Below are 120977 nucleotides of genomic sequence, written 5' to 3'. Positions count from 1 at the left end.
CAAACCCACGGCCATAATCACCATCTTCAATCCCCTTACCATACCAGCCACCATCTCTGACAGTCACCGTCGATCGACCACCATTCTCTACTGGCTTCCTACTTGCCCAATCTCCACCTCTTCATGGTGTTTCTCTCACCACAGACTCGGCCACAACATCACCCTCTCAGTTTCGCCCATAACGCCAGCCAGGAGGAGACACCCAAGAGAAATGGGAAGAATGTGGGCTCCAAACTGATTTCGTGTCTTTATGTTTTTGCAGGTATATTTAAAAGGGAGTATGGGTACACGCACAAAAACAATTTCAGGAAGCTTAATTGACTAGCGCGTAAATGCACGCGTAACACGTGGTCGAATCATATTTTACTAGCAACTTTTAGTGTTTTGTCCTCGAAAAGTCAATCTTAAACCCTCGAATTATAATTCTTGTTATTTCTGTATTTAACTTTGTGCATAGCAGTATTGTAAATGATATTTTGTATGGCTCTTTTTTAAAAATAAAAATCTCATAAAAAAATAATTGTAAATGAGAAAAAGCCCCAAATAAAAATAAATAACACAAAATTTTGTTTTTTAAGTATAATTTGTTATTTAATACTTTGACTATCAATTATAATAATTTGGACTCGATTAATGTAATCCTATCAAAATTTATTAAGCTAATTTACCGGTCACAAAATTTATCTTAAAAAAATTAAAAAGAAAATAAATGGGCCAACACCTAATCTTATTTTTACCATCCTAATGGGATATATGTCATTTTTAAAATGACTTAGATAATAAGTTTCATTTTAAAGACTAATATCAAAATCTTGCAAAAGAAAATTCTTTTTTAGGAGGATAAATGATAATTTTTTTTTCTTTAAATAACCAAAATGACAAGTTTTTTTTTTAATGAATCGATGTCAAGATTTAATTTTTTATGAATAATCAAATCGATAAGTCTCGTATTTTTAGGGATCAAAGTCAAGTTTTTTTATCGAATAATGAGAAAAAAATAAAAAATAAACTAAAAAAATTAGGATAATTAAGGGCAATAAAAAAGATAATTTCAAGACAACAAATAGTAAAGGTTATCTTTTTGTAAGAAATGATGCACTAAGGGTGAAATTGTTTTTCTCTTAAGCATAACTAATCTCTTACTTGAATCTTTGAAACCAATACTAATTTTTAGGATTTTTAATTTTTTCTAATTACTAGATGATGACTCCTATTTTTTCTCGATATCTATCTTCCCATTTCAATTTAGAGGGGGTGGGGGGTGGCTGACATCCACTGGAATGTGACAAACCTAATGAATTATTCATATTATAACTTGACATGTTATTATATGTTTACTTTTATTTATTTATTAATCTGTGAAAAACTCATAATTTTATCGATTTGATTTTTTTAGATAGATTTGTATGCTAGGGTTTGTTTAAGATTCAAGAGAAATTGAATTTTGTTGTCATTTAATGAAGCTAAGTTTGATTTTTTAAAAAAAACTTAGGTATGTTAAAACTGAAGAAATTATGATTATTTTATATTTTATTTTTATTGTGAAGTTGGAAATTTTAGGGAAATTGAAATTTTTTGGAATTGATAAAATTAATATTATTCTATATAGGTTTCATAATCATAGGATAATCGTTCTTGGAATTATCGAGATTCATCCAAAGAGTTGTAGAGGTAAGATTATCTTGAAGGGGCTGAGGGTTTTATTAATTTCATACTTTCTAAATCGAAGAATATTAGTGCATGTGAAATTAGATGTCCATGTGTGAAGTGTAAGAATAAAAAGTTTCACTATGAACATTTTCGGATGATGCATCTACTTAAAAAAAATATTTATTGAGGAATACTTATATTGGTATTCAAATGAAAAACCCTATGTTTCTCATAAAACCATATTAGAAAAGATGGTTGGTTCAACTTCTAGTTTTAACTACATGTATGAGTTTGTAGATGATAATAATAATTCTTATAGGAGTATAATGATAGATGCAATGTGAATGAATCATACTTATTCAAGAGAAAGTTCACGTAACATACATTTAGATGAAGAATCAAATGTAGATGCAATTAGGTTTCTTGAATTTTTAAAATATTCTAATGAACCATGTTAGAAAAGATGATTGGTTCAACTTCTAGTTATAGCAATGTATATGAGTTTGTAGATGATAATAATAATCCTTATAAGAGTATGATGATGAATGCATGATGAAGGTTTATGAATGAATTATGGTTATTCATGTAAAGGTTTATGTAATATCTTTTTTTTTTTGATTCGAGGAAACCCCACCCCCCGGAAAGCGCACTTTGTGGGCCCAGATGAGCGAGTAAAACCCCGGCTGTCCCAGGCTCTTACAAGAGATGCACGCTCTTGTAATATCTCTTTAGATGAAGAATCAAATGTAGATGCAGGTAGGTTTCTTGAACTTTTAATATATTCTAATGAACCATTATAGGATGGGTGCGTAACTCATAATAAATTGCCAGTCATTGCACCAATATTTACCTTCATGTCATATTATAAGTTTTGTATGATAGCATTATTAAATGAGCTAAAAGCATGTTACCTGAAGAAAATATAGACTGAAAGAGAACTTTTATGATGTAAAATCCATGATGAAACTTCTTAATATATGATACTGAAAAACTGATAGTAACCAAACTTTTGCACGTTTTACTATGGTGAATATACAAGTTTTATCAAGTGTAAAACATGTCAGCACGCTTGGTATAAACCCAATGATGATAGAGAAAGGACATTTGTCACATACAAAAAATTATATCTTAGGAAAGGGTGATAAATTACATTATATGTTGTGGTAGGTTGGAAATATATGGGTTAAATTCATAAATTACATTATATGTTGTGGTAGGTTGGAAATATATGGGTTAAATTCATATAATTAGAGGGAAATTTAGGGTCTAAATCATTAAATTTAAATATGCACAATGACATATGAGTCTATTATATTAAAATTGAGAATTAACTTGTGTTATATTTTAGAGATGCCAATAAAAAATTTAAAGAGAGCTATTGCTACTACTAGTTTAACCAATGGTAGTGTTAGGGATGTCAATGATTATGTTGTTAATTTCGGTGTTGATCATGAAGAGATAGTTAATACACACGATAAAGATTAAGGCTCGTCCATTTTAGGTAGCAGATGTGGGATCCCTTTTTCAAGCGATTCATATTTTGGTAAAATATTGTAGAATAGAAGACCAACCATTTAATGTAAGTTATACTATTCAAGTTATTTATTTTGATTAGATTATTATAAGATTTATATTAAATGAAAATAATTGACCTTGTGTGAATTTGTTTTGCAAGTTTATAAATATTAAAGTTGGGCATTTTATTTTGAGGAACCATTGTTTCAGTGGATTCAAATTTAAGATCATCTTCAATGGATGACTATGGTAGATGCTTGGTAGGACTATTTAAGGTAAAAATTATTTTCAAATTTAATTTTACCAAGTCAATTGATTGAAATAAGAGGTAAAATCACAAGAAAATTAAAGTTTTTGGATCAATTAAAGGTTAAATTGAAAAAAAAATCACAACCAAGGACCATTTTGAAAAAGACACAAAACTTTGGGGACTTAATTGATTAAAATCATGGGTGAAATTGAAAAAAATTAAAAGTTTAATGGTCAATTGAGGGTTAAATTGATAAATCCAAAATCTTGGACCGAAATGAAAAAGCCTTTGAAATTCAGTGTTGGAATTGAAGATTAACAAGGGCAAAATTGAAAGTTTAAAGTCAATCAAGGGGTGTCATTGAGAGAAATCTGAAATTGAAGGACTAAAATGAACTTTACCAAAATGACGTTGTTTTGGGGTTGACTATTCATCTTCTTCTTTATATTTTCGCCAGAAAAGTTACTCAGGGGCTTTGTGACAAAACTTATACGAAAACAATCACCTAACATTTGACTACACCTTAGTGTGATCCATTCTGGCCAATTGACGCCACAATGGTTGTGGCACCGTCCCAAAGTGGTCAACCCGACCAACCCTTTTCCTGCAACAAATCTGACAGTCCATGATAACTACTTTGAGTCAATAGTTGGGATCCTTCCTAGTCGAATCAAGGGCCAAGATTTGACATCAGTAAAGACGAAACATCCCTCTTCCATGTCCTATAAATAGGGGTGGATTTCATGGCCTGGGGAAGGAGAAAATCGATTCCAAAGTTGACAAAAAAATCAGCTTTCCCCCTATTTTTGATGCTAGTGTGATCTTCTCTCTCTGCCTTCTCTCTTCATCAACCACCAACACTCTCATTACCGGCTTTTCCACGACCATCTCCACCAAAAACAAATGGATGGCCACCTCTCGTCAGGAATAGCTACCACAAACAAATGGTTGGCCACCTCTCGTCAAGAGTAACCACCACAAGTTTCACTCTCTCCTCTATAAATCTTCCTTCCACAGCTGACGCCGACCACCACTCCTTCCACCAACACCTCCTGAGCCATTAGTCGGACCTCCTCATCACGACCACGACCCTCACGCGAGGCAACCTTTTCCTCTCTTTTTTTTCTTCTCCTTCTTCTTCTTCATCTTCATGCCCACTATATATAGAATTCATTTCTGCATGCAGCAGCTAATTAATTAACGTGGTTACTAGGCTGGGCCAATGACCACGTGGCCTATGGATTGGACTTGTGTCAGCCTAGCTTAGACAGCTAGGTCGGGTCTTGCCCAGCCTAAAAAAAAAAGACCAGGTATGTTGAGCTGTCAGTTGGTCCAACCAGACGCGGCTAAGCTGGGCTAAGTCCATATATTTAATAATAATATATTATTATATATTATATATATAAAAAAATAAATTTCAAAGTACTTTTAAATTTTTTTTTGTTAATTTCTTGCATGTTTTTTCAACAATTTTGCATAATATTAGATTATATATTTACACTGTAAGATACATATTCGACATTAAAATACTTGATTTTCTCCAAAACTTTTCTTAATTTTTTTTGAAAATTCTAAAAAATCTCAAAATTTTCAAATTAATTTTCTCTTTTAAAAAACAAAAAAAACATAATATTTAGTTTTTGCTGATAGAATAGGTGATACAATACTTGATTGGTAATTTATTTATTGATGAAATGTGAAGAATTTGCTGCGGAAGAAAAGTTGAATAACGCAGAAATAGAGAAAGAAGAAGAGAATGAATTTCTTTGTGAGAAACAAGAAGAATTATATGTTTAGAAAATCTGCAATCTACATGCAGCATTTACTTCTTTTATTTTTCTTACGTGTTTCTCAGAGTACATGAATACATATATATACACATATTCTAACTAACTTCTTTTACCTAACTTAACTGTTATAACTAACTTTATATGTATTAGTTATAACTGCAATTACAATTTATATGAGAAATGACAGAATGGCCAGTCTTTTTAGTCTTCTGTGGATGTTAATTCTTCTGCATGCGTGGTGTTCTCTGCAATCTTGGAAGGTTTCATATGTTCTTTATGTGTATTGATAGTTTGCTCTGGATTCCAATATCCCCCCCTCAAGATAAGAATGAATATTCACCATTCCTATCTTGCCAAGGATAGGATTAAGTGTGTGATAACTAAGTGGTTTGGTGAGTGCGTCAGCTAATTGAAATCTGGAAGGAATGTGAATGATGGTAAGTAGTCCTTCTTGTAGTTTTTTACGTACAAGATGACAGTCACATTGTATATGTTTGGTGCGTTCATGATGGACTGGGTTGGAGGCGATTTCTGAGGCCGGTTTGCTGTGTGTGTATAGCAAGGCAGGCTGAGAGTGAGGTATGTGGAAATCCGCCAACAAATAAGTCAGCCATTGAATTTCACATGATGTAGTTGCTAAAGCTCGATATTAAGCTTCTGCTAAGGACCTACTTACAGCAGGTTATTTCTTTGATTTCTAGAAGATGAGTGAATCTCCAAGAAAAACCAGATATCCAGTTACACTTCTTCTAGTATCAATGCAGCCTCCCCAATCACTGTCAAAATAAGCCTTTAAATGAAAAGTAGAATCAACTTTGAGAAGTAATCATTGACCTGGTGTTGCTTTAAGATACCAAAGAACTCTCTCTGCAGCTTGCATATGCATTGTATGCGGGTTGGACATGAATTGGCTGAGAGTTTGGATGGCATATGATAAATATGGGCGTGTGAGTGTGAGATAGAGAAGTCTGCCAATGAGTCTACGATAAGAGGTAGGATCGAACAAGGAAGGGCTAGCATTATGGGTACTGAGTTTCAGTTTGGATTCCATTGGAAAACTGACTGGTTTAGCGCTAGAAAAACCACTGTCTGCAAGTATATCTAAGGCATATTTTCTTTGGCAAAGAACAATGCCTTTGGCAGATCTAACTACCTCAATGCCGAGAAAGTACTTTAGGTTTCCCAAATCTTTGATAGGGAAGGTCATGCGAAGGTACTGTTTGACTTTGTTGAGTGCTGTAAAAGTGTTGGAAATGATGAATACATCATCAACATAGATTAAAACTGCAATGAAGTCGTTGGTAGATTTCCTGATGAAGAGGCTAGAATCTGATTTTGCTTGTAGAAATCTGAAGTGTAATAGAGATGTAGATAGCTTGGAAAACCATTGTCTTGAAGCTTGTTTTAGACCATATATGCTCTTTTTGAGTTTATAGACTCGAGGATCATTTGGATTGGAGTAACCCGATGATAATTGCATATATACTTCCTCATATAAGTTACCATGTAAGAAGGCATTGTCCACATCAAGTGATATAAATGACAATTGTTGACGGCAGCAATGGTGAGAAGAACTCTAACTGTTGTTATCTTTGCAACATGAGAGAAAGTGTCAAAGAAATCAATGTCATCTTGTTGTATGTATCCTTTTGCTACCAATCATGTCTTATACCGCTCAACCTTTCCATGAGCTTGGAATTTAACTTTGTATACCCACTTACATCCAATAGAAGATTTATTTTGTGGCAGAAGTACTAAATCCCAAGTTCAGTTTTGCTCAAGAGCTAGGATTTCATTTGTCATAGCATTTTACCAATGAGGAATGAAGCTAGCTTGTTTGTAAGTTTTTTGTTCAAAAACAGATGAAACAGAAGAAGTGAAAGCACATTGTTATAAAGATAATTTGGAATTAGATAAGTAAGAAAAGATAGAGTATGGCTTACCAGGAAGGGAGCAATCTGAAGAGCTTGGAGTTCCTGAAGGAATCTTAGTCATATTTCCACAATAATACTACTTTAAGTAATTAGGTGGATGTTTATTTCTTTCAGACCTTCTGAGTTGGGAAATATTATAATGAGTTAGGGGAGAAGTTTGATGAATAGAAGGTTGATGAATAGAAGGTTGTATAAGGGAGGTTGCAGGAATAACAGAATTGTTTAGAGGTGACTGTGTTGGGATACAAGGAAATGAGTCAAAAATTTAAGGATAGTCAGGAAACAAAAGGAGTGTATGAACTGTGTTTGGAATAGGTGGGAATGTGGATTCATGAAACACAACATTACGAGACACAAAGGTTTTGCAGGTTGATAAGTCAAGCACTTTGTATCCTTTAATGTGTGGAGGGTAGCCAAGAAAAATGCATTTCGTGGCTCGTGGTTGAAATTTTCCTCTGTTGTGTGTGATTGTGCTAGCAAAACATAAACAGCCGAACACTCTTAAGTAATTGTAATGTGGTGATTTGTTAAAAAGAACCTGATAAGGTGTTTGATTTTGGAGAATGAGAGAAAGGGTGCGATTGATTAGGTGAGTGGCTGTGAGAATGCAATCTGTCCAATAAGTTAAAGGAAGTTGGGATTGAAATATTAGAGATCTAGCTATATTTAGCAGGTGTTGATGTTTCCTTTCAACCTTTTTATTTTGTTCAGGTGTTTCAACACAGGTTAATTGATGAATGATGCCATGTTTTGGTAAAAAGTAGGCATATTAAACTCTTGTCATTGTCTGATCTAAGAGTTTTTATCTTGTGTTGAATTGAGTATGAACATAGGCTAGAAAGTTGCTAAGAAGATCTCGTGTTTCAGATTTAGATTTCATTAAAAATAACCAAGGAAATATACTGTAATCATCTACAATTGTAAGGAAAAACTAATAACCAGAATATGAAGTAACAGAGAAGGGTCCCCAAATGTCAATGTGAATTAATTGAAAAGCCTCTATGGATTCATTAATAGACAAGGAAAAGGGCAACCATTTTTGTTTAGCTAGCGGGCAAATTTCACAAATGAAATTTTTGCTAATAGTGACTGAAGGATCAGTTTTGTTCAAAAGATTGATTTTGGAAGTAGGGATGTGGCCTAAACATAAATGCCAAAGATTAGTGGCAACAACACAGTACTTGATTATTGATCTAGGAGGTAAGCCTTTGATAGTTTGATCAGGGGGTTTGTGAAGACTGTATAGACCAGATTCAGCTTCAGCAAGCCCAATCATCTTCAATTTGCTTAGATCTTGTAGGATACATTTTGTGTGAAGGAAAAATAAGCCAACCGTGTTATCAGCAGTTAATCTTGAAATAGAAATCAGATTGATATTGAAAGTTGGAACATGAAGTGCATTGTGCAAAATGATGTCAGGAGAGAATTTAATCGTCCTAGTGAAAACAATTGGTACATGTTGACCATTTGTTAGATGAACTTTGGACTGAGTTTTAGGCAGAATAATGGATTCAAAAAGAAAGGGGCTACAGATCATGTGATCTGTTGCTCCTGTATCAAGAATCCAAGAAAATATGTTCTAAGGTGAAGATATTGTATGACATGAAAAGGATATACCTGATGTAGATACTTCTTTAATAGTATTATTTATCTTTAAGTTGGAAATGCTATTTGCGAGAGTGAGTAGATTCTGCATCTGTTCTTGAGAGAAAACAATGTTAGGAGTGTCAAGATGTTGCTCCAAGACAGTAGTATTATGTGCAGTGGGTAATCTTTGAAAATTTCTGCTGGCATGTGGCATGGTGGCAAATCTTTTCCCTTTTGGCCCCTTCCATCCAGAAGGGTATCCAATAATTTGAAAACATTTATCAACAACATGTCCAGGATATCCATAGTGGGAGCAGGTTGCCTCAGTTTTTCCTTTTTGTTTAGCAAAGCGTGTAGTATATGTTGAACCTGATCTAGAATTTGGATTATGGTATTGTTCAGCAACCATTGCTTGTGAATCATTGGGAATCCCTACTGCATTTGTTAAGGACCTCTGACTCTCTTCTTGTAGAAGTAAGGAAAAGACTCTGCCTATGGATGACAAAGGAGTTTGGAGTAATAATTGACTTCTGACTGCTGAGCAAGAATTATGAAGTCCTACAAAAAATTTCATAACATAATCTAATTGTTGTCGATCTGTTAGATGCTTTAAAATGTTGCATGAGCATGAATCAAGATTTTCACATTTGCAGTTTGGGATTTGATGATAACTGATGTATTCATCCCATAGCGCCTTGAATTCACTGAAATATTCAGTGACAGATTTTGAGTTCTGAGAAATGGATCTTAAAGATTTCTCTAAATTGAAGACCCGTGGTCCATCACTTCTGAGATATCTAACTCTTAATTCTTCCCAAATGTCGAATGCCGTTGTGAAGTAAAAAAGGCTGCTGCGAATGTCCTTGGCAATTGAATTCATTGGCAATTGGATTATTTGATCTTAGCCATGCCACACGAAGTGATTGATTGGTGGTGTTTGGTTGAACTAAAGAACCATCAATGAAGGCAATCTTGTTTTTCACTGTTAAGGCAATTGTCATGGATCTACTCTATGCAATATAATTTTCACCAGTGAAAATTTTAGAAACCAGAAGTGCACCAAGATTATCAGAAGGGTGGAGATAGTAGCAGCTGGAAGAATCATCAGAAAGATTTATAGTAGTGGTATTGAATGAATCTTTATATGTTGTAAAAACATTTTCTTCAAGATGATCAGACATTTTGAAGTTTTTGAAGGAATCAAGAAGATGGTGGCGGAAAGGTTTTTAAACTACAAATATTTTGAATCTTTCTGATGATGATGAAGGATTAGTTTATATTTTCAAAAATATAGCTCTGATACCATGAAGAATTTGCTGCAGAAGAAAAGTTGAATAATGCAGAAGTAGAGAAAGAAGAAGATAATGAATTTTTTTGTGAGAAAGAAGAAGAATTATACGTTTAGAAAATCTGCAATCTACATGCAGCGTTTACTTATTTTATTTTTCTTACGTTTCTCAGAGTACATGAATACATATATATACACATATTCTAACTAACTTCTTTTAACTAACTTAACAGTTATAACTAACTTTATATGTATTAGTTATAACTGCAATTACAATTTATACGAGAAATGACAGAATGGCCAGTCTTTTTAGTCTTCTATGGATGTTGATTCTTCTGCATGCGTGGCGTTCTCTGCAATCTTGGAAGGTTTTATATGTTCCTTATGTATATTGATAGTTTGCTCTAGATTCCAATAAAATGGTTGATTCAAGCTGGTCAATGCATTTTTTTTGGCACCATTATTCCGCTAGCATTACAAGCATGTAGACTTTTCTTTGGTGGATCATGCTACTAGGGTTGTATGTAGACTTTTCTTTCCTATTTTGTACTGTATTCAAGCATCAATGGTTCGAGCTAAAAAAACTGTGGATCTTATGCTGTGGTTTACATGTCCCCTGAATTTGCAAGGGAAGCGCTATTTTCAAAGAAGTCAAAGGTTTTTAGCTTTTGATGCAGGGAAAAAAGTCAAAAGATTGCTACGCTGAATTCTGAAAACAAGCCAAATTTTTTTACTGCAAAGTATAGAAAATAATTTTAAAAAAACGACTTCCATGAGACAATAAGGGTTCAAAGTAGAAAATGATTGCATATTACGCACAAAAATAAGCTTGAGCTATTGTAACTCAAAGAAACAACGGCCACAATATTAGGCTTCGTTGAGAATTCAAAACCATCAATTAATATTAATTTCCTCAATATAACTTAAACAAGCACTAAACCTTTATTTAAAAGGAAAAAATCAACAAGAGAAGAATAAACAATTGACATTGTATCACATAGATCTAGATCTTGATTCAAGATTTACACACACACACACAACAAAAAAATGAATAAGGAAAAAAAGTCCAAGTTGTTGTCAACGACAGGCATTGATGATGGCCAGGCGAACGCTTTTTTTTTTTTTTTTAATTTTATGTTTTTTCCAGTGGGGGCTAATCTCCATGTTATTTTTCAAATACATACAGGAGATGTCGTGGCATTACATGATCGTTCAATCAGAGAAAAAAAGCTAAACTTTTACGATACATAAAGATAGTAACGTAACGAAGCAGAAGATGGCTTAGAAAATAGCAGGTAAATAGGCTACTGCCCTGGCCTATGGAAGCTGGCCCGAAACAATCACGAAAGTTCTGAAAAGAATCCCTCTTTGAGCTATGTCTCTTGAGGATCAGTCGCCTGATTAGTGGTTAATAAATGCCGTGTACTTGCATCCTAATCACCTTTATATGTCTTTAGACCGCTCAGGCTCTTCAGACTTCTATGGTATAAATAGCCTCTTTCTTAGAAACTTACCTGCCTTTATCATTTGATGGTTTAGAGTATAAATTTAATCAGCACCCACATGAACATTGCAGGCAAAGTCAAAATAGATCAAGTACGAAAAAAGCTACTTTAAAATTAGAATGTCAAGAGCTTCTTGATAGCGCCTAACATGGCAAGTGTATGTATTGTGATAATGTCCTATAAAAATAAAAATGCTATCGATCTCACAAGATAGCTAGTTAATGAAGTTCATCCTGATGAAATATCACTCTTTTAGCACACGAGGGTCAAATTCTCAGAGTAAAACATAACCCTGCTTATGCTACAGATGGAAATTTACAGAAAACATAAAAATTCTGACTTTTAATTGCTAAACTTCGTTTCTATTTGAAAAACAATCTCATGATTGGAATTAAGTAAAAGGACAGGAAAAGAAATATTCCTGTTCATGACATCTTTTTTCACAAACACTTGGCCATTTGTTAGTCTTCCATTCTCATCAATAACAAGTATGGGACGTGGCAACTGCGAAGTTGCAGTATCTCTTCTTCTGTTTCTATCATGTTCCTGTTCATTTTATGGTGATGCAGGAGATACCATTACTCCTTCTCAACCCATCAAAGATCCAGAAGCTATAGTCTCTGCCGGCAATAAGTTCGAACTGGGATTTTTCAGCCCAGTTAATTCAACATATCGATATGTCGGAATATGGTATAGTAATATATCAGTAGCAACTCCAGTACTATGGGTGGCCAACAGAAACAACCCAATCAACGATTCTTCTGGGATGATGACAATATCTGAAGATGGAAATCTTGTGGTTTCGAATGGTCAGGGAGAGGTTCTGTGGTCATCAAATGTTTCAAATGGGTTCAATCAAGCAACTGCACAGCTTACTGATGATGGAAACCTTATCTTGAAAGCTGGACCGAGTGGAAACCTTATATGGAAAAGTTTCCTGCTTCCTACGGATACTTGCTCATCAAAGATGAGACTTAGTGCTAACGCAAGAACAGGGAACAAGACACTGCTAACGTCCTGGAGAAACTCATCTGATCCTTCTGTTGGAAACTTCTCTGCTGGTATCAATCCATTTGGAATTCCTGAGTTCTTCATCTGGTACAATGGTCATCCATTTTGGCGTAGTGGTCCATGGGGTGGCCAGAACTTTATTGGAATACCAGGAATGTCTACTTCTGTCTATCTATTTGGATTTACTCTACAAAATGAAGGAGATGGCACTTTCACTCTGAGTTCAATTCAAGACCCAGCTTACCGTTTAACATATGTTTTGACTTCTCATGGAAGACTTACAGAACAATACTGGGATTATGGGAAGGGAGGTTGGGAGTATAACTGGGAAGCTCCATCAACTGAGTGTGATATTTATGGCAAGTGCGGGCAATTTGGAAGCTGCGATGCACATAATTCACCTATCTGCACATGTTTAAAAGGGTTTGTTGCAAAAAATCAAGATGAATGGAACAAAGGAATCTGGACTAGCGGTTGTGTTAGGATGACATCGTTGCAGTGTGATAGAATACAGAATGGTAGTGAAGTGGGAAAAGAAGATGGGTTTAAGAAGCTGGAGATGATGAAGGTGCCAACCTCTGCCGATTACTGGCCATATCCGTCCTCCGAACAAGAATGCAAAGAGGAGTGCTTGAAGAATTGTTCCTGTGTCGCTTATTCATATTATAACGGTTTTGGCTGTATGGCATGGACAGGAAACTTGATTGATATACAAAAGTTCTCTGAAGGAGGGACAGATCTCAACATTCGCCTGGCGTATACAGAACTTGGTAATTGTTATAATATTTTCTCATTTTCGTTCACTAGTGTTTCGTTTTTCAGGTGTGCATACAAAAAGTTCTGTTATCTGTATGAGGAAACATTGATAAGTTTTTTCATATTTCCATTACATTTTTGCAAAATAACCATCAGTACAATTTTTTGGTTGCAGGTAACAAGAGAAACATGAAAGTAATCATCAGTTTATCAGTGATTGTAGGAGCCATAGCCTTCTTCATCTTTGTGTTTTTTTCTTGGAAATGGATGGCTAAACATAGAGGTAATATGCTACGTCTTATTAGCTTACTGGACTTCTAAACTTTACAATTTTTACAAGTAAAGAAAAACACAATTCACAAATAATAACGATACTTCCACTTGAATTCAGAAAGGAAGTTGATAAGTGAGGAGACCTTGTCGTTCAAAACGAGAGAAGCACAAGAAACAGTTTTTGATGGAAACTCGCCCGAAAACGTCAAGGAAGTTAAACTTGAACCGCTCTTCAAATTACAAATTCTTGAAACTGCTACAGACAACTTTGACATATCCAAGAAGCTTGGGCAGGGCGGCTTTGGTGCAGTATACAGGGTAATTCTTCTGGAACTAAAGGTGATTTATAATTATTTCGAGCAAATAGGTATTTATTGGTTTGATGTGACATTGTAGGGAAAATTGCCAGATGGACAGGAAATAGCTGTGAAAAGACTCTCTAGAACATCTGGTCAAGGGCTTGAAGAGCTCATGAATGAAGTTGTGGTGATTTCAAAACTCCAACACAGGAATCTTGTGAGACTTCTTGGTTGCTGTGTTGAAGGAGAAGAGATGATGTTGGTTTATGAGTACATGCCGAATAAAAGCTTGGATGCATTTCTCTTTGGTTAGAGCTGCTGCCCTCTTTTGTTTAGCTACTACTTTTCTTGACTCATTTTCATTTGCCCTTGTTTTCTCATGATTTTTTCTGGATACAATATGCTTAGATTCACTCAGGAAAGGACAACTAGATTGGGAAAGACGCTTCGACATTATTAACGGGATTTGTCGAGGTCTTCTTTACGTTCACAGAGATTCCAGACTAAGAATTATTCATAGAGATCTGAAGCCAAGTAACATCTTATTGGACCGTGAGCTGAATCCCAAAATTTCAGACTTTGGAATGGCCAGGATTTTTTGTGGCAATGAAGATCAAGTGAATACAACCAGGGTCGTTGGAACCTAGTAAGTATTTTTTTTTTTTTTCATTTTCACTCCTATTACCGTTTTGCTATTTTGAGCTCAGAAACCTGTGATCCTCATGCAGTGGCTATATGTCCCCTGAATATTTAATGAAAGGAAGATTTTCAGAGAAATCAGATGTATTTAGCTTTGGAGTGTTGTTGCTGGAGATTGTAAGCGGAAGAAGGAACTCTAGTTTTTATGACAATGAGCATTCTCTGAGTCTTATAGGATATGTATGTCCGTCCGCCTCCGTGCCTGATATATATTTGCTGCAAATCTCCTTTCAATTTCTGATACTATTAAACTTGCAAACTCTTACTTGTATGATTGTATCAACATTTTCAGGCCTTTAAATTGTGGAAGGAACGTGACATTACAGCTTTAGTCGATCCTGCAATATCAGATCCATGTTTTCAGGTGGAGATATTCCGATGCATACATATTGGTCTGTTGTGTGTGCAAGAATTGGCGAAAGACAGACCGGCAGTGTCTACCATCACTTCCATGCTAAATAGTGAAATTGTGGATCTTCCTCCTCCAAAGAAACCAGCTTTTGTGGAAAGGCAGAGTTCCTTGGATACAGAGTCCATTACACAGAACCGAAAGATAAATTCCATTAACAATGTGACGATTTCTGATGTTAACGGCCGATAGAGTTCAGAACAAGTTTACTTTTCTATTAGATATTAATATAGTTTATCATTGTAGAACATTACATTGCTGGGTATGACTTTTCTATTAGATGTCAGCTCTACGGTCCTTATATTCTACATGCATATTGAAGAAAATATCAGAGGAAAACTCAGAATGGCCGAAATGTTCGAAATGATGGCTTCTGCACCTCCTTTAAGAAATGATGTGTTTTCATTTAGCAAGGAAAAAAAAAAACCCTAAATGAAGCATACTTTAAAACAGTATTGTCTAAAGACAATGTAATCATCTTGGAGCTAGGCGGCACCTTGGAAAGTTTTCTTCAAGGATGAAAACACAACGATTTCTGACTTAGAAATATTAAACAGTTTTTTTTAAAACAATTTACGAGCTCTTGATTAAATAATAATAATAATAATAATAAAAGTCAGTTTATCACAATATAAACAGTTGATATGTTATCATAATAGTTATATAATTATTGAATTTCAAAATATATCGAATAAAACTTTCTTTGCACCTTAGATTTGTAATCTTAAAGTTTGAGAAACCTTATTTAATTTAATTATTGATAGCGGTAGTTAATAGAATATTATAAATAAATTTATTTTTAAAAATTTAAATTTATCATTAGAACCTTATCTTGAATCACATAAGATTAGGTTAATTAAGATAACAGATTAAATGAGGATAATCTAATGTAATTATATAAAGTTTACTATTGTGTATTGTGATGTAGATGCTAGACTATTATGTGATTGAAAGGAAAACCCCAACCTAAAACTATTAAAATAGACTATAATTGGTTTAGAATATAAAATTCAAGGAGATATGTTAGAGACTAGATAAGTTGTTGCATGGATATATCCTATAATAGATGATTAGCATTATATAAATTTAAAGTCTAGCGCTAACTTTCAAATCTCATAAAAGAGTTTTAGAAAAGAAAAAATATCAATTTTTATTTATTATTTTGTGATTTTTTAATTATTAATTTTATATAAATTGTTGAGTTATAAAAGTCAGAATACTTACTCTAATAGAATAATGTTAGTCTATGTATACATGGTTAAATATAATATTTATTATAATTGTGATAATAGCATGTGTGATAAACCATTATACATGTTTATTATAATGTTATATCTAACAGAGATTCTTTTGTTTGGATGTGTAGTGTAAACACAATTTTTTTTTATTTATTTTTATATTTGATTTTCTGACTTGTAGCACACTAATAGAGTAACATAATTTAAACTATGTTTATATATGTTATTGGTATGCTTAGTTATACCTTTATCATGTATGAACCTTGTTATAACATAAATTTTTACCTTTTATTTTTGTATATATTACAAAAACAAACATAAAAATATGTTTTTTCAGTAAATTTAATCATTTTGTTATTTTTATTTAATTTTTATGTATTAAAAAACCATGAAAATAATTAAAAAAACAAATATATATATATATATATATATATAGTTGAGAATGAAATTGGACAAATAATCAAGAATTAAAAGCAAAATTTGAGTTTGAGAATTTCTTAGCCAGTTTCAATTAAAGATGAAATTGAGAAAATAACTTAATTGGATTTAATTTGGATAAGATAAAAAGAAATTGAAAGTGAAATGATGAGTTTAAAATAAATAATGAAGTTAGGAATTAATTAAGAGCTTAATTGAAAAGGAAAATCAAAATTAAAAGTTAAAATGATTAAAATTGTATAATTTTAAGAACCAATGATGAATTTGCAACAAGAAGTTAAAATTTGGAGGTCCAAATTGATTTAATTGGGGACACAATTAAAAAGAAAAATGTAATTCTTTTAAAATTACAGGATTTGAAAAAAAAACAAAGACTAATTTGAAAAAGATCAATTTAAGGATTAATTTGAAGAAATCAAAGATTTAAAGCCCTCATTGAACAAAGTTCATGAAATTTAAAAGTCAATAACTGAAATGAAAAGGAGAAATTATTCGAGAGATCGGTTGCACTTCGTTTCAGTACTTTTTGTTTACAATTAGTTCAATCCAGCCCAATTTAGTTCAATAATTTTATCAAATTAATTCGATTTAGTCTCTAATTAATTCATGAGGCAACCTTCCCCCTCCTCTTCAACCTTCCCCTAATAAACCCTCATCCTCCTCCCCTCACAAAATCAACCACCACAGCAGCCTGCGTCTCTTCACACAGGTCCTTTTCCACACAACCTGTAATAAGCCCAAGAAAAACCCACCAAAGTCAACCCATTCCAGCCTTCATCTTCTTCTCCGACCCAAACCCACGGCCATAAATCACCATCTTCAACCTCCTTACCATACCAGCCACCATCTCTGACAGTCATCGTCGATCGACCACCATTCTCTACTGGCTTCCTACTTGCCCAATCTCCACTCTTCATGGTGTTTCTCTCACCACAGCCTCGGCCACAACAATAGCAAAGTCTGGAGTCCACTCTCGGTCACCACCAACGACAACCACCTCTCTGCTCCACCATAGCAATGACGAGCCCTACACCAGCAGCAAACGGCAGCATCTCCTCCACGGCCAGATATTCACGGCGACCATCACATCACCCTCTCAGTTTCGCCCATAACGCCAGCGAGGAGGAGACACCCAAGAGAAGAATGTGGGCTACGAACTGATTTCGTGTCTTTTAAGTATTTGCACGTATATTTAAAAGGGAGTGTGGGTACACACACAAAAACAATTTCAGGAAGCTTAATTGACTAGCGCGCGAATGCACGCGTAACACGTGTTCCAATCATATTTTGCTAGCAACTTTTGGTGTTTTGTACTCGAAAAGTCAATCTTAAACCCTCAAATTATGATTCTTGGTATTTCTGTATTTAACTTTGTGTATATCAGTACTGGCACACTTCATTGATGTTTTGTATGGATTTTTTTTTAATAAAAATCTCATAAAAAAATAATTGTAAATGAGAAAAAGCCCTAAATAAAAAAAAATACAAAATATTATTTTTTTAATATTATTTGTTATTTAATATTTTGAGCATTAGTTATAATAATTTGGACTCGATTAATGTAATCCCATCAAAATCTATTAAAATCTATTGAGATAGGATAATAAATAATAATCACTCGATCTATCTTAAGAAAATTACAATTAAAAATAAAAGGGTCAAAACCCAATCTTATATTTACCATCCTGTTCCATGTCCTTTTTAAAAATAATTTAGATGACAACTTTTTTATAGAGGATAAATGACAATTTTTTTTTTATGAATAATCAAAATCAAAAGTTTTCTTTTAAAATGAACTGATGTCAAGATTTTTTTTTTCGAATAATCAAATCATTACGAATAATCAAACCAATGAGTCTTGTATTTTTAGAAATCAAAGTCAAGATTTTTTATCTAATAATGAGGGAAAAAAATGAACTAAAAAAGATTAAGATAATTAAGTGCAATAAAAAAGATAATTTTAGGAGAACAAATAGTAAAGGTTATTTTTTTTTTGTAAGAAAGGATGCACTAAGGGTGACATTGTTTTTTTATTAAGTATAGCTAATTTCTTGCTTGAATCTTTGAAATTAATGCTAATTTTAAATATTCTTAATTCTTTCTAATTACAAGATGGTGACTGTTACTTTTTCTTGATATGCACCGTCCCATTTCTTCTTCTTTTTTTAGGGGGGGGTTAGAACTTGACCTGTTATTATATGTTTACTTTTATTTATTTATTTATTAAGTTGTGAAAAACTCAAATTTTATTGATTCAATTTTTTTTAGATAGATTTGTATGCTAGGGTTTGTTCGAGATTCAAGAGAAATTGAATTTTGTTGTCATTTGATGAAATTAAGTTTTTTTTTTTTACTTAGGTATGTTAGAGTTGAAGAAATTATGATTATTTTGTATTTTATCAATCTTTAGTGTGAAGTTGGAAATTTTGAAAAAATTAAATATTTTTAAAATTGATAAAATCAATATTATTTTATGTAGGTTTAATAATCATTGGATGATTGTTCTTGGAATTATCAAATTCATCCAAAGGATTGTATAGGTAGGATTATCTTTAAAAAGATGAGGGTTTTTATTAATTTCATACCTTTTAAACTGAAGAATATTAGTGCAAATGAAATTAGATGTCCATGTGTGAAGTATAAGAATAAAAAGTTTTATTATAAAGATGTTAGGATGATGCATCTACTTGAAAAAATAATTGTTGAGGAATACTTATATTGGTATGCACATAGAAAACCCTATATTTTCTCACAAAACCATGTTAGAAAAGAAGGTTGGTTCAAATTCTAGTTCTAACTACATATACGAGTTTGTGGATGATAATAGTAATCCTTGTAGTAGTATGACAATGGATGTAATGTGAATGAATCATATTTATTCAGGTGAAGGATTATGTAATATTCAAGTTTCTTGAATTTTTTAAAGATTTTAATGAATTATGTTAGAAAGGATGATTGACTCAACTTCTAGTTTTAGCAATATATATGGATTTGCGAATAATAATAGTAATTCTTATAGGGGTATGATGATGGACGCAATATGAATGAATCATGTTTATTTTTTGTGAAAGTTTATGTAATAATATCCCTTTAGATGAAGAATCAAATGTAGATAAGTCAGGTTTCTTGAACTTTTAAAAGATTATAATGAACCATTATAGGATGAGTGCGCAACTCACAACAAATTATCAGTCATTGCATCAGTCTTTACCTTCAAGTCGTATTATAAGTTGAGTATAATAGCATTATTAAATGAGTTAAAAGCATGTTACTTAAAAGAATATAGTATGAAAAAGAACTTTTATGATGTAAATCCATGATGAAACTTTTTGGTATAGGATATTATAAAACTGATATGTAACCAAACTTTTGCACGTTTTACTATGGTGAATATGTAAGTTTTATCGAATTTTTTTAAAATAGTTGAGGCGTTAGTTGTCATTTTTTTAATTCTTTTAATTATAATTGATTTTTTTTATAAGAAACATATATCGCTGTAATGTTTGAAAATATGAATAAAACACTTTAATTCATCCTCCTTACGATCATCAGTTATGGTTATAGGCTAGAACAATTGACTAACCTGATAGGAATCAGGTTTATACTATTTCAACTCTAGGAACATAACAGTTCCAAGCCAATCGATGCTAGAATTTGAAGCAAGAGTCCTAGAACAGGTCGAGAAGCAAGTGAACAAATTAGAATAAGAAATAAAAAGCATATTAGAAAAAGAAAATGGGCAGAATTGGGAGAAAATGATAGAATTTATGGCTTTACATAATCCTGTTCCTCCTTCTAGTCCTTTTGGCCTAGGATTCCTCCCTCCACCTCCATCATTTGTGTAATAATGTATTTATTATTGTAAAATTATTTTTAATGTATATGGAATTTAATAAAATTGATAATGTTTGATTTTATTATGATTTTTGTTATTTTTTTAAATAACAATTACATAACTAAAAAAATACTAAACTTTGATGGAATCACCAATAATTATTTTTGTTTGTCAATGACACTGTTGGAAATATAGAAAAATATTTCATTGGCAATTTAGTTGCTGATGAAATGGCTAATTGAAGCTGGTCAATGCTTTTTTCTTTTTGGCATATATAAATTAACAACAAAAATGCTGACAAATAATAAATTCTTGATAAAAAATATTTTAATGATAAGTTTTTGTCGGAAAATCTGTTGGCAATGTAAATAGCAAATGTAATACTGTTTACTTGTCAAAGGAATATACCGTAAGGCCTCGTTTGTTTGCTGAAAATTAGTATTTTTTTAGAAAGTAAATGGTGAGAAAGTGAATTATTTTCTGATGTTTGGTAGTGTAATGAAAAATAAATTGGAAAACACTTTCTAGTGTTTGGTTATGTCATGAAAAATGAGTTGAAAAATAACTTATTAATATTTTATTTTTCTCAAGTTTATTAAAATAATGAGGAACAAATCTTACAAATTAAAAAGTTGAATGAGAATGAAATTGAAAAAAAATATAATTTCATAAATTATCTCAAATAAAATAAATAATAATCAAAATAATAGAGATCAAATCTAAAAAATAAAAAAATAAAAGATGAAGAAATTAAAATAATAATAATTAACATTTCATAAATTATTTCAAATAAAATAAGTAACAATTAAAAGAATGAGGACCAAATTTGATACATAAAAAATTTCAATAAAAAAATGATAAGGAAAAAAAATAACAATTATAAAAATAAGGACCAAAGTTAATATAAAAATTAAATTTTAAGAGATAAAATTGAAAAATAAATATTCAAAACAAAATATATATAGCAATTAAAAGTTTAAAGACCAAATTTGATATAATCAGTAAATAATATGACATTTCTAAATTTTTCACAACTTTCAGAAATTGTTTTCCGTCTAAATTTTTTTAAAAAACACTTTTCTAAAAATCAAGCTAAATTTTCCTTTGACTAGAAAGTTTTTTTCATTGACTAACTTTTCTAATGACAAACAAATACAAAAAAATTTAGAAAATGATTTCCTGAAAAATAAATTCCAGAAAATAAACATATTATAAGTGTTTTCTAATTATCTGTGGCGTGTGCTGGTCACGCGCTCAAATTCGGTTGGTGACAATTTTCTTTCACTGTTAAACAATTAGATTGGAAAAGGCGCTTCTAAATTGTCCAAATAATTTGTCGAGGTCCTGTTTACCTTCATAGACTCGTAGAGATTCTAGACTGAGAATCATTCATAGGGATCTGAAGCCTGCAAGTAACATCTTGTCGGATGACCAGATGAATCAAAAAATTTCAGACATCGGAATGGCCAATCTCTTTGGTGGCAGAGAAGATCAAGTGAATGCTACTAGGGTTGCAAGTAGACTTTTCTTTCCTATGTTTTACTGTATTCAAGCATCAATATGGTTTGAGCTAAAAAAACTGTGGATCTTATGCTGTGGTTTATATGTCCCCTGAATTTTTAAGGGAAGTCAAAGGTTTTTAGCTTTTGATGCAGGAAAAAAAGTCGATTGCTACAATAACTGGCTGAAGTCTGAAGGGCCACATGAGGTCTAATAAAAAGAATTCAACTATGCCATATATCAGTTGATGGTTTAGAGTATAAATTTAATCATCGCCCACATAAATATTGCAGGCAAATTCAAAATAGACAAAGTACGAATAAAGCAACTTTAAAATAAGAATGTCAAGAGCTTCTTGATAGCGCCTAACAGGAGCATGTCAATCATGGTGAGGCAAGTGTATGTTTTGTGATAATATCCTATAAAAATAAAAATTCTATCGATCTCACAAGCTAGTTGATGAGGTTCATCCTGATGAAACATCACTATTTTAGCACAAGAGGGTCAAAATCTCAGAGTAAAACATAACCCTGCCTATGTAATACAGCAGTTTAGTTAAACATTCTTTATAGATGGATATTTACAGAAAACATTAGAATTTGACTTCTAATTGCTAAACTTTGTATTTGAAAAATAACTTCATGATTCGAATTAAAAGGACAGGAAGAGAAATATTCTTCTTCGTGACATTCTTTCTCTGAACAGTCAATAAGCCATTTGTAAATCTTCCATTCTCATCAATAACAAGTATGGGACTTGGCAACTGCGAACTTGCAGTAGCTCTTCTTCTGTTTCTATCATGTACCTGTTCAGTTTATGGTGATGCAGGAGATACCATAACAACTTCTCAACCCATCAAAGATCCGGAAGCTATAAAGTCTGCCGGAAAAATGTTTCAACTGGGATTTTTCAGCCCAGTTAATTCAACATATCGATATGTCGGAATATGGTATAGTAATATATCAGCATCAACTCCAGTACTATGGGTGGCCAACCGAAACAAGCCAATCAACGATTCTTCTGGGATGATGACAATATCAGAAGATGGAAATCTTGTGGTTTTGAATGGTCAGGGAGAGGTTCTGTGGTCATCAAATGTTTCAATAGGGTCCAATCAGTCAACTGCACAGCTTACTGATGATGGAAACCTTGTCTTGAAAGCTGGACCGAATGGAAACCTTGTATGGCAAAGTTTCCAGCAGCCTACGGATACTTACTTATCAAAGATGACATTTACTGCTAACGCAAGAACAGGGATCAAGACACTGCTAATGTCATGGACAAGCTCATCTGATCCTTCAGTTGGAAACTACTCTGCTGGTATCAATCCATTAGGAATTCCTGAGTTATTCATCTGGTACAATGGTCATCCATTTTGGCGTAGTGGTCCATGGGGTGGTGCGAAGTTTATCGGAATACCAGGAATGTATACTTCTGTGTATTCAGATGGATTTAGTCTAAAAAGGGAAGGAGATGGCACTTTCACTCTGAGTTCAAATGAAGACCCAGCTTCTCAATTAACGTTTGTTTTGACTTCTGATGGAAAACTTACAGAATACTGGGATTATGGGAAGGGAGGTTTGACGTATGACTGGGAAGCTCCATCAACTGAGTGTGATATTTATGGCAAGTGCGGGTCATTTGGAAGCTGCGATGAACAGAATTCACCTATCTGCAGATGCTTAAAAGGGTTTGTTCCAAAAAATCAAGATGAATGGAAGAAAGGAATTTGGACTAGCGGTTGTGTTAGGATGACATCGTTGCAGTGTGATAGAATAAAGAATGGTAGTGAAGTGGGTAAAGAAGATGGATTTATGAAGCTAGAGATGATGAAGGTGCCAACCTTTGCCGAGTACTGGTCATATCCGTCCTCCGAACAAGAATGCAAAGATGAGTGCTTGAAGAATTGTTCCTGTGTCGCTTATTCATTTTATAATGGTAATATGTGTATGGCATGGACAGGAAACTTGATTGATATACAAAAGTTTTCTGAAGGAGGGACAGATCTCAACATTCGCCTGGCGTATACAGAACTTGGTAATTGTTATAACATTTTCTAATTTTCATTCACTAGTGTTTAGTTTTTCAGGAATGCACAACCCTGTTTACGTAATGTAACAGTGTGGTAAAACATTCTTTATGTATGGAAATTAACAGAAAACATTTAAGTTTCTGACTTTTAATTGTCAACCATGGTTTCTCTTTGAAAAACAATCTCTTGATTGGAATTAAGAAAAAGGACAGGAGGAGAAATATTCTTGTCCTGGAATCCTTTCTCTGAACAGTCTTTTAGCCATTTATTAGTCTTCCATTCTCATCAATAACAAGTATGGGACTTGGCAACTGCGAACTTGCATTAGCTCTTCTTCTGTTTCTCTCATTTTCCTGTTCATTTTATGGTGATGCAGGAGATACCATAACTACTTCTCAACCCATCAAAGACCCGGAAGCTATAGAGTCTGCCGGAAAAATGTTTCAACTGGGATTTTTCAGCCCAGTTAATTCAACATATCGATATGTCGGAATATGGTATAGTAATGATGACTATATCTGAAGATGGAAATCTTGTGGTTTTGAATGGTCAGGGAGAGGTTCTTTGGTCATCAAATGTTTCAAATGGTTTCAATCAGTCAACTGCACAGCTTACTGATGATGGAAACCTTGTCTTGAAAGCTGGACCGAATGGAAACCTTGTATGGCAAAGTTTCCAGCAGCCTACGGATACTTACTTATCAAAGATGACACTTACTGCTAACGCAAGAACAGGGATCAAGACACTGCTAATGTCATGGACAAGCTCATCTGATCCTTCAGTTGGAAACTTCTCTGCTGGTGTCAATCCATTAGGAATTCCTGAGTTCTTCATCTGGTACAATGGTCATCCATTTTGGCGTAGTGGTCCATGGGGTGGCCAGAACTTTACTGGAAAACCAGGAATGTCTACTTCTGTGTATCTAAGTGGATTTACTCCACAAGATGAAGGAGATGGCACTTTCACTCTGAGTTCAATTCAAGACCCAGCTTTCCGATTAACGTATGTTTTGACTTCTGATGGAAAACTTACAGAGCAATACTGGGATTATGGGAAGGGAGGTTGGAAGTATGACTGGGAAGCTCCATCCACTGAGTGTGATATTTATGGCAAGTGCGGGCCATTTGGAAGCTGCGATGCACAGAATTCACCAATCTGCACATGTTTAAAAGGGTTTGTTGCAAAAAATCAAGATGAATGGAACAGAGGAATTTGGACTAGCGGTTGTGTTAGGATGACATCGTTGCAGTGTGATAGAATACACAATGGTAGTGAAGTGGGAAATGAAGATGGGTTTATGAAGCTAGAGATGATGAAGGTGCCAACCTTTGCCGAGTACCGGCCATATCCGTCCTCCGAACAAGAATGCAAAGATGAGTGCTTGAAGAATTGTTCCTGTGTCGCTTGTTCATATTATAATGGTTTTGGCTGTATGGCATGGACAGGAAACTTGATTGATGTACAAAAGTTCTCTGAAGGAGGAACAGATCTCAACATTCGCCTGGGGAATACAGAACATGGTAATTATTCTAATTTTTTCTAATTGTCATTCACTATTGTTTCGTTTTTCAGGTATGCATAACTAGTGTACAAGTTATGTATCTGTATGAGCAAACATTGATAAGTTTTTTCATATTTCCATTACATTTTTGCAAAATAACCATCAGTACAATTTTTTAGTTGCAGATAACAAGAGAAACATGAAAGTAATCATCAGTATGTCAGTGATTGTAGGAGCCATTGCCACCTTCATCTGTGTGTTTTTTTCTTGGAAATGGATGGCTACACATAGAGGTAATATGCTACGTCTTATTAGCTTACTGGACTTCTAAACTTTACAATTTTTACAAGCAAAGAAAAACACAATTCACAAATAATAACGATACTTCCACTTGAATTCAGAAAGGAAGTTGACAAGTGACGAGACCTTATCGTTCAAAACGAGAGAAGCACAAGAAACAGTTTTTGATGGAAACTTGCCCGAAAACGTCAGGCAAGTTAAACTGGAACCACTCTTCAAATTACAAATTCTTGAAACTGCTACAAACAACTTTGACATATCGAAGAAGCTTGGGCAGGGCGGCTTTGGTGCAGTATACAGGGTAATACTTCTGGAACTAAAGGTTCTTTATAGTTATTTAGAGCAAAAAGGTATTTATTGGTTTGATGTGACATTGTAGGGAAAATTACCAGATGGGCAGGAAATAGCTGTAAAAAGACTTTCTAAAACATCTGGTCAAGGGCTCGAAGAGTTTATGAATGAAGTTGCAGTGATTTCTAAACTCCAACATAGGAATCTTGTGAGACTTCTTGGTTGCTGTGTTGAAGGAGAAGAGATGATGTTGGTTTATGAGTACATGCCGAATAAAAGCTTGGATGCCTTTCTCTTTGGTTAGGGCTACAGCTCTTTTTTGTTTAGCTACTACTTTTCTGGACTCATTTTCAATTTCACAGATCATTAGTTTCAAGCAGGAGAAGCAGATTGCTACTTTTCTTGACTCATTTTCTTTTGACCTTGTTTTCTCATGATTTTTTCTGGATACAATATCCTTAGATTCACTCAGGAAAGGACAGCTAGATTGGGAAAGACGCTTCGACATTATTAACGGGATTTGTCGAGGTCTTCTTTACCTTCACAGAGATTCTAGACTAAGAATTATTCATAGAGATCTGAAGCCAAGTAACATCTTATTGGACCACGAGCTGAATCCAAAAATTTCAGACTTCGGATTAGCCAGGATTTCTGGCGGCAATGAAGTGAATACTACCAGGGTTGTTGGAACCTTGTAAGTAGTGTTTTTCTTCTTTTTTTCTTCTCCATTTTCACTCTTATTACTGTTTCTCTAATTTGAGCTCAGAAAGCTGTTGTGCTTATGCAGTGGCTTTATGTCCCCTGAATATTTAATGGAAGGAAGATTTTCAGAGAAATCAGATGTGTTTAGCTTTGGAGTGTTGTTGCTGGAGATTGTGAGCGGAAGAAAGAACGCTCATTTTTATAGCGATGAGCATGCTTTGAGTCTTATAGGATTTGTATGTCTGTCCGGCACACTGCCTGAGATATATTTGGAAAGCTCCTTTCAATTTCTGATTTTATTAATCTGGCAAACTCTTACTTGTATGATTGTATCAACATTTTCAGGCTTGGAAACTGTGGAATGAAGGTGACATTGCAGCTTTGGTCGATCCTGCAATACCAGATCCATGTTTTCAGGTGGAGATATTCCGATGCATACATATTGGTCTGTTGTGTGTGCAGGAATTGGCAAAAGATAGACCGGCCGTGTCAACTATCATTTCCATGCTAAATAGTGAAATTGTGGATCTTCCTTCTCCAAAGAAACCAGCATTTGTTGAAAGGCTTCCTTGGGTACAGAGGCCACTACTCAGAGCCAAAAGATAAATTCCATTAACAATGTGACAATTTCTGATCTTAAAGGCCGATAGAGTTCAGAACATGTTTACGTTTTCTGTTTGATCATTGTTAAATGTTATATAACATTACATTGCTTGGTATGACTTAATCAGACTGCTATCAGGCTGTCAGTTTTGTGGTATTTTTATTCTACTGTCCTCTTCACATGTTTTTAATTTTTTTATTGCTTTTACTTTCAAAGCAATCTAATAATTTATCCTAGTCTATGATATCAATAATCTAATATGTTCAAGGGCTTCTTTCACATCTACCTTGAAAGGTTTTGAGGGTGTCATCCAGTTTTAGAGTGCTGCGAGTAGAAATATTGAAGTCTCTAGGGACTCTAATTTAGCTCAAGTAATTAAAGTTCAAAGTTCAAACATATCTTGGCTACCTCCCTTTATGTTTCTTAAATCCGTGAAGGATGATATTGGAATTCCTAAAAAAAATTAGGGTTTTAAGAATTCCTTTTGGTGGATGATCTAAGATTGCTAATGATAAAATTTTAGCAAAATGAGAAGTGGTTTCATTGATTAAAAAAAAAAAAAAAAGGTAGTATTTTGGTTATGCACTTTACGGAGAGGAAAGCTCCCAATGGCCGTTTCATGCATCCTAATGCTGCCATTGACATAATTACATCAAATATCCTGAAACTAAATTGTCTCGACAAGCAATACTTTTAAACTGGGATTTTTCAGCCCCGTTAATTCCTCAAAACGCTGTGTTGGAATATGGTACAGCAATGTTTCTGCAAAAAATCACGGGCTACATAGTATATAAATAATTAGAGTCTGAAATTAATGTTGAGATAAAAGGAAAAGATAGTTAGAAAAGTCAAATTTCCGAAATTAATGTTGAGATTAAGGTCTTTAGAATGGATTTTAACCTCATAAACAACCTCGGACGCGCGCCTTGCCTTTGGTCTAGAACAGTATGTGCCTCTACATAAGCTTTGTGATTTGAGGTAATCGGGTACCTGAATCAAAATCTATGGCCCTCTAAAGGACCAGTGCGCGTTTGCCATTTCAAGCCATCTTTTGGGCTTTTGTCTGTCAATTTTATCCATAAACTCATCAACTAGACATCTCGGATTAGTTACTTGCAAGGAACTCGTCCTTCAATCAATATCATGATATAATGACTTATTAGTTGGGTACGGAGTACCTGTTGGATTAAGTGAATTAGTTTATTGGTCGAGTCGGTAAAATACTTTCCCTTATCACTTTAGGTTTTTTTTTTTTGGTTAGTTTAATCATTTGATTATTTAGAATTTTATACCTATAAATAAACTTGTAATCAAAACATGAGAAAAGTATGTAGAAAAGCTTACAGAGTTATCTTTGAGAAAACACTTCACACAAAAACAGCTTCCCTCTCAAATTTTTCTTCTTCTTTATTTTTGTTTTTTAAGATTTTCTCCTACCACACCTAAAGTTTCTTCCAACAAATGATACCAAAGCTTGTTTTTTTATTGTTTGACATGGCTAATATAATCTTCCTACTTCAATGTCCTCATTTGATAAATTATGAAATTTGATGTATTCATGTGAAAGTGAGAGACCATGCAAAAGGTGCGAAAAAAGAATCAAAAAGTACTCACAATCATCCACCAATATCTAGATGATGTCAATTTTAAGATAGTAGCTAATGCAACCACTATCAAGTAGGTATGAGAAACCTTGCAATAATCAAGTCAAGGAGCTGGCAATATTAGATAGGTATGCCTACAAAAGTTACGAGGTGACTTTGAAAAGCTATATATGTTTGAATGAGAGAGCATTTTAGATTACTTTGCTAGAGTTTTGACCATGTACAATCAAATAAAGAGATATGGGGAGAAGATGAAGTAAACATGTGTGGTGGAAAAGATTCTATGCTCACTGCAAAAAAAAGTTTCATTATATGGTGGTCGTGATAGAGGAGCCACATAACATGGATTTTATTATAATTCACGATAGAGTTTTGACCATATACAATCAAATAAAGAGATATGGAGAGAAGATGAAGCAAACATTTATGGTAGAAAAGATTATATGCTCACTACAAAAAAAAAAAGTTCCATTACATGGTGGTCGCGACAGAGGAGTCACATAATATGGATTTTATTACAATTCAAGGACTCATGAGAAAACTACAAGCTCTTGAAGAAAGTGTAAACCCCGGTTGAAAATTAGGCAGAAAAGCAATCTAAGTGCTTATATAATATATTAAACAGAAGTACCAAATAAGCATTAGAATGAACCAAGTGCAAATAAAATAAAATAAAATAATAAATATATTCAAAAAATATAAAAATACAAAAATATGAATAAAATATTACTAGGAGTGAATTACCAGGAAATAAAAGTATCAATATGTAACTAAATGAAATTCAAATTCACCCGGGTAAAAATTTTATATAGACAAATGTCGCGATCCAAGAATTTTATCCCGTGAACATGAAATTTACTATTTGGGATATAGAGGGAATTTAGTAAAAGTTAGTGTGTGTGTGTGGGGGGGGGGGGGGTGCGAGGGCGCGCGCGCGCGCTCAGGCAAGAAGAAAAAAAAGAGAGGGAAAACTACCATTTACATGTGAGAGAGATAGAATTGTAATAATCGGCTAATGACATCCGTAATAGGATTACTGGAAAATGAATTACAAGATTAGCTTTGGCTAATGACGACTGCGTTGGGATGCCCGGGAATGATTGATAAGACTCGATTTGTAAAGGGTATCCGTATTTGAATGACCTGGGAAAATTGATAAATATAATTGTCTAGAGATGTTCAGGTTGGAAAAGTCATCTTGTTCATGTAAGTAAATAAGAGTATTCAGATTAAGAATATGCAAATGAGTTCTAATTGGGTTTAAATGATTTATAAGCAAATTATATGTTGATTGTTAGAATTCCTATAAATTCGATAGAAAATTTATACTTCATTTATGTATATTACATGATCATTTATATTTTTTTTGTCAACATAATAGTATGCTTACTAAGTTGTTTGTGTAATAGATCCATCAAATATCCAAGGAAATCATTAGTTTTTAGGATTCCACTTTGTTAAGCTTATGTAAACATTTAACTTAAGTATAATGAAATTAGTGTGATTATACAATATGCTTTTTGTATAAATCTTGATGTATATAAAAATCTTAGCTCAGCAAGTAATATTTTAGTTATTTTGTAATTAACTCATTTAAAATTTGTAAGAATGCTTATTATGTTTTAAATTCTCTCTTACACATGTTACCTTTTCTTTTTCTTTTATATTTTATAAAATGATTTATGGGATATATATATATATATATATATATATATATATATATATATATATATACACACACACACACACATATATATACATATGAGGTCCTCTTTACCTTCGTAGAGATTCCAGACGAAGGATTATTCATGGAGATCTGAAGCCATGTAACATCTTGTTGCATGACTAGATGAATCCAAAAATTTCAGGCATCAGATGGCCAAGATCTCTGGTGGAAGAGAAGATCAAGAGAATGCTATGAAGTAGACATTTCTTTCTTGTTTTCTACTGTATTGAGTTATCAATGGTTTGAGCTAAGAATTAAACAATTGTTCTTATGCTGTGGTTTATATGTCCCCTGAATATTTAAGAGGGAAGCGCTGTGTTCAAAAAAGTCAAAGGATTGCTACAATAACTGGCTGAAGTCTGTGGGGCCACATAACGTCGAATAAAAAGATTGTCGTATATGAGCTCAACTTCCTAATTTATAAATACCCAGAAAATTATATTTTTAACATAAAATGAAGTTTTTTTAAAATAATTTTGAATTTCATTAAAATATGTTAATCAATAATTATTTAAAATTAATTTTTAATTGATCCATAATTTATTTGACACATATTAATATTTCATATTAAAAAATTTATATAAGAGATTAAATTTCAATAAATATTTTTTTTAAAAAAAACTCTACTTTTAATTTAATCTCAAATATTTTCATTAATCATATTCTTTAAATAAAATTTCAATAATATTATCTACATAAAAAATGTAGAAGAATCTTATATATATATATATATATATTGATTTTTCCTTACCTCATCTTTTAAAAGTTTTTCAAACGATAAAATTTTGTACAGGATTCAGTAATAAAATTCATTTATTTAATGCATACATTAATTTTTATAGAGTAAAGTACAAAAAAACACTAGTTAAAACTAGCACGCTCAAATTCTAATTCTAATTAATTTGCACTAGATTATGAAGCATCCACAACATAATCTTAGTATTGACTTGTTATAATTGACTTAGACGATGTTGTATTGTTTTTATTATAATCAATGGTATTTTTTAATTGAAAAAACATATAAAAATAATGTTTTTATATTTATAATATTATTGTATCAAAATCATTCAGAAATATATAAAAAATTAAACTCATATTTTTTAGATAAAAAATAATTTTTAAAAAAGTGGTATCGCTTTCATTTGTGATTAAGGAATATACAAAATAAAATCCAGCTGGGGCGGAGTGGAGTCTAGAAGGATGGTAGAAGCAAGAAAGATTCAAGAACCAGACCCGTTTGTTCTTTAATCGATTCAAGATAGGTTTTTTCCTTGCTTCTTACACCTCTTCTATGAATTCAATTCATTTGTTCATGTTAAAATGTCAATGTCATAACTATATAGGTTGGATGGCATTGGTGTATTTGCCAATTGCTTGCTGCTGTATTCTGCTGTATAATCTCTGGACTTGTGGGTTTAAGTTTGTGTATAATTTGGTATCTCTGGACTTGTTGGTTTTTTCCTTGTATTACTCGCAGCAGGGCTGTTTTCACTTTTCAAGACCAATAAATTTGGTGTTTATATATGCTGGATTTTGGTTTGGTTTTGATTCAGCATGGATGTGATTGCACTAGATCCTTTACTACAATATTTAAGAAGAAAAATTACGTAAGATTCCCATTCATTTGTGCAACTTAGGCATGTTTTCTTTTGGGTTTTTATGCGTTGGACGTGAGGGCCCGTTCATAAAAAAAATAAGACAAAATTACTACTCTTCTACTAAAAAATTGACAGTTTACAAAGCGGTGAAGCAACTTGATTTTTTTTTTTGAATATTTTTTTTTAAAAAAATTATATTTTACAGGTTTTTTTTAGTTTTATTGTTTAATATTTTATTAATTTTTTATTTATTATCATAATTTATTTTGAAGTATTTTTTTTTATAAATTTATCATAATTTTAAACAAGTATTCTAGTATTTAGTTGATACTTAATTTTTTATAAACATTTATTTTTATTATTATGTTATTAAATATAAAATATTTTAAAAATAAAGTCTTAAACCCAAATCAATTAATATCAAGGTTGTCAATTCAGTTACGGTAGGTGTTTTGTTTTTTCAATTGGAATGGAATGTTTCAGTTTCGGAGTGTTTCAGTGTACCATTTCGAGATAGTATTGTTCATATATATATATATATATATATATTTAACAAATATAATTCAAATTTAAGATAAATTAATTATAAATTATACAATACAAACACAATGCCAAACAAATATAATTTCAAATTTTAAAATATTTCTAAATAGTCAAAATTAAATAGATCTTTAACTTAAAGTAATTCAACTTAAACAAAATATCAAAATATTATGAAAGTAAAATATTTTAACACAAATATTTTAAATATAAAGCTAGGTCAATGTTATCAAGGCTAATGGAATCTAAAACATCTCTATAAACATGAAAAAAACAACATGAATGTCAACCATATATATTAGTGATAAATCTAATTTTAAAAAATTAATATTATTGTTAATAAAAATAGTAATAATAATTTTTAATATTATTATTAGTATCATTGTTATTGAAAATAGTAATGAAAAATAGCTTTTTATACTTAGGTGGTTTAATTAATTAAATTGAACAAGATTCAATTTGATTCAATGGTTTTTCAAGAGTGGAACGGAACATGTGGAATAAAACCAGAACGTTTTGATCAAAATTTAGCTAAAAAATTCAAAACAAATCAAGATTTAAAATAAAATAAAAATTATTTTATTTTGTTCTATTTTTTAAATTAATATGAAATGTTTCACCTATTTTAAATGAAACGAAACAAAATTGAAAACCTCTATTAATATCCGGTTCAGGTTTCATAGTTTGTTCCTTGAAACCCGTGTTGTATTATTAATGTTGATGACAACGCAACGTCTTTAGACCGGTCAGGCTCTTCAGACTTCTTCGGTATAAATACCCTCTTTCTTAGAAACATAAATATTGCAGGCAAATTCAAAATAGACCAAGTACGAATAAAGCTACTTTCAAATACAAATGTCAAGAGCTTCTTGATAGTGCCTCCCAGGAACATGTCAATCATGGTGAGGCAAGTGTATGTATTGTGATAATATCCTATAAAAATAAAAATGCTATCGATCTCACAAGCTAGTCGACCAGGTCCATCCTGATGAAATATCACTATTTTAGCACTTTCTTTATAGATGGAAATTTACAGATAACATCAAAATTTATGACTTCTGATTGCTTAACTTAGTTTCTATTTGAAAAATAACCTCATGACTGGGAACAAAAAGAACATGAAGAGAGATATTCTTCTTCATGGAATTCTTTCTCTGAACAGTCAATAAGCCATTTGTTAGTCTTCCGTTCTCATCAATAACAAGTATGGGACTTGGCAACTGCGAACTTGCAGTGGCTCTTCTTCTGTTTCTATCATGTTCCTGCTCAGTTTATGGTGATGCAGGAGATACCATAACTACTTCTCAACCCATCAAAGATCCAGAAGCTATAGAGTCTGCCGGAAAAATGTTTCAACTGGGATTTTTCAGCCCAGTTAATTCAACATATCGATATGTCGGAATATGGTATAGTAATATATCAGCAGCAACTCAAGTACTATGGGTGGCCAACAGAAACAACCCAATCAACGATTCTTCTGGGATGATGACAATATCTGAAGATGGAAATCTTGTGGTTTTGAATGGTCAGGAAGAGGTTCTGTGGTCATCAAATATTTCAATTGGGTTTAGTCAGTCAACTGCACAGCTTACTGATGATGGAAACCTTGTCTTGAAAGCTGGACCGAATGGAAACCTTGTATGGCAAAGTTTCCAGCAGCCTACGGATACTTACATACCAAAGATGAGACTTAGTTCTAACGCAATAACAGGGAAAAAGACACGGCTAATGTCATGGAGAAGCTCATCTGATCCTTCAGTTGGAAACTTCTCTGCTGGTCTCAATCCATTAGGAATTCCTGAGTTCTTCATCTGGTACAATGGTCATCCATTTTGGCGTAGTGGTCCATGGGGTGGTCAGAATTTTATTGGAATACCAGGAATGTATACTTCTGTGTATTTAGAAGGATTTAGTGTACAACAAGAAGCAGATGGCACTTTCACTCTTAGTTTAATTCGAGACCCAGTTATCCGTGCAACGTATGTTTTGACTTCTGATGGAAAATTTATAGAACAATACTGGGATTATGGTAAGCAAGGTTGGGAGTATGACTGGGAAGCTCCATCAACTGAGTGTGATATTTATGGCAAGTGCGGGCCATTTGGAAGCTGCGGTGCACAGAATTCACCTATCTGCACATGTTTAAAAGGGTTTGTTGCAAAAAATAAAGATGAATGGAACAAAGGAATTTGGACTAGCGGATGTGTTAGGATGACATCGTTGCAGTGTGATGGAATACAAAATGGTAGTGAAGTGGGAAAAGAAGATGGGTTTATGAAGCTAGAGATGATGAAGGTGCCAACCTTTGCCGAGTACTGGTCAAATACGTCCTCCGAACAAGAATGCAAAGATGAGTGCTTGAGGAATTGTTCTTGTGTCGCTTATTCATATTATAATGGTTTTGGCTGTATGGCATGGACAGGAAACTTGATTGATATACAAAAGTTCTCTGAAGGAGGGACAGATCTCAACATTCGCCTGGCGCGTACAGAACTTGGTAATAATAATAATATTTTCTGATTTCCTTTCACTAGTGTTTCGTTTATCAGAAGTGCATAACTAGTGTAGATACATCGAGTTACGTATCAGGAAGAAGAAATATCGATAAGTTTTTTCATATTTCCATTACACTTTTCTTAAATAACCATCAGTACAATTTTTTAGTTGCAGATAACAAGAGAAACAGGGAAATAATCATCAGTCTGTCAGTGATTGCAGGAGCCATAGCTATCTGCATCTGTGTGTTTTTTTCTTGGAAGTGGATGGCTACACATAGAGGTAATATGCTACGTCTTATTAGCTTACTGGACTTCTAAACTTTACAATTTTTACAAGAAAAGAAAAAAACAATTCTCAAATAATAACGATACTACCACTTAAATTCAGAAAGGAATTTGATATGTGAGGAGACCTTATCGTCAGAAGCTCAAGAAACAATTTTTGATGGAAACTTGCCCGAAAACATCATGGAAGTTAAACTTGAACCATTCTTCAAATTACAAATTCTTGAAACTGCTACAAACAACTTTGACATATCCATGAAGCTTGGGCAGGGCGGCTTTGGTGCAGTATACAGGGTAACTCTTCTCAACTCAATGTTCTTTACAGCTATTTAGAGCAAAAAGGTATTTATCAGTTTGATATGACATTGTAGGGAAAATTGCCAGATGGACAGGAAATAGCTGTGAAAAGACTCTCTAGAACATCTGGTCAAGGGCTTGAAGAGCTCATGAATGAAGTTGTGGTGATTTCAAAACTCCAACACAGGAATCTTGTGAGACTTCTTGGTTGCTGTGTTGAAGGAGAAGAGATGATGTTGGTTTATGAGTACCTGCCGAATAAAAGCTTGGATGCATTTCTCTTTGGTTAGGGCTACAGCTCTTTTTTGTTTAGCTACTACTTTTCTTGACTCATTTTCAATTTCATAGATCATAAGTTTCAAGCAGGAGAAGCTGATTGCTACTTTTCTTGACTCATTTTCATTTGCCCATGTTTTCTCATGATTTTTTCTGGATACAATCTGTTTAGATTCACTCAGGAAAGGACATCTAGATTGGAAAAGACGCTTCCACATTATTAATGGAATTTGTCGAGGTCTTCTTTACCTTCACAGAGATTCTAGACTAAGAATCATTCATAGAGATCTGAAGCCAAGTAACATCTTATTGGACCACGAGCTGAATCCAAAAATTTCAGACTTCGGAATAGCCAGGATTTCTGGCGGCAATGAAGTGAATACTACCAGGGTTGTTGGAACCTTGTAAGTAGTTTTTTTTTTTTTTCATTTTCACTCCAATTACTGTTTCTCTAATTTGAGCTCAGAAAGCTGTTATGCTTATGCAGTGGCTTTATGTCCCCTGAATATTTAATGGAAGGAAGATTTTCAGAGAAATCAGATGTATTTAGCTTTGGAGTGTTGTTGCTGGAGATCGTGAGCGGAAGGAGGAACGCTCATTTTTATAGCAATGAGCATGCTTTGAGTCTTATAGGATTTGTATGTCTTTCCGCCACACTGCCTGAGATATATTTGGAAAGCACCTTTCAATTTCTGATACTATTAAACTTGCAAACTCTTACTTGTATGATTGTATCAACATTTGCAGGCTTGGAAACTGTGGAACGAAGGTGACATTGCAGCTTTGGTCGATCCTGCAATATCAGATCCATGTTTTCAGGTGGAGATATTCCGATGCATACATATTTGTCTGTTGTGTGTGCAAGAATTGGCGAAAGACAGACCGGCCGTGTCTACCATCACTTCCATGCTAAATAGTGAAATTGTGGATCTTCCTCCCCCAAAGAAACCAGCATTTGTTGAAAGGCAGAGTTCCTTGGGTACAGAGTCCGTTACTCAGAGCCAGAAGATAAATTCCATTAACAATGTGACAATTTCTGATCTTAAAGGCCGATAGAGTTCAGAACATGTTTACTTTTCTGTTTGATCATTGTGAAATGTCATATAACATTCCATTGGTTGGAATGACATGATAATATTGGCATCACAAAGTTAGTTTTGTGGTATTTGTATTCTACTTCCATATTGAAGAAAATAAGAAAACTCGGAATGTTGACAAAATGCTCGTAATGACGGCTTCTGTACCTCCTTTACGAAAAGATGTGTTTTCGTTTAGAGAATCTCGGTCTGATTTACCTGCAAAAACTAAACATTGTAACTTTGTCCACATGTTAGGCAGAATACGTTGCCACCGCCTCCACAGTTTGTGAGGCTATTTGGTTGAAGAACTTGCTGGCAGCAAGGGTCATTCACAGCAGAAGACGATTACTATATTGGTGGATAACGAGGCAGCAATCAAACTAGCCAAGAATCCAGTACAACATGGGAGAAGCAAACACAACGATATCTAGTTACATTTTATTCGTGAACACGTAAAATAGAACACAGTTGAACAAAAGTACTGTCAGCGGCCAGATATTTTCACCAAGCCAGAGTCTTTTGGAAGCTTTGTTAAGATAAGGGAAATGATTGGAACAAGGGCACTCCAGCTTGAAGGGGAGAGCAATTGGTTTCTATTATGTCTATATCTAAATTAGATTAGTTTCCAATTAGCTATATCAGGATTGTTTAGATTAGTACGATTGTTCTTATCATTAGCTTGTAATCTCCATGTATAAGGGTCATGAGAGCAGGATTCAGATTAACAATAATTTGGAAACTGCAAGTTTCTTCGTCAAAGCTGGATTTGGCAGCTTGCTTACGAAACAGTTCATAACTATTAAAGATTATGGTCTTATATCATAATGTATAATAAAAAGAATTCAACTATGACTTATATGAGCTCAAATATGTTAGAGTGGTGCCTAAAATATGCTATTATTGCACTGAAAATTTGTTTAAAAACCAGTCCTCATTATCATTGTGATGATACAGCAAGGTCTTTTGACCTGCCTTTTCAGACTTCTTTGGTGTAAATAGCACTCGATAGTTTTAGAGTGTAAATTTAATCATCACCCACGTAAATATTGCAGGCAATGTCAAAATAGACCAAGTAAAACAATAATTGTAAAAGCTTCTAGGCAACACCTAATTAACAGGAGCAGGTCAATCATCTGAGGCAGTTGAATGTCTTGTGAAAATATCATATAAAAATAAAAATGCTATCTCCCAAGCTAGTAGATCAGGTTCATCCTGAATAAATCTCACTATTTTAACATAAGAAGGTCAAAATCTTAGAGGAAAACATAACCCTGCTTATGTAATATAACAGTGTGGTTAAACATTCTTTATCCATAGAAAATAACAGAAAACATAAAAAAGTGCCTACTTTTAATTGCTAAACATAGTTTATCTTTGAAAAACAATCTTTTGACTGGAAGAGAAATATTCTTGTTCATGGCATCCTTTTTCTAAACTATCAGTTAGCCATTTGTTAGTCATCCATTCTCATCAATAACAAGTACTTATGGGACTTGGCAACTGCGAAGTTGCAGTAGCTCTTCTTCTGTTTCTATCGTGTTCCTGTTCAGTTTATGGTTATGCAGTAGATGCCATCACTCTTCTCAACCCGTCAAAGATCCAGAAACTATAGTCTCTGCAGTAAATAAGTTCGAACTTGGATTTTTCAGCCCAGCTAATTCAACAAATCGATATGTCGGAATATGGTACTGTAATATATCAGTAGCAACTTAAGTACTATGGGTAGCCAACAGAAACAAGTCAATCAATAATTTTGTCACAACCCGATTCCTAGATTCATGACTCGTATATAGACAAGGTCCTCTTTCCAGGTTCATTCCTAGATTCATGACTCATATATAGACAAGGTCCTCTTTCCAGGTTCTTTATCCTATGTGAATCTAAACTTCCATACAAACTTTTTCCTATATAACTCTAATAGGAGGTCTAAGTAGTATTTGCTATCATAATTAATTTCATAATATATATTAACATCTTAACACAATCCTTAATACAAATTTAATAAATGTGAAACACTAACTAGACATAACATAATAACATTAATTACAATCAAAAGAGTTGGTTCTAGAAGTCCAAAAAAAAACAACCTGATAAAACAAAGTTATACGCCTAAAAATAATAAATAATGCGAGAGTAAGTTCAACAATACAATGAGTAAAATAACATTCAATACACACCTACAAGGTAATACAACAATAAAAAATATATATAAGTTTGGCTTATGCTTTTACAAGTGAGTTTTATAAGTAGTCATAACAAGAAATATCATGAGGTAATGCTTGTCAGAAAATCAATATACAGTGAGCGTGACACTTCAGAGTATGGAAAGATCAGTCACCACATGTTGGTGACTCCCCCGACCAACTATGGTTCAAAACTACGATGTGCATAAAGACTAACACTATCATGTTAGCATGAGTATTCTGACTAACATACCATAGGATCATAATCAAATAAAAAAAAATTATTTCTTAAAGGCTCAACTCATATAATCCATCAAATGAGAAGCTATCAATTCAAATGTGTATAATATCCCCTATCAAGAAATTAGTTTCAATAAGTGATCATGTTTATTCATATACAAGAGATAATAAGCAATATATATAATACCAAGAAGTATTATCAATTTCATACTAACAAATCAAATATCTATATTTTTTCTCTCATATATGGAATATTATTAACTTACCTTACTCAAAAGTAGAAGATACACAAAAGCAAATATCGATAGAATCCTACTGATGCCTAGTAAATGGAATGAAGTATCTGAATATAAAAAAAAGACATACTAAAAATGACTCGAAATAGATAACATAAGAGATTACAACTCTAATATTAGAGACCAAAACATAATTATAAAAGTGAAACGGATCCACCTGATCGATCAATTTGCTGCAAACTATATCTAAGGATCCAAGTTGAATTTGAATCAGGTCAGGCCATCCAACAAACTAGAAATCGTTGAACCTCATCATTCCTGGTAAAACAAAACTTGCTCATCCAGATTAGCATCAATGTTATCCTTCTATGATGATGACAATGTAAAAGGGGTAGAGGTTTTAATAGGATCATTGGAAGAAGGATTAGGTGGCATCTCAAAATGATCATTTGAAATAAGATATGGTTTCTAGTATACAACTAGATCCTTAATGTTAAATGTAAAGCTAATACCAAAATCAAGTTATAAATCAATAACATAAGCATTCGAACCAACACGATGTAGCACTGTGAATGGCCCCGCACTACACACATGCAATTTTTGATTAGTTTCTGAAGGATACCATTGGGGTCTAATTCGTATCATAATAGTCTCCAACATTAAATTCTTAGAGATCTCAACATGTAAATCTTGAACTTTACATGCAAAAGACTCAGTTGACTCATATACCTTAGCATGAGGAGACATGGAAAGAAAGTCTAAAGGTTTCCTACGCCTATAACCATATAGAACTTCAAAGGGACTCATGTCAATCGACATATTGATAGAGCTCTTATAAGCAAATTCGGTTGTATGAAGAACCAAATCCTAATTCTTATTATAATCACTCATTAGACATCTCAAAAGGTTGTCTAAACTCTTATTAATCACCTCAGTTTGGGAGTGGTAGGCACTAGAAAACTTCAACTTTGTTCCCACCATATGTCAAAGGGTTTTTCAAAAATAAATCATAAATCTAACATCTATATCTGAGACTATGGTTTGAGGAAGACCATACAATTTGACAATCTCGACAAAATAGAGTTTCACAACTCTATAAGCATATGTGGTCTTAGAATACGGGATAAAATGGGTCATCTTAGAGAAGCGGTTGACAACCAAAAAAATAGAATTATGCTTCTTTCCAGTACATGGAAGCCCAAGCATGCAATCTATACTTACATCTTGTCAAGGTCAAGTGGGGAATAGGTAATATAGTGTAAAGACCAACGTTCTGTTATCTATGATTATCTAGTTGACATGTTTTAAATTAACCTATCAACTTAGCTATATCTCTCCTTAATCTAGACCAAAAGAACTAACATTCCATCTCTTCAATGGTTTTATTTCTCTTAAAGTATCTTAATAAATCATTAAAAGAACTAATGTGTTTATTGTGGTCCTTGTGGGCACTAATCATATGGTAACCAAATAGATTATTTGTTTTTTCTTTTAAATAGTGATGTCATTCATATTAAATAATAATAACAAGTATATTGGCTCATGTTCGTAGCGAGTCAATATCAATTTTAAAAAATATATAAAAAAATATTAAGAGTATGAAAAATGTTTTAATAGTATTATTAAACTGAATCAAGTGGGTTAATTTTTAAACCTCCACTCAACTCCTTGCCAAACTCAAGCGCCTTGGATTTGGCTGTCATCTCAGACCCAAGATACTTAATTTGTGCAATTTTATAGATGATTTCTTCACTAAAATTAGATATTAATAAAAACAAATTGATTGAATTTTAGGGATGCGTGTGGTTAATGTCCCAAAATAGAAAAGATAAAAATATATTTAATTAAAAAGACAAAGATGATACAAAATAAATATGTTTTTTAGAAAAATTATAAGTGAATTCCTATATTTAAAAAAAATGCATGGGTCTAGCATGATTACCGGGCCTAGGTGCTTGGGCATGCCAAACCCAGGCGCTTAGGTCTAACATGTCTGTCAAACCTAAGTTTCTAGCGTATAGCATGGCTCAAGTGCCTTGGGTCTAGCAGCCATGCCAGACCTAAACATCTTGGGTCTGGTAGACATATCAATCCTAAGACATAAGGTAAAGCTAATCAGAAATCAAAATACAATGAGCATGAGGCTCCTTACTATGAGATGATCACTCCACACAGGTTGGTAACTCCCCCAACCAACTAAATTTTAGATACATTATGCACAAAAACTAACATTATCCTATTACCATGGATATTTTGACTGACATACCATAAGTTTATATAATAATCAAACAGATAGATTCATATCTCAAGATTCAACTCACGACATCAATCGATCAAATGAGGAGTTATCAATTAAGAAGTCAATTCAAAAGTGGCTCAAATCAAGAATTTAGATTCAACAATTGATCATGCTTTATCATAACAATAATAATAATCAACATATATATATATATATATATATATATATATATATAATGATCCAATTCATATTAACAATTCAAATATTTATATTATTTCTAATGCATATGAAAATGTTTCTACTCACCTGACTCAAAAGTGAACAGAACTCGAAAGCAGATACCGAAAGAAATCCTATTAATGTCCCGCAAGTAGAATATTAAGATTATCTGAATACAAAATGAGATATGCTAAAAAATAACTCAAATAGAAAGAACAATCTATTTCATACACTTAACTAAGAGTCTAACTCTTAACTTTATAGGTTTATGAACCAAACTAGTCATTGTTTCCAAAAACCCACAAATTAAAGGGTTTTCCTGAAATTTAATTCAAAATAAAAGAAATCCTAAATCTTGATAATAATTCACCAAATAAACCTTAATTATTCATCAAAATAATCTAAAAAACTAAAATTACAGCTAGGGATCAATCTGGAATGGTTAAAATATAATTTTATCAAATTGGAGGACCAAAATGAAAATATTGCAAATTCATAACTTTACTGAAATTTTTCCCATAATTCATCTTCAATTCTGTCCAGAATCTCGAATTATGCTACAGGGACCAATTTTTAATTTTTTTAAAGTTTGGGGACTAAACTGTAATTTTCATAAATTACGGGACCAAACTGAAATTTTGCTGTCTTCAACCTCAAAACCAGATTTTTCCATAGATAACCTAATGATTTACTAAAATATCTAACTCAATTTCATTATTTAAACAAACCATAACTCAAAATCATCATTCGTACCTATAATCTTTCAAAATCAACTAAATGAACCATTACCTATAACAATTAACTCATAATAACACAATTAACCCATAACTCAATATTCTAATCAATTCATCAATTAAACCTAAAAGAAAATTTTCAAAACTCTAATTTTCAACAAAACCAAAAATCAAAGCTAAATAACACAATTATACACATCAAAACATAAATCTTACATTTTAAACTTATTTTATCTAACTCTCTTCTCCTTCCCTTATCTTTCCCTCTTTTATCTTCTTCTTTCCCCCTTTCTTCTCTCTTGTTGGTTCTCTCTCTCTCAAACCAGATTTTCTTCTCTGTTTTTATCCAATTTATACTTATGAAGTTATCAAGCTCTATTCAATTACCACAATACTTCTTATTTATTTATATCTACTTCTAAGCCTCCAAGGGTGTTGTTTTCTTTTTCTATTTATTTTTTTCAAATCATCACAATTGCCCTTCCTATATGCTAACTGCATTACATGTGAATCAAATCACCTTCTTTAATCGTTCATTTTTTTAACCTTACGTGATTTTGTTTGTTTTTTTTTTTTGCTTGAATTTATATAGATCAACTCAGGCAAGAATCTCTAGATTGGAAAAAAAATGATTCAGCATCATTGAGGGAGTTTGTCAAGGTCTCCTTTATCTTCACAGGGATTCAAGACTAAGAATTATTCATCGTGATCTGAAGGCAAGCAACATTTTATTAGACCAAGAACTAAAGCCAAATATTTTTAGATTTTGGAATGGCTAGAATTTATTAGAGGCAATGAAGATCAAGTCAGTACTAGAAAGGTAGTTGGAACCCTGTAAGAACCCTTGTCTATTCAAACTCCAACCTTTCATTGTATCTGTGAGGTTCTGAAATAAATGAGTAGGAAAATGTAATAAAGCCCTTGAAGGGTTAAAAGTGGATATAAATGAACAAAGAGTACTGTAGTAATTGGATAAACATAATAAGTATAAATAGAAAAAAAAGAGATATGAAAATTTTGAGAGAGAGCCGGCAGGAGTGAAGGAAGAAAAAAGAAGAAGAACATGAAAGAGAAAAAGATAAAGGAAATAGAAGAGAATTAGAGAAAATAAGTTTAAAGGTAAGATTTAGATTTTTTAAATGTATAAATGTGTGTTCTTTGAGCTTTAAATTTCTGTTATGATAAATGTTAGGGTTTTGAAAATTGTGTTTTGGATTTATTGATGAATTGATTTGAATGTTATGGGTTGATTGTTATGGGTAATGAGTTAATTAGTTGATTTTGAAAGATTGTAAGTAAAGATGTTGATTTTGAGTTATGATTTTCTTTGAATGATGAATTTATGTTAGAAATTAGAAGATAACAGTAGGTAATCTGTGGAAATTATGGGTTTGAGATTGAAGATGATGAAAATTGAGTTTGGTCCCTCAATGTGTGAAAATTACAATTTAATCCCCAAACTTTGAAAAATTACAGATTGGTCCCTGGAACATAATCTGAGATTCTGGACAGAATTAAAGATGAATTATGGGCAGAAATCCAATATAGTTATGAATTTATAACACTTTCAATTTGGTCCTCCCATTTGACAAAAATTATAATTTGACTCTAAAAATTTGGAAAAATTCCAGAATGATCCCTGGAGCATAATTAGAGATTCTAGAAAGAAATGAGGATTAATTATGGGTAAAATTAAAGTATATTCATGAATGTATGACATTTTTTGTTTGGTCCTCCAATTTAACAAAGTTATAATTTGACCCTTAAAAATATGATAAGTTCCAGATTGGTCCCTAGTTGTAATATTAGCTTTTGCAGATTGGTTTGATGAATAAATGAGGGTTATTTAGTGAATTATTATCAAGTCTTATTATTTGTTTTATTATGGATTAGATTTCGGAAAAACCGTTTAATTTTATGTTTTTAAAAAACAATAACTAGTTTAATTTGAGAACCTATAGGGTTATGGAATAGACCCTTATCTAAGTGTATTAAATAGGTTGTACGTTCTTTTTGAGTTGTTTTTAAATATATCTTATTTTTATTCAGATAATCCTAATATTCTACTGGCGGAACATTAGTAGGATTTCCTTCAGTATCTGCTTTTGAGTTTTGTTTGCTTTCAAATCAGAGTGGATAATTTTCTATATGTATGAGAAATATTATAAACATTTGATTTGTTAATATGAATTTGATCATACTTCTTGATAATATATATGTTGATTATTATCCTTGTTACGATAAAGCATGATCAATTATTGAATCTGAATTCTTGATATGAACCAATATATGTTTGAAATGACTTTTGGATTGATAGCTCTTCATTTGATTGATGTCATGAGTTGAACCTTGAGATATGAATATATTTGTTTAATTAAGATTATAAACATATGATATGTTAGTCAGAATACACATGCTAGCATGGTAGTGTTAGTATTTGTGTACATCATATATAAACCCTAGTTGGTCAGAGGAGTCACCAAACTATGTGGACTGATTATCCCACAGTATGAAGCCTCATGCTCATTGCATTTTGATTTTCTGATGAGTTTTACCTTATGATATTCTTGTTATGACCTATTTGAGAAACCTTCTTATAAGAACCTAAGTCATAATTGTATATATATTCCTCATTATTGTATTACCTCGTGTGTGTGTGTGTGTGTATTGAACGTTATCTACTCACTGAGTTGTTGAACACACTTTCTCATTATTTATCTTTTCAGGCTTATAGCTTGTTAGCGGGTCACTTTTATTGGACCTTCAGAACCTGCTTTTTTGTTGAAATTTGTACTTTTTCTTTATGTTTAGTTAGTGCTCTACAACTATGAATTTGTATTAACTCTTGTATTAAGAAAATCAAATAATATAATAAAGTTAATTTTGTTATTAGTGTGGGAACTTTGCTTATGTGCCGGTCATGGATCCGGAAATCTAGTCGTGACAGTATCCCATGCATTGAACTTACCTATTCATTCAAACCTTGTAAGCTCAAAAATCTTTTTCATGTTTTAATGATGTTGTGCTGTGGCTATATGGCTCCTCATGAATATGCAATGGAGGGTAGATTTTCGGAGAAATCAGATGTCTTCAGCTTTGGGGTTTTAGAGATTGTAAGCGGGAAAAGAAATACTAGTTTCTATTGGAATGAGCAAGCCTTGAGTCTTTTAGGATTTGTATGTCCATACAACTCAAGGCATCATAAGTCATATGTAAGAGCTTCAATTTTCGTTTCTGACAAATTTTAAAGTGCGGCATGCTTAGTTCTATTACTATTTCGCTTTGCAGGCATGGAAATATGGAATGAAGGTAACATTTCAGCTCTAGTAGATCCAGTAATAGCCGATCGAAGTTCACAGGAGGAAATATTTAGATGCATACATGTTGGCCTACTCTGTGTTCAAGAGCTTCCAGAAGATAGACCAACAGCTTCTAAGATCATTTCAACGCTGAATAGTGAGATTTCTTCGGTTTCAACTCCAATGCAACTCCCATTTGCTGAAAGGAAACGCCACTTGCGGGAAGAGACATTACTTCATCAAAGCCATCAACAATATCCCAGTAATAATGTGACACTCACAATTGTTGATGGCAGAGAGTATGTTCCTGTCTCAATCATTTTTCTTGTAACGTAAACTGCTAGATCGTGGATTATCATTGTTGAAATGTGCAAACGTTAAATGTTCTTTCAATTCTGTATGAAGGCCGAATCCGAAAATCCGACATGCCTCTCGAGGAATAATATGGGTTGTTCAAGGTATTTTACTTATCCACTGAGACAATCTTCTTGTCAATGCTGTGCCACCTGTGCTTTGATTGGTTTTAGTGATTGTTTACTAGCTTTCCAACACATTCAGGTGCATGTATAATTAGAAGCTAAATCTATGCTCACTATTATATTTAAATCTTTGCTCTAGCTAGGTTACAGATAACATAGGGCATACACGTAGAATCAGAAATATGAAACAAAAAAAACAAAAAGATGGGCACTTAAAGACAAGATTGGAACCCCTTTAATAATGAAACGTTGAGAAATCTACAAGTGCTAAATCATAGTTCTATTGATTCCGATAGCTTGCACACTGGCTTTCCCTTTTCTACAAAATTTTCACACGGTACACATTTCAAAATTTTCCAGCTCTTAAGTTGTTTTCCCTTCATGCTATATATTATACTAGTGATAGCAGAGTCCTCCCTCATGTATCACATCAGCATCTAACAGGATTTTCTCAATGTTGTAATTTGGGCATGGAGGTATTCTGATGTAGCAGCAGATTTATGAACAAGATTAACAGGAAAACTGTCTTGTTGCGACAAATGACTTGACTCGCAAAAACAAGTATATATAAATTGTGATTCTACCTTTGGATGGTGCTCAAATTTCACAACTAGATTTTATAGACCATGTTCTATAATGGGTTTGCTGGCTATAATCAACTGTTCTGGAAAGCTTTCAGATTAGGAAAGATAGGTATGTATTCCACAGGCAGGTGTTGGTCGGATTAGATGTCACTACCTTATTTTGGACATGAAGTGTTTGTCGTACCTGAAGTGGATATACATTTATGGGCTTTCAAAAACCATCTAAAGAAACTATGTGCTCCTCCTGGCTGTGGAATATGGATAAGATGCATTTAGGTGGCTTTATAATCATAAATCCATCTACTTGCACTCCGGAACTTACATGTAACATTTGGTGCATGCATGCACCAAAACTGAAATGAGGTTGTCCTTCACAAGTGCTGTGGAGGAATTGAGATTGATGTCAACGTGGTCACAACTCTTAGCATCAAATTCAGTTTTGTGTCGTTTTTCATGGATTCAATGGAAGCAACCAAGTTATTTCACCGTGCTTTATCGCATCCCGCTCTGGGACTAAATAGAATTCCAACTTGAGAAAAACAACCCAGAAGGGAAACCTTATGTTAGTCCCCCGATTATCTGCAAATTCTCAATTAGGTCTCCGTTATAGGTTTTTTTTTCTAACTAGCATAAGAGTGGGGCAATCTTCCCGCTAATACTTTCGTTTTTCATAAAGTTTAGTTGCTCTGGCAGCAAGGCCCTTTGCTCACTAGTTCCAGCGGATTCTTTCAAAGACCTACAGCCCACTGAGGCAGATATCGAAGTTAAGGAAGAAGGCTAAAATTAAGAGCCCCATCTGTTCACGAATCAGGAAACGTTCCAGTTGCATCATGATCTACTGCTGATGGAAGATTGACACATTGCTGTACTCTCTAGACAAGTTGAGCACTGGTAGACCCTGCTTTGTCGTCTTATATTCACAGGTCTTGATGGCAACAGGAGAGACCAAGAGAAAACATTAAATATAACAAATTGTGGAAGGAGAGACTTTTCTTGCGCTGTTTAATGTTGGAAACTACCAATAGGCCTCCCTGGTCTATTTTGGCCTTTGTGATGAGCGGCCTCTTTCTTACAAAAGTCCCAATATAGGAAGTTTGAATGGATTTGGGAAGGATATAGAATTAATGCAATCTGTGCGAAAACCGACAGTGTTTGTACATTGAACTTTTGACAGAAACGTCAATTCATCAACCCATGTAAGGACAGTACGCGGATAAGAACATGGCAACCAATTGAGAAATTAAAATAAATAAATAAGCCTAATAGGAAGCATCTCATGCTCATCATGAAGTAGAAATTAGAAGTTATGGGAATTGGCAGAGGCAAAATTTCAATAGCTCTTCTTCTCTTAGTATCTTCTCTTTGTGTAGAGATTATCAGTGCCATAGATACCATCACATCAACTCAAATCCTCAAGGATCCAGAGGCTATAGTCTCTTACGGCAGTATCTACAAACTGGGATTTTTCAGCCTTGTCAATTCTACCAATCGGTATGTAGGAATTTGGTTTAATGAAATTCCTGAGGTGACTGCCTTATGGGTAGCTAGCAAGAGATTCTCTGGTCAAGTAACGTTTCAAACTCTGTTTCAAATTCAAGTGCACAGCTCTCCGACACTGGAAACCTTGTTTTGCGAGATAACAACTACGGAGAAATCAAGTGGGAGAGCTTCCAACATCCTTCCGATACATTCTTTTCCAATATGAAATTAAGTGTCAATAAAAGAACAGGTGAGAAGATTCTTGTAACATCGTGGAAAAGCCCTACTGATCCATCCATTGGAAGCTTCACTGCTGGTCTAAATAATATAGGCATACCTGAGATGTTCATATGGAAGGATAATTATCCATATTTTCGGAGTGGTCCATGGAGCCGTCAGGTCTTTATTGGAGTTCCTTATATGAATTTTGCAACTGTTTATGGGCTCAATCTAGTAGATGATGGTGAAGGTATTATTTATCTAACTTTCACTTACGCTAATCACTCCTTATCGAGCTTTGTGTTGACTTCAGAGGGGCAAATCGAGGAAACACGTTGGGAGGATGGCATGGAGGATAGGACTGTTCTATGGAGTATTCCACAATCGGAATGTGAATTTTACGGAAAATGTGGGCCTTTCGGAAACTGTAATTCACGGAAATCACCTGTATGCAACTGTTTAAGAGGGTTTCAGCCAAAAAACCCAGACGAATGGTATAAAGGGAACTGGACTAGTGGTTGTGTCAGGAGGAAATCATTGCAGTGTGAGAGACTAAATAATGGGAGTGAAGCTGCAGGAGAGAATGATGGCCTTTTGAAGCTAGGTAATATGAAGGTGCCGGACTTTGCACAATGGTCTCCTTCGGATGAAAATGAATGCCGAAACAAGTGCTTGACAAATTGTTCATGCACAGCTTATGCACATTATTCTGGTATTGGATGTATGTCATGGAGTGGAGATCTAATTGATCTACAGGAGTTTTCCACAGATGGGGCTGATCTTTACATCCGCTTGGAGTATTCAGAATTAGGTAAATCTCTTTATCATCTGCCTGATTTCCTAGCAAGCTTATAATGAATTAAAGTCATCTGCTGTTAAGTTAATTCAAAGAGATCTGACTTGCAGATGGAAACAGTAGACAAAAAGTCATTGTCATTTTAACTGTTCTTATAGGAACAATCAGCATTGCCATGATCTGTGCTTTTTTGATATGGAGGCTCATGTCTAAACATAGAGGTAATAAGAATATGCTAATAAATCAAACTAATCGATTTGAAAAAATGCAATTTCAACTAAGACTAGCATCTTGAATCTAACTCAGCGAGAAAGGAAAGGGGGCAGAAGTTGCGTTCTGATAAGAACGAAACACATCAAACTTTTTTGGATGGTAACATGCCTGGAGACAGCATGGACCAAGTTAAACTCCAGGAACTACCACTTTTCAGCTTAGAGAGGCTGACTTCCGCAACAGACAACTTTGATGCATCGAATAAGCTCGGTCAGGGTGGTTTTGGTCCAGTGTACAAGGTAATGCTGTTTCTCTAGTGGCGTTTATGGTTAATGAAATTGAACAGCTACATATAAAGTGGTGTGATTGTCTAGGGAAAATTGCCAGATGGACAGGACATAGCTGTGAAAAGACTGTCAAGAGCATCCGGGCAAGGGCTAGCAGAATTTATGAATGAGGTTGTTGTCATCTCTAAACTTCAGCATCGAAACCTCGTGAGGCTGCTGGGTTGCTGTGTTGAAGGAGACGAAAAGACGCTGGTCTACGAGTATATGCCGAACAACAGTTTGGATGCAATTCTTTTTGGTTCGAACTACTGCCCTTCCTATATGCTAACTGCATTGCATGTGAATCAGATTACCTTCTTTTATCATTATTTTTTTAACCTTGCGTGATTTCGTTTGTTTTCGTGCTTGAATATATATAGATCCACTGAGGCAAGAATCTCTAGATTGGAAAAAACGATTCAGCATCATTGAGGGAGTTTGTCGAGGTCTCCTTTATCTTCACAGGGATTCAAGACTAAGAATTATTCATCGAGATCTGAAGGCAAGCAACATTTTGTTGGACCAAGAACTTAAGCCAAAAATCTCAGATTTTGGAATGGCTAGGATATTCGGTGGCAATGAAGATCAAGCCAATACTAGAAGGGTAGTTGGAACCTTGTAAGAGCCCTTTAATTATCTATATTCAAGTTCCTCCCTTTACTGCATCACATGCATTGAGCTTACCTATTCAAACCATGCAAGGTCAAAAATCTTTCTCATGTTTTAATTAATGATGTTGTGCAGTGGCTATATGGCTCCTGAATATGCAATGGAGGGTAGATTTTCGGAGAAATCAGATGTCTTCAGCATTGGAGTTTTGTTTTTGGAGGTTGTAAGCGGGAGAAGAAATACTAGTTTCTATGGGAATGAGCAAGCCTTAAGTCTCTTAGGATTTGTATGTCCCAATGCATCATAAGTCATATTTAAAGCTTGAATTTTCGTTTCTGACAAATTTTAAACTGCAACATGCTTATTTCCATTACTACTTCGCTTTGCAGGCATGGAAATTATGGAATGAAGGCAACATTTCAGCTCTAGTAGATCCAGTAATATCCGATCCGAGTTCGCAGGCGGAAATATATAGATGCATACATGTTGGCCTGTTGTGTGTTCAAGAGTTCCCAGAAGATAGACCAACAGCTTCTACTGTCATTTCAATGCTGAATAGTGAAATTTCTCATCTTCCAACTCCAATGCAGCCGCCATTTGCTGAAAGGAGACACCACTTGAATGAAGAGATATTACTTCATCAAAGTCATCAACAATATTCCATTAATAATGTGACACTCACAGGTGTTGATGGCAGATAATGCAAGTTCATATTGGAAAAATTTTATGCTTCAGGGGCCGGAGTGAAACCTTGAGAAATCTGTGAGTGTTAAACTATAGTTCCACTGATTCTGATAGCTTGCACACTAGTTCTCTCTTTTCTACGAAATTTCCCACCTCTTTAGTTGTTTTGAAAGATTGATTGTTTTGAAATTAGTTGAGAATCATATAGGATGGGTGTATTTGAAGTTTTGTGAATTCTAAAATATGAAACAGAGGTCGCCTCATTCATCTTAATTTTTGTAATTCTATGATGTAAGCATAATATGATCTTATGAGAACGATTTAGTTTGAGTTTTTGATTAACAGTTGTGATTAATTATGGAATTAATTTTTTATTGAAATTCATCCTCAATGATCAAATTAAAAGATTAAAAGAAAAAAAATAAAAATATACTTTACAAACGTTTCATCTTATACTACTCTAATAGTCATATTTTGAAAGATTATAAAATTGTTGAGATTGATTTTCAAAAATCTGAAGAGTGCTTTGGAATTGGAAGAAACATGGTGTCACAGTGTCAAATGTGCACGAGGTGCACGCATCGGCTGGCTAGCCAAAACAAGGCCCGAGGGTGCTGGCAGCCATGCCATCAGTGCGAGAAATCAGCAGCGCAGATTTATGCGGCTGTAGGTTCGTCAAAGGAAAATCGGTCGCGAAGATTGTTGACGAACAAGGGCTGGACGAGGGACTGTCCAAGCCTCGTCAGGAGGTAGGCTGACGAGAAATTGGGGCTATCGCAGAATTCGGCAGCGTAGGCAGGAGCAGCCTGCACGCAGATGCGAATTCGGCAGCGTAGGCAGGAGCAGCCTGCACGCATATGCGAATTCGGCAGCGCAGGAATTGGCAGCCTGCACGCAGATGCGGATTCGGCAGCGCGCAGCAACTTGTGCAAGTCAGGGGCTCGACTTGGCACGATTGGGAACTTGGGCGAAGGACTGTCCAAGGCATGGGAAAAGAGCTCTGGGCGCTGGGACGCGCCAACGAAGGCACACTGCCTAGAATTCGGCAGCGATGGATTGTGGCAGCCTTGCATAGGCAGAAATGAATTCGGCAGGCAGCATGCAATGGTCTATGCGAGTCCTTGAGCTTGTGACTTGGCAGGGACATGGGACTTAGGTGATGGACCTTCTAAGTCAGCAGCTGACGCAGCAGAAACTGGCAGCTGGGGCTGGCAAGCAGACAGCCCGAAAATGGGGGAAGTGGCGGCTTCATGGGAGGCAGAACATGGGAGCATAACTTGGGTGCTGGCCGGGCCACTATGTCCTGAAAACATGGGATAATGGGTGTGAGGTAGTGCTCCACCATGTCCTGAAAACATGGGATCGTGGGGAGAGGTAGTGCTCCACTAGTTCCTGAAAATGGGGGATAATGGGGAGGAGCCTTTGCAGCTCCTTTGCTTGTCTATAAATACAAGATGCAGCTCTTGTGTGTGGGTGAGCATTCAGGTGAGAGTGTTCCAAAATGTAAAGAGCATTCGGGTGGGAATGTTCAAAATGTAAGGGCGTTCGGGTGGGGATGTCCAGCATGTAGGGGCATGCAAGAACACTAGTTAGAGGTAGTTTGTGTAGCATGTAAACTTTGTGCATAGCACACATACGGATTTGTGTATAGTTTCCTTTGTGTATGAGATTAATAAAGGTTGGGAAAGATTTCCTGTAAAGCTTGTTGTGCACTTTGATTCCTATCCTTGCTTGTGTATTCCGCTTGCTTAGTTACTAGGCAAACACGAGTGGGAGTGGCGAGAGAAGGCTGAGTCTAGTGAGGGACTAGGCTGCCGCACGGGTGAATTTTGTTGCGAAAAATTGTCCCCGTGACAAGTGGTATCAGAGCGCTGTTGCTGTCTTTGCCGGATGACGAGAATGATTATGTGGCCAAATCAACGGAGTGATTTGGGAGGGCTACTGCTTCTGTCGAAGGAGAAGCAGATTTCAGCGCAATGATCAGCGACGAGAATGTTTCTCGGGACAAATCGATGGGACTGATTTGGGAGAAGCATTGCTGCTGCCGAGGGTCCGGCAGAAACTTTGGAGAAGAGCGCAGCTTGCGTTCATGACGAAATGATGGATTGTTTCGTAGCACAGACGATGGGCTGTTCTGTGGGGGCAGATTGAAGGGCTGATTTGTTCGAAGCTATTTTGGGGAAAACTTGCTAGCGTTTTGGGCAGTGTTGGTGTTTAAAGGGCTGAGGAGTTTTGAGGGGTTTAATTACTTCAGGGGGTGACGCAAAGTGATGACAAAGGGATCGGCTCAAAATTGGGTGCTGATTCGGCCATTGAAACTGTCAGGTGGACTGGCAGGCTTGAGAGCAGGGACCAGCGGAGGGGCTGCTGGGCGCTTCTGTATTTTCGTCAAAGCCTTAAGGGAAGGATGGGGCGAGACAGAAGAAGAAGCAAGTCAATGTGGAGAGCCTAAACTTGTTACTGCTGATGATGGACAGTCAGACGAGAAGGCAAATCGGTAAGAGCTCGAAACTGAAATTTGCATTGTTGTTCTCTTGCGATGGAAATTACTTTGTGCGAGATTGTTGCCCAAGGAGGGGAAACCTTGATGTTGTCATTGTGGAAGATGGCGTTTGAGATTAGGCATACGTAAAACGTATACGTTTGCTAGATGACCGAGATGGAATTCAGTCATCATGAGCCAGCATATCGGAGTGGATGCGGTCTGGCCTTGCTTGCTGCCTTGGTGGCAGAACTTAGGGATTGTTGTGCATCTCAAGGAAGGAATGTTCAAGGAGATGAATGTTCAGGGAGGTGGAAGCAAAATCCAAAGACCAAGTTAAGGGTAGATGAATCTACGAGGAGTTGTTGTGGCTTTGCTGTCTTTGGAGGCAGAATTTAAGTCTTCGATGGAAACCTTGATGATTGACAGTGCAGGGGAAGAAGACATAACGTTGGCTGAGATGACTCTAGTCACGTTGGGACCAGAATTGGAGGGGCATCACAGAGGAGGCAGTACCATGGGGGGATGTGTCTCAAGAGTGTGGATGCTGACTAAGGACGGTCCAGGTGACAGATTCGGCAGCTGATTGATTGGGCTTGGATGGAAAACCAAAATCGTTGACGAAGATGATTTTGTGTGCTGTCTTGGAGGCAGTACGAGTGGCTATTCTGTGCATTGCGATGGTTTGCAGTGATGGAAGCAGAATGCTAATGACCTTTGTTGGGACAAAGCGTTGCGAGTTTTCGGTAGACGAAACATGCAGCGAAGGTTGAAAACAGTAGGGGTTGTTTTGCGTCAGCGAAATCTTGTGTGATTGGTGAAGTTTCTAGGGCATGACAGTAGCGCATGGGGGAACCAGGTCAGGCGAAACTTGATGCTGGGATGCTATGGCAGGTTACAAATGGACTTGGAGGGACTTGCCGAAAGACTTCGACATGAGATGGAGTTGATCATCGAAACTGAGTTGGTGCTGGGCGCAACAGCACTATCTCATTCTTATTTCTTGCAGGTGGAGAACCTAACAGGGCTGATGGCAAAGGGGAGTCAGAAGCCAAGGGCAAGAAAATGTTTCGGAGTCATGTTTGGGCTGTTTTATTTGCGAGGGGAAGCACTTCGCAAGGGACTGCCTGTTGAAGAGCACTGCTTAGTGCTACTTCCGTGGGGAAGGATGGAGAAGAAACGGCATACGTAAATCCTATACGTGTGCTCAACACTAAGAAAAGAGTTAGTGTGAAGGAGCCAGCCTAGTCAAGGAGGATTTAGGCATGGCCAAACTGCCTTGTGCGAGGCAGAGTTGGGGGAGTTTCATAACTTTGACGATGGACAGATCATGGTTTAACTCTAGGCGTGAGGATGCGCCAACGAAAAACACACTGCATAGAATTCGGCAGCGATGAACAGCAGCAACCTTGCATGGGCATAGGCGAATTTGGCAGGATGTGTTGATTGCTGAGGAGCGGACTAGTAAGCAATATTGGTAATACTTGCAGTTTTGAGGCACACAGAATGGTTGGAGAACTAGATGTTCGTATGGGAGCTCGTATGGTTTCTTCAAAGTGATTTTGTGTGGATGTATTTTGTGAAGGAAGGAACGGATTCCTTGGGTGCTAGGCGTGGCATCTAAACTTTGCAAAAAACATGCTTGCGAGTATGATGTGTTTTGACATTTGTGGAAAACTAACGAGCCAAAACAGAATGTGTCACAGCTGAGTTTTTGAAACAGGTTGACAAAGATTCGGTGGACTGAATTTGTTGTTGAATGTGGGAAAAGCTAAGAGGTTTCGTGGGGAGAAACATGGAGTGTGACGAGTAACAGATGCGGTGCAAGGGTACTTCAAATCTGTCCGACGAGGGCGTCGGGTTCTTTTGGTAGGGGTGGTTTGTCACAGTGTCAAATGTGCACGAGGTGCACGCATCGGCTGGCTAGCCAAAACAAGGCCCGAGGGTGCTGGCAGCCATGCCATCAGTGCGAGAAATCAGCAGCGCAGATTTATGCGACTGTAGGTTCGTCAAAGGAAAATCGGTCGCGAAGATTGTTGACGAACAAGGGCTGGACGAGGGACTGTCCAAGCCTCGTCAGGAGGTAGGCTGACGAGAAATTGGGGCTATCGCAGAATTCGGCAGCGTAGGCAGGAGCAGCCTGCACGCAGATGCGAATTCGGCAGCGCAGGAATTGGCAGCCTGCACGCAGATGCGGATTCGGCAGCGCGCAGCAACTTGTGCAAGTCAGGGGCTCGACTTGGCACGATTGGGAACTTGGGCGAAGGACTGTCCAAGGCATGGGAAAAGAGCTCTGGGCGCTGGGACGCGCCAACGAAGGCACACTGCCTAGAATTCGGCAGCGATGGATTGCGGCAGCCTTGCATAGGCAGAAATGAATTCGGCAGGCAGCATGCAATGGTCTATGCGAGTCCTTGAGCTTGTGACTTGGCAGGGACATGGGACTTAGGTGATGGACCTTCTAAGTCAGCAGCTGACGCAGCAGAAACTGGCAGCTGGGGCTGGCAAGCAGACAGCCTGAAAATGGGGGAAGTGGCGGCTTCATGGGAGGCAGAACATGGGAGCATAACTTGGGTGCTGGCCGGGCCACTATGTCCTGAAAACATGGGATAATGGGTGTGAGGTAGTGCTCCACCATGTCCTGAAAACATGGGAGCGTGGGGAGAGGTAGTGCTCCACTAGTTCCTGAAAATGGGGGATAATGGGGAGGAGCCTTTGCAGCTCCTTTGCTTGTCTATAAATACAAGATGCAGCTCTTGTGTGTGGGTGAGCATTCAGGTGAGAGTGTTCCAAAATGTAAAGAGCATTCGGGTGGGAATGTTCAAAATGTAAGGGCGTTCGGGTGGGGATGTCCAGCATGTAGGGGCATGCAAGAACACTAGTTAGAGGTAGCTTGTGTAGCATGTAAACTTTGTGCATAGCACACATACGGATTTGTGTATAGTTTCCTTTGTGTATGAGATTAATAAAGGTTGGGAAAGATTTCCTGTAAAGCTTGTTGTGCACTTTGATTCCTATCCTTGCTTGTGTATTCCGCTTGCTTAGTTACTAGGCAAACACGAGTGGGAGTAGCGAGAGAAGGCTGAGTCTAGTGAGGGACTAGGCTGCCGCACGGGTGAATTTTGTTGCGAAAAATTGTCCCCGTGACACATGGCTTCCTCTTACGCTGAGAGGTCGACCCTATCATATGTTGACAGGGGCTTATCCACCACAAGGTTCGGCCCTACCGTATTATTTTTTGTAATTAGTTTGATGTTTCAACAATTGTTTTTAAGAAGAAATAATTTCTTTTTTTTTTAAGTTAGATTTCTTTTTTTCTTTTTTCTTTTTTCTTTTTTCTTAATTTAAGTTTAAGAGGGTGTTTGAGAGTATAGTTGCGGATGTTTTTTAAAGTGTTTTTTATTTGAAAATATATTAAATAATTTTTTTTATTTTTTAAAAATTATTATTGACTTCAATACATCAAAATTATCTAAAAAAACCAAAAAATATTAATTTGAAGGAAATAAAAGAATAAAAAAATTTAATTTTTTTAAAAAATATTTTTAAAACACAAAAAATAAAGTACTTTTTTATAGAATTTTAAGGTTGTCATTTGTATATATTACAAGTACTTTTCAAAATATTTTTTGTTTAAAAATATATTAAAATAATTTTTTTGTATTTTTTTATTTTTAACATCATCATATCAAAATTATTGAAAAATATTAAAAAATATCAATTTAAATATATTTTTTAAGTGAAAAATAATTATCCAAATGCAAAAGTTACCACATTTCCAAATTTCCAAACGTTCTTATAAAATTTATAAATGGATTAATCTTTTTTAATACTTATTTTATAAAATTTATCACCATCAAAATCTAGGGCTCTTAATTTCAGTGGGCTCCAAAACTTCAATCTGTAGAAGATAAACCGACAGAGCTCCTACTGTAATTTCAAAATTGAATAGTGAAATCCACAGAAACTGCCATTTTCTGGTAGGAAGTCCTCCTTCAATGCAATGTAGAGTTGCTTCAAAAGATTTCCATTGATAATGTGACAGCCACCGTTTCTCGTGTCTGGTGGCAGAAAATTAAATCCTGTCAACAAAAATAAAATAAAAGAATAAAAGACGACAAGAATAAATATTTTCTTAAGTAATATCTTGATATAAAAATTCTACTCAAACAGAAACAATACAAAAAAAATTATAAGCATAAATAATAAAGAATTTTTCATTATTCATGTATGCGGACAAGGGTGAGATGCATTCACGATCCCTTAAGCTTTATAAATTTATTTTACTTTAATTTTGATCACATCGGGCCTTATACTTTATTTTGGATGGATTGGATCAATTAAGGAAAAATTAGATATCACAATATCTCAAAAATCACAAAATCATAACACAATAATTCAGTAACTAATCATAAGCCTTTGAAAGATTAAAATATTTTAAATGAAAATAAAAACCTTGTCTTGAAAAATTAATCAACCATTAAATATGTTAATAAATACAAAAATAAATCAGCATGACTTGTTTGACTGAGGTAGCCAAAAATGCAATAGTTGTCGCATTTAAATGGCGATCTAGTTAAAAATATAATTTCACGCTACCATCGTTTTAATATCTACCTAACCTTAGCTTAAATGTAAAATAACATACTATCAAATGATTAAATAAAAAAAATATAAAGTAAAATGGAAAGATAGCAACACTATACCGACATAAGTAATGAAAACAACCACAATCAGTTAACCCGGTTGAACAATCTATCTTGCCTTTTCCTTCTCTTATTCTCTTCCTAGTTGAGTCTTGATTGGATATTAATTGACCTTCAAGTTGGATTGAATCTAGAACTAAATTAAGGATTTATAAGAGAATTAGACATGAAATTTAAGAAACAAATAAATATTGAAAGATGAAATTGAAAAAATACGAGCATAAGAAGAAAAAAATGCAAGCTTGAGCGAATCTTCTAAATCATAGTTAATTTTTCAAACCCGCAACCCATGAAATTCTAGACCTAAGTTTAATTAAGAAACTCAATTCCCAACTAATTTAATATTGAAGGATGAAATAAAAAAAAATTAATCTAAAAATTTGTCAAAGTAAAATAAATAGCACTTAAAAAAATAAGGATGGATCAAATTTGACATAAAATCAAATCAAATCAAATCAAATCAAATATGAGGCATGAAGTGGAAAAACAAATTCAAATAAGAAAAGGATTTAGAACAAAATAAATAACAATCAAAAGAATAAGGATCAAATTCGATATATGAAAAAATTGAAGGATGAAATTAAAAAAAAATTATAAATCACTTTCAATAAAAATAATAACAATTAAAAGAATATGGATCAAATCTAAAAGCTAAACAAAGTGAATAACTGATTTGAAAATTTAAATGTTCAAGAGCAAAAATCAAGGAGGAGAGAGAAAAGAAGAAAAAAGATCATCATTGATCAACCAAAAGTTTGTATGCCACACACTCTACCCAAGAATGAAGGGGATGCTAAAACCAACGTTTTTAAACCCGGTCCGGTGGTTGACCCGGCCTAAGGGCGAGGTAATGGGTTTTGACTGGGTCAACCCTAATTTTTTTTACAAATCAAAATGACATCATTTTGGTAAAAAATAAAAAAAATTAGTCAACGGGTTCCAACCGGGTTTTTGACCGGGTCTTGCCGGGTCAACCCGCCGAGTCAACCGAGTTTTTCACTACCCTTATTTTTTCATAAAACCAACCTGGTTCCAGCTCTGGATCGATTTGCGGAGCCGGGCCAAGTTTTAAAACTATGGCTAAGACGATTCAAATACTACCCCATAAGCTACCATTTGAACGCTTCGCTCAAGTAGTGTAGAGGCATTTTACATGCGTTCCACTCGCCAATTAATTTTTTAAAAATAATCTTTTATATTTATTAAAATATATATTTTTATCCAACTTGACAATAACAAAAAAACCATGATGAAAATACAAAAAAAATATTCTTTGAATGCTTGTTAAAGAAATTTTTGCTTTGAAAAATAATATAATCATTTTACCATGTTGTAAAAAGTAAAAAGTCTAAAAAGTCCAAGGATATTAGTAATAAGAATCTTGTTTTTAATAGTAATTTAACTCTATTTAAAAAAAGTGAAAAAAATAAATATGTCATTAATCAATGTAATAATAAAAATTTAATAATGAGAAAAACCAAATTATCTATGATAGCAAGGTCATTGATTTTTTTTTTTGGAAATGTGAAATGATAATTACATTGTTACATGAATAATGATTTTACTTTGCTTGTTTATTATTATTATTATTATTTTGTTGTTATATGCAGTATTGTCTCTGTTTTGAAGGCTTGGCTTGCACCTTAGTTTTCTCCGTTCTCCAATGATACTCATGCCCTCCCCCCGCATTTGTCACGTTTGTCTCTAGCAAAAGTTTCTCTGAACTAGTTACTTTCTTGTAGTCTTTCTGATTTCTCTGAACGAGGAACTTTCTTCTAGTCTTTCTGAGTACTCGACTCGAGTCCCATTTTTCCACCCGTCAGGTGTCATGTTTCCTTCAAGCTACATATGTAGGCTAGTCGTGATAGCAGAGCCATCCCTCACATGTTTCACGTTAAGAGATTGTTTGGTAATGTGACTGTGGGTATTTTTTAAATAATTTTTCGTATTAAAATATATATTAATGATATTTTTTTATTTTTAAAAAATTATTTTTAATATTATCACATCAAAATAATCCAAAACATATAAATTATATTAAATTTTAATAAAAAAAATTTTAAATTTTTTAAAAACACGGAACCGCGTTCCAAGTATGCTTTAAAACAGCTACTGAGAATTTATCATTTTCCAAGCTCTAAACGTGTTTGGGTGTCTTAGTTTCCAAATTTCCTACTGATTTGACTTGGAGATCTTGACTTGGGAATTGAGCACGAGGTGGGTTCCCATTATGAACAACGCCAAATTTATCTTCAAAAGTACAGGAAAAATAGTAGCTGTTAGTTGGGTTAGATGATGCCACCACCTAATTCTGGACTTGAAGCAGTGGCCATAGAGACCCTGGAAAATATGTGTGCCTTAAAACACCGTCTTCGAGGAATATCTTGTCTTCTGGCTACGGATTATGGATTTAGCATGCTTTTTAATCAGAAATATGTCCCCTTTCAACTAAAGAAATCTCAATTGCCATTGCGTATTTGGTTGGAATGCACTGGTTTAGATTATATAAATGGGTTTTTGTTTTCTATATTATCATTTAAGATTAAATGATATAATTAATTTTTATCAACAACATATTTATTTGGATTGCTTGAAAAAATCTATATTCTTGAAAAATTGATTTGATGCATTAGATTTTATAAAATTGATGGGATTAATCATATAGACCTGTTTAGAAGTGTGGTTGCAGTTACTTTTCAAAGTATTTTTTGTGTTGAAATGCATTAAAATAATATTTTTTATTTTTTAAAATTAACATATCAATGTTTTTTTAAAATATATTTAAAAGGTGTTAGTATCTGTTTTGGATACTAAATGTTTTTTTAAATATATTTAAATATTTTTTTACTTTTAAAATTTATTTTTAATATTAATATATTAAATTAATCAAAAAAATATTAAATAATTAATTAAAAATTAAAAATCTTCAAAAATATATTCAAACCGTAATTACAAACAGGTTCTTAACTATGATTACAACCATAGTTTGGAAATCTGGCTCGGCCCGACGGGTCGATCCGAAGCTGGAACCGGACTGAGTTTAAAAAAAAATAAGAAAAAGAAAAACCCGGAGTGACCAGGCAACCAGGTAGGACTCAGTAAAAAACCTGGTTGTAACCCCTTAATTTTTGTGTTTTTTTATTAAAATAATAGTATTTTGATTAAAAAAAAATTAAATCAAGCAACCTAATAACCTACTTAAAACTCGCAATTCAAATCTTAAACCGAACCGACTACGGGGCTGATTTAAAAACGAATATAACTACTCTACTTTTAAAAAACACAATTCAACTGTAATACCGAACAGGTTATTAGCTCTATTTGTTGCATGACGAAAATGCCGTCATGAACCACTAGTTTATCCTATTCCGAGAATATAATACAGCAGCGACTTGGAAGCTTCTGATGGTCAACATTTTGTTTTCCTCTCTCCTACAACTTGGAGAAAACAAGCTGCCCATATTTGATTGTCTTTCCCAAGATGTGTATTTTAAAATCCAATGTTGTCAGCCAACGAATTCAACCATGCCTTGTTCCATCCGCGACACGAGTTGAAGAATGGATGCCTCCCCAACAATTATTTTTTTTTTATAGTAAAAATTGAAAAACATATGAATCTAAAAATTAGAAATGATTATTTTTTCTTTAGTTTGATTTTTATAAAAAAAAATATTACCACACTGATTTTTTTAAAAAAAACCAAAACCGGTTCAAACTGATTTGGCTCAGTTTTTGAAATTGAAGTTGAAAAAAAAGTAGTTTAATGTGTTTGGTTAAGAATGTTTTTGAAATTGAGGTTATAAAATAATTTAAAAAAAATATAAATTCATATTGATTGTTTTTAATTTAAATATTGTGAATTTAACTATTGCGGTAACATCATGAAATAAATCATACTTTATATAAAAAAAATTTATTGTTCTATTAAACTATCTATAATTCCATTACATACAAAATTTATCTGACAAGAACTACAGTTTTCATAATTTTTTTTATTATTTTAAAATAAACCCCCAATCAACAATCTTATTCAACAATCTTATTAAATTTTATCTGACTTGACAAATAAATCAGGTTATTTATCAACCCAATCTAAATTGAGTTTAAAAATATCTAGTCAATTTGGTTTTGATTTTTAAAAATAAAATAAAATGATTATGATTTAATTTTAAAAAAAATATTAAAATAAAATTATTTTAAATTAACATCTATAAACAAACGAGATGAAGTTTAATAACATTTGCAAATAAGATCTCCCGTTTTTTTAACTTAAGCAATCTTGATTTATTTTTTTATTTTTTCTAAATCAAGAAAGTTAAGTATTTCGTGGAAACTTCATGATCATGATGAATATGGACCCACATATTCCTCATGTAGGTTCCCTTCCATGCATTCCATTCCAAACCTTGGGCCATTAATAGCGATGCACTCCACAACTTTATTCTCTTAATACCCAAGATATTTAACTAATTAATAAACACTCTTCAGCCGCCAAAGCTTGCTCCGTTCATAATGTCGCCGGTGACAAAAATATTTCACGTGGGGATTTGCTTAAGAAACCTTTTCTTTTTCTTTTTCTTTTTTCCTTCATCATCAACTTGACGGTACCATGAGCTTCACTTCTGAAGGATTAACCCAAGAAAGGAAGAAACCGTCCATTTGAGGCTCTGGCATTGGCAGCAATGCCTTGCTGGTCAAAACACAAAATCATTGACGATATATTTTCTGATCTTTTAATTTTTGGCTATGAAAAATTACTATGATATGTATTTAATTTATAAGTAGGAAATTGCAAGGATCTTTAAAGAGGATGTTGAATTATTATTTATGGTAGGTATAGTTTGGTGCAAAGTTACATTCTATTTCTAATTAATTTAGCAAATGTGAACTTGTCCTCAAAATCTTATATTATTGATGCAAAAAAAGGAGAAGAAAATCAAATGTGAACTTAGGATATATATATATATATATATATATATATACATATATATATTATTCCGAATCATAATTAATTATCATCTACCACGTTTAGGTAGTTAAAAAGAAATAAAAAAGAAATATGGTGTTGTCCTTGCAAGAAGTCGTCATTCTCCACTAATGTCAATGGCACGTGGCATTGAACTTTCTTGACTATTGTACCTCCCAAGATTCTCCTTCTTTCTAGGTCAAAGATTGGAACGATCTCCGATATGAAGGTACATTGTTTCTGTAGGGTCAAGGGTGTTCCACATGTCAAAGGTTTTTAAAGTCTAACTTGTCAGCCTGGGGAGCTATTGCTATAGTCAGCTTCCACCAAAACCACTAGCTAGATGTTTTGCCTTCTGGGGATTCTCCTCCTGTGAATGTAAAAGCCCTTGACAAAAAATCTGTGTGTTTCTTCTTCTTCTTCTACGTTTCTAGTTCTTTATTTTCTCGAGGTCTTTGTAGTTCTCAAAGGTTGTAAGGAATGATCACCATGAGCAGGAGCCTTGTTATTGCTTTTTTCTTCTCCTTGTCCTATTCCTTGTTGTTTCTAGCTCCCTCTTGCCATGCTGCGACTAATACACTAACCAAAGGCCAATCGATTAAAGATGGTGAAACCTTGATATCTGTTGATGAAAACTTTGAGTTGGGATTCTTTAGCCCTGGAAATTCCACTTCAAGATATGTTGGTGTTAGGTATTCCAAGATTCAGGACCAGGCTGTCATCTGGGTTGCTAATAGAGACAATCCAATATCTGGTACTGATGGAGTCTTGAGGATCGGTGAAGATGGGAATTTGTTGGTTGTAAATGGAAATGGAAGTTCAGTTTGGTCAAGTAATGCTGCAGTTGTGTCTAGTAACACAGCATTAATGCTTGACACTACAGGCAATCTTATTCTCTCAAGCAATGATAGTATTGGTGACACAGATAAGGCCTATTGGCAAAGCTTCAATAATCCTACCGATACATATCTGCCAGACATGAAAGTTCTTATAGGTTCTGCAGAGATTCATGCCTTCACTTCATGGAAATCTACAAGCGATCCTTCACCAGGAAACTTCACCATGGGAGTTGATCCTCGCGGAGCACCACAAATAGTGGTTTGGGAGCAATCGAGAAGAAGGTGGAGAAGTGGGCATTGGAATGGGCTGATATTCTCAGGTGTGCCATCTATGGCGGCTTTAACCACTTACCGATATGGATTTAAGATCACTCGTGAAAACGATGGAAAGCTTTATTTTACATACAATCCATCAGATCCTTCCGAATTGATGAAGTTTCAAATGACTTGGAATGGGTTTGAAGAGCAGAAAAGGTGGAATAAAAGTACAAAGGCGTGGCAAGTAATACAATCACAGCCTTCTGAAGAGTGTGAGAAGTACAATCACTGTGGCAATTTTGGAGTCTGTACTCCATCGAGATCTCCTAACTGCAGATGTCTAGAAGGTTTTCAGCCAAAGCATCCAGATCAGTGGAGACTAGGAAATTGGTCAGGAGGATGTGAAAGAAGGTCTCCTTTACAGTGCCAGAGGAACACTAGTAATGGTGGAGAGGATGGGTTCAAAGCAGTAAGGTGCACGAAGTTGCCTGATTTAGCAGATGTGTATTCATTCTCCTCGGATGATTGCAGAAAAACGTGTCAAAATAACTGTTCGTGTAAGGCGTATGCGAGCGTCACTGGGATTGGATGCATGATATGGAATGGGGACTTGACTGATGTCCAGAATCATATCCAAAGTGGGAACACCCTGTATATGCGTCTCGCGTATTCTGAATTAGGTAGAGTGAACTCTCTCATTCTTTTGTTTTCATTATTTCTGTAGTTTATAATCAGAATTCACAGAGAAGATGATAGAATTATAGTTTCAATTATATTGTTATCATTCCAAATAAACAAGGCCTATTGACTGATCTATTAGCCCTTTCTGGGTTTAGCAACACAATGGTGGGTGGCCCCAAGACAGCACTAAATTGCAACACATGATCCAAGTTTCTGTACTTCTTCTGATCATCATTCTGTCTAAAGAAAAACCCCACAACATGCAGGAACATGGTCATGAAAAGGTGAAGATGCAGAGTCATCGTTCTAGTTAGGCATATAGTAAAACTTGTTTGTCATCACAAGGGATATAATAAATCAGATGAAGAAAAAGCATATGCAATCTTGAAACATTTTATTTAAGTTACATTATATATTTATCTTCTGATTTGTTTCCTCAATAGATCACAGCAGGATGTCTACGTATGTGATAGTGCTGATAGTTTCGGCTGGACTGGCCTTCCTAGCCATCTGTATATGGCTACTGTGGATGCTCAAAAAGAAACTCAAAGGTAAGATTCTCAAAAAAACCAGAATTATAATTAAGATATCTTCGCATCTTGATCAAGATATGAGTTTCTTACTTCTGAATTTTACTCTTCAGTTTTGCCAACAGCTACCCCAGCTTCAATGTCGACAAATCATGAATTACAAGTTTATGATTTGAGCAGAAGTAAAGAGTATCCAACAGATCTTTCTGGACCTGGTGACCTTGTTATAGAAGGGAGCCAAGTAAATGGTCCCGATTTGCCAATGTTCAATTTCAACTGTGTTGCAGCTGCAACAAACAATTTTTCTGAAGAAAACAAGCTTGGTCAGGGGGGATTTGGCCCTGTTTACAAGGTGAATATTTTATGTTATACATGTATCAGAATACAAGAGAAGATGAATTCTAGTTCTAAAGCTTGCTATTCTTCGTATTGATTGCTAGGGCAAGCTTCCTGGAGGAGAGGAAATAGCAGTAAAGAGGCTTTCAAAAATCTCTGGCCAAGGCTTGCAGGAGTTCAAGAATGAAATTATTCTGATTGCCAAATTGCAGCATAGAAATCTTGTTCGATTATTGGGATGCAGCATTCAGGGTGATGAGAAGATGCTGATTTATGAATATATGCCAAATAAAAGCCTGGATTACTTCCTTTTTGGTGAGTTTTTCTTGACATTAAGTGCTTAAATGAAAAGGCTAGTTAAAGCACTGAATAATGATCTATACCAGGCTTGTTAATTGTTTCTGATTTCCTATGATGACAATGGCAGACCCTGAGAAGCAAGGGCTATTAGAGTGGAATAAACGTTTCGAAATAATTGAAGGGATCGCCAGAGGCCTTCTTTATCTCCATAGAGATTCAAGACTACGAATCATTCACCGGGACCTGAAGGCTAGTAATATTTTGTTGGACGAGGGAATGAACCCAAAGATTTCAGACTTCGGCATGGCCAGAATATTTGGGGCTAACCAAAATGAAATAAACACAAACAGAGTTGTTGGCACATAGTAAGTTTTAAATCCATGAGATAACCTATATTCAACTCTAATCAGCAATATGATTTTCCTGACCGTTTCTTGTATCTTGCAGCGGTTATATGGCACCCGAATACGCCATGGAAGGCCTATTCTCAGTGAAGTCTGATGTTTATAGCTTTGGAGTATTACTCCTAGAGATTGTCAGTGGCCGAAGGAATACTAGCTTCCGTATGACAGATCACGTTATCCTTATTGCTTATGTAAGTACATTTACAATGCTGCCTATTTAAGCATACTATGAGATACACCAGAACCAGAACGTTTTGGACTGCTAATTCTCCCCTTATCTGATCCAATTTATGATGGATTGCAGGCATGGGATCTTTGGAGTGAAGGTAAAGCAATGGAGATGGTTGATCCTTCCATCCGAGATTCATGTAACGAAAACGAAGTGTTGAGATGCATACAACTCGGCATGTTGTGCGTGCAAGATTCTGCACTTCATAGACCAAACATGGCATCAGTTGTACTCATGCTGGAGAGCAGCACAACAAGCATTCCATTGCCTAGGGAACCCACTTTTACTTCTGTCAGAGCCTCTATAGATACAGAAACTTTTATGGAAGCACAAGAAATCACTTCGTCGAATGACTTGACAGTTTCAATGGTAGTAGGCAGATGATTACAATGTTTCTCTTTCTGTTGTTTTTTATTGCTTTTTTCACATGTCTATAAAGTTCAGCTGAAAAACAGAGTCCATGTATAGGTCATTTATTAATCAACTTCGTACAAAAACAAAACTACTCTTTATTCTCTATAAATTGATACTAGGGTTTGTTTTAATCCAACTTTTTCTATGTTCCTAGGGAGAAATTTCAACTATAAGCAACGAGGTTGTGGATTGAGAGCAGGCTAATTACAGGCTTAAGCCAAGAGCACTTTCACAAGCAGAAACTGTCACCAAAAATACTGTGGCCAATCAATCATGTGTTCAAATCAGCCAGCAATCCTTACCACTTTTTAAATGTAAATTATTCATTACCTGTATATAAAACAAAGGATATTTTAAGCTGATAGATCTTCCTACCTACTTAAGAATGTTTCATCATAGGAAATTCTATATTTGTGGCCTAGAGAAAGTTGAAAATTCTGAGGTGTAAATCATAGACCGGAAACATTTATAAATATTTTATTCTACTAGATTGAATATTCATTGCAACTAGAAGTTCAAGAATTCATCTAAAATTCATTAATGCAAGTTGTTTCATTGGACAACAAGTCATTCATGTAAAGATCCCAGATATAAAGTCACCAACACTAAAATCTAACTCAAAGCAAGAATTAAACGAAAACAGTAGATACAGCGAAAAATACTGATATTCACTAGCATGGTTTAGATTTTGTTTGATGAATGCAAAGTTTCAAAATCTTCTGATCGCTTATCTTGCTGTGTAGCATTGATCCCTCCTGCATTCTTTCTTCATGATGGCAGATAGCGAATCAAAGCTTGCAACAGAACAAACTGCTTCGAATTCGGACCCAACCCTGCTGGGTAGAGTTACTTTTGTGAAACTTTTACTTCCTGGATCATACCAAACAAAAACGCTGGAATCACTTGAAATCAAAACCTCTCCATCCTTAGAAACCATAATTGGCTGGAGAAAGGAATTTTGCAGATTCGAAGGAAGCGAGGTCTTCGCAATTACAATCTCTTTAGTCCAAGAATCCTTGACTCCATATTCTTTCATCACCCATATGTCAAGATTATACAAAGTCATACTGTCACATATAAAGAGACAATCTCTTAGTACTCCCAAGGTCATCTCTGTAGTATCCCTCCTGAAGCCATTCGGTGGCGAAATTGGCCTAATCTTTTTGCTGTCGATATCTAAAGCACATATCATATCAGCATCTGCATAGTCATCAAGGTTGAGAATCCAATGAAGAGCTCCATTCAGAGAAACACCAAAGAATTTCTTACAATCTGGGAATGGAATCTCCCCAATACTTTTCCACTCATTGTCTCCAAATATGCAAATTTCACCTTCTGAACGCAGAATAGAAATAGGATAAGTAAGTTTCTTACGGGTTATTCTTAAAACCATGTAATGATTGCTTTGAGGACTAAACCCAAACCCAAGAACCGCATCCAATATCGTTTTCCCTCTCTGTTTTTCCTTCTTGCAGTTCGCAGGAGTCCTGACATGTTCCCCCGTCACTGGATTGCAAAGGTAAAAAACTTTCTTCGAATTCTTATCAAACAAACAAAGCAAGCCGTTGCATGAGCCCACCAGTTCGACATGACAGGTGGGGAGATTGTTTTTGGTGTTTAACTTCATGACATTATTGCGAACTGAACCTGAATCGAGATCAACCACGTAAAAATCGTTCGGAGCATGGGCTGCAGCTTTCCTGGAAACACATGACGGTGGCGAGCGAAGGACAAGCATGGATTGAGCTCTTTCACGTTGAACTTCAGAGAAGTACGAGTCCGAGAGTAAATTGCTCCAGGTCCTGCATACACACCTACATTGAATTTTGCTTTTCAAGGGGAGTTGCAAGAGAATGTCTGCGGTTATATCGTCCGGAAGCGCAGACATTGACCATTCTGCATCTTGAGCTTGGTTGCCACCATTCTTGGCTCTAGATCTTCTTCCTCTGTGGCTCTTCATGGTGATCCTAGCGTAAGAAAACTCTTAACTTATAAATTTAAAGTTCACTGATTCTTAATAAGAATTATTTATATAGTAGCTAAATCAATCTAACTTAGGAAATCCAAATCCAAATCCAAATAAAATTTTAAAATTTAATTAAAAAAAGTAATCAGGAAATAACCAGGACAACTTCAGCAGGAGTTTTACTTTGCATTGGTGAAGGAATACGTTAATTCCGCAGGCCTATGGGACTTTCCGTTTTAAGTAAATTATAACCAAGTCCCTGTCGTTTTGATGATGTTGTAAGTTAGTCCCTTTTTTCTTCAAATTATATTTTAGTCCCTTCTCTAAAATCTACTATCAATTATTATTTAATTTCACAAACTGGCTTCCTCCTCCTGGCTTCCTCCTCCTTACAAGTAAGTATATATATAGCAAGTGAGATTTGAAATGTTAGAAATAACTATAGAAATAAGCATTGTCTTGCTTAAATTAAGCATGCAAGACGTTGTTTTTTATTATTATTATTTTAATCTTTCTAGTTACTTTTGGAATTTTTTTAATTAGATTTTAGAATTTTATTTAGTTTAAGATTGTTGAGAGATCAAGCATCGACTCCCTGATTCTCTTCAAATCGGGCTTCAATATGTACAAGGACAGGTTGAATATGGGCCGATGATGGGAGCTATAGATTCCATAGAGGAATAGGCAGTGAAGTAGAGCTTCCACTTCTAGAAGAACCCCACATCTACCTAACAAATCTGACTGAAAACAACTGTTCAGCCTAAAAAGGTCTCTACCTTTTCCACAGATGCGATAACAATGTCAAAATTCGAGGAAGGATAATTTCGCCTGCATCGGAGAGCCAGATTTTCGACTTGTCTATGCTTCTAAACATTAAGAGGTTTGTTAGCCTTGTGTTCTGATGGTGATGAATCCTACATTCAGACTTGACAAATTTGTGTGAATATTTTAATTTTTGTTATGCATAGACAAAGATTGCTTATAGCATGACAGTTACTGTCATGACCCAAATCTCAGATCTATCACCGCAATTTAAAAGTGTGATATTGCAAGAGCACTCAATCAATGCTAAGTCGAACACTCAATCAATGCTAAGTCTTAATTATATAAAAATTTCACATTATTTTAATATTTTTTAAAATATTATATTCCTCGATAACAATAAATTTAAATAAAACTTCAAAACTTCTTATCATCAAATAAATCAAAACAAATAAGTCACCATACTTATTATATTATAAAAATCCAAACTTGTTTAAAAAAAGTGTAAAAGTAGTGCATTTAAAATATCAAATAAAAAATTAGATAGAAAGCTTCACAAAACAAGTAAGGCATACCAACCAAAACTGAAAAAAACAGGAACACTCAACAAAATTTACTTGCTAATAGAAACTAATAACCTGAAATAATATTAAAAAAATAGAAGGGTAAGTTTAACCAACTCGGTGAAAGAATAGCATATAACATACTTCTTAGATATTAATAGTTTGTAAGTTGATATATCTTGATGTAAATAGACATACTAAGCATGTTAATATAAAATAGTGGAATACATGTCAAAAATCAGATAACATCCAAAGATAACCACCATAGAAGAATTAGTCGCCACAAGCTGGTACCTCTATTACCAGCTAGGTATACAGAATATTATGAGCTTATAGAATAACTACTTTTCATTATTAACAACAACAAAACAATTCTGCAGCAGCAGCAGGAGACAGCAGCACCACCACCACAAGATCCTCACCCTCGTCAGCAACCATTCTCTGAATTAACACCTATAACTACTACTATTCAGAATGATAATTAACCATACATGAAAATCATAGCCGTGGCAGATCAAAGATAGATCAATAAGGAATCAACAGCTACCTCAACCAACGGCTACTTCTCAAAGAAGGAAACTACAGCTACCTCATATCATATTAGAAACAAATCAATATATATAAATAAGGAATATTGTATTCATAGAAAGAAATAAGTGATGAAAAGGAAATAGTTAATTACTACTCTATATATAAAGAGTATCTTGTACAAATTAAAATGTGTGCTCACGTTTGTATTCTTGATAGTAAATGCAGTACATTCATATTCTTCATCTACTGCGTTCCTTTGTTCATCTTTCTTCTCTTTCATTAGCATGAAATTACTAACAAGTATACCAATATCAAGACATAATAAATACTTGTATAATTATCAAAGCAATGTATCTAGTATTTAATAGAATTTAGTTTACATAATGCGAGTACAAATTCAAGAATGGATGAGTACTCAGAAAATAAAGCAACAAAAATAAATACACAAGAAATTAACTAGTTGTTATCATATAATCAACATACATATTAAACATTGTCTCACTCACCCGAAAAACTAAAGCAAAAGATAAATAAATGCAGAACCAGAGATTATTGAAGATCGTTAGGAGCAATGTTGGCGAAACATATAACGGATATGAAAAAAACTTAAAAAATAACCTGAAGCAAATAACATAAAAATTTAAAACGTTAAGCTTAAAGACCAAAACATAAATATAAAGTTGAACTTTTTCACCCGATCGATTCCGAACATAACCCAAAAAGAACAAAAACAAAACAAACTCTACTGAAAAATATCAGATTATTCCAACATCAAAATCAAACCAAAAAATATAAAATAAGCTCAAACAACATCAAAAGAGGTTTAAACATTAAGAAAGCATGAATAGGCAGGTCACATGAACTTTACTTTTGAACTTTTACACGGTTATATCTTCTTAAAGCTTGCAAGCTATGGACTATTATTTTCCTTCACTTTTCTTTTCTTCTTTTCCTTTCATTATCTTTTTCTTCCAAAGCTTGTTAGACTTTTTATGTTGAGTTCTTGAACTTTTACACCATGATTTTTTCACAGTGTGTTTCCCCATATCACCCCCTTCTCTCTCTTCTTTCTTCATTTTACAAGAGGTATTGCTATAGTTCTTGATGAATTCAAACATAGATTGATCAAAGCTTAGTTCTTTGATCAAAATAATAGGGTTCTAGTCAAATGTTAACAACTGGAATCTCTATCCTTCAATGGTTTTGTAACAAATTTTTCTAGGTGGTTTTTTTTTTTTTTTTTTGCTTGAAGACAAAGGCATGCATCCCTCATTTTCTGATTTTGGATGAAATATTTGTAACCTTTGATAAGAACCCTCTAGAAATTTTTAAGTGTGAACACATAAAAAAATTGAGTGGTTTTACACAAATAGGTATCTCAGTCAAGGGTGACGGAGTTGATCAATTCCAAGGTTTCGCTAGAACAACTCTAATATTGTAAACGTCATTGGAGACCACCTGAACTTGATAAAGAAGAAGCATACCTTTCAATTTGATATATTCTTATTCAATTTGGAGATATATAGCTCCACATTCATTTGTTTGAAGATACCAACCCAACTAGCTGAGAATTTGAAAATGCAGTAATGACTTATCAGGGAGACAATGTTGTTAAATTCGTTGAAGAAAATGGGGTGTAAGCATTAGATGGGATTACCTGATTTTTGTAGAGAAGGTGTACAACCTTAAAGGTGGTCGAAGATGTCACATTCATTCGTTTGAAGGTCCCTACTCGATCAGCTAAAATTGCCAAAGAAGAATCTAAACAGTGGTTGAACGATGTGTCGTCTAAGTTAAACCTTAGAAATTAAGGTTTCAATTTGGAATTTGACAAATTTCACTTTAGTCTATGTTCTTCCAGTTGCTTTTAAATGCACCCGTAATTGTCTCTCAAGCTCTTAATTTCATTTAATTTTGCCCCTGCCAAACTCAATCATCAGCCTCAAAGTTTAACTTTATTTTTATCTGAAACCACATTAAAATATTAATTTGAAGGAAAGAAAAACATAAAAAAAATTCAAATTTTTTTAAAAGTATTTTTAAAACGCAAAAAATAAAGTACATTTTTATATAATTTTAAGGTAGTCGTTCGTATATATTGCAAGGTAATTTTTAAAATATTTTATGTTTAAAAATATATTAAAATAATTTTTTTATATTTTTTATTTTTAACATCATCATATCAAAATTATTAAAAATATTAAAAAATATCAATTTAAATATATATTTTTAAGTGAAACACACTTTAAATAATTATCCAAATGCAAAAGTTACCACATTTCCAAATTTCCAAACGTGCTTGTAAAATTTATAAATGGATTTATTTTTTTAATACTTATTTTATAAAATTTATCACCATCAAAATCTAGGGCTCTTAATTTCAGTGGGCTCCAAAACTTCAATCTGTAGAAGAGAAACCTACAGAGCTCCTACTGTAATTTCAATATTGAATAGTGAAATCCACAGAAACTGCCATTTTCTGATAGGAAGGAAGTCCTACTTCAATGCAATGTAGAGTTGCTTCACCTAAATACAGAAAGATTTCCATTGATAATGTGACAGCCACAGTTTCTCGTGTCTGGTGGCAGAAAATTAAATCCTGTCAACAAAAATAAAATAATAAAAGACGACAAGAATAAATATTTTAATTCAAATATTTATTATTGAATATTTTCTTAAATAATATCTTGATATAAAAATTCTACTCAAACAGAAAAAATACAAAAAAAAATGGTAAGCATAAATAATAAAGAATTTTTCATTCATGTATGCGGACAAGGGGTGAGATGCATTCACCATCCCATAAGCTTTATAAATTGATTCTATTTGCTATTTTACTTTAATTTTGATCACATCGGGCCTTATACTTTATTTTGGATGGATCAGATCAATTTAGGAAAAATTAGATATCACAATATCTCAAAAATCACAAAATCATAAACAATATATAATTCAGTAACCAACCATAAGCCTTTGAAAGAATAAAATATTTGAAATGAAAATAAAAAACTGGACTAGTGTATCACATAAAATTAATCAACCATTAAATATGTTAATAAATATAAAAATAAGTTAATGTGACTTGTTTGATTGAGCTAGCCAAAAGTAAAATAGTTGTCACGTTTAAATGGCGATCTAGTTACAAATATAATTTCACGCTACTATCGTTTTAACATCTACCTAACCTTAGCTTAAATGTAAAATAACATACTATCAAATGATTCAGTAAAAAAAATAGAGAGTAAAATGAAAAGATAGCAACACATTATACCAACATGAGTAATGAAAACAACCGCAATCAGTTAGCTCGGTTGAACAATTTATCTTTCTTTTTCCTTCTCTTATTCTCTTCCCAGTTGAGTCTTGATTGGGTATTAATTAACCTTCAAGTTGGAATGAATCTAGAACTAAATTAAGGAGTTATAAGAGAATTAAAGATGAAATTTAAGAAACAAATAAATATTCAAGGATGAAACTGAAAAAATACGAGCATAAGAAGAAGAAAAAAAGCAAGCTTGAGTGAATCTTTTAAATCATGGTTAATTTTTCAAACCCGCAACCCATGAAATTCTAGACCCGAGTTCAACTAAAAAACTCAATTCCCGACCAATTTAATATTGAAGGATGAAAAAAAAAATATTTTAATCTAAAAATTTGTCAAAGTAAAACAAATAGCAATTAAAAGAATAAGGATCAAATTTAACATAAAATAAAATCAAATCAAATATAGAGGCATGAAGTGGAAAAACAAATCCAAATAAGAAAAGGATTTAGCTCAAAATAAATAACAATTAAAAAATGAAGACCAAATTCGATATATGAAAAATTGGAGGATGAAATTGAAGAAAATAATAATTTTATAAATCACTTTCAATAAAAATAATAACAATTAAAAGAATATGAACCAAATCTAAAGGCTAAACAAAGTGAATGACTGATTTGAAAATTCAAAGGTCCAAGAGAGGGGAAAAAAATCATCATTGCTAAACCAAAAGTTTGTAGGCCAACTCTACCCAAGAATGGAGGGGATGCTAAGACCAGTGTTTTTAAACTCGGTCTGGTAGTCGACCCTACCCAAGGGTGAGGTCACGGGTTTTGACCGGGTCAACCCTAATTTTTTTTACAAATCAAAACGACATCATTTTGGTTAAAAAAAAGTCAACGAGTTCCAACCAGGTTTTTTATCAGGTCTTGTCGGGTCCACTCGCCGAGTCAACCAAGTTTTTAACTACCCTTATTTTTTCATAAACCCAACCCGGTTCCAGCTCCAGGTCAACTAGCAGAGCCGGATCGAGTTTTAAAACTATGGCGAAGACGATTCAAATACTACCCCATAAGCTACCATTTGAACACTTCGCTCAAGTAGTGTAGAGGCATTCTACATGCGTTGCATGCGTCAACTAATTTTTTAAAAATAATATTTTATATTTATTAAAAAATATTTTAATTCAACTTGATAATAACAAAAAACTAGGATGAAAATACAAAAAAGAAATCTTTGAATGCTTGTTAAAGAAATTTTTGTTTTGAAAGATAATGTAGTCATTTTACCATATTGTAAAAAGTGAAAAATCTAAAAAGTCCTTAGATATTAATACTAATACCATTTTCCCTTCACATCCAATAACTTTAGCTCCTATTACCATTCTTACATCCACATACGCTAAGCCCATCAAAACCATAGCTTTATTTAACAATGGAGCTCACAGAATTCTTATTTAAGAATTCTTAACCCTAAAATTCTTCCACATCATTGCTGGGTCACCCATAAAAAAACCTTGTTTTTAATAGTAATTTATTCTACTTAAAAAAGTGAAAAAGATAAATCTAATAATGAGGAATAAAAAATAAGAAAAAACCAAATTATCTATGATAGCAAGGTCATTGATTTTTTTTTTGTTGGAAATGTGAAATGATAATTACATTGTTACATGAATAATGATTTTTTTTTATATTATTATTATTATTATTATTATTATTATTTTGTTGTTATATGTCTCTGTTTTGAAGACTTGGCTTGCACATTAGTTTTCTCCGTTTCACGTTTGTCTCTAGCAAAAGTTTCTGAACTTCTAGTTTTTCTGATTTCTCTAAATGAGGAAATTTCTTTTAGAGTGTGTGTAGCAATGTGGTTGTTTTTTAAATAGTTTTTCGTGCTAAAATACATGTTAATAATTGTTTTTATTTTTTAAAAATTATTTTTGACATTAGCACATTAAAATGATTTGAAAACACTAAAAACATATTAATTTGAAGTTAAAAAAATAAAACTTTTTTAATTTTTATCAAAAATATTTTTAAAACACAGAAACAAACAGGCCAGTCTTTCTGAGTACTCGTCTCTATACCCATTTTTCCACCTGTTAGGTGTAATTTTTCCTTCAAGCTACATATGTAGGACAGTCGTGATAGCAGACCCATCCCTCACATGTATCACATTAGCAGCTACGTCCTGAGATTTTATCATTTTCCAAGCTCTAAACGTTTTTGGGTGTCTTAGTTTCCAAATCTCCTACTGATTTGACTCGGAGATTTGACTCGGAGATTGTAGCTTGGGAATTGAGCACCAGGAGGGTTCCCATTATGAATAACGCCAAATTATCTTCAAAAGTATAGGAAAAATAGTAGCTGTTAGGTGGGTTAGTTTCCAAATAATATATTTTTTTATTTTTTATTTTTAATATCATCATTTTAAAATTATAAAAAAATATTAATATAATATTAAAAAAAAACAACTTAAAAATAACATGAAAGCAGAAGGTAACTTTAATCGCTTCAACACACCCATCTTAAATGGTTTTTATCTGCCAAAACTTTTGGAGGATTTGGTGGCAATATTGTTTAAGGTATTAGTATCTGTTTTGAATTATAGTAGATATTGTTTTTTAAAGTATTTTTTTAAATATATTAAAATATTTTTTTATTTTTAATATTAATATATTAAATTAATCAAAAAATTATTAAATAATTAATTAAAAATTAAAAATTAAAAAGCTTAAAAAATATATCAAACCGTAATAACAAACGGGTTTTTAACTATAATTACAACCATAGTTTTGAAACTTAGTCCGGTTCAAAAGGTCGATCCAGGACTGGAATCGGACACGGTATAAGAAAAAGAAAAACTTGGAGTGACCCGACAACCTGGCAAGGTTTGGTCAAAAACTCGGTTGTAATTCGTTAATTTTTGTTTTTTTATCAAAATGACGTCGTTTTGATTAAAAAAAATAATTGATCTGGACGATCCAATGACCCGATTAAAAACCTAGTTGTAAATTGTTATTTTTTTTTTACTAAAACAACATTATTTTTTAAAAAAATTAACCTAAATGACTTGATGAATCGATTAAAACTTAAAACTCAAATCTTGAACCGACTGACGATGAGAACAGGTTTAACGACTATAATTACAACTACTATACTTTTCAAAAACACAATTCAACTGTAATACCGAACAGGTTATTAGCTCGATGATCACTACTCTATTTTTTTATTTGTTGCATCACGAAAATGCTGTCATCAACCACTAGTTTATCCTATTCTGAGAATATAATACAGCAGTGACTTGGAACTTGGAAGCTTCTGATGGTCAACATTTTTTTTCCTCTCTCCTACAACTTGGAGAACACAAGCTGCCCATATTTGATTGTCTTTCCCACGATGTGTTTTTTTCAATCCAATGTTGTCAGCGTACGAATTCAACCATGCCTCGTTGCATCCGCAACACGAGTTGAAGAATGGATGCCTCCCCCGACAACTTTTTTTGATAGTAAAAAAAAAAAACAACATATGGATCCAAAAATGATCAATTCTCTCAATTGGATCCAAAAGCATCCACGATTGAGTCGCATGTAGGTTTGTTATTGTTTTCTGTCTGCTTAAATTGATATTCTATACAATGAAATGACATCGTGGAGGGGAAATCATAAAAAGTTTCATGAGAAAAATGGGGAAATTACACTTTACTATTTTTTCCCCTTTCTATTCAAAGATAAACAACTAATAAATAGTGATATTAAAATTTATTTAGCCTTACCCTGACGAATAAATCAGGTTATTTATTATTCAAATTAAGTTTTAAATTAAACTAGAAAGAAATTCACTTAAAAAAGCTTAATCAATCAAACTAGGGCCATTAATAGCGATGGACTCCACAACTTTATTCTCTTAATACCAAGATATTTAACTAATTAATAAACACTCTTCAGCCGCCAAAGCTTGCTTCGTTCATAATGTCGCCGGTGACAAAAATATTTCACGTGTGGACTTGCTTAAGAAACCTTTTCTTTTTCTTTTTCTTTTTTTTTCATCATCAACTTGACGGTACCATGAACTTCACTTCTGAAGGATTAACCCAAGAAAGGAAGAAACCGTCCACTTTGAGGCTCTGGCATTGGCAGCAATGCCTTGCTGGTCAGAACACAAAATCATTGACGATATATTTTCCGATCTTTTAATTTTTGGCCATGAAAAATTGCTATTATATGTATTTTTTAAGTAGGAAATTGCAAGGATCTTTAAAGAGGATGTTGAATTATTATTTATGGTAGGTATAGTTTGGTGCGAAGTTACATTCTATTTCTAATTAATTTAGCAAATGTGAACTTAGGATATATATATATATATATATATATATATATATATATATATATATTCCGAATCATAATTAATTATCATCTACCACGTGTACGTAGTTAAAAAGAAATAAAAAAAAGAAATATTGTGTCCTTGCAAGGAGTCGTCATTCTCCACTAATGTCAATGGCATGTGGCATTGAACTTTCTTGACTAATACACGTCCCAAGATTCTCCTCGTTTCTAGGTCAAAAGATTGGAACGATCTCCGATATGAAGGTACATTGTTTCTGTAGGGTCAAGGGTGTTCCACATGTCAAAGGTTTTTAAAGTCTAGCTTGTCAGCCTGGGTAGCTATTGCTATAGTCAGCTTCCACCAAAACCACTAGCTAGATGTTTTGCCTTCTGGGGATTCTCCTCCTGTGAATGTAAAAGCCCTTGACAAAAAATCTGTGTGTTTCTTCTTCTTCTTCTACGTTTATAGTTCTTTATTTTCTCGAGGTCTTTGTAGTTCTCAAAGGTTGTAAGGAATGATCACCATGAGCAGGAGCCTTGTTATTGCTTTTTTCTTCTCCTTGTCCTATTCCTTGTTGTTTCTAGCTCCCTCTTGCCGTGCTGAGACTAATACGCTAACCAAAGGCCAATCGATTAAAGATGGTGAAACCTTGATATCTGTTGATGAAAACTTTGAGTTGGGATTCTTTAGCCCTGGAAATTCCACTTCAAGATATGTTGGTGTTAGGTATTCCAAGATTCAGGACCAGGCTGTCATCTGGGTTGCTAATAGACACAATCCAATATCTGGTACTGATGGAGTCTTGAGGATCGGTGAAGATGGGAATTTGTTGGTTGTAAATGGAAATGGAAGTTCAGTTTGGTCAAGTAATGCTCCAGTTGTGTCTAGTAACACAGCATTAATGCTTGACACTACAGGCAATCTTATTCTCTCAAGCAATAATAGTATTGGTGACACAGATAAGGCCTATTGGCAAAGCTTCAATAATCCTACCGATACATATCTGCCAGACATGAAAGTTCTTATAGGTTCTGCAGAGATTCATGCCTTCACTTCATGGAAATCTACAAGCGATCCTTCACCAGGAAACTTCACCATGGGAGTTGATCCTCGCGGAGCACCACAAATAGTGGTTTGGGAGCAATCGAGAAGAAGGTGGAGAAGTGGGCATTGGAATGCGCACATATTCTCAGGTGTGCCATCTATGGCAGCTTTAACCACTTACCGATATGGATTTAAGGTCACTCCTGGAAACGATGGAAAGTTTTATCTTACATACAATCCATCAGATCCTTCTGAATTGATGAAGTTTCAAATAACTTGGAATGGGTTTGAAGAGCAGAAAAGGTGGAATGAAAGTACGAAGGCGTGGCAAGTAATTCAATCACAGCCTTCTGAAGAGTGTGAGAAGTACAATCACTGTGGAAATTTTGGAGTCTGTACTCCATCGGGATCTCCCAACTGCAGATGTCTAGAAGGGTTTCAGCCAAGTCATCCAGATCAGTGGAGACTAGGAAATTGGTCAGGAGGATGTGAAAGAAGGTCTCCTTTACAGTGCCAGAGGAACACTAGTAATGGTGGAGAAGATGGGTTCAAAGCAGTAAGGTGCACGAAGTTGCCTGATTTTGCAGATGTGTATCAATTGTCCTCGGATGATTGCAAAAAAAGGTGTCAAAATAACTGTTCGTGTAAGGCGTATGCGCACGTCACTGGGATTCAATGCATGATATGGAATGGGGACTTGACTGATGTCCAGAATCATATGCAAAGTGGGAACACCCTGTACATGCGTCTCGCGTATTCTGAATTAGGTAGAGTGAACTCTCTCATTCTTTTGTTTTCATTATTTCTGTAGTTTATAATCAGAATTCACAGAGATGAAGATAGAATTATAGTTTCAATTATATTGTTATCATTCCAAATAAACAAGGCCTATTGACTGATCTATTAGCTCTTTCTGGGTTTAGCAACACAATGGTGGGTGGCCCCAAGACAGCACTAAATTGCAACACATGATCCAAGTTTCTGTACTTCTTCTGATCATCATTCTGTCTAAAGAAAAACCCCACAACATGCAGGAACATGGTCATGAAAAGGTTAAGATGCAGAGTCATCGTTATAGTTAGGCATATAGTAAAACTTGTTTGTCATCACAAGGGATATAATAAATCAGATGAAGAAAAAGCATATGCAATCTTGAAAGATTTTATTTAAGTTACCTTATATATTTATCTTCTGATTTGTTTCCTCAATATAGATCACAGCAGGATGTCTACGTATGTGATAGTACTGATAGTTTTGGCTGGACTGGCCTTCCTAGTCATCTGTGTATGGCTGCTGTGGATGCTCAAAAAGAAACTTAAAGGTAAGATTCTCAATTTCATGCTTATTTAAGATATCTTCGCATCTTGATCAAGATATGAGTTTCTTACTTCTGAATTTTACTCTTCAGTTTTGCCAACAGCTACCCCAGCTTCAATGTCGACAAATCATGAATTACAAGTTTATGATTTGAGCAGAAGTAAAGAGTATCCAACAGATCTTTCTGGACCTGGTGACCTTGTTATAGAAGGGAGCCAAGTAAATGGTCCAGATTTGCCAATATTCAATTTCAACTGTGTTGCAGCTGCAACAAACAATTTTTCTGATGAAAACAAGCTTGGGCAGGGGGGATTTGGCCCTGTTTACAAGGTGAATATTTTATGTTATACATGTATCAGAATACAAGAGAAGATGAATTCTAGTGCTAAAGCTTGCTATTCTTCATATTGATTACCAGGGCAAGCTTCCTGGAGGAGAGGAAATAGCAGTAAAGAGGCTTTCAAAAATCTCTGGCCAAGGCTTGCAGGAGTTCAAGAATGAAATTATTCTGATTGCCAAATTGCAGCATAGAAATCTTGTTCGATTATTGGGATGCAGCATTCAGGGTGATGAGAAGATGCTGATTTATGAATACATGCCAAATAAAAGCCTGGATTACTTCCTTTTTGGTGAGTTCTTCTTGACATTAAGTGCTTAATTGAAAAGGCTAGTTAAAGCACTGAATAATGATCTATACCAGGCTTGTTAATTGTTTCTGATTTCCTATGATAACAATAGCAGACCCTGAGAAGCAAGGGCTATTAGAGTGGAATAAACGTTTCGAAATAATTGAAGGGATCGCCAGAGGCCTTCTTTATCTCCATAGAGATTCGAGACTACGAATCATTCACCGGGACCTGAAGGCTAGTAACATTTTGTTGGACGAGGGAATGAACCCAAAGATTTCAGACTTCGGCATGGCCAGAATATTTGGGGCAAACCAAAATGAAATAAACACGAACAGAGTTGTTGGCACATAGTAAGTTTTAAATCCATGAGATGAACTGTATTCTACTCTAATCAACAATATGATTTTCCTGACCGTTTCTTTTATCTTGCAGCGGTTATATGGCACCCGAATACGCCATGGAAGGCCTATTCTCAGTGAAGTCTGATGTTTATAGCTTTGGAGTATTACTCCTAGAGATTGTCAGTGGCCGAAGGAATACTAGCTTCCGTATGACAGATCACGTTATCCTTATCGCTTATGTAAGTACATTTACAATGCTGCCTGTTTAAGCATACTATGAGATACACCAGAACCAGAAAGTTTTTGACTGCTAATTCTCCCCTTATCTGATCCAATTTCTGATGGATTGCAGGCATGGGATCTTTGGAGTGAAGGTAAAGCAATGGAGATGGTTGATCCTTCCATCCGAGATTCATGTAACCAAAACGAAGTGTTGAGATGCATACAACTCGGCATGTTGTGTGTGCAAGATTCCGCACTTCATAGACCAAACATGGCATCAGTTGTACTCATGCTGGAGAGCAGCACAACAAGCATTCCATTGCCTAGGGAACCCACTTTTACTTCTGTCAGAGCCTCTATAGATACAGAAACTTTTATGGAAGCACAAGAAATCACTTCGTCGAATGACTTGACAGTTTCAATGGTAGCAGGCAGATGATTACAATGTTTCTCTTTCTGTTGTTTTTTATTGCTTTTTTCACAGGTCTATAAAGTTAGTTCAGCTGAAAAACAGAGTCCATGTATAGGTCATTTATTAATCAACTTCGTACAAAAACAAAACTACTCTTTGTTCTTTATAAATTGATACTAGGGTTTGTTTTAATCCAACTTTTTCTATGTTCCTAGGGAGAAATTTCAACTATAAGCAACGAGGCTGTGGATTGAGAGCAGGCTAATTACAGGCTTAAGCCAAGAGCACTTTCACAAGCAGAAACTGTCACCAAAAATACTGTGGCCAATCAATCATGTGTTCAAATCAGCCAGCAATCCTTACCACTTTTTAAATGTAAATTATTCATCACCTGTATATAAAACAAAGGATATTTTAAGCTGATAGATCTTCCTACCTACTTAAGAATGTTTCATCATAGGAAATTCTATATCTGTGGCCTAGAGAAAGTTGAAAATTCTGAGGTGTAAATCATAGACCGGAAACATTTATAAATATTTTATTCTACTAGATTGAATATTCATTGCAACTAGAAGTTCAAGAATTCATCTAAAAATCATTAATGCAAGTTGTTTCATTGGACAACAAGTCATTCATGTAAAGATCCCAGATATGAAGTCACCAACACTAAAATCTACCTCAAAGCAAGAATTAAACGAAAACAGTAGATACAGCGAAAAAAACTGATATTCACTAGCATGGTTTAGATTTTGTTTGATGAATGCAAAGTTTCAAAATCTTCTGATCGCTTATCTTGCTGTGTAGCATTGATCCCTCCTGCATTCTTTCTTCATGATGGCAGATAGCGAATCAAAGCTTGCAACAGAACAAACTGCTTCGAATTCGGACCCAACCCTGCTGGGTAGAGTTACTTTTGTGAAACTTTTACTTCCTGGATCATACCAAACAAAAACGTTGGAATCACTTGAAATCAAAACCTCTCCATCCTTAGAAACCATAATTGGCTGGAGAAAGGAATTTTGCAAATTCGAAGGAAGCGAGGTCTTCGCAATTACAATCTCTTTAGTCCAAGAATCCTTGACTCCATATTCTTTCATCACCCATGTGTCAAGATTATACAAAGTCATACTGTCACATATAAAGAGACAATCTCTTAGTACTCCCAAGGTCATCTCTGTAGTATCCCTCCTGAAGCCATTCGGTGGCGACATTGGCCTAATCTTTTTGCTGTCGATATCTAAAGCACATAACAAATCAGCATCTCCATAGTCATCAAGGTTGAGAATCCAATGAAGAGCTCCATTCAGAGAAACACCAAAGAATTTCTTACAATCTGGGAATGGAATCTCCCCAATACTTTTCCACTCACTGTCTCCAAATACGCAAATTTCACCTTCTGAACGCAGAACAGAAGTAGGATAAGTAAGTTTCTTACGCGTTATTCTTAAAACCATGTAATGATTGCTTTCAGGACTAAATCCAAACCCAAGAACCGCATCCAATATCGTTTGCCCTCTCTGTTTTTCCTTCTTGCAGTTCGCAGGATTCCTGACATGTTCACCCGTCACTGGATTACAAAGGTAAAAAACTTTCTTCGAATTTTTATCAAACAAACAAAGCAAGCCGTTGCATGAGCCCACCAGTTCGACATGACAGGTGGGGAGATTGTTTTTGGTGTTTAACTTCATGACATTATTGCGAACTGAACCTGATTCGAGCTCAACCACGTAAAAATCGTTCGGAGCAAGGGCTGCAGCTTTCCTGGAAACACATGACGGTGGCGAGCGAAGGACAAGCATGGATTGAGCTCTTTCACGTTGAAATTCAGATAAGTACGAGTCCGAGAGTAAATTGCGCCAGGTCCTGCATACACACCTACATTGAATTTTGCTTTTCAAGGGGAGTTGCAAGAGAATGTCTGCGGTTATATCGTCCGGAAGCGCAGACATTGACCATTCTGCATCTTGAGCTTGGTTGCCACCATTCTTGGCTCTAGATCTTCTTCCTCTGTGGCTCTTCATGGTGATCCTATCGTAAGAAAACTCTAACATATAAATTTAAAGTTCACTGATTCTTAATAAGAATTATTTATATAGTAATCCAAATCCAAATCCAAATCCAAATAAAATTTTAAAATCTAATTAAAAAGAGTAATCAGGAAATAACCAGGACAATTTCAGGAGTTTTACTTTGCATTGGTGAAGGAATACGTTAATTCCGCAGGCCTATGGGACTTTCCTTTTTAAGTAAATTATAACCAAGTCCCTGTCGTTTTGATGATGTTGTAAGTTAGTCCCTTTTTTTTCAAATTATATTTTAGTCCCTTCTCTAAAATCTACTATCAATTATTATTTAATTTCACAAACTGGCTTCCTCCTCCTTTCAAGGATATATATATATATATATATATATATATATATATATATATATATATATATATAAAACAATTTCTAGTTATTTTTGGATTTTTTTAATCAGAATTTTATATAGTTTAAGATTGTTTAACTATTGAGAGATCCTCTTCAAATCGGGCTTCAATGTGTACAAGGACAGGTTGCATATGGGCCGATGATGGAAGCTATAGATTCCATGGAGGAATAGGCAGTGAAGTAGAGCTTCCACTTCTAGAAGAACCCCACATCTACCTAACAAATCTGACTGAAAACAACTGTTCAGCCTAAAGAAGTCTATACCCTTTCCACAGATGCAATAACAATGTCAAAATTCGAGGAAGGATAATTTCTCCTGCATCGGAGAGCCAGATTTTCGACTTGTCTATGCTTCTATACGTTAAGAGGTTTGTTAGCCTTGTGTTCTGATGGTGATGAACCCTGCATTCCGAAATGACAAATTTATGTGAATACATGACATTGTACGCTTCTTCTTGGGATTAATTTTTGTTATGCATAGACAAAGATTGCTTTATGGTATGGACATTTGATGCCATGATCTGAATTTCAGATCTATGACCAGCAACGTCGGATCTATGACCGGTAACGTAAAAGTGATGTTATGAGAACACTTTACTAATATTAAGCCTTAAAATATATATATTATATAAAAAATTCATAGCGTTTTAATATCTTTCAAAATATTATATTCTTCAAAACCAATAAATAAAAATAACATTTAAAAAATTATTATCATTAAATAAAGCAAAACAAATAGTTCATAATACTTATTACATTATTAAAATCCAAACTTAATTAAAACAATGTAATAATGGAACATCTAAGATATTAAATAAAAAACTAATAGGAAAGCCTTGCGGAATAAGTAAGACATATAGACCAAAACTGAAAAAGCAGGAACACTCAACAAAGTAACAAAGACTACAAACCTGACAAAATATTTTTTAAAAAATAAAGGGGTGAATTCAACCAACTCAGTTAGAGAATAACATTTAACACACTTCTTAGATATTAATAGTTTGTAAGTTGATATATCTTGATATAAATATACATGTTAAGCATATTAATATAAAGTTGTGGAATACATGTCACATATCATATGACACTCGAAGGTGACCACTATGGGAGGATCAGTCGCCAGAGATTGATGCCTCTCTCACCAGCTAGGTATACAAAATATTATGTACTTATAGAATAACTACTCTTCGTTAGTATGAAGTTACTAACAAATATACCAATATCAAGATATAATAGATACTCGCATAATTATCAATGCAATATATATAGTATCAAATATAATTTAGTTTAATATAATGCAAGTGGAAATTCTATAATAGATGAGTACTCAGAAAATAAAGCAACAAACATAAATATTCAATAAATTAATTAGTTGCACTCGTCATATAATCAACATACATATTTGTTTATATTACATGTATATTAAAGATTATCTCATTCACCCAAAAACAAAAGCAAAAGACAAATAGATGCGGAATTAGAGACCACTGAAGATCATTATGAGAAATGTCAGCGGAACCTATAACGGATATGAAAAACACTTAAAGAATAACTCAAAGCAATAACATAAAAGATTAAAACATTAAGTTTAGAGATCAAAACATAAATATAAAGTTGAATTGATTAACCCGATCGATTCTGAACATAACTCAAACTGATCAAACCTAACAGACCCGATAAAACTCTATGGTTGGGTCAACCTATTGACCGAAATGACCAATTGGTTTAGACCACTAACACAAGACAACAAGTCAGTTGGTTTAGACCAACCGATGGACTGGCAATAACCAACCAACTAGTCGGCCCGTTCAACCCAACTAGTTGTCTGGGATTTCCAGAATCCTGATTTTCTAGTCTTCAAATCTGCAGATAAAAAAAAATATTTTTTTCTTCAAAAACCCATAATCTAGACAACATATCAAACCGATTTTAAATAGCACTAACACCCTAAACATCAATTTAAATCCTTTAAATCATTCAATCATCAAGTCTTAATAAAATCTTGACTCTTTCTTAATCCTTCCACAAATAATTTCCTAATAAAAAAATAACAAAAGAGGGAGATACTTGTTTGTTTTTTAAAACTTTCTTAAACCAAACTTGGCGCACGTGAGCGTGCGATGTTGCGACGTTAGGATTAAGAAGTCGTCATCTAGTTGTTTAATTTGGAGTCACTAAGAGACCCGGGTGGACTAGTCTTATATGAAATTCCAAGGTAATAGGCTGATTGTGACTAGGGAATGTATTAGCACCCCTAGCATACTTTACCTGAGGTAAACTGCATTGTGTGGTCTAGATGTTGTTTAAAAGTGTTGATAGGTTTCTAATCGGTAGTCTGTTTATAGCTTAGAACAAAGATTTACACTCATGAATAAATCTGACATTTTGAATTTATTATGGACTCGTTTCTATAGGTAAATTCTTATAAGAAGAATCCATAAAGGTGCTTTGACAAGGTTCACATATCCTGGAAGACGAAAGTGCTTTCCACAACTCGTATATTGTGATGAAAAATACTCCCAATCAAAATTGGTAAATATCTAAAATAATTTTGAGAATTTTCTAGTCAACTCCTAGTACTTAAATATCAACTTACTAGTAGGTCCAATATTTATACTACAATATTGACCATTATTTTTCAGGAATTAAAATGTTTAGGGTTATTGAAATATTGGTCAAATCCTTAAAGAATTTTATAAACTTACTATAAATTTAAAAACAAAATGCAAAAAAAAAAAAAAAACACAAAAAATTTCTAAAATAATCCTAAAAATATTTTATCTCCTTTGTATAAATAAAATGCATTTTTCTTTTTGTAAGCATTTTGTTCTATGCAACAAGAAAAAAAACATTTTTGATTTTATTTTTATTATTTATTTATGTAAGGGCATGTTTGGCAAAACTATCTTTTATTTCCCTATAAAATTGCCAAAATAAACTTAAGGATGTGTTTTCCAAACACTCTCTTAGGGAAAAAAAATCCTTAACAAAAAGTTGTCCAAACAAATAAAACCTTAAGCACTTAACTCAAAATAAAACTAAACAGGTTGACCCAAAGAAGTTGATTCAACTATGAACCGAACCAAAAACCAAGGTTTGACCTAAAAACTAAACCATAACAAAGGTTTAAACTGAAAAAAAAAATCAAAGTTGAAAATTATCACAAAACATAACAATTTTCATAGAAAAACAGATCAAGCACTCAAATTGTGAAGAACACAATGAACATTCATCAAGAACCCAACAAACACAAATCTCTATCTAGACAAGTTTTCATGCAATCAAGGGCAGGGTTTTATTCAAATTCATGCAAGGATTCATAATTTAGCATCTATTCACTTCGATTATCAAAGAATTAATATGATTTTTTCAAAATGGGTTTTGCTTCAAAATCAAAACTCTAGGATAAAAACCTCCAAAAACATGTTATTGATGCAAATAAACTCTAATTACCTACTAGTCAAGTTACTTGAATGGTTTAGTGTGAATAAATTACACCAAAGCTGATCCAAATCATAGAACAATATTTTTTTCCAAGAACATGAAGAAACCGAACCCAACAACCTAGAAATTCTCAACCTACTGTTAAACCTAGAACTAGCTTCTTAGTCTTTTGAAACATGTTGCTTTTAATCCTCACAAAACACATTACCAATACTAAGTATAGTTGAATCCAAAGAACAAACAAATAACATCAAATCATCAATAACATGCATGGAGTTTCAAAGTTCAAAACTACCAAAGCTAAATAGAAAACATATTCATACTGTTTGGATTCAAAACTTGACATTTTTAACATCTATATGTCAAAACATATTATAATGAACCATGAACTTGCACTAAAAGACATCAAATTGATCAACATGCTTTTAAAATCTTTAACCCACAAACAAAAGTAACTTACTATTTTATTACAAAATAAATTCAAAAACCAATCAAAATACCTCAAATACATTATCATCATGCTATTAGGCTAGCATCAAAACCAAGAATCATGACTTTAATGCAAGCCTCTCTAACATATTATTGACTAAAACTAAAACAAAAACAAACTATCATAAAGAAAGCTTGAGCAATTTAAAACATGCTTAAAAAAAGAACAAAGATGAAACAAAATTTGTCGAAAAACATCAAATTATTCCAATATCAAAATCAAACCGAAAAATATAAGATAAGCTTAAACAACATCAAAAGAAGTTTAAACATAAAAAAGCATGAATATGCAGGTCATATGGACTCCACCCTTGAACTTCTACATGGTTAAATCATCTCCAAGCTTGATAGCTATGTACTGTTGTTTTCCTTATGTTTTCTTTCCTTATTTTCCTTTCATTATCTTTTACTTCTAAAGATTGTTAGACCTTATATGTTAGGCTCTTGAACCTTTACATCAGGATCTTTTCATAGTGTGTTTCTCCATATTTTCCTCTCTCTCTCTCTCTCTCATTTCTTCATTTTCAGGGTGTATTTATAGGGTTCTTAATGAATTCAAACATAAATTGATCAAAACTTAGCCCTCTGATCAAAATAAGAGAGTTTTGGACAAATGTTAACATCTTGCACCTTTATCCTTCAATGGTTTTGGGATGTTGGTTTTGTAACAAATTTTCCTAGATTTTTTATTTTTTTTTGCTTAAAGACAATGGCATGCATCCCTCATCTTCTAATTTTGGATGAAAGATTTATGACATTTGATAAGAACCCTCTGGGAATTTTTAAGTGTGAACACATAAAAAAATTGAGTGGTTTTGTACAAATAGGTATCTCTTTGAAGGCTGACTTAGTTGATCAAATTTGAAGTTTCTCTAGAGCACCTCTGATGTAAGCGTCATCAGAGACCACCTGAACTTGGTAAATGAGAAACATACATTTTGATTGGATCCATTCTTTCTCAATTTAAAGTTATTTAGCTTCACATAATCCATTTAAAGGTGCCACTTTGATTAGATGAGAAACTAAAAATGCAATAATGGCTTATCAGAGACACGATATTGTTGAGTTTGTCAAAGAAAATAGGATGTAAATGTTTGATAGGAGTAGCTAATATTTGTAAAGGGGGTATTTCTTAGTTGAATGGTGGTGGTTATAGTCACAGGACACAACATTCATTCGTCTGAAAGTGCATACTCAATTAGCCAAAACTGCCAAAGAAAAGGCTAAACAGTGGCGGAACAATGCGTTGTGTGGGTTAAACCCTAGAAATTAGGGTTTTAATTTGGGATTTGAAAATTTTCACTTCAGTCGATGTTCTTCCAATTGCTTTTAATTGCATCCTTAATTATCTCTTAAACTCTTGATTTCATTCAATTTCTCTCCTATCAAACTCAATCATCAGCCTCAAAGTTCAGCTCCATTTTTATCTTAGTTCTTGGTTTCTGATATGTGCACTTGAACCTTTAATTGGCCATTAAACTTTTAATTTTTTTCAATTTGGCCCCTGATTTGGTCAATTTTAGCCCTGCAATCATGCACCTTTTTTAGTTTTGTCATTGTTTTTGGATTTCTTCAATCAAATCTTTAATCACCCATCGAACTTCAATATTCTTACAATTAACCCCTTGATTTGTCCAATGAAACCTCCTAAAAAACCAATTAAGTCCCTATAATTTAATTTATTTCAATTAACACCCAAATTGACTCAAAAAATTGATTTTCTTGCAATCAAGTCCTTAATAAGATTAATTAGGCCTTCCAAGATTCTCATTGAGACCTTACCTATCCAAATTTGTATTTCTTCACCCCAAATAAAAATATTTTCACCAATGAGGTTTTTTGTCAATCAAAATTGAATTGTTAATCTTATATATTTTAGTCCTCCAGCTTTTCTACTTGACATTTTAATCCTTCACCATCAACTTAGGCAATCTTCTAAGCTTTATATATGTATATCCTCTTGTATTTTGATTTTATTTTTCTATTTCTTATTTTTTTTCTTTTCTTGATTTTTTATGGGGCAAAAATGAGTAATAACAAAACTAAAGCTTAAAACCAAAATCCTTGATATTTTGGGTGAAAGTTATGCTAAGGTGAAAAAAAAGGAGAAGAGAAAAATAAATTTCTTTGATAACCTTCTTTTTAATACCTATGTTATTTGGGCTGGTTTGGGCTTAACTTTGGGCTTAAGTATGATAGGCAAAGAACATGAGTTTTATAGTTTATCCAATTTGAAATGACAAGGAATATCATTACAACCTATATGTTGCTCTGATAAAGTTGTGAGTCGGATCATATTTATGTCGTCCTCAACTAAAAAGGACAACTTGATTTCCTTTTCAAATACAATAGTTTTTATTTAGAGAACTAAAAGGTTTTGTTTGAAATTGTGTTTCAAATGACGTTTCATGAAGAAAATATTTTGTTTAAAATTAATTTTTTTATATTTTGAATTGTTTTGGTATGCTGATTTGAAAAATAATTTTTAAAAAATAAAAGAAAATATATTATTTTGATGTATTTTTAAATAAAAAATATTTTAAAAAATAACTATTATCACATTTTTAAACACCCCTTGAAAATCCAGTTTTTTTGGTTCTTCAAATTTATACCAAGTTCAAAAACCTATTCAGAGGCTCGAATCTTCATTTTGCCTTGGATGTGTGTGCATGAGAGGAATCCTAGAAATTTTCTTTCGTTATTGCAAGAAAGCTATGTCTCGAAACTTCCATCATATGGTCGTAAAGGCTACACAGATCCAAGTTGACCAAAAACCTTAACAATTTCCAAAGACTTTTTTTGTCATCATAAACAAGGACTTTCCAAATGTGAATGTATAAAGTTGCTATATTTTTCTAGACATTGGACCATGTACGAATATATCCCTTCGTGTATTTATAATATACTAATTATTTAACAAATTATTAGATATAAATATAAAATACTAAGGGGAGAGCTCGTCTTTCTGATTTCAAACATGGAATCTTAGATATGTACATTGACAAATGAATAGTCCAAATGAAATGAACAAGAATTTAAGGCAGAAAATTCTATATGGTTGGTATTTGTTGAATTTTGATGGCAAGCATGTCAAAAATAAGAAAAAAAAAACATTTTGACTATTAGTTTGTAATTATGTATTATTATATTATTTCAAATATCAAAATCAATTATTAATTGTACTAAAATAGCATGAAAATGCTTATATTTTAGGCTAATTCAATGAGAAGACATTGTCAACTAGTCATTGTCGAATATTAACCTAGTCTAATGTTCTTCATAAATGGATGGGAAGGTGAGATCAACTCAGTTTTGTTGACAAATGATGAGCAAAAATAATCAAATTCAATGCTATAATTAAAATATAAAAGAATTCATGTTGTTGGTAAGCATCTGAGAAAAAAAATCTCTAACATCACAAATCTTTTGTATAACAAACGAATTGAAAAGTCTATTTGTATAAAAAAGAATTCATATTTAACTTGTCATTCTCGTTCTCTTCCATAAAAGACGACCACTTTTTAGCCATGGGGTGGGTGATACCTTTCTTCCAGCCATTTTGAGAGGGCAGCACATGCTGCTACTCAGCACTTGAGGGGATGCTTTATCACTATTTATTAATTTTTGGCTTCAATCGTTTCTTGCTCAATTTAATAATGAACTCATGTTGTTCATACATATTTTACGAATATTTTCCACTTTCTTTTAGGAAAGTTTCAGCGAAACCTCACACAAATCCTTAATGTATTACGTATAGCTTTAAATTTATTTTATAGTTTTAAATTTTCCATGTTCTAGATGGTGAATCTAATCTTTAAATATAAATTAATTAATGGTTTAATTAATAATAAATTAAATTATTTAATTCTATTTAATTATAATTATAATTTTTATTTGAACCAACATATTAAGAAACTAATGGGTCACACACATTAAAAATAATAAGTCAGAAATTAAACTGAGATTATTTAATTAAGTATAAATTGATTAAAAAATATATTTTAGAAATTAAAGGTTATAGTACAATTAATACATGTATTATATTTCTAGACTTAGAAAAATCAAGTAAGAAGTTGATTGAATTAATTTTTAAAATTATCATATATTAATATATGGATATTATTTAATGGGCAAATTAATATTTTGTTACATTAAAAAATATAATAGGAATCTCACTAATAAAAATTTTAGAGTTGAAATATTTTTAAATTAAATTAAATATTTAATTTACAAACTATCAAATATAAAAACAAAAGGATATTATAAAATATATAAATTAGGTTATTTTGATTGGATTTCAAAAATTGCGTTACCTAAAACATGTGATCTATTTACAACATTTTTTAATCTATTATTATTTTTAATATTCTTATTAACTGATTTTAACAGGTAAAATTAAGTTAGATAATATAAATATTATAGATTAACTAATTTTTTTAAACACTGCTAGTTGGTGGGGAAACAAGTTTGTAAATATAACCGTGACCGTTTCACAGTCACAAACCCAAAGCCATTCATGAATATTAATTATCTCATTCATATCTCATACTCTTTCCACCAACAATATTCTACAAAAAGCAAAAGCTGAAAGTTAGGTCACCTTCTCCCGATTATCCCCCTCACCAAACCCCTCAAGAATCCCAATTTGGCCCAAACATAGGATTTCCATTTTTATATATATTTCAAATAATGATATTATTGCAAGAATTAGCTTGATGATTAGGAAAATGAATAATTTCACTTATTAAATCCTTGAAGAAACCCGATTAGGAACAGATAAACTCAATCCAACTGTTTTATGCTTTGTTTTTCTTTTTATTTTATTTCGTGTAATGATATCATTGTGAGTGTTAGCTCAATAATTAAGAATACAAATTAATTCTTCAAACCATGGAATAGATTATAAGAAAATATTTTTTTAATAAATTGTTTGATTTCAACATGTATAAAGAGATGGATTTAATCTTAATATCTGATTGCATGAAACTCGTGAATCGAACTTGTATTTAATATTAACTGCCTATTTAACTTGCGTTCCGTTGTAGGTTGTAAATTTTTTTGTTTTTCAAATCAAACACCATGTATGTAGGCTATTTTAATGCGGTTTTTATATAAAAAAATTTAAAATATAAATTGAAAAGTCTATAAAACATCTAATTAAATAAATCAATAAATATATATGTAAATAAACATGGAAAAAAATTATTAATAACAACCAAAAGAGAAATTGAAAAGATTGAGAGATGGATTTAGATTAAAATATTAAATTACACATAATGAAAAACTTACCCGATTGTGTTTATTAAACTTGTTTATTTAAATTAATAAAAGATAATAAAAATTGAAATAGAAACACAAATGAAATTGATTGGCGTCTAAACCCACACCCTAAAAAAATATTATGCAAGACCAAAAATATAAAAAATAATATTTTTATTTTAAAAAATAAAAATTATTTGTATATAAAAAAATATATATGAATTAGAATAATATTTTCAAATATAAAACATAAAAAAAATCTATCCCAAAAAAAGTATGTAAAACTCATGACATAAATCATGAGACTGATATAAACTCATAGAAAAAAAAAATCATAAAATCAATATTTAAAAAAGAAACTAATGCAGAATAATAAGATTGTAAAAGAAAATGAGAAAAAAAAACATGTCGAACAACATTAACTTTTCAAATTTGTGACTCCTGTCATTAGACCATAAGCACTACAAATGAAAAAAACACGAAGCCAAATCCCTAACAAATCAAATGTCAAAAGATAAAATCAAGAAAAAAATCAATAACTCAAAACGATCTAAAAAAACTTTAATTAAAAGAATGGAGGTGAAAATAAAATAAAAAAAATTAATTAGAGGTAAAACAAAAAAAATTTAATTAGAGAGATAAATTGAATTGAAAAATAACTTTAACAAAAGGAAAAACAAATCAAAAGAATAAGGGTCGAATTAGAAAAAATAAAACAATATAAACTTTAATTGAAAAATGAAATTGAAAGCAAATAAAATATTAATAAAAGGGCCAAGGAAATAAATTAAAAATAAAAAGAATATGTAATGTTTTGAATATAAATAGATAGGAAAAGGCTATAGAGCCCTTGGTGGTTTAGAAGTGGGTATAATTAAATGAAGGGTATTGTAGTAATTGTATAAATACATAATATATATAAATAGAAAAAAAAAAAAACAAGAGATCTGAAAATTTAGAGTAAAAAAAACTGACGGGAGAGAGAAGGGAGAAAGAGGAAGAAGAAGAAGAAGAGAAAAGAGGGGAAAATAAGGGAAAAAGGAAAGGAGTTGGAGGAAATAAATAAAAAGGGGTAAGATTATGCTTTAATGTATATAATATGTTTTCTTTAGCTTTAATTTCGGTTTTGATAAATGTTAGGGTTATGAAATTTGTGTTTTGAGTTTAATTGATGAATTAAATTGAATGTTAGGGGTTGATTGTTGTGGTTAATTGATGATTTAGTTGATTATGGAAGATTGTGATAATTTTGAGTTATAGTTTTGTTTGAATGGTGAATGTTGAGTTAAAAATCAGTGGAGAACAGTAGGTTTCTGTGAAAATTCTGGGTTGGAGGTTGAAGATGACGAAAATTCAATTTGGTCCCTCAATTTTGGAAAATTACAGTTTAGTCCCCAAACTTTGGAAAATTTGCAGAATGGTCCCTGGAGCCTATTCCAAGATTCTGAACAGAATAACATATGAATTATGGACAGAATTACTGTATAGATAAGAGAATTTAACACTTTCAATTTGGTCCTCCAATTTGACAAAAATTACAATTTGATCCTAAAAATTTGGTAAAATTCCAGAATGGTCCCTGGAGTATAATGAGATGATCTGGACAGAAATGAGGATGAATTATGGACATAATTTCAGTATATTCATGGATTTATGATAAATTTTAGTTTGGTCCTCCAATTTGACAAAAGTTGCAATTTGACCCTTAAAAATATGATAAATTCCAGATTAGTCCCTAGCTGTACTATTATCTTTTTCAGATTAGTTTGATGAATAATTGAGGGCTATTTAGTGAATTATTACCAATTTTATTAATTGTTTTATTATGGATTAGATTTCGGAAAAACCGTTAAATGTTGGGTTTTTAGGAAAGATAACTAGTTAGTTCAAAAACATTTAGGGTTATGGAATACACCCTTAGATAAGTGTATTAAATAGGTTATATATATTGTTTTGAGTCATTCTTAAATATGTCTCCTTTATATTCAGATAATCCTGATATTCTACCGGCGGGACGTCAGTAGGATTTTCTTCGATATCAGCTTTGAGTTTTGTTGCTTTCGAGTCAGGTGAGTGGATAATTTTCCATATGCATGAGAAATAGTATAAATATTTGATTTTTTAATATGAATTGAATCATGCTTCTTGATAATATATATGTTGATTATTATCCTTGTTATGATAAAGCATGATCAATTATTGAATCTGAATTCTTGATATGAACCAACATATATTTTGAATTGACTTCTGAATTGATAGCTCCTCATTTGATTGAAGTCATGAGTTGAGCTTTGAGATATGAATATGTTTGTTAGATTATGATTATGAACCTATAGTATGTCAGTCAGAATACCCATGCTAACAGGGTAGTGTTAGTCTTTGTGCATATCGTATCTGAACCCTAGTTGGTCGGGGGAGTCACCAACCTGTGTGGACTGATCATCCCACAGTACGGAGCCTCATGCTCATTGCATTTTGATTTTCTGACGAGTTTTACCATATGATCTTCTTGTTATGGCCAATTTGAGAACACTTCCATAAGAACCTAAATCCATACTTGTATATATATTTCTCATTGCTGTATTACCTCGTGTGTGTATATTGAACGTTATCTACTCACTGAGTTGTTGAACTCACCATCTCATTATTTATCCTTTTCAGGCTTATAGCTTGATAGCAGGTCATTTTGTTGGACCTTCAGAACCTGCTCTTTTGGTAGTAATTTGTACCTTTCCTTTATGTCTAGTTAGTGCTCCAAAACTCTGAACTTTTATAAACTTTTGTATTAAGACAATTCAATTATATTATGAAGTTGATTTTGTTGTTAATGCTGCGTTGAACTCTGATTGAGTTAGGATAAGTTTCTGTGTAAGTTTGGGTTCGCATAGGTATGGAACCTTGGAGGGGAACCTTGCCTATGTGCCGGTCATGGATCCGGGGATCGGGTCGTGACAGAATAAGTATCAAAATGAAAAAAAAAACATATGGGAAATTTTAATTGAAGGACTTAATTGAAAACAAATAAAACTTTTATAAAAAAGAATAAGAACAAATAATAAATAAATAAAATGAGGATTGAAATTGAAAAAGCAAAAACAAAGAACTTTGATTGAAAGATGAAATTGAAAACCAATAAAATTTTAACAAAACGGCTAAGGAAATAAATTAAAAATCAAAAGAATAAGGATTGAAATGAAAAAAAAACATATGAGAAATTATAATTGAATGATTAAATTGAAAACAAATAAATTTTTTTTATAAAAGTAATAAAAATAAAATAGAAATCAAAAGAATGAGGACATAAATTGAAAAAAAAAGAGGACAATCATGCTCTTTTTTGGCAAGAGAGAGAGAAAAAAAAATACCACTGACAACAATTCGATTATTATATGCCGTCACACGCAACACGATAAGGAAAAGAATATGGTGGCGCTTTCAAAGATATAAAGAAAGGTCATGATTGAGCACCAAAAGATATCGCACGCGCCGTTTAAATGACGTGGACCCTACCCACTTGCCAGCAGATAATAAACACGTGCCAATAGCTTTATTGAATAATAATTAAAAGTAAACATGAAAATACTAAAATACCTCCCATGACCCTATTAATTACAAAAAAAAATAATTGTGTGAAAGTACACGAGTACCATATAATACAAACCTTTTTTTTTTGTCTTTTCTATTGTCAATAAAGTATTTTAATTGTATAAGACTAGGGGAAAAACCAAAAACACTCTTGACGAACAACTTAATATTTTTTTGATCTTAGAAGAAAAAATTATACTTACTGTTTAAATGCCTATGAAAAGTAAAAAAACTCTCGGTCAATAATTTTAAATTTTATTGATCTTAAGAGTAAAATCGTATTTTTACTATAAAAAATTGAAAAAACTAACATACAACTCAATAATATTTTATTGACCAATGAGCCAATAAAAATGACTAAAACACCCCACCTTTATGACTTTCTTTTTTTTTCACCCTAAAATAAAAGGATAAAAAGATAATTTTATTATAGTAATTCACAGTAAATTATATATAGTGTTACAATGAAACGTCCATGCTTTATATATTTTTTATAAATATTTTTACTCGATTATATTTTAGAAGAGTTTGAAGTGTGGTAATGATTACTTTTTAAAATATTTTTTATTTATAAATATATTAAAATAATATTTTTTTATTTTTTAAATCAACATATTAAAACAACCTAAAAAATATATAAAAAATCAAGTTTTTATAAAACATATCTGCAACACAATTTCAAGGCAACTCTTTTGTCTTACTGTAAAATAAAAATAAATAAAAAAATGCATTCAGATCTTGATATAACATTTTCAAAGAAGAGATAAAAAAGACCAAGACATTAAAAAAAGCAAAAGTGTAAACAATCAAGTACACATGCATCCAAGTCCAAAACAGTCTCTGCTTTTTTCTCTTCCTATCAACCATTACCAAATGTCTTCAAGATAAAGAAACCAGAACAGCCCAAATCCAAATGTCTGTAAGAACACACAAGAGAGAGCAAACAACACCAAAGTGAAGCATGAAATCTATAACAACAAGACACCATTGTTCCATCACCGCTTTGTTGTTCTTCACAATCCTTTCTTTCTTCACCTCAAAATTTGCCTCATCTTTAGACACCTTAACAGCAACACAATCGCTTGTTAATGGCCAAACCCTCATCTCCACAAGCCAGGATTTTGAGCTTGGATTCTTCACTCCAGGCAATTCAAGAAACTGGTATGTGGGGATATGGTACAAGAACGTACCAAGAACTTATGTTTGGGTTGCTAACAGAGATAACCCCCTCACAAACTCCTCTGGGACCTTCAAAATCTTAAATCAAAGCATTGTTCTTTTTGATCGGGCAGAGAATCTCATATGGTCATCCAATCAAACAAATGCAAGAAACCCAGTTATGCAGTTGTTAGATTCAGGAAATCTAGTACTAAGAGATCAAGCAAGTGACAGTGGTCAGTTTTTATGGCAAAGCTTTGACTATCCAACTGATACTTTATTACCTGATATGAAGTTCGGTTGGGATCTAAACGCAGGTCTAGACAGGTTCTTGAGTTCCTGGAAAAGCAGTGATGATCCTGGTACAGGTGATTTTTCTTTCAAGCTAGAGTATCATGGATTCCCTGAAGCTTTTTTCTTGAAAGATCAAGAAAAAAGGTATAGAAGTGGACCATGGAATGGACAAAGATTTAGTGGTGTGCCAGAAATGGAACCTGTTGATCACATGAGTTTCAATTTTATTACTAATCAAGATGAGGTATATTATTCCTTTCACATATCAAACAAGAGTTTATATTCAAGATTGAGTGTCACTTCATCTGGGCTTCTTCAAAGATTTGCCTGGGTTCCAGAGACACAACAATGGAGTAAGTTTTGGTACGCACCAAAAGATCAATGTGACGAGTATAGAGAGTGTGGTCCATATGGTATATGTGACTCAAATGCTTCACCAGTTTGCAAGTGTATGAAGGGTTTTCAGCCCAAGAATATTCAAGCGTGGAATTTGAGAGATGGATCAAGTGGGTGTGTCAGGAGGACAGATTTGAATTGCTCGAAAGATAAATTTTTGCACATGAGGAACATGAAATTGCCAGAGAGCGAAACCACATATGTAGACAGGAATACGAGTCTCAAGGATTGTGAATTGATGTGTTCAAGGAATTGTTCTTGTACTGCTTATGCTAACTCAAATATCAGTAATGGAGGCTCTGGCTGTGTGTTTTGGACTGGTGAACTCATCGACATGAGACAATATCCAAGTGGAGGACAAGATCTCTATGTAAGATTGGCAGCTTCCGACATCGGTATGTTCATAACTCTCTCTTTAGTTTCTACTACTTCCTTTTGTTTTACTATTATTATTCTTCTTAAAATCCTCTAATTTCTCATAAATTGTTGAGCTAGGATGTCAAATGTATATTATTTGACTAGGAATGTTTCACATAATCAAGTTAAACCACATATGTGACATTAACATGAATTAGATTCATGGGATTTTTTTTTTTAAAAAAATTCCACTAGTTTAATAAACTAGAGAAAATATTTGAATTTAGATTATCGCTGGTGTATGAAAGAAATGGTGTTAGGTCAGCAACATTAAATCTCTCATGTTAGGTAATAAATGGTGGGGATGCAAGGAAACTACCATTGCATTAGTGGGTCTATGATTTTGCACTTACCTTGGAATCCAAGACTGGTATTGTTGCCTGTTTTTGAAGACCAAAAAGGCCAAAGACATGTTGTTCAACTCCCAAGTGAACATTGACAAGAAAAAACCAAATTGTATTGTGCCAAGATTTGCATGGAACACATTTTTTTTGTTTTAATTGCAATTAATAATCACATTGACATGGGTATGAACGAGCCCTTTTTTTTTCCCCTAGCCGTCCACTATTTGGTATTTTGGATCCTACCGGTAAGTGGGATCCACTTGTTTGAATAGGTCGATATCATTACTTGCCAGTTTTGATGGACCCTGGCAAAAGGAAAAAAAAAACCCTTTAGAATCCTAGAAAAAGAATTAAGGTTGTTTAATTTTTGATATTAATGTATTTAAATTATAAAAAATATCAAAAATACCTAAGTTTTAGTCTATGGAAGCTGGCTTGACACTGTTGAAACCGAAACCAGAAAGTTTGCTAACAAGGTGTCTATAGTGGCTAGCCACCATCTGTTATTAGACCATGGTTAGGATATGGGTTTCGCTTAAAGTGGACGATGATGGAGTTGGCTGTGATAGTTAAGTTTTTGTATACTTGTAATGGTGAGAATATATAGCTGTCCCTTTTATGAAAGCTTATGTAATAATAGTTGCTTAAATAAGTGAGTTATCCCCACCTAAAAAAGGCAAGTCTGTGATATGAAAACGAAAGAATTTTTTAAAGCATATTTATAAGATGCAACCTACTCGTGAATTGATATGTTAAATTTTGACTTTTTTTTTTAAAAAAAAACAATAATATTTCAAATGATGTTATTTTAGTAAAACAATCATGTTTTTCTACTAAGATACTGTCTGAAAATGTCGTAACGGTTGTTTTTCAAAGTATTTTTTGTTCAAAAATATGTTAAAATGATGTTTTATTATTTTTTAAAAATTATTTTTAATATTAACATAGCAAAATGATCTATACATATTAAAAAAAAATTAACTTTTTTAAAAATACAGTTCAACCGATTAGCCAAGCAAGAACAAGATATCTCTTGCTCATTAAACCTTGAGTTTGGAGTTTGGTATTATCGAGTTGATGTGACAAGCGAGCTATTCTTAGGAAATATTATGGTCAAGGGGGCCCCATTTGATCGGTTTAATAAATCCCAACGCTCAAAGCCCGGCATTATTGACTTGGTAGGTTCATGCTGAGCCAGGCTTGATAGTCCTTTGCATTCCCTTGCTTTTCAAACTTGAGATTAATGTTAAATACTTTAGGTGGGGATAATTATTGATTTCGACCCCACAAGCTGTTTTTCCTTTCCATAACGTCAGCCTTGTAACCTTTGTAGATGCTTAGAGCTGACAGCTACATGTGAATTGTAGGGAAGAATATAATATCTCAGTTGTTTAGGCAATTTGTGTTCCTGGATTTAGTTGAGTTAGGTTGATGTCCAGCCACATTTCAGGCTTACCTGGCTAGTATAATTTGGAAAATGTTGTTGTCCAAACGTATATTCTGTTCAATTGACTCATTTGCTATGAAATTGCATGCTCATAGTCAAAACAGTGAATTGTATAGGATCTCAGAGTAACCCCATGTAAATTTGGCCCTTGCGTCGCTGTGTTGTGAGGAACTTCTTTGATATATGGCCTTAAATGACCTTAAAGTGAACTGTATATGGCTAGCAGAAATCACGGCTACAATGAAGCTTTTTCCCACTGTGGAAGAAAGCAATAGCAGAAAAGCAATTAGGTGGGAGTCTTGTTTCCACTCTCTCATGCCCCAGAATTGTAAAAAATTACTACTTGTTAATCAGTGTTAGGTCAAGTGTTCACATTTCTAACATGGTCTTAACTACGTTGGCGAGAATTTGAGGGTGTGATGGATTAAGAGAATGTTAAAGTGAGTATCATACGCCTTAGAGGATCTTCAAGTGAAGGCCACGAGCACCCTTGACATTAAATTGTGGAACTTGTCTAGGTTAAAACATAAACATGGACTTACTAATTTGTTGTTTTCAGGTGATGGAGGCAGTTCTGGCACTATCATTATTGGCATTGCTGTTGGCATTGGCATTTTGATATTAGCACTGAGTGGCTTTTCCATATGGAAGAGGAAGAGATTGCTGAGTGTATGTAATGGAAGTACACCACAGAAAGGTGACATGAAATTAATTTCAAGAATCAGTAAGGAAAAGCTTTGCATATCTACATAGCTGTAATAAATTTATCCCTCTTGCATTTGTCTTCCTATGTCCAAAACCAGGTCCTCAAGATAGAAGCCAAGATTTCTTGCTAAATGGGGTGGTTATAAGTAAGAGAGACTACACAGGTGAAAGAAGCACAGATGAATTAGAACTGCCACTGTTTGATTTTAGCACAATAGCAACTGCTACCAACAATTTCGCTGATGAAAATAAACTAGGAGAAGGTGGTTTTGGTCGTGTTCACAAGGTAAATTCTTCGTAATGATACCATAACGCAGGAAAAAAAGAAAGAAACAAATTTCAGTAGCTTTAATGCAGACCAATCATGTGATCCTGACAGAAAGTATGTGTGACAATGCCAGGGTAGGCTAGTAGAAGGCCAAGAAGTAGCGGTGAAGAGGCTATCGAAGAATTCTGTTCAGGGAACAGAAGAATTCAAGAATGAGGTAAGGTTAATTGCAAGGGTTCAACACAGAAATCTTGTTCGACTGCTTGGTTGCTGCGTTGAGAAGGATGAGAAGATACTTATTTATGAGTTCATGGAAAACAGAAGCCTCGATTTTGTTCTTTTCAGTTAGTCCCTTCTAGCCTTTGGTGTTTCTGTGCATCTCATAGATAGGATTTGAATTCAAGCAACTTAATTTGGTAAGCATATTGTTACAGACAAGGCAAAAAGCTCTTTACTCAACTGGCAAAGGCGCTACAACATAATTTGTGGGATTGCTAGAGGACTTTTGTACCTGCATCAAGATTCCAGATTTAGAATTATCCACAGGGATCTCAAAGCAAGCAACATTCTACTTGATCATGAATGGACTCCAAAAATATCAGACTTTGGCATGGCTAGAATATTTGGTGGAGATCAAATACAAGCAAACACCGTGAGAGTAGTGGGAACATAGTAAGTACCAAAAATACATTTCTTTCACTCATTTCAAGGCCGCAAACCTTGCTTTCCTCGTTTTAGCTGACTGCTGTATTGGTTAATGTAGTGGTTATATGTCTCCTGAATATGCAATGGATGGACTATTCTCAGCAAAATCTGATGTTTTCAGTTTCGGTGTTTTGGTTTTGGAGATAGTATGTGGGGAAAAGAACAGGGGGTTTTATCATTCATTCAGTGAACTTAACCTTCTTGGACATGTAAGTATCATAAGGCTGCAATTTATATGGTATTCAGTTTTCTTTGAAAATGAGAAATTATTTATCAACGAAAAATTGAACTGGCAACATTGCAGGTGTGGAGGCAGTGGAAAGATGGGAAGGGATTGGAAGTGTTAGATAAATCAGTTGGCAATTCATATAGCCCTTGTGAAGTCTTGAGATGCATACAAGTGGGCCTCTTATGTGTCCAAGAGAAAGCAGAAGATAGACCAACAATGTCTTCTGCAATGTTGATGTTGAGCAGTGAAACCGCAACAATGCCCCAGCCTAGAACCCCTGGATATTGCCTTGGAAGGAGTCCTTTCGAAACCGATTCATCTTCAAGCAAACAAGATGAATCATTCTCTGTAAACCATGTTACAGTTACAGTGCTAGATGCTAGGTAAAAGAAATTGCAGACCTCTTCTAGCATATATGTATAATCATAGATTTTGGCATACCTCACTAGCTGTTGTGATTTACAGTTTTTGTGTATCAATGCATCTTCTTTTGATAACTAGTTTGGGATATCCATTTTTAATTTATAGTTCATACAAGCTATAAGCTACCTTTGAAAGATTGTTTTGTCACAAGTGTATATATAAATTGAAACACAGACATGAAGTTATGAAATGCTATAATTTTCCTGTCATGACATGTAAATCAATAATACAATATGCTTCATAAGTGCTGTGATTCACAGTTTTTTGATTATTAACCATAGGCCCAAGATGCTAAATTACATTAAAACACTCTCCAATTTAACACAAACTATCGAATAATAAAAAAGAATCAACAACTTATTACAAAATATTAGATTGGCTGAATGATCAGGAAAGAATCAAAAGCTCCTAATCTTGGAGGGACAAAAGAAGAAATTAAGGGCAACAATTATACCTTTTCATTTACATCAGTGGTGTTATCTTTAGTGCTTAATTTCTCAGCTTCTTCTTCAAAATTACATGGCTTTGCCCGTACTTCATCATTATCCGGCATACTTTCATCCCACCATTGATTTATCTCCTTCATGCAATCCTCTTCTTCAGCCACTGTTATTCACCATAAATCCCGAAACCCAACAGTTATAATCATCTTAAAGAACCACAAAATTATCTCTGTATATATCACATCAGAAAGGAAGGACTCAATGGGTGTTTTGGCGCCAATTTGATAACAGTAAGTAATTCAGTTAGGTTAGGTGGGCGTACGAGGGGGGTTTGAGAATTAATGGGCTTTCATGGTCTTACATGATATGCAACGGGAAAGTTAAGTGAAAAGTGATTCCTTCTCTTTTGTTAATGGGCTTTCTTAGGCACTTCGAAATTTCTCAAAAAACCAATATCACAAATAAAAGAAAAATTATATGATTTTCAAGTTATAATTACAACTAAATATGTGACTCTTGATCCGTCATAAGTTAGATAAAAAAAATTAAAAACAAATAATATTCCATCAACACAATCACGTTTTAAAAAAGAAAAAAAAATCAATATCAAATAAGAAAAACTAGCGTCGAAACATGAAAAAACAAATAAGTAAAAAAAATAATGTTAACTCATGCTAACCTATTACACTTGTGATATGATTCATTTGACCAAAAATAATAAATTTAAAAAAAATCTTGAAATTTAATTTTTAACTAATCAAATGTTGAAAGATAAAATTAAAAAAAAAATTAAAGTTACAAAAGAATAAAAATAAACAATTATAAACCAAAAACGATAGATAACCCATTTAGATTTTGTTGATAGTTACAATTATACTAGAGAGATAGATATAATATAAGAATGAGAGAAAAAACACATACATGTTATCCATTAAAAATAATAAAAATATCTCTCTTCTCTTTAAAATTATATTCTTAATTTTATTTTTTCTTCTCATATATATATATATATTTTTATTTTGTAACTATGAGTGATAATAGCTTTATCACTATAATTTTTTTTAAATAAGTTTTTTAATGATCAAATTTCTAAGAAGAAACCAAAAGAAATAAAGCTTATATTGCAAACTGGATTCAATAACATGCTATGGAAAAAGTGGGAATACTTTGATGTGTTATAATTTTTTGTTTGGGATCAAAATCATATCACGGGCCTAGAGTCCTTTATCACCCATGTAAGTAAAGCCTTTAAGCTAGCAGTCCAAGCTGCTGGGTTTGGTAAGAGTTTCTGTTCCCCCGTCTTTTTGACATTCTCTGTCATTTCAAGAATGTCTTGCCACAGGGTTGAAGCTAAACCTTCCATCAACAAGAAGCTGTTTCAAACTTGTGAGTATTTTACTGTACTCTTGCCTGTATCTTTGCAAGATTCTATGTTGTTTGTTGCTGCCTTTTCAACTTCCTCTAGAAGTTCTGAAAGAACTTTCGTTTTATTTTTTCATTGCTAATGAACATGGTTCTTGGATGCTACAGATGTTCCTATTTTTCCATTATGATTTTTTTGACTTGATCATGCATGTAGTGGTGGTGAAGGAAAAATACCCTGAAAATGAATGAAGCCCAGAAAAGGTTCTTGTTGGTTTTGGCTTTTATTTTGATTGTTTCTAGCATTATTCTTCCTTTTGTCTTCCTCATTTGTATTTCTCTGTGTCTGTCCCTCATCATCATATATTAATTGCCATTTATCTTGGACTTTGTGAGTCATATGATGCCTATATACAACCTGCATCTCACTCTTGGGTCGTGATCAGAATTAGAAGTTGATGAAACCAGACAAGACAAAAGAAAGTATATAGTAGTAATAGTAGTTAAACGTTCTCCTTGGTGTCTGAATATTCCATGATAAAATTGGTTCGAGATTCCCAATTTTCCAATAGTTTTGCTTCCTTCCTCATTCATGGGAAGGAGAGAACCCATAATTGTCGGTGTTGAGTTGAACTTTGTATTTAGTAATCAGGTTTTGAAAGTAGCCAAGTTTAGCAGTCCTCTTAAATAACATCTAGAGTTCATTATTCTGTCTTGAATGAAAATTGATTGAGGGGGCAAGTATTTTATTGAGTTATCCACTACACTTGGCTTGCACCGTCGACCTAAGAAATACAAATGCAAATGATGAACTTTCAGTTGTTGCCACTAGGATCATCCATGGAGGTCTTTCTTTTGCTATTCTTTTGCTTAGCTTTCACTACTTTTAACTTCAAGACCTCAACTGCCACTGACTTCTTAACTGTCAACCAGATTCTCAGAGACAATAGCAGTGAAGCTCTTGTTTCGACAAATGGCACATTTGCTTTTGGCTTCTTTAGTCCCTGGAATTCTACGAACCGTTATCTGGGAATATGGTTCAACAATGTTCCTGATCAAACAGTTGTTTGGGTGGCCAACAGGGACTCCCCTCTCACTGATTTATCTGGGGCAGTCACCATAGTAGCAAACGGAAGCATTGTCATTTCTCAGAACTCAATGAAGAACATTGTCTTGTCTTCCAATCCATCCACAACCTCAAACAATCCAATCTTACAGCTCCTGAGCACAGGAAATCTTGTTGTCAAAGACATTGGCAGTGATGATATTTCAAACAACTATATCTGGCAGAGCTTTGATTATCCATGTGATACTTTGATACCAGGCATGAAGCTAGGATGGGACCTAACAACTGGCCAGAATTGGTTCTTGACTTCGTGGAAAAGTCTTCAAGATCCATCTGCAGGACTTTATACCTATAAATTGGATATCAAGGGGCTTCCACAGGTACATCTTCGCAGAGGATCAGATATAGTATATCGAAGCGGGCCATGGGATGGTGTCATGTGGGATGGTCTCAGGTTGGGAGGGGGTCTTGAAATGAAAGGTTTCCAGATATTCAAGTCTATATTCATCTATAACTCAAATTACATATACTTTAGCTTTGACAACAGCGATAATAATATGATATCACGGTTCCTTGTTGACAGTTCTGGCGTGCTTAATTACTTCACATGGAACCAAAAATCCAATGAGTGGTTTCTAATGTTCTCTTTGCAGAAAGATCTTTGTGATGCATATTCAAGATGTGGTCCAAATGGTATTTGTAATGAAAACCAGGTGCCCATTTGCCATTGCCCAATTGGGTTTGTGCCAAAGGTGACAGAGGAATGGTATTCAATGGATTGGTCCAGCGGATGTGTGCCAAGAAAACCACTGAATTGTAGCACAAATGAGGGATTTATGAGGTTTCCAAACTTGAAGTTGCCAGATAATTCATATGCTATGCAGTCTATTACAACTAATCAGGAGAACTGTGCAGATGCTTGTCTGAGGAACTGCTCATGCGTTGCTTATGCCACAACTGAACTTATTGATTGCGTGATGTGGTTTGGGGACTTGTTGGATGTTAGTGAATTCAATGACGGAGGGGATGAACTGTATGTTCGGATGGCTGCTTCTGAACTTGGTATGTTCTTGTTCTTAACACAAAGCGACTTTGCATAAACTTTGTATTCACTCATGCAAGCTTTAGATACTAAAATCACAACGTAAGATACAACATTCTTTCTTTATGCATGCTTTCGTACTAAAATCACAATGTAAGATATAGCATTCTTTCTTTATGCATGCTTTGGTACTAAAATTACAATGTAAGATATAGCATTCTTTCTTTATGCATGCTTTGGTTACTTTTATTTCGTTTCCTTGCTGGTTCTAGTGGGTGTATGCTCCTTAATTTAAAATGGGCAAAGAAAATTTATTAAAAGTTGTTTTTGGGTTCACATTGATCAACTTTGATGATATATTCCCTTTTCTTTTCTGAACACAGGCATTAAACTTACCATCCTGAAATTTTAGTATTTATAGGTCACTTTGCTCTGAGACAGTACAAATTAGTTGTAGTCGGTGTATTTTTAACGTGCCTGCCCAGTTTGCGAAGACAACCTCTCATGTGAACCATGATATGAAATCTTTTGCTGGGCTCCACAAACTAGGTCCTCTTTGAATGCGAAAGAATGAGAACTACAGGTACACTAGATAGCTGGTCCTCTTTTTATAGGAACAAGACCTTAAACTAAGATTGTACAAGATAGTCTCTGCAATGACTAAGTGGTTTAGTCAGTTAGAAGCACAAATTTATTTCAAAAACAAATAGATGATTCTTATTTCTTACTTGTGGATGCATCTAGAAAGCAGTGCAATGGACAAAGTGACACTGATCATATTCTGGGCCTCAACAATTTTAGCGGTTCTTCTGTTGGTTTTAGTTGCCTTGTACGTTTTATGGAAGAGGAAGTCTGGCAGAAAGATAGGTAAATATTCAACTACTTCTGTGTTAGATAAACATTTTTTTTTCTCATCTTAGTTACATTTTTGTTATCAGATGAATGGCTAGTTTAACAGAAACTAGACACAATAAGAAAATGATTTGTGATGATTAACAGGACTTTAATTGTGTTGCTTCGATGTTCCACCTGCCTTTGGTAATCTAGTTTTTTGTTTTTTCCCTATCCATAATAGATGTTTGATTTGCACTGTTATGTGTGGAATAACTTTTATTTTTTTAACCGTACAAAGAAAAAGAAGTCATGGATAAATCAACCTTCTTAGAGATCATAGGAGATCAATTTGATTTTGAAGGTGAACTCCTATGATTGTTTAAAGTTCTGTAGTAGAATTTTGATGAAACTAGTTGAAAGCTCTCTCATAGCAAGAAAAGCTAATTTCTCCATCTTTTTCCAATAATCCCTTTGCTTGCTCCATGACAGGCCAATCTGTAGAAGAGGCATGCCATGATGATAAACCTGGCCTTGAAGACCTAGAGCTACCATTATTTGATCGGAGTACTATTGCAGCTGCAACAAATGACTTTGCATTTGCTAATAAGGTTGGAGAAGGTGGTTTCGGCCCTGTTTACAAGGTTATTTTCTGCACTACTTAACCCTGCTTTGGTATGATCAACACCGAGTGGAATGGATCCTTTTGGTGAGACTTGAACCAAAAAACCTGCTTGATCCCTGCTCGCCTCTTCTCCATTTGAGCTAAAACCTGATGGACCTCGATCATGTCAATTTAATCATAATAAATGAATGCCTAATTGCGTATTCTAAACAATCTGCTGATAGCTAGCATTGTTTTTATATATATATATATATATATATATATATATATATATATATATATATAGGGCAAGCTCTCTACTGGTCAAGAAATAGCAGTAAAGGTACTCTCCAAAGATTCAGGACAAGGCCTTAAAGAATTCAAGAATGAAGTTATCTTGATTGCTAAGCTTCAGCACCGAAATCTTGTTAGGCTCTTGGGATGTTATATTCACGCAGAAGAACAGATGTTGGTCTACGAGTACATGTCCAAAAGAAGTTTGGACTTATATATTTTTGGCAAGTCTCTTCCATCATTTTTAATTATTTAACGTTGTCCCAACTCAGGCTTTTTAACTAAATGCTTTACCAGCAGACTCACAGGAAGGTGCATCCCTTGATTGGCAGAAACGCTTTAACATTGTAGTAGGCATTGCTAGAGGACTTCTTTATCTTCACAGAGATTCAAGGTTGAGAATCATTCATAGGGATCTAAAAGCTAGCAACATTCTGTTAGACAGTGATTTGAATCCAAAAATATCAGATTTTGGCTTGGCAAGAATGTTTGGAGGTGATCAAACTGAAGCAAAAACGTGCCGGGTTATGGGAACTTAGTATGTCTCTCACTCTATGTATTTATGTATATCTATCTACCTGTACTTGGCACTTCGCTGTTAAAATATTTCTTTGTTGATTAAATGCAGTGGCTATATGTCCCCCGAGTATGCAATAGATGGACAATTTTCAGTCAAATCTGATGTCTTCAGCTTTGGTGTATTGCTCCTGGAAATAGTGAGTGGAAAGAGGAATAGAGAATTCTATCATCGTGATCATGACTTCAACCTTCTAGGACATGTGAGTATTTCCTTACGAAACCAATTGATGTGGCTTGCATATTTATGCGAGTGTTTGTATGTACACATGTTCCTTTGCATGCAAGTGTAAGTTAATTCTCAAAGAAACTTAAAAATTTGGTGTAGGCATGGATATTATGGAATGATGAACGGGCTATTGAGCTGCTAATGGATCCTTTTATGGAGAATCCGATTAACACATCTGAAGTATTGAAATGTATTCAAGTTGGCCTCTTGTGTGTGCAACAGTGCCCTGAAGATAGGCCAACAATGTCGTCTGTTGTTCTGATGTTGGATTGTGAGAATCCTTTGCTGCCTCAGCCTAGAAAACCTGGATATTATACAGACAGGTGTCTTCTATCGAATATGGAAAGCTATATTTCTGGAAATGACTTGAGTATAACAACATTAATGGGTCGATAGAGAAGTCTTTCTTTCTCTGGATGTTGCCATTCTAAAGAATCTGTTGAGTCTGAGTGACTTTTTCTTTACACCTGAATCTGAAGATTCTGAACGTGAGAGTGTTCCCGGGGGGTAATAGAGTTACTGCAACAAGCCTCTATACCTGTTGAAGAGATGGCTCATCTCGACATCAAAGTTCAGGTCATCCCTGATGACTCGGAAGATTATAAATCCCATTCCGGCAATTTCCTTATCCAAATGTGTAATATTATATCATGTCTGCTATATATTTTGACATTAGTTCTTGATTTGTTGGATATATATTTAAACTGTGCTTCTTAGTTGATGTTATGAAGATTTTATCCCTTTGTTTTAACTGTATTCTTTCTTTTTTACCCTTCTCTAACTACATATTCTCTCTTGGATGAACAATTTATTTTGTATGTCAAATATTGCCTTTATGTGGTTTCCATTTTATTTTTTCTGTTGCCTATAATTGTTAGAGAATAATATAAATCATATCCTAAGATCTTATTTAATAGTTTAAGCTATTGGGTTGAGATGGTTCTTTGATATGGTATCAGAGTCTTAATAACCAAACGGTCATGAGTTTGAATCTCACCACTTCCATTTATTTGATAAAAATTAAGCACAAGGTAAAGTGAGTTTGTGCAAGTTTCAAGCCCAAAAAGCTTTCACTTGAGGGGGTGTGTTAGAAAATAATATAAATCATATCTTGAAACCTCACCTAATAGTTTAAGTTAGTTTAAGTTATTAGGTTGAGATGATTCGTTGACCATGATGTCTTGGCACATCATCTAGATTTGTAAGAAAGCTGGAAAGATCCCGAGAACTTGGTCCTATGCTTGTGCAATGAACTCTTTGATTTTCAAAGATCATTTTACCATCTTTAGGGTCTTTATAGGGTCTCTGCTTGCACAACAAAGGCAAGTGGTGATATAGAATAAGAAATACACGTTTATCTGCCAGAAATGATGTCAAGAACACATCACTCCCGCATTATACACTTTGCTACTTGAAGAAAGACCATTCAAAGTTCAATCTAAAAAAGACTAACAAAAAGAATAGGAAAGCGGTCTTGTTGCCAAAAGCAAGAATATTATCTCAATATTACATGAATCAATAGCCTGTAGAAAAATTAAGGTGTTATTGTTTTTCACAGATTTTCCTGAAACCCATGTTTCTATGCTTGTAACTTTTCAGGTGCCTTCCTTGCAACAATGTTGAATAAGTATTGACAGCAAAGAGCTGCCTCAAGGAATATGTAAAGAGTTTAGGATTATAGTAGAGTCTGCGAAGAGGTTAAATAAAACATTAAAAAACAACAGTCGAGCGTTTCAACCATTGTAGTTTAATACGTAAGTAGATGAAAAATCTAGAGATTAACACTCCCTATGAACAAACTGCTGATTTTGAGGTTTACAAGGATAACATGTTCTAGTTTTTGTCACGAGAAGGTCCCTTTCACACATTTCTTTCATCAGGAAAAACAAAGTGTCCCTTTTAACATTTTCTGGGAAATGTTTGGTTGTTTGTTATCTCTTAGCCAGTTTTCTTCATTTAGGTTCCTAGATTACTAGTTTCAATAAACATCATGGTTGAACTATTGTAACTGAGATTATCCATGATGGTCTTCGTTTCCATTTTCCTCTGTTACGTATTTTTATCCCTCTGGAGATCCTCGATCGCCATAGACACTTTATCACCAAACCAGATTCTTAGAGACAATGGTCAAACTCTTGTTTCCATCGGCGAAAGCTTTGAGTTAGGCTTCTTTAGCCCCTGGACTTCCACTCACCGCTTTATCGGAATATGGTTCAAGGATGTTTCTCCACAAACAGTTGTTTGGGTTGCCAACAAAGACAGCCCACTTTCAGATTCTTCTGGTGTCTTCAGAGTCACTGCCACAGGAAACGTACTCATATTCAACACCCGATCAGCTGTCCCCATCTGGTCATCAAATTCATCCATGACCTCATATAATCCAGTCTTGCAGCTCCTAGACAGTGGAAACCTTGTGGTAAAAGATAGCAGAAGTGGTACGTATCTGTGGCAGAGCTTTGACCATCCATCTGATACCATAATACCAGGCATGAAGCTGGGATTGAACCTACAAACTAATCAGAACTGGTACATGACTTCATGGAAGAGTCTTCAAGATCCTTCCAGTGGAGATTTCACTTATAGTGTAGACGTCCAAGGACTTGCACAGCTATTTCTTCGTAGAGGATCAGATATAGTATATCGAAGCGGCCCATGGGATGGTATCAGGTTTGGTGGAGGTCCTCCATTGCAAGAGAATCCAGTTTTCAAACCTATTTTTGCCTATAATTCTAGCTTCATTTACTATGCTTTTGAAAACAATGAGAACGCTACAATTTCACGGTTTGTGTTAAATCAATCTGGCTTGATTGAACATTTAACATGGAATCAAAGGCGTGGTGAGTGGGTTGTTATATTTACATTCCCAACTGATCAATGTGATGGATATGAACATTGTGGTCCTAATGGCTTTTTCAATCTAGATAACTCACTTCGCTGCAAATGCCCAGCAGGGTTCATACCAAAAGTACCACAAGACTGGGATACCATGGATTGCTCAAGTGGTTGTGTCAGGAGAACACCATTCAATTGTAGTTATGATGAGGGGTTTAGGAGGTTTTTGAGGGTGAAGTTGCCGTATACTTCTACAACTTTGAACAATATGACAGCCAAGACTCTTTTCGAGTGCGAGGAGGCTTGCTTGAGGAACTGTTCTTGCACAGCCTACGCTAAGACAGCAGTTAGTGGCTGCCTATTTTGGTTCGGAGACTTGATTGATATAAGAGAGTATAGTGAAGGCGGGCAGGACTTACTTGTAAGGATGTCTGCTGCCGATCTTGGTAAGAGTTTATTATGATTCTAACTTTGTTCTAATACTTGTAATCCTATGCAAGCAAATTGATTGTGATTGTAATTGTAATTTTCTTCCACGCATGCGGCGCATGCTAACAGGCACAAACAGTGATAAACAAACAGCAGTGATCATCTCAGTATTAGCAGCATCAAGTGTCCTTCTGTTGGTTGCAGTCATCAGTTATATTATTTGGAAGAGGACTTCTAAGAGAAGGAAAGGTAAGGTTTTAAATTCCAGTTCTCTACTACTTAGTTCCCTCTACTGGTTTGACCAAAATATTCAGCTGACAAGGTAGTGGCAGTTCATGTAATAAATTTTAGGTTGTTGAACTTTTTTTCATGCAGAGTCAGATTATCCTGAGAATATTTTTCTTATTCTGGTTTTTTTCTTTTGTTCTTCTTAAACAAGAACTAAATGGTAATCAATGATCAAAGAGATACCAAACTTCCTGTCAAGGATATTATTATTCTTCTGAAGGAAATAAAAGAAAATGGTTCATGTCATTTTCATGTTCTCTTTTCAAGCTTACCTTGCCATGGCTTCCTACTGAAAATGGCATAGCATATTTTATTACAAAATGAGCTTTCTTGACAAGTCATGGCATTTTATATTTATTTTATGCTTGTTATTCTCCATTTTATCATATACCACCAAGAAATTACATCATTATTATTTCCATAAACAGTGTTCAAATGTGTTACTGGGTTCCATTTCAGATTTTTAATAATAAAAATTTTGATAATGTCCTTCGAACTTTCCTGTAATTGAATTACTAGGTTGCATTTGGTTAGTAACTCAGGACAAAAAGAATATATACAGAAGGGACTAAAATATGTTTGGTTAGAAATATGTCTGTGTTTTGTATCTACTGTCTTAAAACATAAAATAATTATGTTTCTGAATAGTTTTGAAGTTAATTTTTGTACTTTCAAAACAAAACAATAGGTATAAAAGAATATGTCCGCTTTGTATCTATTATCTTAAGACAACAATCAAATGTTACCTTAGAAGAGAATACCTTTTCCGGCCTAGAAATAGTTTAAATCAATAACCTCTGCCATATAGCTAAGGTTAATTCTAACGCAACAATATTGTTTAGCATGTATTCAAACATGATTTTTTTTTGTTGCCTTTCTCTCATGTAGATCCTTGTGGATTTGACACAGTCTTCTCTGATTTGGCAGATGAATCACAAAAACGTTTTCAAGATGAGAATCCTAATGCTGATGAGGAAGACATAGATCAGCTGCCTTCGTATGACTTGGATACTATTGTATCTGCTACTGGTAGCTTCTCTTTCCAAAACAAGATTCGAGAAGGCGGTTTTGGTGTTGTTTACAAGGTGGTTTTCCTGTACATCTGCAGAACTGTTTGAAAAGGAAAAAACAAAAGAAGTACTGCTCTTTATGTGTTTCCTTCCTATCCTTGTAGACTTCTTACCTCATTTATCTATTAGTTGATATCAATCCTGATGTGCTACAGGGTGCGCTTCCAACAGGACAAGTAATTGCAGTGAAAAGGCTCTCTAAAGATTCAAGACAAGGGCTCAATGAGTTCAAGAATGAAGTCATCTTTATCTCAAAACTTCAGCACAGGAATCTTGTTCGGCTCTTAGGATGTTGTGTTCACAGAGAAGAGAGGATGTGGGTATACGAATACATGTCCAAGAGAGGCTTGGACTTGTATCTTTACAGTTTAGTGACTCTCAAACATTAGAGCTTTGAATTATCCCAAAAATGTCTTAGATTTTTCTAACGTGGTGCTAATTGAACCAGATCAAACAAGAGGTGCTTCACTTGATTGGCAGAAACGATTCAATATTATAGTAGGGATTGCTCGAGGGCTTCTTTATCTGCATCGAGATTCGAGTTTAAGAATCATTCACAGGGACCTTAAAGCCAGCAACATTCTCCTAGATGATGAAATGAATCCCAAAATATCAGACTTTGGTTTGGCAAGAACATTTGGAGGTGACCAAAATGAAGAAAGTACAAAAAGGGTCGTTGGAACTTAGTATGCATAACAAAAACCGCTTCTGCTGAAATCACGCATACTTGTTTCCCTCATAACAATATACTTCTGTGTTTTCATGCAGTGGCTACATGCCTCCAGAATATGCAATAGATGGGCTCTTCTCAGTGAAATCTGATGTCTTTAGCTACGGAGTATTGATATTGGAGATAGTGAGTGGGAAGAAGAACAGAGGATTTTACCATCCTGAGCATGACCTCAATCTTTTAGGACATGTGAGTTAAGAGCTAAAACTACATTTGTTTATGCTTTAAAACTGAGATTGAATCTTTCTCCAACTTCATTGAACTAAAACTCAATTTCAGGCATGGAGATTATGGAATGAAGGAAGGCCAATAGAGCTAATGGATGCTCTGATGGAGACACCAGCAGGCACATCAGAATTGTTGAGATGTTTCCATGTGGGACTGTTATGCGTGCAGCAACGGCCAGAAGACAGGCCTACGATGCCTTCGGTTGTGTTAATGTTGGACAGCGAGAATCCAACGCTGCCACAACCTAAACAGCCAGGCTTTTACTCGGAAAGGTATTTAACCGAGACAGATTCATCATCGACTGGGACGTTCAGAAACACTTACACTATGATGAAAGATGTCACGATTACAACTTTACAGGGAAGATAGCAGGATATAGCTGCTCCCATTGCATGCTTCCTTCTCAAAGCATTTGAATTTCTCTTCTTTCTCTTCTTTTTTTTGCCCATATTCTTTTTATCTTCTTATTGGTTCAAGTAGAACCGGATTCCATAGTTTTACTTTGTGTTCGGATTCCCAAAAAGCACTAGTAAGCTCCAAGCTCATGCCATGCTGTGATTACCAGCTAATTGATCAGACCACATCAAGCTTTTGGTGATCCAAATGTTAACTGGCACCAGAACTTGATATTCCCATTCAGACGAAACTAATCGCACCAGGTTTAGTGAAGGGGAAATAGTCTGTCAGACGAGTTTTTTAACATAAATGTGGAAATGAAGTTGTTGAACAGTGCTCATAGGACTAGAGGAAGGTGACAGTTACAGCTGCAGAGTTAACAAATTATAGTCTGCGCAGAACAATAAAAAACATCCGTATCGATCGAACTCACACCAAGATGATTGATAATAATAAACTTGTAATTAGAAGGAACATGGTACATATTAAGCCTTTTCTTTTTCGTCTTCTCCTTTCACTTTAACCGCAAACTTACATTATTGATGACATAATTATTGCCATTACTTTAATTATTTATACCCTTATTATCAATATAATTATTGTGAAAATAAATATTATAAATTAGTGGAAAATATCAATACGCATCTTATCAGAAAAACGTAGCACCTTAAGCGTGATGTTTTGAAAGTAAATGAAAATGAAAAGGCAACAAAGCTCTTGGAGCATATGCTTTAGACCCGGCCTGGTCCAAGACTCGGGTTTCGAATTTTAATCGGATCACCGGGTTACCCGGGTCAATTTAAAAAAAAATCAAAACGATATCATTTTAGTAAAAAAACAAAAGTCAACAGGTTGCAACCGAGTTTTCAACAAAGTCTTGCCGGGTCAACTGGGTCGCCGGGTCACACCAGGTTTTTCCTTTCCCTATTTTTTTTCAACTCGGCTCGATTCCAGCCCTGAGTCGGCTAGGTCCTGAGTCGACCTGTCGGGCCGGCGTGGGTTTCAAAACTATGCTTTGGAGGCTTAAAAAGGGGTATAGATGAATAAGAAGTATTATGGTAATTCAACAAAACTTGATAAATATAAATTAGAAAGAAAAGAAAAGAGGGATCTGAAAATTAAGGGGGAGTGATGGGTGAAGAGAAGAAAAGGGAAAGAAGAAGAAGAGAAAGGAGAGAAGGATAAAAGAAGGAGAAGGGAGTTAGAGAAAATAAGTTAAAAAGGTAAGATTTATGCTTTGATGTGTATAATGTGTTTTCTTTAGCTTCAAATCTCTATTTTGTTAAATATTAGGGTTTTGAATATTATGTTTTGGGTTTGATAGAGGAATTGATTTGAATGTTATGGGTTGATTGTTATGGGTAATTAATTATTTAGTTGATTATGAAAGATTGCAGGTAAAGATGATGATTTTGAGTTATAATTTTGTTTGAATAGTGAATTTGTGTTAGAAATCAGGAGATAACAGTAGGTAATCTTTTAAAATTTGGGGTTTGAGGTTGAAGATGATGAAATTTTGTTTTGGTCCCTCAATTTATGAAAATTATAGTTTAGTCCCCAAACTTTGGAAAATTACAGATTGGTCCCTGGAGCATAATCCGAGATTCTGTACAGAATAAAAGATTAATTATGAGCATAATTCCAGTATAGTTATGAATTTTTAACATTTTCAATTTGGTCTTCCTATTTGACAAAAATTACAATTTGACCCTAAAAATTTGGAAAAAATCCAAAATGGTCCCTGGAGCATAATTAGAGATTCTGGATAGAAATGAGGATTAATTATGGGCAAAATTCCAGTATAGTCATGAATTTATGATATTTTTAATTTGGTCCTCCAACTTGACAAAATTACAATTTGACCCTTAAAAATATGATAAATTCCAGATTGGTACCTAACTGTAATATTAGCTTTTGCAGATTAGTTTGATGAATAAATGAGAGTTATTTAGTGAATTATTATCAAATCTTATTATTTGTTTTATTATGAATTAGATTTTGGGAAAACCATTTAATTTTAAGTTTTTGGGAAAAATAACTAGTTTAATTCAAAAACATATAGGGTTATAGAAAAGACCCTTATTTAACGGTATTAAATAAGTTGTATGTTCTTTTGAGTCGTTTTTGAATATGTCTCTTTTGTATTCAGATAATCCTGATATTCTACTAGCGAGACATCAGTAGGATTTCCTTCGGTATCTGCTTTCGAGTTCTATTTGCTCGTGAGTCAGGTGAGTGGATAATTTTTTACATGCATAAAAAATAGTATAAATATTTAATTTGTTAATATGAATTGGATTATGCTTCTTTATATATATATATATATATATATATATATATATATATATATATATATATATATATATATATATATATATATGTTGATTATTATCCTTATTACGATAAAGCATGATCAATTGTTGAATCTAAATTCTTGATATGAACCAATATATATTTTGAATTGACTTCTGAATTGATAGCTCCTCATTTGATTGATGTCATGAGTTGAGCCTTGAGATATGAATATGTATGTTTGATTATGATTATGAACATATGGTATGCCAATCAAAATACTCATGTTAACAAGGTAGTGTTAGTATTTGTGCACATCGTATCCGAATCCTAGTTGGTAGGGGGAGTCACCAACCTATGTGGACTGATCATCCGACAGTACGGAGCCTTATGTTCTTTGCATTTTGATTTTCTGACGAGCTTTACCTTATGATTTTCTTGTTATTGCCTATTTGAGAAACATTCTTATAAGAACCTAGAGCCATAATTGTATATATATTTCTTATTGTTATATTACCTCGTGTGTACATATTAAACGTTATCTACTCATGAAGTTGTTGAACTCACCCTCTCATTATTTATCTTTTCAGGCTTATAGTTTGTTAGCGGGTCATTTTTGTTAGACCTTCATAACCTGCTCTTTTGTTGAAATGTGTACTTTTTCTTTATGTCTAGTTAGTGCTCCTCAACTATGAATGTGTATTAACTCTTATATTAAGACAATCAAATTATATTATTGAAGTTATTTTTGTTATTAGTGCTGCGTTGAACTCTGATTGAGTTATTTGAAGGATAAGCTTGTATGTAAGTTTGGGTTCGCATAGGTATGGAACTTTGAAGGGGAACCTTGCCTCTGTACCGGTCATAGATCCGGGAATTGGGTCGTGACATTAAGGTGCCTCACCTGCGCTAAGTCTCAGAATTTTTATATTTGATATCCTAAAATAACACAACATAAAACAAAATATCCAAAATTAAGGAGTTCAATAAATAATTAAAATTTGACCCTTTTATAAATAATTCAAAACGAATTCAAAACATAATGAAAATCATTATATGGAGTATTTATGAATAATAAATAAAGAATAAACTAATGACCTCGATGAACAAACGAGGCATACCGATTTAAGAAGTAGGAAGAACACAACCAAAAGATCCTGCTACTGAAACTGAACTAAAAACTTGAAAAATATGAATGGAGAGGTGAGTCCAAACACTTAGTGAGATGTAATAACTATAATACATGCTAATATATATTTTTAGATAAGTGAATACAGTTACATAAATCAAGTACATAACAAA

The 120977-nt window shown here is 33.9% G+C and overlaps 8 protein-coding genes, 1 long non-coding RNA gene and 2 pseudogenes across 11 annotated transcripts; 9 read left to right on the top strand and 2 right to left on the bottom strand.

Moving 5' to 3' along the window:
* The first annotated feature begins 12009 nt into the window (after nucleotides 1-12009).
* Nucleotides 12010-15263, top strand: LOC133703645 (G-type lectin S-receptor-like serine/threonine-protein kinase At1g11330). The gene is made up of 7 exons (XM_062128259.1): nucleotides 12010-13300; nucleotides 13462-13569; nucleotides 13678-13877; nucleotides 13956-14166; nucleotides 14267-14504; nucleotides 14587-14737; nucleotides 14850-15263. The coding sequence occupies exons 1-7, from the start codon at nucleotides 12010-12012 to the stop codon at nucleotides 15156-15158; spliced, it is 2508 nt and encodes an 835-aa protein (XP_061984243.1). The 3' UTR covers nucleotides 15159-15263.
* Nucleotides 15264-22666: 7403 nt separating this feature from the next.
* LOC133703316 (G-type lectin S-receptor-like serine/threonine-protein kinase At1g11330) lies at nucleotides 22667-27563 on the top strand (annotated as a pseudogene).
* A 6518-nt stretch (nucleotides 27564-34081) lies between these two features.
* LOC133703644 (G-type lectin S-receptor-like serine/threonine-protein kinase At1g11330) lies at nucleotides 34082-37357 on the top strand. Its single transcript, XM_062128258.1, is given in 8 exon segments — nucleotides 34082-35372; nucleotides 35546-35653; nucleotides 35711-35772; nucleotides 35827-35952; nucleotides 36030-36240; nucleotides 36404-36635; nucleotides 36719-36869; nucleotides 36979-37357. Coding segments are annotated over 8 exon segments (2490 nt in total). The 3' UTR covers nucleotides 37288-37357.
* Nucleotides 37358-48829: 11472 nt separating this feature from the next.
* On the top strand, nucleotides 48830-52215 carry LOC133703643 (G-type lectin S-receptor-like serine/threonine-protein kinase At1g11330; annotated as a pseudogene).
* Nucleotides 52216-64328: 12113 nt separating this feature from the next.
* LOC133703307 (G-type lectin S-receptor-like serine/threonine-protein kinase B120) lies at nucleotides 64329-68501 on the top strand. Its single transcript, XM_062127773.1, has 8 exons — nucleotides 64329-65780; nucleotides 66225-66332; nucleotides 66425-66663; nucleotides 66752-66962; nucleotides 67075-67312; nucleotides 67395-67542; nucleotides 67656-67949; nucleotides 68149-68501. The coding sequence occupies exons 1-8, from the start codon at nucleotides 64484-64486 to the stop codon at nucleotides 68185-68187; spliced, it is 2574 nt and encodes an 857-aa protein (XP_061983757.1). The 5' UTR covers nucleotides 64329-64483; the 3' UTR covers nucleotides 68188-68501.
* A 220-nt stretch (nucleotides 68502-68721) lies between these two features.
* On the bottom strand, nucleotides 68722-69954 carry LOC133703642 (F-box protein At3g07870-like). Its single transcript, XM_062128257.1, has one exon. It carries the CDS (start codon nucleotides 69952-69954, stop codon nucleotides 68722-68724), a length of 1233 nt encoding a protein of 410 aa, XP_061984241.1.
* A 9778-nt stretch (nucleotides 69955-79732) lies between these two features.
* LOC133703305 (G-type lectin S-receptor-like serine/threonine-protein kinase B120) lies at nucleotides 79733-83920 on the top strand. Of its 2 annotated transcripts, none has more exons than XM_062127771.1 (8): nucleotides 79733-81217; nucleotides 81664-81771; nucleotides 81859-82097; nucleotides 82186-82396; nucleotides 82506-82746; nucleotides 82829-82976; nucleotides 83090-83383; nucleotides 83587-83920. In XM_062127771.1, exons 1-8 carry the CDS (start codon nucleotides 79921-79923, stop codon nucleotides 83623-83625), a joined length of 2577 nt encoding a protein of 858 aa, XP_061983755.1. In that variant the 5' UTR covers nucleotides 79733-79920; the 3' UTR covers nucleotides 83626-83920. The 2 variants fall into 2 exon arrangements, with proteins under 2 accessions (XP_061983755.1, XP_061983756.1); XM_062127772.1 differs by having other exon boundaries at nucleotides 79735-81217; nucleotides 82509-82746.
* Nucleotides 83921-84159: 239 nt separating this feature from the next.
* On the bottom strand, nucleotides 84160-85392 carry LOC133703641 (F-box protein At3g07870-like). Its single transcript, XM_062128256.1, has one exon. The coding sequence runs from the start codon at nucleotides 85390-85392 to the stop codon at nucleotides 84160-84162; it is 1233 nt and encodes a 410-aa protein (XP_061984240.1).
* Nucleotides 85393-95795: 10403 nt separating this feature from the next.
* Nucleotides 95796-97820, top strand: LOC133703318 (uncharacterized). Its single transcript, XR_009843867.1, has 3 exons — nucleotides 95796-96064; nucleotides 96982-97061; nucleotides 97654-97820. It is a non-coding gene; the product is annotated as an uncharacterized LOC133703318 (long non-coding RNA).
* Nucleotides 97821-99362: 1542 nt separating this feature from the next.
* On the top strand, nucleotides 99363-105097 carry LOC133703309 (receptor-like serine/threonine-protein kinase SD1-8). 2 transcript variants are annotated; one of them, XR_009843865.1, is made up of 7 exons: nucleotides 99363-100820; nucleotides 103193-103330; nucleotides 103437-103624; nucleotides 103740-103950; nucleotides 104041-104278; nucleotides 104455-104520; nucleotides 104616-104676. XR_009843865.1 is itself a non-coding variant. In XM_062127775.1 (7 exons), exons 1-7 carry the CDS (start codon nucleotides 99539-99541, stop codon nucleotides 104925-104927), a joined length of 2520 nt encoding a protein of 839 aa, XP_061983759.1. In that variant the 5' UTR covers nucleotides 99367-99538; the 3' UTR covers nucleotides 104928-105097. The 2 variants fall into 2 exon arrangements, 1 of the variants encoding a protein (XP_061983759.1); XM_062127775.1 differs by having other exon boundaries at nucleotides 99367-100820; nucleotides 104370-104520; nucleotides 104616-105097.
* Nucleotides 105098-107333: 2236 nt separating this feature from the next.
* On the top strand, nucleotides 107334-117356 carry LOC133703640 (uncharacterized). Its single transcript, XM_062128254.1, has 14 exons — nucleotides 107334-108896; nucleotides 109621-109743; nucleotides 110200-110351; nucleotides 110619-110829; nucleotides 110906-111143; nucleotides 111234-111384; nucleotides 111510-111798; nucleotides 111890-111917; nucleotides 113484-114688; nucleotides 115848-116044; nucleotides 116185-116395; nucleotides 116478-116715; nucleotides 116798-116948; nucleotides 117039-117356. The coding sequence occupies exons 1-14, from the start codon at nucleotides 107567-107569 to the stop codon at nucleotides 117354-117356; spliced, it is 4842 nt and encodes a 1613-aa protein (XP_061984238.1). The 5' UTR covers nucleotides 107334-107566.
* Nucleotides 117357-120977: the final 3621 nt, after the last annotated feature.

This window comes from Populus nigra, chromosome 9 (genome assembly GCF_951802175.1).
Source record: "Populus nigra chromosome 9, ddPopNigr1.1, whole genome shotgun sequence".
Lineage (NCBI taxonomy): Eukaryota > Viridiplantae > Streptophyta > Magnoliopsida > Malpighiales > Salicaceae > Populus > Populus nigra.
Note: the sequence above shows the minus strand (reverse complement) of the source record. Positions and strands in the feature narration are given on the sequence as shown.

Coding starts and splice junctions, on each gene's coding strand:
- LOC133703645 (XM_062128259.1), top strand. CDS start 12,010: ATGGGACGTGGCAACTGCGAAGTTGCAGTATCTCTTCTTCTGTTTCTA. Junction 13,301..13,461: donor CCTGGCGTATACAGAACTTG/GTAATTGTTATA, acceptor TTTTGGTTGCAG/GTAACAAGAGAAACATGAAA. Junction 13,570..13,677: donor ATGGATGGCTAAACATAGAG/GTAATATGCTAC, acceptor ACTTGAATTCAG/AAAGGAAGTTGATAAGTGAG.
- LOC133703307 (XM_062127773.1), top strand. CDS start 64,484: ATGATCACCATGAGCAGGAGCCTTGTTATTGCTTTTTTCTTCTCCTTG. Junction 66,664..66,751: donor GATTTGGCCCTGTTTACAAG/GTGAATATTTTA, acceptor ATTGATTGCTAG/GGCAAGCTTCCTGGAGGAGA. Junction 66,963..67,074: donor CCTGGATTACTTCCTTTTTG/GTGAGTTTTTCT, acceptor TGACAATGGCAG/ACCCTGAGAAGCAAGGGCTA.
- LOC133703642 (XM_062128257.1), bottom strand. CDS start 69,954: ATGAAGAGCCACAGAGGAAGAAGATCTAGAGCCAAGAATGGTGGCAAC.
- LOC133703305 (XM_062127771.1), top strand. CDS start 79,921: ATGATCACCATGAGCAGGAGCCTTGTTATTGCTTTTTTCTTCTCCTTG. Junction 81,218..81,663: donor TCTCGCGTATTCTGAATTAG/GTAGAGTGAACT, acceptor TCCTCAATATAG/ATCACAGCAGGATGTCTACG. Junction 81,772..81,858: donor GCTCAAAAAGAAACTTAAAG/GTAAGATTCTCA, acceptor TTTACTCTTCAG/TTTTGCCAACAGCTACCCCA.
- LOC133703641 (XM_062128256.1), bottom strand. CDS start 85,392: ATGAAGAGCCACAGAGGAAGAAGATCTAGAGCCAAGAATGGTGGCAAC.
- LOC133703309 (XM_062127775.1), top strand. CDS start 99,539: ATGAAATCTATAACAACAAGACACCATTGTTCCATCACCGCTTTGTTG. Junction 103,951..104,040: donor CCTCGATTTTGTTCTTTTCA/GTTAGTCCCTTC, acceptor ATATTGTTACAG/ACAAGGCAAAAAGCTCTTTA. Junction 104,279..104,369: donor GTGAGAGTAGTGGGAACATA/GTAAGTACCAAA, acceptor TGGTTAATGTAG/TGGTTATATGTCTCCTGAAT.
- LOC133703640 (XM_062128254.1), top strand. CDS start 107,567: ATGCAAATGATGAACTTTCAGTTGTTGCCACTAGGATCATCCATGGAG. Junction 110,352..110,618: donor GTTTCGGCCCTGTTTACAAG/GTTATTTTCTGC, acceptor ATATATATATAG/GGCAAGCTCTCTACTGGTCA. Junction 116,716..116,797: donor AAAAGGGTCGTTGGAACTTA/GTATGCATAACA, acceptor GTTTTCATGCAG/TGGCTACATGCCTCCAGAAT.